General features: G+C 50.3%; 2 protein-coding genes and 1 long non-coding RNA gene across 6 annotated transcripts; 1 reads left to right on the forward strand and 2 right to left on the reverse strand.

The window, feature by feature from the left end:
• The first annotated feature begins 32608 nt into the window (after positions 1 to 32608).
• On the forward strand, positions 32609 to 52870 carry LOC141975480 (uncharacterized). The gene is made up of 3 exons (XR_012635939.1): positions 32609 to 32657; positions 37286 to 37508; positions 52521 to 52870. It is a non-coding gene; the product is annotated as an uncharacterized LOC141975480 (long non-coding RNA).
• On the reverse strand, positions 42677 to 61014 carry OPTC (opticin). 4 transcript variants are annotated; one of them, XM_074935861.1, is made up of 7 exons: positions 60868 to 61014; positions 51191 to 51419; positions 49069 to 49222; positions 46989 to 47147; positions 44799 to 45001; positions 43807 to 43902; positions 42677 to 43203 (listed from the first exon to the last, which is right to left on the reverse strand). In XM_074935861.1, exons 2-7 carry the CDS (start codon positions 51410 to 51412, stop codon positions 43033 to 43035), a joined length of 1005 nt encoding a protein of 334 aa, XP_074791962.1. In that variant the 5' UTR covers positions 51413 to 51419; positions 60868 to 61014; the 3' UTR covers positions 42677 to 43032. The 4 variants fall into 4 exon arrangements, with proteins under 4 accessions (XP_074791962.1, XP_074791959.1, XP_074791961.1 ...); XM_074935858.1 differs by lacking the exon at positions 60868 to 61014 and adding an exon at positions 54816 to 54943; XM_074935860.1 differs by lacking the exon at positions 60868 to 61014 and adding an exon at positions 54812 to 54921.
• A 669-nt stretch (positions 61015 to 61683) lies between these two features.
• On the reverse strand, positions 61684 to 83409 carry PRELP (proline and arginine rich end leucine rich repeat protein). The gene is made up of 3 exons (XM_074935857.1): positions 83274 to 83409; positions 70433 to 71387; positions 61684 to 66839 (listed from the first exon to the last, which is right to left on the reverse strand). Exons 2-3 carry the CDS (start codon positions 71370 to 71372, stop codon positions 66664 to 66666), a joined length of 1116 nt encoding a protein of 371 aa, XP_074791958.1. The 5' UTR covers positions 71373 to 71387; positions 83274 to 83409; the 3' UTR covers positions 61684 to 66663.
• Between the last annotated feature and the right edge of the window lie 59309 nt (positions 83410 to 142718).

Genomic DNA, 142718 nt, shown 5'->3' on the forward strand with positions numbered 1-142718 from the left:
GCAGGAAAATGTGCCCCGAATGGCCCTGCAAGGCTCACAAGCTAGAATGCAAATAGAAAGGACCCCCCCAATTATTATTATTTTTTAAATCTCATGATTTTGAAGCCAGTCTCACGATTGGGGGGCATTTCTGAATGATTGGAGAGAGTTGGCATTATTATATTTACCTTTTTTCTCAACCTCTAGCTACAGTTTCGACAAGCTTCCTGTAACTAGAGTCTCTAAGTACCCTGCTGGGGATACCTTTGTCTGAAACAATTGCTTTGCTTTCTCCATTTTAATCAGCGCCACTTATCTCCGTCTCTCTTGCATAGGTACCTCCTATCTACTAAAGCTAATGGGAGGCCATAATGCTTTTGGCCTGCTTGAATTCCTTTCCCGTTTGGTTCATCTTCCATTCCATTCATTCCCGTCAGACAAGGTAACAAAGGGAGCTCTCAGATCTACTCCAGTGGTTCAGACTTGAAATTATTATAATGTCAGACAGGTGGGGAGCTTCGGGTAAATGATTTGTCCCTGATGTTTTAAGATCTCAAACTGGCCTTCAATTTTGTGAGCACACATGAACACACACACACACAAGATCTTCTACACTTTCCACAGTATGCATCCGATGAAGTGAGCTGTAGCTCACGAAAGCTTATGCTCAAATAAATTGGTTAGTCTCTAAGGTGCCACAAGTCCTCCTTTTCTTTTTACACACACAACTGCAGCACAAGATCGCAGGCGCATATGATCAAGTACACATTTTATAGCCTTTAAGACATCTAATTGCCTGCAGATCAGGTGGTTAGATGCCTTCATGCTGTGACAGATATTGCAACTGCATGCAGTATCTCTGGGGACCAGAGATATGTTAAGCGTATGGATGGTTTATGTAACACTGTGGAGCAGTGATAGTAGGTTACTTCAAAGAGGAAGAGTTGCCACAGCTCCGCTAGGAACTAAAAACAGGAGGGGGGTGATTAAGATGAATCTCTGAAATTGTAAACTCCTCCAGAGAGGTCCCACGCATGAGAGGGCTTTTGCATACTCTGGTTCAAACTAGTTTTTCTAGAAACCAACAGGCAAAGAGCAGGCATCTGGTATAAAAAGACTGAGTTTAAACTAACTCAGGGCTTTCTTTCTGATCCAGCAAATGGACCGAGGGGGATCCACAGCCCTTGCGGAAGGATTGGAAAGGCTTTGACCTACTTTTAGCTTTTAGCATGCATATAGGAACTTGTTTTTAGATGTTTTCTCTGTCGCGCTTTTACCTTAAGAATACAGGTGCTTGCTTAGAAGGAGCTGTGTGGTAACTTGAAATTGCTGACCATACACTCTGCACAGTGCTCAGAGAGAAAACAAAGTACAGGTGCTGGGGTTTAGGCAGACTGGCTTGCTGGGGATATCACAGTGTAAGGGGAGGGAGTTCTGTAGCTTTAACTTCACCCCCACCCCTCAGTCAGGAGGGAGAGAGACGTGGGTCTCCACCCAAGAGAGGTGACATCTGGAAGCCGGAAACCTTACGTGCGTGCCCTTGAGCGACAATGGAGGAGGAATACAGGTGGAGTTACCCTGAAACTGACACGCTATGATATTCACCCACATATACTAGTGCCTGCAAAAGTGTGTAAGAATGTGGATGCAAAATTTTGAGCCACTTTTCCAAACCGAACCTTTGAAGGCCAGAAAAGAGGCGCTTTCTGATTCAGAATGGGCAAAATTTGTGCCTGTTTAGAGAACCATCATGAAAAGTAGGCACCGCTTATCCTTAAAATAGGGTAAAAATGGGACCTAAGTGGTGCATAGATTTCTCCCAAATTTCACCCCAAGCAAATGGATCATGTAGCACCTATTGGTCAGAGAGCTAGCTACATTAATAAAGATCAAAGATCTCTCTGTTCCTTCTAATACACATTGAAAAAAACCCTCGTAGGCAGATGGACAAGGGATAGTAAATCCAGACCTATTACAGGAAGGAAATTAGCCGCTTGCAAGTCAACTTGGTTGGGTTTGCTTTGAATTCTGTTTACTCTGGGCTTGATTTTATCACCCTGACTCCTCAAGTAAAGACTCATGTACGGATGCTAGGATCTGACCTTCAGCAGTCAGATTCAGAAGCCAGCTGAATTTGCAGAGAGAGCTGCACAGGCGTTCGAGCTGAAACCAGGATCCCCCACAAAAGCAGCTGTTCTTCGCCCGATTTTATTTGTTTCTTGCCCCAGGTGAAATCTGGAAACAGCAAAACAAAACAAAAAAAATTTTTTTGCACCTAAGTCACACTGTTCAGATCAATTTTTAAGAACAGGAATTGCTGGGGCTGTTCTGGGCAGATGAGAAAGACACCATGTGAGCGAGATTTATGCCAGAGTGACTAACGGGAACAATAACCAAGAAAGCAAGGGATGAATCATTTAGCAGGCGCAGGGCCAAGGGCACAATTGGTAGGAGGAACCTGTAGCATAGGTGGGTTTTTTTGTTTTTTAGCAACTACACACAGCGAAACCAAATCATTTTGCCAAGGAAGGAGACGTGGCCTTTGCAAGCATGTGTAGATCTTGACTGGACCTGGAGAGCAAAGTTGGCGGCTGATGCTCAGATATGCGTTCTACTTTGCACCTGAGCATTAGAGATTGATAGCTAAATATAGTAGACTTCCAGCTCTTCTAGATGAAGGCTTCCTCTTCTCCAAGGTATCAAAGGTAAGCTGCTTATCTTCCCTTTCAAGGGACCTTCCTGACCTGACTCCACCCTGCATGTCCTCTCTCATTCAGTATCAATGACAGCCTCCCATTGCCCAGTTGTTAAATGTTCAAACAGGCACCTTTGTGCTTTCTCCCACGCTGCCCCTCGCTGTTCAGAGGAGCTCCCCCTAAATGCCCACAAAGCTTCCTCCTTATCCTCCATCCAATCCTGTCTCAAAACTCTCCTCTGCTGGGAAACCTACAAGAAACCGTTGATCTGAGACCGCTGCCTGCATCCTGGCCAATATGGTCTCCTTTTTTTCCTTGTACTCCCACATTGGTCTGTCTGTGCCCATCTGTTGTCTCACATTTTATATGTAGATTAGAAGCTTTTAGGGGCAGGGACTGTCTTCTGTTCTGTGTTTGTACCGCACCTAGCACAATGGGTTCTGGGCCATGACTGGGGCTCATGTACCCTATGGTAATACAAACAATAATAAATAGTTTGCTGCTCTCTGTTAACATCCACCTGGACCTATGCACAGGTGGGTGAGGCATTGGACTGAAAGTATTTTATTTGTTTCCTGAATGGCGATGATTTTCTTTCTAATGTTCCTTTGCTTTCTCCCGTTAACTGTATATCTAGGTGCTACTGTCAGCTGTGGAGATCAAAAGCCTTGGATTTATCCACAGAACTGGTACTATCATGGTACAAGCTTCCCACCAGAAACGTATCTAATCCCTGACCCGAGAGCGCCACCTAGCTGGTCACCCATTCAGTCCTTGGCCTCTCTGTTGAGGCTGCCAACATCCATGCCAAGTGACCCATTAACCAATCCATGCCAACTGAGCTGCTGGGCTTTGTGGGGGTGATTGCACTCATTCGAGGGGACAGGGCCCTGGACTAAGAGTCAGGAGATCTGGATTCTAATCTTGGCTCTGCTCTGCCACCTTGGCCAAGTCACTTCCTTCTCTGTGCCTCTGTTTTGCTTCGCTTTTGTCTCTCTCGTCTATTTAGATTGTAAGATCTCCAGGGTAGGGCCTGTCACTCACTATGTGGACGTACCGCGCCTTGCACAAGGGGGCCCCAGGCTTGATTAGGGTTTCTAGGCGCTACAGTCATACAAACAGTATAAGAGTAGTAATAATTAGAATTGCTATATGCATGGCAGTGCTTTCTGGAGTGATGCTGGGCTGTCTGAGACACCCAGCCTTGTAGCCTACTGGGAGTCATCTGTTACTCAGAATGTAAAAGACAGATGAGCGTCTTTCTGATCTTCATGAACTCCCGCGCTTGGAACGAGAGTGGATTATTGTGAGCGTCTAAGGAATATGGTTCTTAATGCACCAAAGCGCCACTTTGCATGACTGGAATGTATCTATTCAGGTAGCAACCCTGGAATACTGATGGGGGCAAATAAAACATCCTGACTAAACAGGTTAGAGATTCCACTTGGAAACACACAGCCCAGCCAGGAGATTTTGGTCCTCCCACATCTTTAAAATGTGGCTTTTTAATGCCAACTGCTTCCTCCCCTGTCTATTCCATGGCTGCCACCAGAGCATTTCCAACTCCTCTCTTAAGCACCAGTCTTGCTTAGCAAAGGATATGGAGGGTATTATGGGATTGAAACAAAATCCTGGATACGAACCTCCCCCCAAACTTTGGATCAGAGCTATGCAGCTTGTCTGTAAAGCAAATTCCCAGGAGTTATTGTGCTTTCACATGCAGTCCTGTGCCCTATCTACAACATCATCCTTCCTTTTTAATGGTTCTAAGGGGAAGATACCCATTAGCCCGAGGTCCTCGGAAGCTGGAATGAATGGATTGGTGTCTACAGAAATGAGATGGACCACCAGTGTTTCTAACTCTTGCTATTTTAATATGCGCGGTCTCATGATATTTCATGTTTTCTTAAAGCCCCAGCTTCTGGAGTCCTGTGATTTCACAAGGATCTGGGTTTATTTATGTATTTTTTAAACGGAAGTTTCTAGCCCTTGTGGTTGCAGAGAAAAGCTTAGCAATGGGATTCCCCAAAGTCTCAAAAAGCAGACGGCCGATAAAAAGACTCTACATATTTTATTTTATAAAGTGTCATGATTTTTAAGCCAGTCTCACGATTTTGGGGGGCCTGGCTCACGATTTTTGAAGGCTTGAAGCTGGCAGTGCTGGAGCACTCCTTCTGCTTCATCCCAGGAGTCCTGACAGTGTGGGATCAGCCAGCCAATGTGGGAGTCCCCTCCTGTGAACTTAAAAGGAAAAAAAAAGTGTTACCTACACAAATATTCCTCCCTGCTTCCTTCTGCAAGTGGCGGTTCCATCCACTCTGCAGTGGCTACAGCTATGTCCTAATTCTGACAGATGCCTGCATCTGCTCTTGTTTAAAAACACACTAATTCAAACCTCCTAGTTTGTTCCAAAATGGAGAAGGGCGGGCCATTTTTCTTCAGAGGGTTCATTACTTCGCTGTCTCTCTCTGTTCCTTCGTGGTATGGAAAGTTTTGCTTCAGCTTGCCCTTGTGACTGGAAAAAGAGCCAGTTAATCACAGCAGAACAAGGGGTTTTTTTCAAGAGTTATAAGAAGGCATTTTCGCAGGGAGGGCTGGAGGGAGTGGCAGGGAACCGGCTCTTGTGAAACCCTTTTGAGCAAATTGTGAAGGCCAAGCTTTGGGTTGGATGTCTCAGAGGCTACATGAAAGGGGGCGTGTGAGAGAGACGAGAGCGCGGGAGGAGAATACAGATTGTAACCTGTCGAAGGCTGAGCTGCAAAGACAAAGGTGAAGGGAGCCAGTGGACGAACTTGCCTTCTTTAAGGTCATTTCCCTTTCTAAGGCGCTGTCTGAGAAACGGCCGTGGTGAGGAAAAATGTTTCCAATGCCTGGGAAAAGATCTACATCTGCACTGCAGTCAAACACCCGCACTGGCCTGGGTCAGCTGACTCCGGCTGAAGGGCTATAAAATGGAAGTGTAGACATTCGGGGTCAGGTTGGAGCCCTGGCTGTGAGCCCCCTCAAGCGGGGAGGGTTGCAGAGCCTGGGCATCATCCCAAGCCCCAACCTCTGTACTGCAATTTTACGGCCCCACAGCCTGAGCCCCGCAAGCTGTTGGTGTTTTACTTCCCCACACGGAAAGAGGCCTAAACAGTATATTTAGGATACTTAGATTCTCTGGATACACAGGTTCAAATTCCACCCCTGGGGCTCATTGCGCCAAGATGCATTGAGTACAATGCTCTTTATTCTGGGGAGACGGGTCTTTCAAATCAGCCCATGAGCAATTAAACAAGTAACTCTTGTCCTCCCCTCCCCATCCTCAAATCATATGACAGTCTGATACGGATCATCACACTTCTGCACACAGATAAGTAATGTTCAAAGGCCAGATTTCCAAAGCAGGGCACAACAAGCCAGCAAACAGCTAAAGACACCAAGCCCAGGGTTGGGAGCCGGAAAGTTCTGAGCTCTAATGCAGGCATGGCAAGTCAATTTCACCTCTATTATTGTTATTACAGGTGATTTGCCTCACGGTAGCAGGATCAGGGCCCCATTGTGCTAGGTGCTGTACACACACATGAGACAATCCCTACTCTGACAAGCTTACAGTTTATATAGACAAGACAGACAAGGGGTGGGTGAGAGGAATGGCTAGTCTCCTCATTTTCAGATGGAGGCCATGCCACAGAGCAATTAAGTGACTTGTCTAAAGTCACATAGGTAATCTGTGTCACAGCTGGGAACTGAAGCTATGTCTTCTGTGTTTTACTCTCGTGCCCTAACCACAAGACCATCCTTCCCTTGAAGATGCCAGGGCAATTTTGACAAGGGGATGGGCCCTGCTATTTTCAGTCCCCAAATTTTTTCACACACCTCCTCCCTCCTGCACCGACTGGTAGCGGGTTGGTGTGAGAGGTGGCTCTAGGGAGGTGGCTGCTGCATGGCACATTTTGGGAAGACAATAGCAAATTTTGCACAGAAGAAGAATTTCATTCTTTCAGCTTCTAGCTCCTTTTTCACAACCAGGGCGCCCCGGGTGGGAAAGAGAGTCAGCATGGTACGTCCTCCATCTCCGCTGGTCACGTAGTACCTGAGGGGCGGGGGAGTCCAGCTGCCTTTGCTAGTGACCTCAGCCAGGGATTTGTAGTCACTCTCCTCTTCACGGCCACAGTTTCTTTTCGCCTTGTACTTTCCCCTCTCCTCCCTCCCTTCCTCCCTCATCGGGTTGCGATCATGTTCACGTGTCAGCAGCTTCCTTCTGCACAAACAGATGCTACTGCCCCAGGTTCCAAATTGTGTGGAGTCTGCACTGCTGGTGATGGTGAGAGTTGCAGGCACAGGGGCCCTGGGGGATTGCTGGGAATGGTGACATCTCCGCGTCACAGATGATAAGACAGAATGGGCTCAGCGCTGCAGATCAGACCCCCCCGCCTTGTTGGAAAATACCCCAGTGTCTACCACGAGCCGCTTTATCCTTGTCACACATCCAGTGCTCCCTCTTACCTGGTGAAGAGAACAAATGAAGGGCACGATTAAGCCTGGAAATAAAGGAACCCAGTGTATTCAGTCTTGGCTATCAGGAATGCATAACAAATACAGTAGCTATCCAGGATGCTCATCTTGCTGCACACCATGGCTTCGCAGTGACATGGGGACAGAAGTCCGAGACACTCCTCTACCACAGGGACCAAAAGAGAATCTCCTTTCTCTGCGAGCAGTGTAGGGACTATGACATACAGTTGAGCAGTTCTGATTCCATCCAGTAAAGATCGATGGTGTAAACACACACACACACACACACACACTTAGGCAGGTGTGATTGACCTCTAGGGGCTTTTTCAGCTAGTACCAGTTCAGCGGCAGGCTGTCCCTGTGGCCTGGGAGGAGAGGAGCTCGTTGCCCAAATGAGGCCTATACACGTCTCTCCTCCTCTTCGCCTTATCTCTGCTGTTGACAGCCAAAGCTGTCCCCCTGTGTGTGGCCACAGCTGGATTAGGCTGGGGGGAAGAAGGAGACAGCACAGACAGTGCTGCCAAAGCCTTGTGCAAGCAACACACAGACACAGTGCTGGAGGCCCCTCTGTTCTTAGGCCCCATTCTCCCCACCTCCCAGAAGAGCAGTGGGCTGCATTTCCCATTCCCGTTGCCCTGGGGGGATGCTAACATTGCCCCTTACCCCAGCCTGCTCCCTATAAAGAGAAGAAATAAGACCAAGCACATTTATCATGGGCACTGCGCTCACCAACAGGCAAAACTTTAAGTGGTTCTAAGGCTGAGCTGGGCACAGTCCCAATGATCAGACAGCATGAATGCCACTCCCTCAGCCCACTTGGACAATACTCCTGGGAATGCCCAGGTTCCCTTCCTGCCTGCTTCCGCCCTCCCGAGCTGGTTAACATCCAAAGCAGGCAGAGTGAACAGATGGGGCATTTTCCCAGGGAGCAGGTTACCGTTGGACTGAGGATGGTGTTTAGAGGGGCCAGGGGGAACCAAGATGCTGGGGTTCCATTCCCAGCTCTGCCAATGACTTGCTGCCAATGACCTGGGCAAGTCACGTGCACACAAATCTTTGCAAAGTCGCCACTGATTCTGGCTGCCTCCGGTGTGCGTGTCCCAATTCGATATACCCTCAGGCCTGATTTTTCAGGGGTGCTGAGCCCCTGCAGCTCCCCCTGGATTTCAGCTGGAGCTGTGGTGTTCAGCACATCTGATAACCGGGCCTAAGGCATGGGGTATCCCAAATCAGGGGTAATTCTAGGAAATGTTGGCCTTAGGTCAGGGGTTCTCAAACTGGGGGTCGGGACCCCTGAAGGTTATTACATGGGGGGTCACGAGCTGTCAGCCTCCACCCTAACCCCACTTTGCGTCCAGCGTTTATAATGGTGTTAAATATATCAAAAAGTGTTTTTAATTTATATGGGGGGGGTCGCACTCAGAAGCTTGCTATGTGAAAGGGGTCACCAGTACAAAAGTTTGAGAACCACTGCATTAGCTTTTCTGCATCTTAAGGTTGCCTTCCATAAAATGGGGATTTTAATACTTCCATTTCCAGGGGTGCTGGGGAGCCTAATGAATGTCTGAAAAGTGTGTGATGGGGTGTTCGTCCCACACCAGCCGAGAAGGGGTTAATGAGGCAGCGGAGAGGCCCCAGCTGAGGGCAATTATCTGTCCTGAGTGACCCCTGAAGGATAATGGAGTCCTGCTGGGAAGGAAGAGGCAGGGCTAGGATAAAACCAGGAAGCTGGGGGCAGACTGGGGCTATAGTGAGAAAGCCTGTAGCTGCTCTCTGGACAGGAGAGGGGGAAAGAAGGTGGAAGCAGTGTAGGAAAATGCAGCAAGGTTTAAGAGGGTGAAGACCTTGGTTGCTGAGTAGAGGGTCCATGAGCTGGAGCTGAGGGTGGGCCCAGTCTCCCCTACCAGCCACTGGGGAAGTGGCACTGTTTGGGCAGTGAAGGGGAAACTGCCAGCTTGGAGGAAGAGACTTTGATACCCCAGAAAAGGAAAACATGCAGTGACCTGGCTGGAGGGCCGAGCCAGGATGACAGAGCGCCCTGAGTTGCAAAGAGTGAGAGGGAGGCGGCAGGGCATGCAGAGAGTGGCAGAAGATGGTGCTGGACCTGGGAAGAGTTGATCCCCAGAGTGGCCAGGAGGAGGCGCCCTTGCGGTGAGTAGAGCAACCCTTGACTGAGATCCTCTGCTGAGGGGCTGTAAAAATACACAATAGGCTATTAGCCCAAATCCTGCAATGGGATGACTGTTCCCAACAGAGCCTGCTGCATAGGCTCCTCATCTTCTGAATGGGTGAGCCCCATTCAGGAAATACTGTTCCACCCCTGGAATGGGAAACCACATTGCTCTAATGGTGGCATTAATATAGCCCACTGACTCCATAGGGTTGGTCCCCAGCTAAAGCTGATCCTAGCCTTAGTCATGTGCCTTCTCTGACCATAGCCAGACCCAAACCAGGTCAGGCAAAGGCAGGGACACCTATTGAATCCAATTCCTCCCACCCTGTCCACATGCCCACCTGGCTTGGCCACTGGGAATAACCCTACTTCAGTAGAAGCAGCATCCGGAGTGGCTTTATTCTTCACCAGCCCTCCAAGAAGCGTGCGTGTGCAGTGTAGCAGCCAGCTCTGAAATAGCCTTCCCACGTGGGTGTTGTATTGAGAAAACCAGTAGTCTGTCTGGCAGCAGCTGCTTCCAAGGCCCCATCTCTGATGGCATGAGGAAGGGATAATCTACTCTGTTGGGGATGTTATCAATCGGTGCTATTCCAGCCCTGATTTTTCATTAGCGGTGAGCACTAGCAGATGGTAGGGGTCATTTGGGTCACATGGGCAAGAATTCTCCCTGGCAATTATCAGTTGTCCCTCTCCTTTTCCCTGCCATGAGTGACTGATCTCCCTATCTCCTGTTGGCCTTTGGCAAGGCCTGTGAGCTGGAGCAGTTGGCCAGGTTCTTGCCACTGAAATGATGCACCAGAACCACAGTCTGTTTGAAGGGCGAATGGCTCCAGAGAGGCAGTTAGGGTATGTCTACATGGCCATTAAGGACCATGGCTGGCCTGGGTCAGCTGATTCTGGCTTGTAGGTCTCAGGCTGTGGGGCTCATGATTGCATGGCTGAATGCAATGGAGTGTTTTCTGGTGTAGTGGGAGGAGACTCCAGCTCCTAGGGTCAGTAATGTGCTGCAGAGTTGTGAACCAGCTGCATATTCCATGCAGTGGAGTAAGTGGGGTGTGTGTAAGGAGACCCTGACTCCCTGGCAGGGACTACCTACATCTGGGAAACCTGCCTCTCTGAGGGGTGCTAAGGCCCCACTTGTGTAGCTGGGCAAGGAGCCGTTCTGCCCCCTGCTGTGCAGAACAGAACTGCAGTCGGTGTGGAGGGTAACACCCCTGCTCACATCACCCACAGTGGGGGTGGGAAAGGGGGGAGGGCAGAGCTTCAGCTCCACCGACTCCTTGCCCACCTGTGCAGGTGAGAGTACATCATTAGCCTTTGCTACAAAATGGGCCAATGCCTCTTATTTTCCCTAGGGAAAAAGGGGGAAGCAGGGAGCAAAGGGGGTTTCATTTTGGTCTCAGCCTTGCTGCTGGACCAGCGCACCCTTGCACTGCCCCTTAATGAGGCTGGATTGCAAGGTGCCAGTGTAGCCCCCTGTCTACTTCATTAATAGCCTTGGTTTTTTAACTCATGCGCATGGCATTTTTGATCCTCCCACTGTGTAAAGCGCCTTTTGCGTTTCTCTGTTTGCAAGCACCTTCCATTACTGCCCTGTCTGTTTCCTTCCTCCTTTTTTCTAAAACCCTTTGCACTTCTTCATCAGCAGATCTTCTGACCCCTAAGGCATTAACCCTCCCTAGCCTCTCTCCCCCAGGGAGGGAGGTAAGTCATGTTATATCGATTTCACAGACTGGCAAACTGAGGCACACTATTTCCAAAGCAAGGAAGAGAGAATCTAGTACAAGGATTCGATGCAACAGGAGTCGGCAAAAGTTACACTAACCAGAAGCACACTTGTTTAAGCCAGTCTCTGTGCTCCTTGTTCAGTGAACCATCGAGCTGCTCTTAATGTGGTGAATCTGTACCCGCTGTTCTCTTCCTCCTTCTCCTCCAGATACCAAAGGGGAGGATGTGCCCATGCTGGGCAGCCTGAGTAGTGTTGGCGGAGCTCCCTGCAAACTGTTTACCAGTTGAGTTGGTAACAGCATGGGTAGGGGGAGGTGGCATAATTGGCTGAAATGCCCCGTTCCTCTAGCTGGGAACAAGAAGTTACTGAGTATCCACTCTCATAATGGGTACAAAGGAAGAGTTCCTTGGGGACCCACAGGGTTGAGGGGAGCAAATCTTTGCACTTTCCATTGTGGGGAGAAGAGATTTCCACTCTGTCATTGTTCTCCTTGTATATCTCTGGACCCTTCTTCAGGGCATTAAATCTTCCATCTTGGGCTGACCCAGTGGGAACAGGCAGCTGCTCACACAGCCCTGGGAGCATCTGGCCTTTTTGCACTGTACACTGGCATTTCCTGCTCAGAAAGATAGTGGCTATCAGAATTTTTTTATTGTTCTAGGCAAGAGTGAGTTTTGGCTCAAAGGTCTCTGTTGATTTTTAAGTACATTTTAACTAGTTAGATTCACCTTTGGCAAATATCTGTCCAGTTTGCCATGCACAGCAGGGGAATGAGTGGGCTCCCTTGGGTTAAGCCCCTTAAGACATGGGTAGAATGATTATAGCTTTTATTGCTATCGGTCCTAGGAGGCTATAGTGCTAGGCAGACCCTTAGTGTGGGTGAAATGGTGTCTCTGGAACCACGTTTTCAGATAAGGCTCTGGTTGTACAGTGAATATTGGAAAGGTGTAAAAATAGCAACTGGTCAAAAAGGTGATGTGCTGGGGAGGGGGGATGAATGTTGGACTAGGGTTCAGCAGGTCTGGAACTTGGATCCCAGCTCTGTCCATCGCTTGCTAGCTGACCTTGGCCAAGTCACTAGGCCCCTCTGTGACGCAGTTTCCCCATCTGTAAAATGAGGGTGGCGACATACTGGGTGGTTAGCTAGTGTCTGTACAGAGATGTGAACGCAGGAAGCGCTGTACATGTGCTCAAAGGATTTCTTAATGTCCCTGTGCAAGCTTCAACTCCTGAAACTTGATGGAGAAGGCTTGGTTTCCTTTGCAAAATACTCAATGGTGCTGAGCAAATACAAATCCCCTGCTTGTGCTCAGATTCCAGTTCAGCGACAAACCACCCAGTTTGCAGTGTAGACCTACCCGAAGACAGCTCTGTCACTTCCATGTGACCTTGGGTGAGTCTATTGACTTCCCTGTGAGTGTGCCCATCTGGAAAATGAGGGGAATGGCCCTTGGCATGCTCGTTAACATATGCACAGCGCCTCTAAAGCAGAAAGCTCTGTGTATGTGTGAAGGATTTTCACGACGGCCCCTGTGCAAGAACCTCACATTTCATAGGCGGTGCTGTGGATCTGCTGAGTGCAAGTGGCTCCTATGCCCTTCAATGGATGCATGGCATGTTGTGGGATTTGAGCCCTCTTTTCTGAATTATTCTTCGATCAAAATAGTGTCTTCTGTAATAAATAATAATATCAAGCTCTTATCTAGAGCTTTGCAGAGGAGGTCAGCATCCCTAGCAAAGAAGTTTTAAGATCTATTTTACCAAAATATTTCTGCTCCTAACCCAGGGTCTTCTGCCATAAATTCTCATGAGAACAAAGGCTTAAAGATCCTTCTGTGTAGGAGCTGATGGGGCAAGTCTTGTTTGCTTTGTGACACTGTCTGGATTCTTCTTCACTGAGCCCTTAGCTAATAGCTTTAAGAGGCTCCGGGGTGGGGCAGTGCAGTGCTAGAGAAGGTAGGTCATGCCTAGGGTAGGTCAAAGATAATTGGTGCAGTGCCCCAGTGGTAAACATAAAACCAAGGGAACTCTCCTTTTGTGCTGTTGTCCTCTCTTGCTTCATTCCTTATCTCTCATACACAGGTGACGCTCACTGGGATTTGTGTTGCATGAGTGCATCACGCAAATAGTTTCCCTTTGCACCTTCTAAGTATTCTATTGGCTTTTGGGGTTGTGAACCCCTCCATATTCGAAACAAATCTCACTGGGCACCTATTGGCTTTCGCCTGGTTTCATGTTGATAGTGGTTCCTGGTTCACTGGTAAACAGGGCGCAGGTCTGAACACAAAGGTAACTAACCTTTCAAAAAAGCCATGCTAATACCAGAGTTTGCATCAAGATCTCTAACTAGGTGGGTTTCAGTCTTTATTGCAATCTTCTTCGTTGTTCTAAAGTTTAGATCCCCGATCTGAAGTCCAGTGAAGACAAGATGTCTTTCCATTGATGCCAGTGGGCTTTGGATCAGTCTTTTGCGTGGCCTGGTATTTCTTGTCTAACCCAAGGTCCTTCTAGTTCTGAGACCAACCTTGACTGGGCACCTTATAACATGGGGGATGGAGAGGCTAACAGCTGAAAGCAGCTCTGAATCTTGATCCCATTTCCTACTTGTTCTGGTGTTTTCATCCCTTTACTTGGTGGTTTGTTGTTGCAGGGTTGCTCTCACAAACACTGGGCTGCTGGCTTTGATTTTATTTATTATTACTCTTCTTTTAATAGAAAAACCACCTCTGAACACCCCTGGAATAAGTAGTAGTTTTGGTCCAGAATAAATGGCTCAAGACCCATCTGTTTTTTGATATTACAGGGGCACAGAAGCATTTGATTAAAGAACTACATGGGATTTGCAAGTGGATTAAAATAAAGAGAAAAGTGGGTAAGGTTTTGGCCTCTTACCTACACTGCCACCATCTCTAAGTCTAGCCATGAGCATAACTAAAGGGCATCTGGCAACTTTGGTAGGTTCAAAACTGAATGTACCCCGCCCGCAGCTTCAAAATCCAAATACTACTTGTGTGAAAAGGAGTGGGAGGGCTGGGTTTGGAAGAGGGATAAGTCCCAGCTCAGATGTGTAAATGTTCTTATTTAGAAAGAGCAATCCATGCCAGTGGCCTAGCACTTAGGAACGCTGCAGTAGCTGTGCATACAAGATGGGGGGGAGGAATGTGGGTAAGGAAATAGACTTCAGTTTCTGGCTTCCAAGTGGCGACAATAAACTACAAGGAGGGTTGTTTTTTTAAATAAAGTTGTATCCCATGGTGGAGTTATTTCTCCATGGCAGCATCCATGCTGTCTCAGAGCATTTGTGTGGGTTTTTTTTGTGGTTGTGCCTTTCTACCTCCTTAGGGTCTATTTTAGAGCTGTTACTCATGGCTCACTAACTGTGAGAAAAATCAAATTCCATTTTGTTCCACCCATAGGAAGAAAAGGCAACAGAGAACTGTTCGGAGATCTAAAAATGAAAAGCACTATGTATGTATAAAGAGCTAGTTATTTTTATTAAATAAACCCAACATGCTAGTTTTTCACATTGAGGTAGCACCTGTACTCCAGAGCATATAAACACAAGAGACGGGCATTCAATCACCTACCACTGGCAAGTAGTTTTCTCTGGCATAGAACCTGGCAGCAGTTTGGGGTAGGAGGTGCAGAACACCTTAATATCAGTTGAAATTGGTGAAGGACTTCACTCAAACTGAAAACTTGACCAAGACCCAGTAGTCAAGCCCTCTCCTCATGTGGAAAGCGTTCAAGGATCTTTAAGAGCCCTGGGTGGTCAGGGCCTCAGTTTTGTCTTCCCCAGAGGATACCACCTACAGTAGTGCTTTGGTTCTGTGCTGAATCTGAGATCATGCTTCTGGTTGAATCACTGACACTTCCTGAAGAACTGAGGTTTTCTTTGGAGGCGCCCCCAGCTGATTAGGGTATGTCTATGCTACAATAAAATACCCATGGCTGGCCCATGTCTGTGGACTTGCCCAGACTCCAGCCCGAGCTCATCTGAATGTTTGCATTCAAATTTTATAGCCCCCAAGTCAGCTGAAATGGGCCAGCTGCGGGTGTTTCATTGCAGTGTAGACATAATCTTCAGTGTGCTGGCCCAGCCCTGCTTAGTGTGAGTTTTGACAAGACCTCAACCTGAGGCTGCAGAAATGATGCATTCTCTCCTTCAAGACCTGCTGTCTGCCAGTGGCAAGATCCAGCACTGGGGAAAGAAAAGTGGAGACAGGGAGGTCACTGACTTTTCATTCTGTTCCGGGGGCAGTAGGACAATTGGTATAGTGGGGGGGCTGAGAGGCATTGAACCAAACTGTAAACCCTGGATACGATGGAAACCACTTCAAGCCAGGGGGCGCTGTTGCACCCCAGCATCTATGTTCTGTTCTCCATAATCTCAGTCTGAAAAATCTACACACACATACATTAGCTCTATTATAATCAAGAGAACTCTGGCATGATTCACTCTACGCCTGTAATTTACACCTGCTGCCCCAGTGGCCCATGAAATCAATAAGCACCCTATGTAAATTACAGCCTGGAATTGTTTTCCCTCGCCCATCTATCTGACCAAGCTATATCACCCAGCTTGCTCGGCTCCAGTGCTGGGGAGCAGACGTTTTATCACTGGGACCATTAAAACTTAGGATGAACTTATTAATTTTTGTGCATGTCCAACATTTACAGTAAAGTCAGTTAAATAAAAAGAATAAATCTAGCATTTCCGTATTTTATTCTATTCTGTACACTGTCTAGTTCTTACAACCCCTGTTGTAACCTAAAGGAGTTAGGCTGTAGACCATTGCTCCTGGCTGCAGTAATGCCCCGAAAGAATATTGCGTGGGTGTCAATGCTTTCCACTGCTGAAGCTAAAAATGAAAGAGGCTGTCTCAGGGGTTGGGGTGCTAGCCTGGGTTTGATTCCCTGGTCCGTTACAAGCCTCGTCTCTCTGATACTGCAGTAATGGGGGCTGGATAACTACTTTAGATAGAAAAATGAATCCATGCACAGGGCCTCTAGCTGTCCATCTTAAGCATTTCACTGGAGGCTAGATATCCACTTTGGCTGAATCTGTGTGATCCAAGTTTCCATTAATCTGCCTAGCCAATATTGCGCAGCTCTGGCCCATAAGAGGGGAATTACCAGACCTTAACCTTGCTCTATCTTGTCCAATATAATACCCCTGACAATGGGCAGTACCAAATGCCTCCGAGGAAAGTACAAGAACTCCACAGATCCAGATAGAAGATCTACTGAACACAGGGCAGATCCTGCCAAAGCCCCCAGAGTTATTGGCTTGAGCTGGGTGGGAAACCGCTTCCCCTTCCTGTGAGAATTTCAGAGACTTTGAAGACTTTTCCCAACCTAAGTCAGGGTGAAAAGTCAACCTTTTGCAAGCTGGAAATCTGTGTGTGTGTGTGGGGGGGGGGTGGCGGGGAATTCAGATGAGGTCGATCAAAATGTTTTGTTAATTTCAAAACCACTTGTTTCAATGTCATTGGTTTTTTACTGTAAATTGACTTGAATTTCAAAACAAAAAGTCCATTGAAAGCAAAAAAAGGAAAATTTTCATTTTAAAGAATGTCAAAATGGGATGTTTTGACAATATCTAACCTTTTTTTCCCAACTTTTGATGAATTTCCCATCTCAGAAAAACTGACCCTTTCTGTGAACAATTTTTAGTTTCGAAAAACTGGCATTTTATGGTGAAAAATCTTTTAAAGGAAAAATTTCCAACTAGCTGTGCTAGTTATCTTGAGCGCTAAAGAATGAGGTTTTATATCCCTTCTAAACCTTTAATATTTACTACTGCCAGAGTGGTTAAGCACTGGAATAAATTGCCTAGGGAGGTGGAATCTCCATCACTGGGAATTTTTAAGAGCAGGTTGGACAAACACCTGTCAGGGATGGTCTAGACAATACTAAGTCCTGCCGTGAGTGCAGGGGACTGGACTAGATGACCTCTCGAGGTCCCTTCCACTTCTGATTATAAACTCCGGATATTCTTGTTATCCATCTAAACATCCAAGCCTGCTATGAATCTTGTTAAATTCTTGGCCTCAACAACCTCCTGTGGCGATGAGTTCCACAGTTTAAGTATCCATTGTATGAAAATATATTTCCTTTGATCAATGTTGGATTTGCCACCTTGAATGTCCCCTTGTTCTTGCATTATGGAACCTGGAGAATAATTAATAGAAGTGACACCCTCATAGCCCATTTAAATTGCTGTAGCCAGTGATTCCAATTGCAGTGCTTGATGTATGCCAAGGCTTGCTGGGGCTGAGCCCTGGCCCCATTAGGCTTGGGAGCTCATAGCCCCGGCACCTCAGGGCTTGCCACTTCAGTTATAAAAGGAAAAAAATTTGTCAAGTCCCGGCACCTTTTTCATTACAAATTAAGCACTGCATTCAATGCCGTGGATTTTTTTAGCCAATAAATCTGTTAAAACTTAATCACAGAACTCTTTTATTCCATGAGGAAAGAGTCAGAACAGCGTACCTGCGTGATCCTGAACCATCAGCCTTTTAAGTAACACACTAGACCAGTAGAAAGTTTTCAGAGTGAAATTTTCAACTGAAGGGGGAAAGAAGTGTCAATGGTAGGGGATCAAGCATTATGTGCCGATAGGAAATCCCATCAGCTAGGTGTGAACAGGTTTCCTGCTAACAGGCTGTTCAGTTCTGTGGTGGGGCCATTTGCAGCCCCCCAATCACCACAGCGTTTTCTTTTTATTTAAGGAAAAGTCCTATATTTTTGCACCTTAAATGCATTTGGTGTCATTTAATATAGCTATCCTCTGTTGCACACAGCCAGAACTCTCCAATCTGTGGCCATGAAATCTGATCAAAACAAAATGAATAGCTGGAAAGTCTGAATCACAAATCAATCTGGCCAGAATTAAATATCGATTTTTTTTTTCTGGGCAGCTACTTTACTGTAATTGGCATTTCTTCCTCCCCCTCTTGCTTTCCCCTCCCACCCCCAACCCTTAAAACTCTCTCTATCTAAAAGACTAATTGGCAGGGCATGTCACGTCAGGAGTTCCACTTTTACTCCACCCCCAACTCATCTCTGTCTTTAAAGTTCCTTTGCGTGTTAACCGTAGAGAAGGGAAAACGATTCTATTGACTCTGGTACGCCATACCCTTCACTCCCCTCCCGACCCTGAGTCAAGGATACTGTGATATTGAGCAACACATTTCTGGATCCTGATAAATAATATGTTCGGGCCAGATTTCCAAAGCAGGGTACAGCAAGCCCAGTGGTGGGAGGCAGGCGCTTCTGAGCTCTAATGCACTTCACCGCCTCTTGTTGTTGTCACAGATTATTTGCATTCTAGTAGTGCGATTGAGGGCTGCCCTGTGCTAGGCACTGCACCCACCTAGAGACTGTCCCTGCCCTGAAGAGCTTACAAGTTAAATAAACAAGACCAAGGGTGGGCCAGAGGAGACTTATTCTCCCCATTTCACAGACTGGGAACAGAGGCCCACAGTCTCACATGGATCCCAGAGCAGAGCTGGGAATTGAAGTCCGCTCTCCTGAGTTTGTCTTGTTTTAGCCAGCAGGCCAGCCTTCCTATCTCTGCCTCAGTTTCCCCATCTACAGAGGGGGAATAATGATTCTTACTGCCCCTGGCTCACCAGAGGGTTGAGAATTGACCTGTGAACAGCCAGGCCAGTGAACATGTAGAGTATTATGCAGTGCAGCTGCAAGAATGCCATTATTAACAAGAGGGCCCAGGCCCCCAATGTGTTTGCATTTGTGTGTGCAAACGGGCCCCCAGAGCGCATTGCTATGGGTATGAAAAGGGGCTCTTGGAAAGAGGAAGGTCAAAGCGCCCAATGGGGGCTCTGGAGACGCAGCTTCAACTCCCAGCTCTACCACAGGCTCCTGCAGGTGGCAAAGGTTTTAGACCAAACCCAGCCCTAATGCAGACAGAATTCCGCTGCATGCCAGTGAGGAGCCTGGAGTGGGTAAACCGTGATCCCAGTGCAGCTACCCCCAGAGCAAGTTACTACTAGACATGAGTGAAGCTGGCGGAGACTTGCTTGTTGTTTGGCGTTAGAGACCAGAATGAAATGGTGGAAAGAAAAGAGAGAAAGGGCTTCTGAGTCTGCTGGTGTGTGGTGTTTGTGCAGGGGGGTAGGTGTAGATGTGTAATGTTCAACAGTGTGCTTGAGGGGGTGCATCAGCTGGGTGCGCACACTCATATACGCATGAGAAAGCGTAGGAAATTGTGTAGGAGAGAAACTGGTTTCTTTCAACTCGGAGACCATGCATCTTCCATTCCTGCTGAGAGAGGAGGGGGCCGACACTGTGATGCTGAAGCTGCAGTTGATCGAAGCAGATTCATATAATTACGATATTAGCAGCCCCGCATGCTCTTCCCCCACTCGTTAACCAAATGGCAATTATTATACTTATTACAGCCTCAGCCGCCGATGCTTATTGATTCTGCCATTGCTGTGTTTTTAATAAGGGATCTGAAACATGTTGTTATTCGTTCCATGGGGGTCACCATTGTTCAAACAAGGACAGGAAGACAAAGGAACAATAAAAAACAAAAGTAAAATTTAGGCAGACAAAAATCCAAATACAAAGGGAACCCATTTGCAGCGCAGCCCGCTGACAAGGAGCGAGGGGCTCACCTCACTGGGAGGAGCCAAGCCCTGGACTTAGTTTTCTGAGTCTCCAAAAAGTTTGATCAGTTGGTTTCACATTGTTCGGTTTTATGGGGGAGCTCCCGTGCCTCCTGGTTTCAAATCAAGATAGCTCAGAGCTGCAAGTCCGAAGACTTGGGACTTTTCAGCTTGGAAAAGAGACGACTAAGGGGGGAGATGATAGAGGTCTATAAAATCATGATGGGTGTAGAGAAAGTAAATAAGGAAGTGCTGTTGACTCCTCATAACATCAGAACTAGGGGTCACCAAACAAAATTAATTGGCAGCAGGTTTAAAACAAACAAAAGGAAGTATTTCTTCATACAATGCACCATCAACTCTTTGCCAGGGGATGTTGTGAAGGCCAAGACTATAACAGGGTTCAAACAAGTAGATAAGTTCATGGAGGATAGGTTAGGGTGATCAGATAGCAAGTGTGAAAAATCAGGAGTGGGGATGGGGGGTAACAGGTGCCTGTATAGGAAAGCCCCAAATATGGGGACTGTCCCTATAAAATCAAGACATCTGGTCACCCTAGGATAGGTCCATCAATGACTATTAGCCAGGATGGGCAGGGATGGCGTCCCCAGCCTCTGCTTGCCAGAAGCTGGGAATGGGCAACAGAGGATGGATCAGTTGATGATTCCCTGTTCTGTTCATTCCCTCTGGGGCACCTGGCACTGGCCACTGTCGGAAGACAGGATACTGGGCTAGATGGACCTTTGGTCTGACCCAGTCTGGCCGTTCTTATGTTATGGGTTCTATTTCCAGTTCTGCCACTGATCAGCGGTGGGACTTTGGGCAAGGCCCCGTGCCTCAGTTTCCCATTCCCCTCTGTTTTCTCTATTTAGTTTGCAAGCTCTTCAGCACAGTGGTCATATGTACAGCACCTAGCACAAAGGGGCCTGATCTCAGTTAGAGCAACTAATACTGCAGTTATGCAAGCAATTAATAGCAGCCTTTGATGGGGACAAACTTCGAACAATAGTAAAGAGATGCAATGTTACATCAGATTGGAAGATTGTTTTCTGTCCTTTTGGGATGAGCTGCAGGTGCAGTCACTGCTGGAGAAGAACAGGAGCCAACGTTGAGGTGGAAGTTATTCCTGTCTCCAGCAAATCCACTTGTGTACTTTGTCCCTTCTCCCCGAGAGCACCAGGGAAAAGGGGTGTCTGTGATGTGGTCGCACGCAGGATCCTCATGGTGTTATCGAGGCTCAGAGCTCTGCGTGCCCCAATCAGCCTTTGCTGCTGCTACAGGGCAGTAACTGGTCAGCTTCATGGCAGCATCTCGCTAACGCAGGACGAGGGTCCCTCATGCTCCCAGGCATGGCTAGTGCCTTTTTCCTTGCACTGATGCGCACAGCGCTCTGCACCATGGCAGGATCAGACCCTGCGGGTTCCCACAGCCCCTTCAATGGGATCATCCCAGTGAGTCTCAGCCAGCGGTTAGGATTATACAAGACTTGGAACCATTCCCCCCCACACCAAAAAAAAAGCACAAGCTCTCTGCTTCCAACATGGCCCCGGTGGAGGAGAACAGCAAGGCAGGTGCTATCACCCCTGTCAGGGTATGGGGCCCAGATCCCAGGGATCCAGATCTATGATCAGTACCTAGAGCCTTCTGCAGTCGGATGGTCCAGGTGTAAATCGGGTGTAGCTCCAGTGAATCTATGGAGCTGATTTGCATTAGCTGGGATCGGCCCAGAGGGATCAAGTTGTGGCATCGTGTCCATATTTTGGCATGATGTGCAATGGTCTAGCAGAGTCGTGCCATGCCATGCGATGGTCCTGTAGGCCTGAAGCCTGAGGGGTTAACATGTGAGCCAAATCAGAGAGGAGTCTGAGCCATGTATCTGCAGTGACCCAGGCCTTGGCTATTGTGCGGAGAGGCAGAGGCAAGCCAATGCAATGGGTTTAACCCAGGGGTGGGCAAACTTTTTGGCCCGAGGGCCACATCGGGGTGCGCAACTATATGAAGGGCCAGGTAGGGAAGGCTGTGCCTCCCCAAACAGCCTGGCCCCTGCCCCCTATTCACCCCCTCCCTCTTCCTGCCCCACTCAGAGCCCCCCCCCCGGCTCCTTGTCCCCTGACCTCCCCCTCCCAGCTCATTTCCACAGGTGGCGAGGCCCAGAAGGGTACCAATACGCAGTCACTTCCAACCTGGGCTGGATTTGAACCAGCAATGTAGGAGTGAAAGGCTCCATAATGCAACCCCCCTTCGTTGCACATGGGCCTCTGCTGTGCATTTGAATTGAACCAAGTCCGGCTCAATTACCCCAGAGATCCGAATTCTCCTTTCCATTGTAGGCGCAGAGAGGGCTGGATCCCAACCCCACTGAAGTCAATGGAAAGGCTCCCCGGGGCGTCGGGGGGGCTTTGGAAACCGTCCCCAACTCCGCCGACTTCAGTGAAGCTGCCACAGAGAGCGGCAATAAAGTCTGGCTGGGAGCAAATTCAAAAGCATCAAGCACCTGGTAAGTAGCCTGAGAGTAATATTGGCACACATCTCTGCCTCCGAGACAGGCGTTTCCCACTCTCGTTGGCTTGTCTTTTCTTTCTTTCTCTCCCTGTTACCGGTGAGTCACGGAGAGGCTATTATGCAATTGTGGGGAAGTGCGGAGAGAATGCTGAGAGAATGACACATGCCCGTGCCAAATGCTGCGGAGTTCGATTACAGTTACCCCCATACATATTTATAGCCCGGGCCGCTGAATGAAAACCCTTCCAGCGGGGGCCTAATGAACACCCTGTTCAAAGAGAAGCACATGTCCAATTTTGTCTAGTTCATAGAAACCATATGATCTCTCTCAAGCAGCTCGGATGGAGCTCATGAAAGGGGGGGAAAAAATAGAGACTATCTTGGTTGCAAAAATAAACCGCTGGCCCGCGCTCCCACTGCTAATGTTCATTGTAAGTACAGCACGCGCAGGGCTTGGCTGGGATTGATTCTCTGAGCGATCATTAATTCATAAGCACAATAATTGATTTTTTTGCACAGGTTCTCATGAATGTTTTATCACCGGAGCCGCGGCACTGGCTGGCGGTCCCGGGCCTCGGCTTTCGGGGCTGTTTTACTCTCCGCCACGGGACCTTGGTGGATCGCTGCCCTGCCTCCCCCTCCATCTGCTGTTGCTCTCCAGGGGTCTGCCCATCATCCTGTCTGCTTCTCCCTCTACACTCCCCCACGGCCCCAGGGCAGTGGTTGCTTCATCTGCTTCCCTGGTCTTTGTGCTGCCTTTCTAACCTTGAGCCTTGCCCCAGCCTGGTGGATGTTCCACCACACCCCTCCACTAAACATGGCAGAGGTTGATTGTCAAATTGCTTACCCCCCACCCCAGGCTTTTCCCAGCCCTGTGAAGAACTCCAGTCTCCCCCGCTACTCAACCTCATCACCTCGGGGTTATCTTGGGCTCTTCCCTTTCCTTCTCTCCCCTCCCCATCCAGGCTCCCTCCAATCACTTCTCCTGCCTCCACTGCCAAACCTCTGCTTCACCCCCGTTTCCCTTTGGTGCCCGATTCATGTCACCCCCTCCTCTCCAGCCTCCCTGGCTCCGTGATCTGCCCAGCTAAAATGATCTCCCTTTCCCACCTCTGTGAGTGGCATTAGACCCATGGGGATGTCCTTTGGCCCGTGCTGGCGTAGAACAGCCGTGTCTGGTACTGTGTGTGCAGCAAGCTGGAGTGCGTGGTGTAGTGGGGGGCTGGGAGAGTGGAGGAGGACAGGGGTGTAGCACAAAGGGCATCCAAGCTTCAGGGGGTCTGTTGCCACTGTTCTCTCTCTGGGGTCCCTGCAGGGTGAGTTCAGGTATGTGTGTGAGCCAGATAGCCAGCCAGATCCTCAGCTGGTCGCAGTGGAGCAACTAAGGCTGACTTGCATCCAAAATCTAAACCGTGATGCAAAAGAGTTAAGAAGCGAGCAAGGGCCAGCTCCTGTTCTGAGTCTCCCCACATTCTCCTGCAGTCCTATTCCCTTCAGTGTGATTTCACGGGGCCCTGAGGTTTTCCCAGCTCGCCACCATTCACCCTCCTGCCATACTTGCCCTGTGCCTTGTAATCCATCACATTCCCTCCCTCCCACGTGGGCTCATCCCCTCTCTCCATCCCCCGTGCCGCAGTGTGTGAGATTTCCCTCGCTGTGGGTTGATAACAAGGCAGTTTGGCTTGTTCCCTGATTGTGAATGACAGAGTGAGTAAGCTGCCAGCCTGTGCCTGTTGCCTTGTACATCAGTGTGCTGACAGTGCAAGTGGTCCAGGATGCTGGTGGTAACCCCAATAATGGCTATTGGCAGAAGAGGCAGGGAACAAAGTCTTTAATTGCAGGTGCCATCTAGGATTCTCACTGCAGGCTTAGTTATATCTTGGGACATTTAGCAGCACTCCCAGGGCACAGGAACAGGAGTTAAGGGACCAGTGGCTGACTCTGCTGCTGACTCTGTGAAGACCTCACCCCTTTCTGTGACTCAGTTTCCCCATCAGCAAAAAGGGGATAATGACACTTACTCCCTCTAAGTCTCTTTAGATCCATTGATGAAAAATGTAACCAGAATTGCTTGGCTGTATACATGGTCACTACACAGGCCACAACACTTTTAGCAAGGGGATGTCATTTTCAACTCATTGATGCTGCTGTAAATCAGGAGTAACTCCTCTGAGGTCAATGAAATTGCATTGGTGTAAGTGTTGTAAGTGAGAGGAGAATCAGGCCTGTGAAGTTAATCCCACCCTCCTAGACACGTTCTATTTTGCATCACTGAATTTCTCCTGGCCGTTCCAATGGGGTCCTGTGTTCTTTCTTGCTTCTTAACCCCATATTGCTGTGTGCAGTTAATTAGCTGCTGCATTTCACTGGTGGGCCAGGGATCCCTGCAGAACCAACTGCTGATTCCATCACAGCCTGGGCTAACATTTCAGTAATGGGTCAGGGATTCCTGCAGAACCAGCTGCTGTACTCCACTCCAGAAGGGGCTGTATTTGACTGGTGGGACAGGGATCCCTACAGAACCAGCTGCTGCACTCCACACCAGAGACAGCTACAAGTGGAGTGTGATTGCTGTGTCCCGAGCCTTCTGGCCCTTCCCAGTGATGCATTAAGGATGCAGTGCCTGTCCCTTCTCTTGCAGGGGTCATTTCTCTCCTTGCCTGGCTGGACCATGTAGATGGTTATCACCCTCTCCAGCTGCCCCTGTCTAGTACTCTGTTCCCCAGGTGCCTCTGAGTGCAATGAGCATGTCTCTGGAATGAGCTTTCCACAACAATTCATCTCTTGAAAGGGCAGGGGGAGGGTGAAGGGGGGAATTGCCTGGCAGGTGAGGGAAGGACCCTCTGCACTGAATGATAAATACAGCCCTCTGGGCATGGCCATGACCCCAGCAAGGCGCTGCTGTAAAACACTGATCCCATCACTGGGGACTGCAGGCCACTTACTCTGCCTGGGCTTCTACGCTCTCAGGGTGAAGGTAGGTCACAGACAGCCCCAAGACAGGCAAAGCAGAGCGCGTATAAAACTGCTTCCCGTTCAGCGAGGGTCACAGAGTTTTGCAAGCGGAGAGAAAAAACCCTTGGCTGCTTTATTAGCACGAATAACTCTTCTCTATATACCAGGCAACGCTGTCCTTGCTCTGGAAAGGCAGACGGGGAGGGAGAGCACGAGAGGGGGAGGAAGCGAGAGCAAGCTGTTTGCTATGTGCGTTGGTTACTAATGTGCAGGGTAGCCTTGCTAGCTCTTTGGGGAGGCATTAGGAGACGTTTAGAAAAGCTGTCCACGGTCTACTGCAGTAAAACCCTCTATTATCTCAGCAGCTAGGGAGGGGGACCCAGAGAGCGATGGACTCCTGACCCTCCTCGCTGCAAACTAGGCCACGGAGCAGTGCAAGGAGGGAGGGAGGGAATGAAATGAGGTAGGAGAACTTCACTCCACTCTGCTTTCTGGCTCTGAGTCCTGCCTCGTCCATTACAACCCCTCTGTTCATTTTGTGGGCATCTGTGATGGCTGGGTGCTTCAGGTGTTGGCAAGAATCCTGCCCACCCAGCTCAGCCCTTAAAGGTACAGTCCCCAATATCCAAACTGCTCCTTTTGTAAGATCAGGGCCACATTGTGTTATGTGCTCTCCAGACAAAGAGCTTACAATCTAACTAGACAAGCCAGACAAAGCACTGGAGAAGGTCACCCAGCAGATCTGGAGCAGGGCTGAGAACGGAACTAGATCTCCTGACTCCCAGGTGAGTGCCCTACCCACTGGACCACGCTACCTCTAGATAGCACCATCATTCCTTGCAATGACCACTCTTCTTCCAGACTCATGACCTGCACTATGGAACATTACGCCTGCCTGCCTCCCTGCCAGTCTGCCTGGGCTTGGCAGTTCTTGTGAGCCATGAGGTGACTGGACCACAAAATTTGCATCCAGATCTTGATGCCACACTGTATGTTCCCAAGTGCTGGGAATGTTTGGATCCAGGGCTTAGATCTGGGTCTCTCTCTACTTGTGTGAACATGGACACCTGCCTAGGAGTCCTGATACTCTCTCCCCAGTTGTGACAATCTACTGCTACGGAAACTTAGCTGAGGAGCAGCAAGATCCCAGTGTTTGCATCCCAAGGCACCTAAATCAGCATGATCTTTTTACTGTGCTGGCAGCTGGTTGTTGTAACAATGGACCCTGAAGCTCTTTTGAGAAGCTCTGTGTAGCCTACTACTGAAATGCAGCCTTCTCGGGGACGAATTGCAGCAGCTGGTTAAATGGAGCACAACAACCCTGTACAACGGGTTTTTTTCTTTAAAAGAGGAGGAAGCGAAGAGCCCTGTAGCCAACTGACGGCATCCAGGGAATGTGAGGTAGGCAGAAGGTAATTACTCAAATTGGAATTTTGGGTAATTATGTTCTGCTTTCCTACAACTCTCCCCGAGGAGAAGCCTTTTCACAAAATCCCTATAAAACAGATTTATCAGCTGCAGAACACTGAGCCCTCCCTGTAATCTTCAAACTCAAACATATTTCCCTAATCATAAATTAATTGACACACTTGTTCTCAAAGCTTTTCTCCCTTCCCCTCCTCCCCCTGGATTTTTCACATCCTACAGAAACGGGAGAGCGAGTGTGTGTGTGTGTGTGGGGGGGGAAGAGATTATTTTAAAAGAATAAAGTCAGGACTGCCACACAGCATTCGTGGTGGAAGGTGCTGGGTACCATCCCTCGTGCCCCATATAGCCCCCTACAGACATGCCAGCTGTCATGATCCAAGCTCCTCTTGGGGATTCTGATGCTGAAGTCTATGGATGGCAGCTTTGCTTTAGACTTAACGAATCTTTTAACGAGTTAGGATTTAAAAAAAAAATGTTTAGTCAGAGCTGGCCAGTCATTGTCCTTGCAGGGGGCAGGCAGCATGGTCTAATGGTTGGAACGTGGAGAGGTAGGGGATGCTGGGGATTATTATTTATAATTAGTAGTGCTGAGAAGCCCCAGGGCCAGAGTAGGCCCCCATTGTGGTAGGTGCTACGTGAACAGAGTGGTGCCCGACCCAAAGAGCTTACAATCTTGAGACAGACTTGCATTCATTCCCAGCTCCCCCACCAATTATGAGTGGGGCTTGTGCAAATCACTGCCTCGGTTTCCCCAACTGCAGAATGGGGGAGGGGTAGTGATATGGACTGCCTCTGCAGGCCGTCAGATGAAAGGTAGGGAATGCCTGACTCTCTCTTGCAGTCTTGCACAGCTGAGCCTTGAATGGGACAGGGAGGGTGGGGGGAGCTGGAAGAGAAGTGCCAGCCGCACAGTGCACCCTGACCATATCATGTTGTGTATTTCTGAGTTTCTGCACAAGATGCCACCAGAGAGAAACCTGGAGAGCCCAGGAATCAATGCAGCAGTGGCAGCTGTTAGGAGTGTTTTCTGACATGCACCCCAGAGGGCTCACCTGCAGTGCAGGCTGGTCTTGAATTTATACTAGCTGCTAATAATCCATCAGTCCTCAGAGGAGTGGCAGGGAAGAGGCAGCCCACAATGAGTCACAAAGGAGGGACAGGGGTGAAACACCTATCCACAGGTGAGCCAGCTTCCACCATAGCCACCTTGTCCCAAAGCCCTGGCAGTCTGGGAATCCTTGCTTGTCAGCATGCTGGCCATTTTGAACTCCATGACAATGCTGCAGGCAGAACTCAGACCACAAACTGTAGGTCATTGCCCCTTGAACTAAGAGAGAATCCCTATTAGCCTTGCAGGGCCCAGGACACACAGTTGAACAGTTCTGATTCTGATCAGTAGAGGGCAGGGGTATACATACATGCAGGGCTCATTGGCTATCTTGTGTTTGTAGCGGAGGTGTGGGCCCGGCCAGCTCAATGAACCAAGCTTGGCTCTGGTACATCTTTCATTCATGTAGGACCCAAGGACGCCATAGCCAGCCTGCTCACTTCAGCCAGCTTTCCAAGAGGAAAGAAAAGCCCTTGGCTACCTTCTTGCTCCGCTCCCTCTGCACAGAGCCCCCAACTCTCACTGCCAGCCCCAGCCCTCACTGTGCCCATCCGATCCCTTTTATAGTCTTCTGGGCTTCCCAGCACTGCTACCCTATAAGTCTTGTCCTCAGCATAAGCCTCCACTACCCAGAGGAACAACGTTCGCCCCTTCCCTGCTAACGTCTGGGAAGGATCCGTGCTCCCTGTTAGCGCCCTGTGGCATTTTCTATGCCACGAGTGTTGTGCTTTAGGTTTCTAATAGGCCTAATGCGATGCTGCTGCTAATACTGTCCCTTTCTATAGCATCATCCATCCTGAAGCTATTTACTGTATTGAATCAAGGAGTCATTTCACTTCCGGGATCGAAAAGTAAAGCTGCTGGTTAGCAGTGCAGAGTAACACTATGACACCGTGCAGGACAAGAAGCAAAGGAGAATGGTGTATCCAGCTGAACGTACCTGGCGGATTTTTGGTAGGCGGCATGTAATCCTCTGAAGTGGAGTTTGGACAGGAGGCTGCTGGAGCACCGGGCAAAAATGGTCAAAGTTCTTCACAAAAAGGAAAAAAAATCAAGATTTTACATCACAATTTTATTTGATCGAAAATGAAATTCTTTTGTTTTCCCCCTTTTCTCTTTGTTTCTCCCTTGGAAGAGAAAGGGAGGAAAAGACCAGAAATGTTTCCATTTGTGGCTTTTTCATTGAAAACTCAGAAAATTGGCATGAAAGAAAAAAAATTTCATGAAAATATTCTTTGAAATAAAAAAAACATTTCATTTAAAAAAAAAGACACTTTCAAATGAAATATGTTGTCCAGATCTATACTAGGCATAACGATACTTAATAAGCATTTTTCATCCTCCATGTCCTTGCAAAGATTATGTTATGAACCCCAGGACGAAGCTCAGTATTTTGATTAAAAAGAAAAGGAGGACTTGTGGCACCTTAGAGACTAACAAATTTATCTGAGCATAAGCTTAAGCTTTCGTGAGCTACAGCTCACTTCATCGGATGCCACAAGTACTCCCTTTCTTTTTGCGAATACAGACTAATACGGCTGCTACTCTGAAACCAGTATTTTGATTGCGCTTTTACAGATCAGGGAGCAAGGAACCCAGAAGGGAAGCGACTAGGTTATTATTAATTGTTAATTATTTGCATTTCCTAGAAGCCCCAGTCACAGACCAGGGTCTCATGGTGGTACAAACACAGAACACAAAGATGGTCCCTGCTCAACAGCCATAGATTCCAAGGCCGAAAAGGACCTTTCTGATTGTCTAGTCTGACCTCCTGCATAATCCAGGCCCGGGAACTTCCCCACAATAATTCCTGTTCAAATTAGAGAAGATCTTTTAGAAAATCATCCTGTCTTGATTTAAAAATTGCCCTTGACAGAGAATCCACCACAACCCCTGGTAATTGTTCCAGTGATTAATTGCCACCCTCAGTGTTACAAATTTGCACCTTCATTCCGGTCTGAATTTGTCTAGCTCAAACTCCAGCCACTAGATCCTGTTAGACCTTTGTCCACGAGACTGAAGATCCCATTATCAAAGTTTTGTTCCCTAGAACAGGGTCAGAGTAGAGAATAGAACCCACAAGTCCTGGCTCCCAGTCTAGTATTTGGCCGCCCTGGGCAATGCCTTTCTCACTCCCCAGGTGCCTATGGAAAAAGCCATGGATTGTGAGTGGAAAGATGTATAAACAGGGCAAAACACTGCCCTGACGGAAACCAGTGGAAGTTAGCCAGTGTCTTCAAAGGGGATGGGATTTGACTTTTTATGGGGAGCGTACTCCTGCCGTTGGCAGCACTAACAACCACTATAGACAATCACACGCTAAAGCAAACTGGTGCCGCAAGCCAGGAGCCAGTTAAGCGCGATAAATAAAGCTGTTATCAGAGGCCTTCTCAGCACCCAGGGCAGGGACGTGGCCCATCCTCTGTGGCAGCATTTAGAGGCAATTTCTAAGCCGGAGGGCTTTGGCTAGGATGTAACTCAGTCCTGATTTTTCCATCCAGCCATTGATTTTCATTTGACCAATATTTCCAGCTGATTACATCTGTGCTCAGGATGGGGTGGGGGGGCTGCAGCCACACGCTGGGTCTCGAGGGATGCATGTGCGGGCACCGGTATCTACTGATCAAGGACTATTTCTGTCGCACTCCTTTTTCCCCCCCTGCATCTTGATGTTGGCTTTGCAAGCTGGCAGTTGGGCTTAGAGCCTGGACCCCCCAGCTTCTCCAGTACCTATCCCAGGACACTTGTTAATCCAAACAGCCTCCACTCTGCTCCGGGCCAGGGCATTCTGTGGGCCACGCTCCAGGATCGAACAAAAGGAATGCAGCTTGGCAATCCTGCAGCCTCTCCTTCCTCTCTGCCCACCCTTTCCAGCTCCTGCTATCACATCGGTTTCTGGCCCCTTGCAGGAGAGAAATACCCCCTCAAGGAAAATGATCATTCAGGCTTGCCAAAGGAGTGGCTGAGGACTGGGAAGTGCTGGCAGAGAAGAGACAGGGAAGGATGTTCACAGCTTCCCTCATGCTGGTCGGGGGGGGGTGTGTGTGTGTGTGTGAGAGGGAGAGATAGAGAGAGGGCTGGTGTCAATAGGTGCAACTCCCCTGACTTCATGGAGCTACATGAGTGACAGCTGGGGAAGAGCTGGCCCTGAGAGATATGCTAGTCGGAGCTAATTAGAGAAGGAGGGCCAGATTTGCAGGGGTGTATCCAAGAGAACACTGAAGTCACATCAGATTTCCATCCGTGTAACTGAGAGCAGAATCGGGCCCTCAGTTTGCACATCAGTTGAATCCCAAATGGCCAGTCCTCCCTTCCTTGGCATTGAATATTGGGAGTGACACTTGTCCTACGGTGGCAGAATCAGGCCCTCCAGTCTGCACAAGCTGAATCCCCTCCGCCACTCAGGAGAGAGAAGTGGGCCTGTTTCTGAGCCCCCTGCCCACCACAGAACCAGATCGAATCCCCCCAATCTCAAGGGAGTTATTCCAGACCTTCGACAGTGGGAGCGAGAACAGCCCCGAGCCTGGTCTCCAGGCTGGAGATGAGTCACACTGGACAATGCTGACCCAAGAGGGGAGGGGGGCCAAGAGACCGGGACAGGGCTGAGGATCACAGGCCAGAGTGAACATACTACTCAGCTTCCCCCACCTCTGCTGTTTTATTGCATCGGACTCTGAGCAGGTGTCCTGGTCCAGAGAGCATTGCACTCACCCTGGTCTCATAAGGGCAAGGACCAGCAGGCCCTGCATCACATTACAACCGCAGCCTGGGGGCGTGTCACAGGGTAGCTGGGCCCTGGACAGAGCCTAAGCCCAGCCCCCTGGACCAGAGCAGGTGAACCCAATCCAGCCACTAAAAGAGGGCAGGGCTACACCTGAGCCTATAAAGGGTTGCTCCTGGGCAGCTGTGTGTGGAAAGGCTGCACTCTGGTTAGGGGCAGCTAGGCTGGAGTGCTGGGGGTGGGTCCCTGGAGCAAGGGGTCTGTGGCTGCAGCTGCAGGAAGGGAGCAGAGCTGACTGGAGCTGGAATGCTAGAGACCCCTGGGAAGGGTGGCCTGGAAGCCAAGCACTGAGTTAAGGCTGTTTTCAGTTGGTTTGAAAACCTCTGTTGAAGAAATAAAGCTGCTTGAGTGAAACTGGGTGTGGCTGTGCGTGCTTTGGAGTGGGGGAGAAGCCTGGCCCGGTGACAGGGAGTAATGAGTGGGTGGCAGGGGGTTATGACCCCCCCCCCCGCCACCTGCTGTATGGCTGGGTCTCTACTGGGCAGGAGGGAGGGGCTGGGTGTGGAACTGGTGGAGAGCCACTGCACTCGGACCAGCCCTAATATACCTTTCCCCAGCAGCGACTCCAAGAGGAGGAGGTCATTTGTGCCTGATGAAGGCATGTAGTGATGGGTGCCTGGGGCAGGGATTCCTGATGCTGCCACTGACTCCCTGTGTGACCTTGGGTAAGTCACTTCCCCTCTCTGTGCCTCAGTTTCCCTGCAATGGGGTGCTAATCCCCTTTCCTCCACTACATAAAGTGTTGCAAGGCCCCTGGCTGGTAGGCAGCATGAGCCAAGGACAAACTCCACTTTCCTCCCTGGCTTGTGGACATGTTTCTTGCTGCTTTGGAGGCTCTGGGGTTTAATGATGCATTGGGGGCAGGGGATAGTTAGGTGGAGAGTGGGGTGGATGCTGAGGGGCCCATATGGAAATCCTTCTTCTAGAGAGTGGCAGGATGCTGAGCTGGCATGAGACTGGAAGCTCACTGAGACATCGGCTGTTTGAGCCAAGCAATCAATATGTGAAAATGCAGTCCAAGCGAGGAAGGTGACCTTGAGAGGCAGTGAGAGAGGGAGAGGAGAGTTGTGTGAAATGCAAAAGGAGATGGCTTATGGGGGAGGAGGGGAGTGAGAGACAGGGACAGACAGCCCCTGTTCTCTGCATATCTGCCTCTCTGCCTGCTGCATACACGTGAGTGCAAGGGGGTGGGGGACTGGGAGTGCTGAGGTGAGAGCAAAGTGGGGCTGGGCAGAGGTGGAAGGCTGGGGGGTGGTGGTGCATATGTGAGAAATCTGGCCCCATATGTTTCTGCAGGTGTACATTGGTGCAGACGTATGTGCCCCATGCATGTTTCCCTGTGCCTTCACATACATCCACAGGCTCGCATGCCGCTCTGTGCATTGCTGAAGTGAGGGATGGACTAATACCTGCAGGTCGTGTCTAGCCTATCCCCTGCCAGTGCACAGTTGCTCCCTGGAGTCTACTTTCTAGAGCTCTGTCCACTTTAATTTCAAAGGTCTGAAGCGATGGGACCTGTTTCCCATGGGGGAGACTATTCTGCAGCCTGATAGCCATAACTGTTAGCAAACGTTTCCTGAGATCCGAGCTACCGCTTCCCTTGCTCAGGTCCATCCCCATTATTTTCAATTATGTGCCCCTTAAACCTTCTCCCTCCTTGATGATGGCATCCATCCAGGGCTGGCAAGGTCCCACACTGAGCGGTTGTTTGGCCTAGCTAGATGCTTGCAGTTCTTTCAATCTTCCTTCACCAGTCAAGCCCTCTGGATACTTAACTGTTTTCTGCTTCTCACTTGCAATGATTAGTGTGTGTGTTCCTGACTCTGTAGGCACATGTGTCTGAGCATTTCCAGATGTGCGTGTCTTGTATGTATGTGTCCTTGCATGGTGTGAATGCATGTGTGTGTCTGTGTCCCCGTACAGGCTGTGCCACCGGTGTGACTCAAATCCAAGCCCGCACCGAGGCCCAAGATGTGAGGTCATTTTGAGAGCAGCATGCACCCTGGGGTCTAGTGGTAGGAGTGGGGCCCTTCAAGCCGTGTACTGAGTGGGAAATTGATGAGTTGTGATTCAAGCGCTGTCCAGCTTAGGGGAGCAGCAACCCTTGTGAAGCCGTTCATCAGAGGAGATGTCTAAGTCCAGGCGCTGAACGGGCCCGGGAGCGAGCAGCTCTGCAGTCTAGGTCCAGGGTTGGGTCCCCAGGTCCGGATGCAGAAGTAGAGCCGGGGCTGAGCACGGATCCAGTCTAGATGGGGAGGAGGCACCTTGGTGCTGAACATGAGCCAGAGTTTTCTCTCTCAGGTGTGGAGGCAGCGGGGTGGGTGACCTGCTGTAGCTAGCGCCCTGGCAGATCCCAGCGTGTGTTGTCCTGGCACCAAGGAGCCTGAGACTGGGCTGAGAATTCACACACCGTCCCCATTCCCAACATGGAGACTCCCTGACTCAGGCTGTGTTGTATCCCCCTGAAACTGCCATCAAAAAAATTCCTTGGGGGTCGCCGGCCAACGCGTCCCTGATTCAGCCTCAGGGGGAAACCTCTCCACGTTCTGCAGGGTCTGTACCCTGGGTTCCACCCCTTTGATTGTGCCTCCCCGGATCAGACTCGGGGCACCACACCTGGACCGAGCTCCTGTTTTCTGAGAGAGGACTCCCTACCCCAGCCCATCTCCATGGCTTTCTGGGTTCATGCCTCTATTATCCTGCCTGTCTTGTCCTTTGGCAGGATTAAGCCACCTGTATTCGGGCATCTGGGGAAAGCCTGGAGGAATCTGACCCATGGGCGGGAAATGAGAGAGCAGGCCTGGTGCTGGTGCTTCCATGGGGTGGGAATGGCTCCAACCTGAATGCACAGGAATAGCCAGCATGGACAGAGAGCTCAGCCCCCTCCCCACCAGCTCCCAGACAGCTTGGCAGCGTCCACAGCCTCAGAGTCCATTCATCTCTCAAGCATCCTCCCATCCTCTGCATTAGGCATATAATGCCCCCGCCCCCCACACACAATCCCAGCAAGAGTAAAATAACATGGGCAGACATCCAGCGGGGGGCGCTATCCTGTTCATTGCACTGAATTCAGCATGTATGATCACCTGCCCTGTGGGAGGTGGCGTAGGTGGACCCCTCAGAGACAAGGGACAGGCTCCTGTGACCAGAGTGGCCAAACTGGAGGAGCTAAGGAAGACAGAGACAGAGGAGGCCAGGGGGCCATGACCCCTTCACTTTTATAGCCCTCCCCCTTTTTCCTGGTTGTAAGGGCAAGCAATGGGGGAGAAGAAGAGCAAGAGAGGGGTGAAGCCTCAGGGGAAGGGGTGGCCTGGGGGTGGGGCCTTGGGGAGAATGGGTGGCATGGGGGCAGGGCCTTGGGGAGTAGGGATGGGGTGGGGCAGCCTGGGGGCAGGGACTTGGGGAGAAGGGATGGTGTGAGGGCAGGGGCTCGGGGAGAAAGGATGGCACAAGGACAGGGCTTCAGGGGGAAGGGGCAGCATGGGGAAATGGGGCCACGGTTTGCGTGCCAGTGGGCCATGGTTTGGGTGCCGGTGGCCCCCCCCACTTTTAGGGACCTTCTGCCACTTCTGGACAGAGAGGTGTATAAACAAGACTTTCCGGGACACAGTAGACCGGTCCCACTCCTGTCTGACTGTCTCTATGCTACTGGCAAGGATGAAGGTCTCAGAGAAGGAGAGTATCAAGCTGCAGCAGAGGGAAATGATCCAGGATATCCCCTGGCTCTGAGAAAACAGAGAGAGTTGGGTTTGCGGTGACTGGGAGAACTGCATGGTGAATTGTCTGCCTAGTCTGAAGATGGCAGACCTCTCAAGACATCTGGACAGACTATTCTGCAGGGCTGGGGAGCAGCTGGTGGTCATGGTGCCAGTGACATAGGGAAAGATAGGAGAGAGGTCCTGGAGGTCAAATTTAGGCGCTAAGTAAAAGATTAAAGTCCAGGAACTCCTTGATAGTATTCTCTGAAATGTATCAAGTTCAATGCACAGAGCTAGTCAGACAGGCACAGCCGCAGGATCTCAATATGTGGATGAGATGATGGTGTTTGGAGAAGAAATTTGGGTTTATTAGGAACTGGGGACCCTTCTGGGAAAGCAGGAGCCTATACAGGAAGGATGGTCTTCATCTAAACCAAAACAGCCCCAGATTGCTGGCATGTAAAATGTAAAAGGCGGTAGAGGAGTTTGTAAACTAAGTGCTGGGGAAAGCCGACAGGAGCCCATGGTTCAGACAGAGACAACCCTTAGGGGACGATTTATTAAAGGAGATGCTCTATACCAATGGCTCTCAACCTTTCCAGACTACCATGCCCCCTTCAGGAGTCTGCTTTGTCTTGTGTATCCCAAGTTTAACCTGACTTAAAAAAAAAACAGACATAAAAATAGAAGTGTGTCCCAGCACACTATTACAGAAAAATTGCCGACGTTCTCATTTTTCTCATATAATTATAAAACAAATCACCTGGAATACAAATATTGTACTTACGTTGCAGTGTATAGTACTTAGAGCAGTATAAACAAATCATTGCATGAAATTTTAGTTTGTACCACCTTCGCTCGTGCTTTTTATGTAGCCTGCTATAAAACTAGGCAAATATCTAGGCAAGCTGACGTATCCCCTGGAAGACCTCTGAGTACCCCCGGGGTACACGTACCCCTGGCTGAGAACCACTGCTCTATATCTTAGTAAAGAGGAGAGGATAGAAGTTGATAAAGTAGAGGTGGGAACTGAAGAGAAACGGTCAAATATAATCCATTCAATTACATCACAGGAAGGCAGACAACTAAATATTGACAAATTTTCTGAGCGCTTGTATACAAACGCAAGAAGTCTAAATACTAAGATGGGTGCACCTGAGTGCCTGGCATTACATGAGGATACTGATATAAAAGGCAGCAGAGAAACTTGGTGGAACAATGGTAATCTATGGGGTATGGTAATCCTGGGGTACAAAATGCATAGAAATGGCAGAGTAGGTTGCACTGTTGCACGAGTGACACTGTAGAAATATAGGACCGGAAGGGACCTTGATAGGACATCAAGTCCCGTCCCTTGCACTGAGGCAGAACTAAGTATTATCTAGCCCATCCCTGACAGGTGTTTGTCTAACCTGCTCTTAAAAACCTCCAAGGACAGAGATTCCACAGCCTCCCTAGGCAATCTATCTGTTCCAGTGCTTAACTACCCTGACTGTTAGGAAGTTTTTTCTGATGTCTAACCTAAGCCACTCTTGCTGCAATTTAAGCCCATTGCTTCTTGCCCTGTCCTCAGTGGTTAAGGAGAACAATTTATCACTCTCCTCTTTATATCAAACTCTTGCATACTTGAAGACTGTTATGTGTCTCCCCCTCCCCCCCGTCTTCTTTGCTTGAGACTAAACAAACCACATTTTTTCAATCTTTTCTCGTGAGTCACGTTTTCTAGACCTTTAATCATTTTTGCTGGTCTCCTCTGGACTTCCTCCAATTTGTCCACATCTTTCCCAAAGTGTGGTGCCCAGAACGGACCCAGCACTCCAGTTACAGCCCTGTCCATGCTGAGTAGAGTTGCAGGATTATTTCTCATGTCGTGCTTACAACACTCCTGCCAAGGATGTCTGCTTTTCTTTTCTTTTTTTTTGCAGCAGTATTACACTGACGACTGATATTTAGTTTTTGATCCACTATTACCTCCAGATCTTTTTCTACAGTACTCCTTCCTAGGCAGTCATTTCTCATTTTGTATTTGTGTACTTGGATTATTCCTTGCTAAGAGTAGTACTTTGCATTTGTCCTTATTGAATTTCATTCTCTTTATTTCAGACCATTTCTCCGGCTTGTCAAATCAGTTTGAAATCGAATCCTGTCCTCCAAAGTCCTTGAGACCTCTCCCAGCTTGGTATCCTCTGCAAACTTTATAAGTGTACTCTCGATGCCTTATCATTTGTGAAGATATTGAACAGACCTGGACCCAGGACAGATCCTGCCACGGGACTCCACTTGATATGCTTTTCCAGCTTGACTGTGAACCACTGATAACTACTCTGTAAGTACATTTGTCCAATCAGTTGTGCCCCCACCTTTATAGTAGATTTGTCTATTGCGCTAGTTTGCTGATGAGAAGGTCATGTGAGACAGTATCAAAAGCTTCGCTAAAGTGAAATGCGTGAAAGAAAGCAGTGTAAAACAGAGTAAATATTGTAAATGAATCAACAGTACCATAGAATCTGTATGGATAAAAATGTCAGTGTTTGACTGAAACTGTGAAATGTGCAGGTTAGAGCGGCTACAGAAACTGAAAACTCAGTAACAATGGGGGATTACAACCATCCCCAGATTAACCGGCTACATGTCACCTCAGGAGTAAACAGTGAGGTGGTAAAGTTTGAAGATGATACAAAATTACTTAGGATAGTTAAGTCCAAAGCTGACTGTGAAGAGTTACAAAGCGATCTCACAAAACTGGGTGACTGGGAAACAAAATGTCCTTTATCTACTAGATGTGGTGATGCCAGCTGAATTTGGAGCTTCTGCAAACTTTCCTGTTGAAGCGGTTCCACTTAATTATTCATTGGGGCATGTTTAGGGCTAGGATCACTCTGTAGCCCAATGGTTGGGTGCTTGCTTAGGAAGTGGGAGATCCCTGAAATTTCTGGTTCAAATCCTGCCTCTGCCCCTTAAGAAGGGGTTGGAATGAGGACATCCTATCTCCCAGGTGACCAGTGAGGTGGGAAATTCTTGTTTAAGTCCCCTCTCCTTTGCAGGAGGCCCTTGTCTTCCAGGCAAAAGGAGGGGGCTTGAACAGGGGTCTCTCACCTCTTAGGGGGGTGGAGGGGAGGTGGGGTGGTGGGGTAGGGGGGTTGGTGGGGCAGGGCGGGGGGTGGAGGGAGGAGGGGTGGTCCCTGGGATGTAGGAGCTCCTCGTTCCAGTCCCTTCGCGGAGAAGGGATTGGAACTGGGATCTCCTACAGCCTAGGCGGGTGTCCGACCAGCGGGGGCGAAAGAGTGATTCAGCTTTTGCTGGGGCCGGAGCTAGTGGCCACTAAATATTAAAATAAAAGCCGCTGCTCAGACAGCAAGGCCCTCTTCAAAGATTTCTTCCATCTCAGGCCCTGGGGACTTGAACCAAGGACTCCAGCATCCCAGCAGAGAGCCCTCACCACTAGGCTATAGAGGGCTTCTTGCTTTAGTGTCTTGGTTTGTTCCACTTACTATTGAGTTAAAGCAGACCAGCTTCAAGAGAAAAAGTGAGCACCCTCCCAACTGACCAGCACCCCTCTCAACAGCCAGAGGAGTGAATTGAACCAAGGACTCCAGCATCCCAGGAGATAGCCCTCACCACTAGGCTATAGAGGGCTTCTTACTTTAGTGTCTTGGTTTGTTCCACTTACTATTGAGTTAAAGCAGACCAGCTTCAAGAGAAAAAGTGAGCACCCTCCTAACTGACCAGCACCCCTCTCAACAGCCGGAGGAGTGAATTGAACCAAGGTCTCCAGCATCCCTGGAGAGAGCCCTCACCACTAGGCTATAGAGGGCTTCTTGCTTTAGTGTCTTGGTTTGTTCCACTTACTATTGAGTTAAAGCAGACCAGCTTCAAGAGAAAAAGTGAGCACCCTCCCATCTGACCAGCACCCCTCTCAACAGCCAGAGGAGTGAATTGAACCAAGGTCTCCAGCATCCCAGGAGAGAGCCCTCACCACTAGGCTATAGAGGGCTTCTTGCTCTAATCTTTTCGTTTGGCCCAATTACTATTGAATTAAAGTAGCACTGCTTCAACACAAAAAGTTTCCGTGAGCACCTTATGGAAACCCCTCTTTTCAGAGAGTAGACAGAGGAATTGAACCAAGCTCATTAGGATCCCCGGTGACCACTCTAACCACTGGACTAGAGAGGACTTCTCTGCTGCTTTTGGCCAAATCAATAGTTAATTAAAGGGGAAAGCTGGCCTGAGCTTCCTGCTCAAATCCACTCACCTTATTAGGCAGGAGAAATTGAACCAAGATCTTCAACAGCCCACAAGAGTGCCCTACTCCCTGTCCTCTAAAGGGCTTCTTACACTCACCTCTTGTTTTGGCCTAATTAATATTTAATTAAAGTAGAATAACTTCAACAAGAAAAACTGAGGATGCTCCCTGCTGAAATCCCCTCTCGTCAGCCCCTAGTGGGAGGAATTGAATCAGGAGTTCATGGCGGATAGGTCCCGCAGTGGCTATTAGCCAAGAGGATCAGGGCCATAACTCCATGCTCTGGACATCCCGGAACTTCTGACTGCTAGAAACTGGGAGTGGATGAAAAGGGATCACTAGATAATTGCCTTGTTCTGCTCATTCCCACTGAAGTATCTGGTGCTGGCCACTGTTGGTAAACACAATAATGGGCTAGATGGACCATTGGTCTGACCCAGTATGGCTGGTCTTCTGACGCTCCTCTCATCTGCTGGGGAGCCCTGCTACAGTGCCTAGGTCTGTGGCCTCAAAGGCTGTATGGTGGAGAGGTCTTTGCCTGGATGGCAGCTGCTGCCTACATGCACCAGAGGTTAGCTGAGACTAGTAAACTCTTTGCACTGTGGCTGTCACTACAGGATGGTGCTGTGCCTGGGGGAGTCCCCCTTGAGCTGTGGAGAACTAGAGGAGCCAGCACCCCGCTTAAGATAAGAAAATACAGACAGTTTTCAGACTCTTTAGTGCCGTGTCTTCCCCCACCGTCCTTTCATCAGACCCCTCCAGACCTTCCTGTGTGGCTTCCTTACAGTCGCCAAACCAGTGCCTTATTGCCCTCTGCTGTCCACAAACACAGCCAGCCCAAAATGCCAGCAGCTCATACTGGCACAGAACCGAATGTGATGCTCAGGCCAGCGGCAGGGAGCTTCACCCCCAAATGGATCACTGCCCTTGTCTGCTAACGGGCGCCCTTTGAAAGGGATGTGAGCACAATCCCAACGGGCCAGGATAACCAGCCCATTGCCAAGAAACCAGCCTCGTCCTTAGTAATGCCCTGCAGTCCATTGTCCAACACCCTCGGTGTAATGCATGGCCTTTGAGTGGCATGTCACGGCCTAGAGGTCGGGCCAATAGTGTAACTGCCCACTGCCCACTGCTGTCTGATTTTGGAAGGCGCAGGTTTCTGGGCCTGGCTCCCCTAATGCAGGTGAGCTTTATTTAGTGTTTGTATCAGTTATCTGCAGCAGGTGGGTTGGTGCCAGTCCTTCAAATCCCCCTCCAATCCCTCTAGGCCAGAGGTTCTCAAACTGGGGATTGGGACCCCTCAGGGGGTCACAAGGTTATTACACTGGGGGGGGGTCGCGAGCTGACAGCCTCCACACCAAACCCTGCTTTGCCTCCAGCATTTATAATGGTGTTAAATATATTTTAAAGTGTTTTTAATTGATAAGGGGGGGGGGGGAGGGTCGCACTCAGAGGCTGGCTATGTGAAAGGGGTCACCAGTACAAAAGTTTGAGAACCTCTGTACTAGGCCGTTCTGGGAAAGGCAGCCAAGCAGTGGTTTGCATAAATTTAGTGGCTGCAATTGGGAAACTGGGAACTACTTTTCCCCCATGCTCCTCTTTGCCTTCAGCTCTTTCCCCACCTTCCCATCCTCAGCCTCCCAGAACTCATGATCCATGAGAGCTGCAGGGTTTCCCAGCAACCAGGAATTTGTGCTCAGCGCTATTAACTGAAGGACAGGTATGTGGGCAGCAGCTCACCAGTCTCATTTAATGTAGCCCATGGGTTTAAATGATAAGGCAAAGCAGAAGGGAGACAAGGAGCAGAGATTAGGTCAGCAAGGCACAGGGATGGGTGGGTTTTGACACATATTCTGTTGCACCCTCTAGTGGGGTGAAAGTGAAAGCTGGCGAGAATACAGCTAAAGTTGGATGATTCCATCTTTGCTAAAAGAAAAGGAGTACTTGTGGCACCTTAGAGACTAACCAATTTATTTGAGCATAAGCTTTCGTGAGCTACAGCTCACTTCATCGGAGCTGTAGCTCACGAAAGCTTATGCTCAAATAAATTGGTTAGTCTCTAAGGTGCCACAAGTACTCCTTTTCTTTTTGCGAATACAGACTAACACAGCTGCTACTCTGAAATCCATCTTTGCTGGATCTGAGCCTAACTGGCCCCCTCTATTCAGCCCTTTGGCTATAAAAGCAAGTAACATACAAGATGCCTGAGGACAGTGCTTAGATATTATGGTGGTGGATGCTGAAAAAACCCATAGATAGATGTTTTCAGAGCACGGCATGACAGCATAATCTGCCAACCCTGGCACTTTAGAGAAGAGAACAGCAGCCATTCCTCCAAGTTCCTCTTTTATCTGCCCACCTAGAAACTTGGGGTGTCAAAATAGGACTCACATCTGAGTGGCCCTGCTTTGTGTTTTGCATAATAAGAATGCAGCTGAGGAGGCTAATTTTGTACAACCAAAGCTGTTCCCCGGGCTCCTGCTTGCCTGCCATTTGTAAGTGCAAAATGACATTTTTTGTACATGCATCAGATAACCGTGCATCTAAGGGGCAAGCTTTAAAAAAGCCACAGCTGAACTGGGCATCAAATGGGCATTTTTGCGCATGCCTAAAGCAATGTCACATCTTGTGCCCGTGTTTTGCGCACACAAAAGAGGAGGGTGCGGAGGGACAACGTGAACGATTGAATTTTTGAAAACTGGGAGCGTGCCATAAGACATTCACTTTCCAAATTCCCTCCCCTGGCCTGGAGGATGGAGGCTGAGTTCAGAGGTTTCAGTTCAGTGTTTTGGCTTCTCCATGTGCACGGCGTCTCTCTCACAGGACGTGCGTTTATTGCACACGTATAAAGATACAGATGCTGAATAAGCTCTATTTAAAGTATTCCCCAAGTGGACAGCTCTCTTCTGATTTCAGAAGTTAGGGAACGCAACACACGCTATATTTTAAATACACTGATTTGATTCAGGCCTCTTTTAAAGGCCTCAAAACTCCCTCCCTCCCACTGCCTGTTTGGATCAGTTTTGAGACCTAAGCTTTGGGTGGAGCTGTGGATCGGGGAGCCTATGACTGGAAATGCAGGTCAGGATCCAAGTGACCGAGGTCCAGCCAGGAGGGAATCCAGGGTTCGTTCCCTTGAAAGCTTTGCCCATCACTGCCCACACCACAATGCTCATGGACGAGCTGCTGTGCCTGATGGGGGTGGCCGGCAGGTCATTTTGTTTTAAACAATCCACAGAATGAGTTTTTAACCTTTTTCATTTTATTATGGCTACTCTCGGCCTGGGGCATCCTTCGCGCTGGCACACATGGACTAAGAACTCAATAAAATCCTCGCATCTAGCACCCCCTGGCCATTTTAAACACAGAACGCGGTATCCTTAGCCTAACTAGACTTCTAAACCCATGTTAGCTCGTCTATGCTCACATCGCAGCTTAAACCCTAGTCTAGATAAGGCCGCTGGGGCTGAGATGAGCAAGGGAGGGCAAATACCAGATGGCCCAACAGGACAGCCAGGCATGGAGCTCTTAACTTGTGGGTCCAGGGCAGCCTTCTCCCAAGAGCAGTTTCCATCATAGGTGCTCCTGTGGGGGCTGTCTGGCAGGCTCAGTAGAAGTGGCCCGTGGGTAGCCGAGGCAGACAGAAGTAGGCGTCGGGGAAGAGGCTCAGGTTGATGGGGTTGCGGTCCAGGCGGATGTCCTCCAGGGCCCAGCGGATGTGACTGTGGTCCTGGCTGTCACAGAACGTGTCTTTGTGCATGGTTTGGATGTTGTTGCTCTAGCCGGGGAGACAACATTAAACGGTGGGGGGAAGGGGCAAGGTGGGCTGGTGGGTTTGTGCATTAATTGTCCCTGGCTAGTATGAGACTTTGCTTCTGTTAGACTGGGGCTCAAACTAGATTTGGCCCGCAGGTGTAATGAGCCTCAACTCAGACACTCATGGATACATCCTTTAACCACTGGCTAGTTTGATACCATTGACAGGTGACTCCAACGCCAGAATGACAGTGGGACCTGCAGGATTGAGATCTACCAGCAGAGGCAGGAAGGGGCTGGAATAGCGGAGGGGGCACCAGTCAGGACTGAGGGGCACTGGCAGAGCTGGGTGTGCTCAGGGGGCCCAGCACTGGACGAGCTGTGGGGAGAATGAGGTGCACGGTGAAGTCTGTGCAGGGGACATTAGAACTGGGACATTGTGAGAGAGAGGATCTCGCCCCACACCCACCTGCACGACACCTGTGTCTAGCCAGAGCTCTCCGTCCCTCGACTGCAAGGGCAGCAAAATTCAAAAGGAAATGCAAAATCAAAGAGTGGCCGTATCTTTAAGGGACCATCAACCAGTCTGGCTGGGTGCCCTTGCTTGACTCGGTCACTGCCTCACCTGCAGGTGCAGAGACCGCAGGCCCTCAGGCAGGGGCACTGGGATATAGTCCAGCTTGTTATCAGACAGGTGGAGGAACTGCAGCTTCTTCAGCTCCTGCAGAAACACAGGTGAATGCATCAGCCCTCGCCCTGCCCAGCCCCCTCACCTGGCCTGGAACACACCAAGGCTCAGCAGGGTGGGGCGGAACTCACAGCTTTGCTGAACAGAACATGCTGCTCTCATGCTTGCATGGGATTGTCCCATCCCAGCAAACACTGGAAAAGCTGGGGGTGGCACTTTGGGCTTTGGCTGTTCCCAAGCCCCAGTCAGCTTCTCTATACAGAACATCTGGGTTATTTCTGTGGTACAAAGGGGTAGAAATCAGAGCCAGGTAGGCCTAGCAGGGGGTTCAATTGACCCAGGGCATGTCTACACTGCGGAGTAAGCCCAAGGTTATAGAACTCAAGTTAGCAGCCCCTGGGTTTGTTAATCTAGGGGCTTGAGTGTCTACACTTATTATGTGGGCCCAAATCCAACCCCAGGTTAGGAATTGTTGAACCCTGGGTCCCAACCTCGACTGAAGTGCCTACACTGCATTATACAGGTCCAAATCCAACGTGGGAAAACTTGACTGTCCAGAGGATAAAGAAAGCCAGCTTGTGGGATTGTGGGCTACTGCTGGTGGACTCCCAGAGCACGAGCCCAGTGGGGTTGCATCTACACTGCAAAGCAATAGGGCATGAACCCTGGGTCCCGGTTTGACTCAGGCTCGGACCTTCCACCCCTGTACAGTCCTGAAACCCGGAGTCTGAGCCCTGGGTTAGTGTGATTTGTGTGGAGATAGGAGGAGGGTTTGGCTTGAGTCTGAGTTCAAACCCTGAGCTTATCTTGCAGCGTAGATATACCCCAAGAGACCCCCAGTCCTCTTGGAGGGTGGAAAAGAAGCTGTGAAATTTAGGGACCCCTTTTGGAATCTTGGGGTGGCCACCAGGCACTGGGCACAGACTCACCCTGAAGGCTTCAGGTCTGACACCGGAGCTCTGGATCCTATTGAGCCGGGCATCGAGCCGCACGATGCTGCTGGGCAATGCGGGCAGCGCAGTCAGCCTGTTCTCGGCGAGGATGAGCTCTTGCAGGGTGCTCAGCAGCCGGAAGGATTCCTCGCCCACCCAGGAGATGAAGTTGCTAGTCAGGTCTATTCGCTTCAGCTTCTCTGATGGAGGGGAGGATAGAGATTCCGCCTTCACAAACCCTTGCCATCGCTCACAACAGTGCTGAGCAATAATTAGGGGCTAGGCCTGGCCAGAGCCGTAGGAGAAAAAGCCAGCACTCCAGCAAACAGAACTAGAATGAACCAGGTCCTCAGCTGGTGTAAATGAACATAGCTCCATTGAACTCAATGAGCCAATGCCAATCTATGCCAGCTAAACTCAATCTAGCTCCTAACACAACAGGCCAATATCCTGACTACGGTGGCTGGATGCAGCTCCAACAGAAATGTGAAATACATTTATGTCTTTGTTATTATTATTCCTCCCAAAGCCAGATTTTCAAGACCTCAGCATCCCCTCTCAGGGACAGGTTTTCAGAGGAGCTCAACATCCATTTAAGGGCCTAAATCAGAGCAAGGTTTTCAAATATGCACAGCACCCAGCAGGTCCCATTTTAACAGTGCCCAGCCCCCCAGACATAATGACAGGTTTCAGAGTAGCAGCCGTGTTAGTCTGTATCCGCAAAAAGAAAAGGAAGACTTGTGGCACCTTAGAGACTGAGCTTATGCTCAAATAAATTTGTTAGTCTCTAAGGTGCCACAAGTCCTCCTTTTCTTTTAGCCCCCCCAAACATGCACATACTGTGCTGAGAGCCTCTGCAAGCCCCAGCTCACAGTTTGCTAGCTAGTCCTGCAATCTTAAAGCTCCAACAGCTTTGGCAGGGTCCATTCCATTGACTAGCACTGGGTGCAATTCCCTCCTGCAGGAAAGAAGGGATTTTAAAGCTACAGGGCTCCTATTCCAGCCAGCCAAGGGGGAAGGACTGTTCAACATCACTGTCCTGCCTCTAGAGGGACCCGTTAGGAGATCTCCAGGGCTGGGCAAAACCCAGCAAGTTTGCTTCACAGGGCATGAAGGGATAACTGTTTTCTCTGGGTTTTAACCATGTACAAAACTGCCGCCCCCCCACATTTTGAGTTCAAACTAGCTTGGAACAGAATCACATGCTGTGCAAGCCATCCGGGGGGCTGGAACCATTTGTACAGTGGGGGGGCTGAGAGCCACTGAACCAAACTGTAAACCCTGCATATGATGGAAACCGCTTCAAGCCAGGGGGTGCAGCAGCACCCCTAGTTCCCGCTGTAAATGGGGGCACCTGGATTGGCACCATTGCACTCATGGCTTTTCCATCTCCAACATCTATGAGCCCTGCAACGTTATGATGTTACAACCAGAGAGTTCTTGGCCCCTCCAGTTCCTAGAGCCGACCAGGACTTGCTGTACCGGGACTTTAATAAAGAGCAGCATTGGTGTGGTGCAGTGTTAAGGGCTCACATTCCTCCTCCTGGGAATGGCCTGCATTTGGCTCCCTGATTCTGCGCCTGCAGATGGTTGGGGCCACGTGTGAGAGAGGCAGCCGTGTCCCGGCCTGGCTCTTCCCCCCATTGATGCCCTTACACGCCACTCAGCAGGAAGGCAGAAGCCCTAAATTAAACTGTATAGAGGGGTGTGGATGAACCGCTGACATGACTGGGGCTTGTGTGCCCAGGACTTGGGGCTAAAGCCAGCTCTGGTGTCTATAGGCCTGGCTCCCATTGGTGCCATGGGGAGTGGCATCTGCGTACACCTGCAATTGTACCTGATGCCCAAGGAGCAGGTCTGAGCCCCCTGCTGTGGCCACGCACTTGGTTGGGAGGAGTCTAAACCTGCCTAGGGAGGATTCGGTGTCAGATTGGATCTGGACTCAGCCTAAACATTGTACGAATCTGGAATAGGACCCAGTGTGAGAGCTGAACAGGACTCTGGGATACAAGGGGCATCCTCTTCCCTCAGGCAGCTCTGCAATGGATCCACTTAGCCCCTGCCCCCAACTCCCTGGGAGCCAGTGCAAAGTTTCCCCACCCCCCATGTCCCCCAGAAGAGCACAGTGAGGCACAGACACCACTCTGCGTGGGGGAGGGCAGCGGGCAGGGCCCCGGCTCCACATACTCAGCCTGGCGAAGTCGCTGGCTTCGATGCGGCTGATGCGGTTGAAGCGGGCGTAGAAGTACGTGGTCTCCAGGGGCAGCGGCGGGATCTGTTCCAGCTCGGCATCATCGCAGTACACGGAGGTGCTAAGGCACACGCAGATCAGGCAGGTAGGCAGACCTGGGGCAGGGAGAGACGGAGCAGTCAGCCAGCAGCAACGAGCAGGGCTTGGGGCTTGGGGGTATTAAATGTAACCTCCGATTGGTGCCAGGATGGGGGGCCAGATTCTCAGCTGGCCTAGCTCCACTAAAGACAACGGAACTTAGCTGGCTTACCGCAGTGGAGGATCTGGCCCGACACCCCATGCGGTGTGTTTGCAGCAGAACCTGGAGCCTTTTGAAACACCCCTGATTCTAGGGTTCATTGCAGACTCCGAGGCCAGACCACGTGCAACTAGTGGGACCAGATGTCCTGATATTAGGGGTCTGTCTTATATATGCAAATATACCCTCCCCCCACCCTTCGAAAAAAAACGTGTCCTGATTTTTCACACTTGCTATCTGGTCACATTACGTGCAGCATAAGACTAGCTTGGGCCCAGGAACCTTTCTGACGGAGATGGACCCAAAGCCAAGCCCTGGAGCCAACCCCTCCAGAATTTCAGGTGACCCAAAATCAACCAGCCGTGCAGAGCTGGAGCCTGGGGAACCCCCCTTCCCGATCCCAGACCAGAACTTTGGAAGAGTCAAAGAAGAGCCCAGCCCCTGGGAATCCAGGCCTGGACTTTGGGAGTTCAGCAGGTGCTGTGCTGTTACCCAGGTAGCACTGGAAGGGTCCCTAAGGCTCAGTCTGTTCTCATACGTTCTATTTTCAAGTGAACCTGGAATGGCCGTGCATTGCAGGGAGGGTCAGAGCACCCTGGGGGAGGGCAGCCCGGACAGGGACTGCCCAGCCCCTACCCGGGCTGTACCAGCTATGTAGATACACAGAGGGCTTTGGTCTCCAGGGCTGTCAGGCCAGCTCCTTGCACCAAGCGCTAAGTTCAGAGGAAAAACAAAACAAGCAAAAAATCAAACCACGAGAAAGGCCAGGAACAACCAGCCAAAAGAGCTGCTTCAAAACAAATCAGCTCAGGCCAAGTCTCGACCTGGGGGGTGCAGCTCCACCAAACATAGCAGCAGTACACCAGGGATCCGTTTGGCCCTTCTGCACTGTCAGAGATGAAACAAAAGGGAACCGTTTGCACAAAGCAAACATCTGATTCCCCTACGTCTGGAACTAGACCCTGCTCAGCCAGGCAAAGTGGCAGGGTGACAAGATTTCTGGCACCAATTAAAACTGTGTTGGGTGGTTTTTGTTTTGTTTTTCCTCTCTTTTCCCTCTTCTCCCCCCAGAGCGTGCGCGAGACTCCGAATCTATTAGTGGGGGAGTTCAAAACATAAAGGCAACAATTTCCCTGAGCCTACTACGTAATTTGTCCCAGTTCGGAGTGACAGAAAATGAATAAAGATATTTATCCCTCGCTGCAGGATTTTAATTGTCACTAATCTAATTGCTACTCTATCCGACTGTCGCAACATCTCTGCTCGTTGAAGCGCTGCGGCTTTGCTGGTGTTCTCGTTGCTGTGAAGCGATTCCTTTCTGACACCCTCTCGCCCGCCGTTTGATACGGGAGACGCCCCAACCATGTTCCTCACGCAGGGCAAATACTTGGCTCCTGGACAGGGGATGGTCTGCTCACCCTCGCGTCCTTCCGCCAGCGCCTCTCAGCTCCCAGGGTCACTCGCTGCTTCTCTCTCTCTCCTCCCATCAGTCCCGCCGCCCCACGCAGGGATGGGTCTGCCTCTGGGCTAGAGGCCTCAGAGATTCCCCACGCCATGCTGGGAAGGGAGTGCCTCCATCCCACTCATTTCCAAAGCCCTCTCTGGCCCACATTGAGAGGGGCTTTCTCTGTACCCCTCACCCCCATGCTGAGAGAAGGCTCTTTCCAGACTGCCGTCATTGCTCGTGGTATTTGGAGACCTATTCTCCTGTGAGCAAATCCCCCATGCTGCAGCATTACCCCGGAAGACCAAGTGACAAGGGCTGGTCTTTCACTCACCCTGTTTGGTTATGGACCCGAACAGACCTGGCCCGACAGGCTTGGTCGTGGGGGATGTTGGGGGTGGCCTCCTGGGTGCTTCGGTCGGCACGGCTCTCGTGCTCATGACGCCCTCTAGACGCTGGGTTGGAGGAGCCAATGTACCAACCTCAATCTGCAAAGACAGGGCAAGGGGCATCACGGCACCGAGCACAGGCTGCAGGGCTGCGCTCCCGTTAAAGCATTGATCAGTCACTGACTCCTCCCTTGCCCCGCCCAGCTCACACCTCCACTGGGGAGGGGCAGAAGGTGGCACAGGGCAGGTTGGAGGGCTACAGCAGTGATATACCTGAAATAGCCAACGTCTAGGGTAGGCAGGCACCCAATCCCATTGAAACGCACCCAACTCCCTTTGGCTCTGCTAAAGACCCCCAAGTGCAAGAGGTAACAGAGGTAACGGAGTGCTCCATGCAGCCTCAATACCAGTCACGTCTCGCATTCACACGGCGCCTTTCCTCTCCATGCCTGCAACTCTGCGAGCCAAATTCGGCGGGGATGGGTAAGGGGTGAGGGCAAGTGGCTGTGTGTCAGGGAGGCTAACACCATCTCGCGGCGGCTCTTTGCTGACTCCAAGCTGATGTAAGGTCCATGCTGCAGGGCCCTGGAGCACGTCCTCAGTTTAGCCTCAGCCCTTATTTTGGCCCCGCTGATCAGCTCAGTGACGCCAGTGGGAGTTTTGCAGAGGAGTCCAGCGAGAGCAGGGTCAGCCCCTGTTCGCTGGAACAACTGCACTGCTGCTGAAATGCAGCCACCCCCCTGTGAGGGAGCAGCATCCGGCCCTGGTCGTCTGACACACAGCATCCAGCAATGAAGCACGGGGCAGGGAGTGAACTGAAGGCGAATGCCACGTGCAAGGGAATGTGCAGAGACCAGGTCAGCTCCTCAGCTGGTGTCAATCCACGTAGCTCTGTTGATGGCACTGGGATCCTGCTGACTGATGCCAGCGGAGACTCTGGCTCAGGGACTTAGGGAAGCAGGGTAGAACTGCCCACCAGCTAGGTTAGCGCCCCTACCCTGGAGCAGCCTGCCACGGATAACAGGGATAACAGAGTTAAAAAAAGAACTAGATAAGTTCATGGAGGATAGGTCCATCAATGGCTATTAGCCAGGTTGGGCAGGGATGGTGTCCCTAGCCTCTGTTTGCCAGAAGCTGGGAACAGGCAACAGGGAATGGATCACTTGATGGTCTGTTCTGTTCATTCCCTCTGAGGCACCTGGCATTGGCCACTGTCAGAAGACAGGATACTGGGCTAGATGGACCTTTGGTCTGACCTAGCATGGCCGATCTTATGGATCTTTCGCAATACCACTGCTTCACTCTGCCGTAGTCTCTTTAAGCCAAGTACATTTGATAATAAATCTTCACAACCCCTCTGTAAACATGATTATTTCCAGCTTACACAGGGGCAAGCTGAGGCATGGAGAGGTTGATGTGATTTGCCCAAGGCCATGCAATAAGTCATTGGCAGAACTAGGAATTGGCAATAGGATTGCTGCTAACCAGGATCAGGATCTCACTACCAGACAATGTTATCTCCTAGTGTGGTCAAGACCTCAGTGCTAAGTGTTAGGGGAAAGCTGGTTCTCCCTCCTGACTCAGGACTTTAGAACAAGTCTCAGACAGTGTCATACCCATTTCCTTCTGGATCCTACACTGCTGCAAGCCTCCCTATAAACCAGCTGGCTAGGAGATCAGACTAGATAATCATGATGGTCCCTTCTGACATTATAATCTGTGAATCGATGAACGCTCTTCTTCATGGCTTGCAAACTGTACCAGGGAAGCACCTAGGAGAAGAGAGTGAAGTACCTAAACTGGGGAAAGTGGGGTCTAGTCACAGCTAGACTCCTGACTCCCAGATGAAAGCGTTTCCATCCACCAAGTGCTGTGGGTGGAAGAGTGGCCAGAATGCCCCAGCCTTGGAGAGACAGGGCAGGGAACAGGAGGGACACCCGGCTCAGCGAGGGTGGTAGCACAGAAGCTACCCTGGGATCCTAGAGAAAGGAGCTGCCTTAGGACTCCCCACAGGCCCATGAAGAAGAGTTGGCCCATGTTTCCGCTGCTCTGCTGTCTCCATCTTACCTTTGGTGCCAGGTCACTATAGTCATAAAGCTCTTCGTAGAGGCTCGGGTCAATGATCTCCCCATAGTTGTCTAAGTCGTAGTTGGGCAGGTCCAGGTTGTCATCGGTTGCAGTGTCAGCTCTGGGCTTCTCTTCCTTCTTCTTGCCTTCTTCTTTAGATGGGGCGGCCAAGGCCAGCACCAGGGCCAGGGTGGTGACCCCCAGCAAGGCTACGCACTGCATCCCGCACCTGTGCCGAGAAAAGGGAAGCAACGAAGCATTTTTGTCACCGTTGGTCAGCTCAGTTCTGCTGTTTACGGGCTGAGCTCGGGTCTGAGGGATGTGCCCTACCTGCACAGCACAGGGCTCTGATTCCCCCCAGGAGCACCTGCCTGAGCACCTACCGGCTTCACACGCACTGGCAGGACGGTGCGGGGAACCCAGCGTTAGAACAGCAAGGGGGTGCCGCGGTCCGGGAGTGAAGTGCGTTGGCAGAGCCGAGTAGCGGGAGCCCAGGGCTGGGACGGCGAGGAGTATGGCAGGCCAGGAGTGAGGGGCATTGGCAGGACTGCTGAGGGTGGGGCTAGGGCTAGCACAGCAGAGCTTGGAAGAGATCAGATTCGAGGGGCACGGTGCTGGGCGAAGGGGATTCAGCAATGCAGTGGCAGGAGATGGGGTGAATGGGGAATCCAGGAATACCACAGCCAGGTATACTGCCGGCCACGGTAGCGGAGCTCTGTCAGGGATGTGAGCGGAGGTTCCCCTTTGTAAACGACAACATTTACCACATTCATCTCAATATTTTGCAAACCCCGTTGTCCGGCATCCCCTGCTGTGCAGCAAAGACAGGGGCCGGACAGCAAGCCCTGCTCACTTGTGCTCAGATTTCCAAGTGCTCCGCTCCCAATGACTCTTTTCCATGAGGGCTCAGCGCTGGTTGAAACACCTCAAGGAGGGCTGGGTTTGCAAAAACACCCAGCAGCGCTCAGGGTGACACGGATGGGCCAGCTTTCAGAAGGGCTGAGCTCCCTCCCAACCTCTCCTGGGCCTGCACGTGGGTGCTGAGCTCTTTGGGAAACCTGGCCCAGGAAGCACTAGTTGATGTCTCTGCCCCAAATGTTTCCTCCAAGTGCTGGCAGCTGGCTTTACCCCCCACCCAACCCTTCACTTTAGCTCCTTCTACTGCACCTTCTGTTGCTCTCCCCGAGTCTCCCCGGCCTTGTCCCGGAGCACTTTAAACAGGCTTCCTCTGCAGCCGCAGAAGCAAGTGGACATGGCTTTCCTGTTGGAGAGAATCAATGGACTCTGCCTAAAGCCACGGAGGAAATCATTACTCTCCTTTTCTTTTCAGGCTGTTTCATGCTTGAGTGCCCTGCTGTGAGGAAAGAGGCCCAGAGCTGCTGTACAGAGCGTCACCTCCCGCTCACACGCCAGATCCAACCATACAAACAGCCTTCAAAGAACAGGCAGCTTGGAGAGAAGCTCCCCAAGTGGGGGGTTAAGACTTTTCGCTGGCCTGAACTCCTTGGCTGCAGGACGGAGAGAGGGTGTATCATGAGTTCAGGAGTAACTCTCTGCTCTTATGTGCTACTTGAGCCTGAGATCCCAAAGCTCGTGACAGAGTTGGGGGAGCGATATTCTTCCCATTGCACAGAGGGGGAAACGTAAGCACAGAGGGGGGAAAGTGACCCACCCAAAGTCACACAGTAGATCAGTGGCAGAGCTGGGGAGAGAACCCAGGAGTCTTGATTCTCAAACTCCTCTGCTCTAACCACTAGGTCCCAGTCCCTTCCAGAGCTAGGATACAAACTAGGACTTTGATGATCGCTCCCTAGTGAGGCTCTTCTCAGATGGACTAATGAGAACCTGCCCCGAGCCCAGTGGGCAGGACCAGAGCTTGTCTTGGCTGGAATTTGCTCCCTGCATAGCTTACAGGGTACAGTCATCGCCACCCGCTTGCGTGGTTCATATTACTGGATCCTGAGGCCTGAGTGTCAGAGCGCTCTCTTCCGCAGAGCAGTGTCCATTAGCAGAGACGCTGGCTCATTACTGGAGCGTACACGGTAGCTTATGTTTCTGGGAGTGCACGCCCTGGGGTATGTCACACAGCCTGCACATCTGTGTGGATCCACCCCTTGGGCTAGAGCTGTGTGAACTGCATGAGATTTACCCGGCCCTGCGTGCACGGGAGCACAAACGGTTTGTGAATTATAGTCTGCCCTTCTCCCCTCAATAGACACACTGGGGGCCACACTTCCAGTTCGGTGGACAGTTGCCACAGCTGCACACACAAACGCTCCTCTGCCTGCTCAGTTTGCACATGCAGTTGCAGTAACGAGGTGAGGGTTGGGCACCTGACCTGAAACCCATTTTAAGAGACTGCTCCGGGAAGCAACACATATCAATTGCCTACAGAAGGCCTTCAGAGACCAGAGGACCGGAACTGCACTATGCACCCTCGATGACACTCTAGAGGTGTGACGGAGCAGGGCGGAGTGACCTGGGAATGTCGCAGGGGAGTTTTACTGGGACTATCTGCACTGGGGATGGGATAGCAGGGGGTGGCTTCACTGGAGGGACAACGTAACCTGAGCCAGGATGGGGTTTGGGGGCGAGGTGACACCTTTTGCCCCGGACGCTGGACAAAGGCTGGAGGAGGAGCAGGGGGGAGGCTGGGTGAGTCGGCTGGAGGGGGTTTTGAGTTGGGAGCGGACTGGGAAAATGGAGGGGACCCCAAGGCTGGGGTCTAAGCTCCCTGCCCCCCCAGAAGGACCTGTCTGAGGGATCCTGGTTGTACCAACAAGCTCTGTTTGGGACTGTGTTCCTGTCGTCCAATAAACCTTCTGTTTTACTGGCTGGCTGAGAGTCACGGTGAAACGCAGGAAGAGGGAGGTGCAGGGCCCTGACTCCCCAACACTCCATGACAAGGGGCTACACTGTCTAACACAGGGATTTCCCGCACGGGGCTCATTCGACAAACTAAGGGCAGGACGCATGATGAAATCCAAACTTGATTAGCTCCCTCGGAAAGGGGATTCATTCCATTCAGAAGCGGCTCCCGCTTGGCTGGCAGCCCCTATTCTGAGCATGACTCAAAGCGCTTGGCCCATCTGTGCGTACACACAAATACACAAGCACCTGGGTGTACACACAAACACACGAGCACACACGCATGCCCAAACAAACACGTCCGCATGCCCATGCACTTGCAAACGCAGTATCCACACCAACACTCCCCCCCCCCACACACACACCATCCATACTCCCATGCATTCGCAAACACAGCCAAGTCACACACACACACACACTCACACACATGCAACAAACCTGGGACAACATGTACACCCATGCATGCGCACGCTTGCTTGGCACAGCTCTCTCCAGTCTATAAAAGACAGCACTGAATTGCAAACGTCCTGAAGTGAGGAGTCTGGCCCTTAATCTCAGCTAGTTTCCCACAGATCAAACCCAGCATTAAGAGAGTAATAAAAAAGCCTTTGAAAAGCACACTGCAGGCAGCCCCTATGCATGCTGCATAAAGCCCCACCCCCACAACGCCTCTGAACTGAGCATGAAAGCCCCTGAGCTCAGCTCCTTGCAGAGAAAGAGAGAGAAGGGGAGAGAGAGGCACAAGTCACAGACCTACCCCCTGGTCCCTCGGTCTGCCCTGGAAGAGCCCGAACCTCCCAGCTCCTGCAAAGCGGATGTGCTGGGACCAAAAGGGCTGTAGAGGTTTTAAGGAGGGCGAGGGGGAGGGCAGCCCTGGTTGGGGGGGGGGGGGTGGGAGTGTGCAGAGGATAAGCAGGAAGTGCAGCCAATCAGGGTGGTGATTATTCCAGCTGTCACCTGCCCCCCTCCCATGGTGCCCCTTGTCCAGTGCCCCCAAGGGCTAGCAGCCATGCTCACTTACAGCTTTCTTCCAAGAGGCTGGGCTTGCTTTTAGGGCCTGCATGCTGGGATGGGGGAAGTGGCTCGGAGAGCACTTTTCTTCCCCCTGCACAGACTTTACAGCCTGTCACCTTGGGGGGGGGGGAGGCAGAGGTGCCCTAGGGTGACATGCAGCTTGTGCAGGGGGACACACTGCACAATGCCCCACTTACACCCATCAGGCCTAATGCTGGTCCCACCAAAGCCAGCCGGAGTTTCCCCAGTGTCCGTGTTGCACAGAGTCCAGGGCACCCCCCCACCCCCTTTGCTGGGCTGAGTTTCACCCCAAGCTGGGAAACATGCGTAAGGGTTGAGTGCCCGTTAGGTCTCCCCTTGGCTTAGGGGGGACTTAATGCAGCGCTTGATGTTCACGGAGGATAACACGGACACAAGCAGAACCGCGTGGGGAGAGACACATACGGGGCGTGCTCAGCCTGTAAAAACCCTGGCCGCAGGGCAGAATTCACTGAGAATATCCGGGTGGGAGCTCTCTTTCCAAAGGGCTAGGTCTGCCCTGTGTTATGCAGCAGGGGAGGGGAGATAGGGGTCACACGCTGGGAAAGACTGAGATTTCCCCTAGGCTTGGATGCGTTTTGGAACAGTGACAGTCCACTATTTCATGTGAATTTAGCACTGGGGCAGGAAAGGGGTGGGTGGGGAATGTGCCTTCAGGAGATAGGATCTCACTGGTTTGGGGCCAGCCAGTGTATCTAGACAGATCCTTCTTTGGTGGGTGCCAGCCCGTGTTCTTAGCCGGGTCCCTGTTGGTTGGGTGCCACCCCCCATCCATAGCTGGGAGCTCACTGGCAGTGGTCTGATTGCGGTTATGGCCAGGATGGGCCCACATCCCAGCAGCCGGATGGCTGTTTAAATTCAACACCTCATAAAAAACCCCTGTCTTTGTAGCCAAAACTCCAGCTGGAAGCAGCCACCCCCACTCCCCCCACTCTCTCCCCATGCAAGAGATTAGTGCCGGCTCGCACCTTCCTCTGCAGAGCTGTTGGTTTGGAAACCTGGACAGGGGGGCACGTTGTTTGTTGATGCCAGGCATACAGTGCTGACATCACGGCCGCTCCCCTCTGGATGGGACAGCGGCTCCTCCACGTCTGTGTGCGACAACCCCCTCACATCCCCTTCCCCAGGGCAGAGGGGTGGCAGCATGTCTGCCAGGCACACAGTCCCTGTCAGCCTGAGAGCTCCCGAGCCAACTCCCCGTGGCCTAGAGCCAGCGCTGCGTGGTCTCCACACAGGAGGGGGCCTGAGCGGATGGCCTCTCGCTCCCCAGCTTGGAAGCATTGGAGAGGCAGCGAGCAGAGCCCACAGGCAGCGGGCAACCCTGCCAGCTTAGCAGGGAGTGACGCTGACTGGTTGTGAAAGGAGTCCTGTCTGATCCTTCCCTCCCAGCTGGAAGACGCACCTTAGCTGCATCTGATGAGCAGAGTCTGTCGCAGTGCAGGGGAGGAGGGAAAGCTCTGCTTGGGGGTGGGGTGCAAAGAGGAAAAGCCCCCTCTCTGACCCCTGGCAGTGTTTGTATTGCAACCCATCTGGCAGCACCGGTGGGTGAGTTCCTCACTCCCCATGTGTCATACGGCAGCCAGGGGATACTTTCATCCCCCTCCAGCATGCAAGTCTGGAAAGTAAGGCAGAAGCCTGGCTGGATCATCCACTCTGCACTCAGAGGAGGAGGAGGAGGAAGAGGAGGACCAGACTGGCTGAAAGGGACAGCATGGGAAACAAACATGATTACGGAGTGGCAGTGTGGCCTCGTGGAGAGAGCGTCAGACTGGGACTTGGAAGTCAATTCCCAGCTCAGCCACTGCTTTGCTGGATGACCCTAGGCAAGTCACTTCACTCCTCTGTGCCTCAGTTTCCCCATCTGTAAAATGGGCATAATGTACTGATCGGTGTAGGCAGCACCTCCACCAACAGATCTTTACCTTAGTGTTAAGCTGTTCTCTTGTACGTTGTTATGTTGTGTTGTACATGAAGCTGTTGTGTTGTATGTTGTTATCGGGGGGCTTTAGTAGGAACTTAAGTCCTGCCCATGGTTCTGGATTTGTTACTTGCAGCGTTCCGATAAATCTCTGCCCTTCTAGCGCAATACTGACCTTTGTAAAGCGCTTTGAGATCTAGGGGTGACAAACGCTAGATAAAACTAAGCGTTATTATTCCAGGGGGCGGGGGGTTCTGTACTGCTACTGTGCTGGGGAGCATGGGAGACCTGCATCCTAACCTCCCTTAACAGGGCCCTGAGGGGAGAGGGAGCTGAGAATTTCAAAGAGCAGCTGATTTTTAAAGGTAAATATTTGCCATGTGTGTGTCTGTGCCAGGCTGCACCCACGGCTAGAGGTGGATAGCAGCAGTTTATTCTCCTCTCTCATCCTTGCATTAGTTTAATGACAACAAGGGGTGGAGAAGCACTGTCTACAACCAGGCATTGCACAGCGAAGCTTCCCCCCGCCCCAGCAGATGAGCCTCGGCTACAGCCTTCCCGGCGTCTCCAGCCCTGCGGGTACCACAGCTCTGCCAATGCACCTTAATCCTGCCCTGCAGCCCTCCCTGCTAGTCCAGTCCTGTGCATTCCACAGCCACCGGCTGCCCAAGCCAATCGACCGCCCTAGGCCAAACACCAGTCCGCGGCTGCCTCTGCTCCTGCTCTCAGGGTGGGACCCTTTCTCCATCTGCCCCCACCCCACCCCCTCTTCGGCCTCCTCCACCCCATCCCCTGCTCCCCATCCATCCCTGCCCTGGCTTCCTCTCCCCCCTCCAAGGCTGGGGACCCCTATGCACCCTGCAATCCTTCCCCAGGAGCCACTTAGCTCAACCACAGTGGAACCTAGGCACCCTCCCCTATCTGGCCTCTCACACTCCGCACCCCCAGCCCGCAAGCCGCACCCCCAGCCTGCCGGTGGGAATGCTTCCCAGAATCCGGCTCCTCGGAGGCTCAGCTCGCAGCCGCTCCTTCCCCCGGGCCACTCTGCCAGCCTTATCCCCTGCCATCCATGGCAGGAATGGGGGGCGGGAGGCGCGGAAATCCCCAAATCTGCCATCCCCAGAAATCCGCAAACACCCTAGCAGCTGCCTAGCTTTGATATGCCTAGAACGGCTTCTGCCCACAGCTCCACCAATGCACCTTAAGCCCGACCTGCAGGCCTCCCTGCTCTCCCATTCCTGGATCCCTACACACAGCTCTGCCAATGCCCCTCAGCCCTGACCTACAGCGACACTGCTCCCTGGTCCAGCCCTCTCCATGGCGGATGGCCGGAGAGCCAGTTTCGTGCCTTGTGACTTGAACAGATGCTCTCTAGGGGTTACTTCCTAGCTTGATGCTTTCGCTTCACGTCAGCCTCCGAGGATCAGTGTCTGTCGGAGGGACTGAACATCACTGCCTCTTGGAGGACATGTATCCGGATTACACACGTCCTGGCACTGACTGGGCCACCTAGCCTGGAGCCTGGAACCAGAATCTGAGCCAGAGAGAGGCCATTAAGCGTGCAACCCCCGGAACATCCATGCGCACTTCACATCTGCAAGGCACAGTGCCCGGTGCTCATGCCTCTAAAAACCTCATGTGCCCCCCATCCCTCCCCCCACACACACTCATCGCACCTACGCACCCCTCTGCAGAGAGCCTCACTTACAAACACACAATCCCATCATACAGACACACGCGCACACCGCTTCTGCTCTCTTTCACGCACCCAGCCTCCTCCCACACATGCTCCCACCTCCAGAGATTCTAATGCCCTACATAGCAAGACAGGCGCCGTCTCACACAGCCGTACACACAACGTTGTGGGCTCAGAACCATAGTGGGGACTGCACCGAGGTACCCTGGGTCCTGCGTTTCGTTGACCACCCGCACAGGCCCATGCGGGGCAGTTGGGAGGGCTACGCTGATGAGATGATTATGGAAAGCAGGGGAGGGTGGAGGTGGAGTGATGGGGAGGTGCTAAGGACCCTGGAAAAACCCAAGCCGTGTTCTAGCTTGAAGGGCAGCCATGCCCTGCAGCCCCCTCCCCGCTAGGCACAGAAAAGCGCCGAGGGCCTGCAGTAATCCGTTTTAAGCCCTCATTAGAAGGCTCGCTAGTGCTGGAGGTGGCGTGGCAGCCCGGAGAGGCGCGTTCCAGCTGACTCAGCGTGTCTGCTCCTTTGAAGGGCCCAGCAGCATTTGGCTGCTTCTCAGGGGTCACCTGGGTGCTGTGCCGCCCGCTCGCTGGATGAAACGGACTCGGTTCACGGGGAAGTCAGGAGTGAAGCGCTGATCGCGGGGGCTGCCAGAGAGAGAGGCTTGCAGTTCGGAGATCACTGCTGTAGCCAGCAGAGGCTAAGTGGAGGGAGATACTAAGGGGAGGCATTAAAGGCAGACAGCTAGGTAGACTCCCCCTGCTTTCCCTGTCCCCTTCCAGCCCAGAAAATACCAGGCACAATTCATTCCCTGTAGGTTGGAAGATTTTAAACCACTGCCAGAGAAAGGGCTAGATGTGGGCTGAAAGCCACAGCCCAGGCCACGGGAGCGGGGAACTGGAGAAGGCCCAGGATGCAGCAAGAGCTCTCGGGAGGAATTCTAGCTGAATTCAAACCCACGACAGCTCTGCTATGCCCCGTTGCTTTTCCAAAGGAGTCGAGGTTTGCCCAGGCCATTTCTTCTCTTCCCCCCTCCCCTTGGCTGCTGCTTGACTGCCACCCACCACCCAAGAGATGGCTGCATTACACTGGTGGGACATAATGGAGATAAGACCCCAGCCAGTGCTGCAGAATGAATGGGGCTTTGCAGGGCACTGGGGCTCCATGCTTGTGCATCCACTGATAGGATGGGGGCCGCAGTTTGTAATTAGTCTCGTTATGCACCTTGCACCGGGCCTCATATTTTAGCCTCTCTCTCTTTTCCTCTCTGCAGGATCGATGACTCCCCACTGCGATGACACCCTCCCCTCCCCCTCCTTCCCATATATCAAATGCCCTGTCAGCCCTGGGAATGCCTTTGATGTTCCCATTCCCATGCGGCATGCCCAGGTCCCCTGGATCATCAGCAATCCAGTAGGGCTAATTAGGAGATTTCCCACATTCCCCTTGATGCCTGCTCACATGGCTGGAGAGCTACAAGCTACCACCCCACTTTCTGACTTTTGAGCCCCACTTTCTGACTTTTGAGCTGTTTGCGGGGGTGGGGGAGGGAAAGAAATGATCCCCTTCCTTTTTGTTGTTGTTGCTGTGTTGATATCCTGCAGGAGACAGGGCTGACCTGTCTAGAGGGGTGGCAAGGTAATTCTCCCTCTCTCGCTCACATATGCATACCAGAGAGTTTACGATTCACGCATTGATCACAATATAAAACACTCCGATTTTATCCTGCGGCGATCAGCATGAGGCTAGCTTGCTCCCTGCACCCACTCTGCACACATGGACACGTCTCCCTGCCAACACACACGTGAATGGAGCGCCACGTCTAGGCACATGCATTCATACACACACACACACACACACACACTCACCCACAGGCCCCCGCCCACCCCTTTATGATTCATGCCTCCCTGACAATCTCTGATGAGCTGAGTCTATAGCAATGGGCAGAAAGATACACTGCAGCCCACACCCATTCTGTTCCCGTGCACATGCCCCCCACACATATGCACACACAGCCAGTCACAACCACTTACCCCACACATATCCATATCCTTTGTGAGCTGACACATACACCTAGACACCCAGACAGACAAAATCTCTCCTCCCCACACCCATTCCACGTACAGCTAGACACAGAGACTCACCCCAGGCTGCATATTCCCTGCACAAACGCTCCATCCCCAGAGGGGTGTGATCATGAACTGAGGGCAGCTCCGAACTGGCAAGTGTTGGAAAGTGCATGTCTCCTCCACCGTCAGCACGTGGCCCACAGAGAGGGTCACAAACGCCTACCAGCTAGCAGAGTTAGTCCTTTAGTTCAAGCGGTAGAAGTCTTTGCTTCCGTGCTAAAGGTCCCTGCACTTCCCTGGGATTGTCTGTGGTAATTGCATGTGCAAATGGGCCAGACGACCAGTGTATTTCTAAAGATGGAGGCCCAGATTCCCTGCTGGGCACAGCAGAAAGGAGGGGCCCACCCGGGAGCTGGTTACAAGTCACTGATTCTCTGTCCAACCGTGGCCCAGCTGAGAACAGCCTGGGGGGCTGCTGTACTTTGCATCAGCTGGTGGTGCCCTAAGGACCCATCCACCAGCTAGGGATCGCTTAAGCAAATCATGGTCTGGCCACACCTCTGCCCTGCAGAGATGGTTGCTTAGGCTATGCCAGCTCCTACGCCTGCTGGAACCTTTCTTACCCCGGGGATATCCCCAGCTAGGGGGGTAAGGTTAGATTTCTCTTTCTTCCCTCTGGCAGCATGGCCCAAAGGGAGCAGAGGAAGGCAGGGCACAGGATCTGACCCTGAACTTCATAGTGGTGCCCAGACACCAATGCGATGGGCACCGTCCCAGAGAACCCTTGGAGTGAATAAATAATCAGTACCTCAGTTGCTAACAGGTCCCTAGGCCGCATTTTCTGACCGCACTTCCAGGTTTCTTTTTGAATCATTTTATTTTCACTGCCACGGGCTAGGAGAAGTGAAAATACCATTGAGCTAAAATCAGTTGAGAGCTACTGTATGTATATAGCTATACATGTACAGTGTACCGGTATATATTACACATATAGATATATAAATATATACATAGGGTTTCCAGGTTTAAGGTTGAAACCAGTCAAACCCAATAAATCCCACTGAGGAACATTTGGAGAAGAAGGTTTTATCAAAAATACCTGCCTGGAATTTGCAATTTTCACAGTCTTTGCGGAGGGAATGGGTAGATCTTAATAGTCTCTCTCCTGCTTACTGGTAGCTCATCGCTGTGGCTTGGCAGGTACATTTTGAAAAGCACAAAGGGGAGTTAAGGCATCTAACTCCCACTGATTTTCATGGATCACTCATATCGCTTTGCAATGGAAGCTGGACATCTAACTCCCATTTGTGCCTTTAAAAACCTCCTCCTCTCACAGAGGGTTCATGTTTTGTTGAATTCAAGGGAGACAATTGCTGGTGGGTTTATTTGTTTATAAACACCGATTTAAAACGGATTTTTTTCCCTTTAAAAAACGAGCCTCAATTGGTCCAGAACATAAACATGGAAAATCAGAAAGAACCGAAACCCAGACCCCTATGTATGCAGTGGCGAAGGAGGAAGAGCCGTATGTATAAGAACTGGGGGTGGAATAAAAAATAAGCTTTGAGTATTTTTTTCAAAATGAAAATGAAAAAGGTACAAACAGGCAGCGGTGTTTGGTTCTGTAAAGCGACCGAGAATGAAACATAACGCAAGGTCGGCTAGGAGAGAGACCAGGAGATCACATTCTACATGTCACAATCCAAAGCAACTCAACCAAGATCAATGGAGTGACTCTGGAGTTACCCCTGCGTCACTGAGATCTGAAGCTGGCCCCACGGACATAAGTAGGAGAGCGAGTTTCACGCCTGCATTGCTGTTAAAATAATTGACTCCGAGCGTGTACCTCCAACAGGAGCTCCTGGGAGGACGTGTCCAGGGGACAATGGGGCTGTCTGGTCACTAAGGATGTGGTCAAAGCCCATTGATGTAAATGGGAGTCCATTGGCTTTGAGGGCCGAAGTGGCGGGGTTTGGCTGGAAGAGGGGGTTGCACGTATACCGTCGGCTACTGAGTTCAATCTGTGCAGCTCCACGGTGCCGTATTGGCTCACAGAGCGAGCCAAAGAGAAACCAGACAGAAAGATCAGGGCAGGATAGGAAGAGAGGAGATGGTGGGAGGGTTTGAGACCTGGTTGGAGGTACAGGAAAGGGGTGTATGTGGCCGGGGGTGGGGGCAGGCTTCTTGGGAATTATATTAAGGTGTTCTGTTTCTATGTGCAACACAAAAAGAGAGACACACACACACTGGTGGCTCATGACACCCCAGCTCCTTCCAGCTGCTAAGGTGGAGGCAATGCAGCTGTAAGTCAAAAGCAGTCCCAATGTGAAGGGGGAAAGACCAATGAGCTGGAACCTCCGCTAGCCTCGCCCCACTGAAGTTCATGGAGCTTCGCCAATTCACACCCACCAAAGATCTGCTAAGACAAGGAGCCAAAATGGATTCACACGCCGGGTGGGGTGGGGGGGCGTCAAGCCTTAGGGACGTCTCTTCCCGACGCCAAGCCCAATTTTGCTCTCAGTTACCCCGCACAGAATCCTGCTGAGTTCAAAGCGAGCTGCACAGGGGTAAGGGAGAGCAGAACTGGGCCTGTTTTGCTGTGCCTGCTTGGAAAGGTGACCTCCGAACATGCTAATACCGGAGGCAGAGCAAATCACGGGGATCCAGAGGGATTCAAGTCACTGAGGTGAGCAGGCCACCGAGATGGCGAACGCACTTCATTGCTGAGATGTGTAAAGTGATTAGTCTGCGGAAGAGAGGAACCAGGATCCGAGCTGAGCGTGTGGCACCCAGCAGCACGCTGATGGGGTCCCGGGGGGAGGAATCGTTGAAAATCTAAGCGCTGTGCAGAGCAGAACAACAAAACCACGCAGGACACAGTAATGCCTCATTCTGCCCATTGGGCTGCATGCATGGGAATAGTTGGCACTAGGTTGTGGCAACACTGCTACTGTGCCCGATGCATGTTAGACACCTTCTGAGCTTCAGCACGCAGCACTGGGCGCTGCTCCACATACCGCTGGAGAGGATGCAGTGTGAGCTGCCAAAGCAATATTCAAGTCTCAAAGCATCTGTTACACAGAGGGGAAGAGAGCTAGATGGAGTCTCCAGGGATAAAGAGGGCACTATTCTCAGCTGGTGTCCAGAGGTGCAGCTCCATTGACGTCTGAGCCAATTTACACCAGCTGAAGGACCTGGCCTTGGGACTTAAGGCTTGAAGTTGGCGAACGGGATCGGCAAAGCTGAGAGAGACTTTTTCACGCTGCTTCCAAACCTCAGAGGAATCTGGGGGGCAAGCAGGGACTTTGAGCAGAGCTCTCACCCAGACAGAGCAGGAGGGAATAAGTGACTGGGGAAGGCGAGTGAAGGGTCTGAAGAAAGGCGATAGAGACCTTCAATGGGATGCTGGAGGACTCCGGAGGAGGGGCACGAAGGGAAGCAGGAGGTGGTGACAAGAGGAAGCTAAAGCAACCCGCGCCAGTGGGCTGGGAAGCTTCTTCTGTTCTTCACATCTCTCTTCTCTCCTCTCGCTCCTCCCACAGGTGGTTTTCTGGGGGGGGGGCGAGGGGGACAGGCAGAGGGTGTTTCATTCTGATGGGGCGTGCACAGGGAAGCTGCAGCTTTCTCACCATCGTTCTGATCCCCCAAGAGATCCAGGCCCATCTCAGGGTGTAATGAAGTCACTTGTACTTAAATCCACTCCAAAATGCATAGCTGGGGGAGGACTGTGGCTTACGACAATTCTCACTTCCGCCGGACTAAATCTGGATTGACGCCCCTGAATGTGAAGCAGGGATCCCCACCATGCAACGGGCATTGCTCTAACCTGCCACCTTTAAATAAGACAAATGGCTCAGGTCAGATCCACCCAAAGGGAATGAATGGGATTAACGTAACCAGCTACCTTTAAACAGGAACAATGTCGATCTTTGGGAAATCTAGGACTGCCTGCCAACGTCACCCTCTCTGGCCACCGGGTGTCACTGTGGCGCCCCATAAATGGAACAGAGGCTGCATTTGTCTGCTTGCAAGAAGGTGGTGCTTTCAAGACAGATCTCCCCTATTGTCCCTGTTCCCCAGAATGAGGATCTCTCTGCTCTACCCATGCAAAATCCAGGGCCCCAGCAATGTCCACCCTTCAGCACCAGCTCCTGGACTTGACCCCCTCGTGCAGGAGTGTTGCAGTGCCATGACAGCTCAAGCTGTCCCTAAACGTGTAGAGCCACAGTTAATCCATCTCCCCTCGCCTTGAGAGGTCTCTCTATCTAGCCCCATTGCAGACCCTAGCCCCACAAACTACCCTAAGCTCTGGGCTCGAGGAGTTACTCTTCACCTCGAAACCATCTTTTGGAATCAAAATAGCCGCGTGTATTAGGAAGGACCCGGCTGTAGGTCCCCAACCAGAGCAAAGACCACCCTCTTTGTGGTTTTTCATAGATTCGTCGATTCCAAGGCCAGAAGGGACCATTGTGATCATCTAGTCCGATCTCCTGGGTGACACAGGCCAGAGAACTTCCCCAAAGTAATTCCTAGAGCAGAACTTTTAGAAAACCATCCAATCTTGATTTAAAAGTTCTCAGTGATGGGTGATGCCCATAGTGCTCTGACACAAGGGCAGACTGGTGTGGGCGTGCATGAAAGGGGCACTCCACCACGATTCCTATAATCCACAGGGTTTTAATGTTGGACTTTAAGGGGACTCCTTATGGTGGCTATCTGATTTGGCGGTGGGGAACTGCTGGTGACCCTGGCTGCCATGAATAGCAATAGGATCCAACACGATGCAGCAAGAAGCTGCCATGTGGTTGAGGAAGTTACTTGTTTGCATGAATCTTCTTCCATGTGAATACGTTCACCCCACCCAAGGGCTCTGCATGCCTGCCACATGCTTATACGGTGTCTGCACCCAGAATCTTCTGCTCAGTGGGGGACCTCTGAGGTTTCATCAGCTTTCATTGGCATGAAGTTGGTGGGTGAGTCCAGCGCCAATGTGGCCCAAAGACACAATGGCTGAGCAAACCCATTGGGTTTCCCTAGGATCGTCCAAAGTGAAGAGTGAGCTGCTCCAGTTTTGGCCAAGGAGAGGACTTGGAAAGAAGTAGAACCTGACCTGGATTCCCAACACCCACCTCGAATGAATTTTGTGCCCTTGGAAGAGAAGGACCTGAACTGGATCTCGGTGCCCAAGACAACTTGCGTTATTTTGCCGGATATTGCCGCTTTGGGGATGAAATCACCTTGTCTCATAAAGCAGCTATAATTGCCCCGGATCATTGTCCAGTCCCAGGCCCCCTGCCCCTCCCATCTGCCAGACAGCCCCTCCATCACTGGGTGCTCCCAAAACAAAGCTCACATACCACTGACTGCTGAAGTTGGGAGGAGATGCTGATAGCCCTACAAAGACCAGGTCCACCAGGGGATGGTTCCTATGGCTGGAAGATGTACAGGTACCTGGGAGGGAAAGGCAGTTGCATGCTGGGTATAAGTGGGTGGCATCTGAGCAGGCACCTCTTCTCTGACTTTCACCTAAGGGGTAGGAGTGAAAGGGCCCCATTTACACGAAGGCCTTGGACGCGTATTGTGGCATAGTGCCATCGTGGGGGCACTACAGGTATCTGACAGGAAGTGCACTCCTATTAGATACATGCGGCATCCACAGGGGCGGTACTGGGCTGCACCTAAGGGTGGCCGGTGCTCCTTGCAGCTGAGGAAGGAGAAAAGAGAATGGGGGAGGAAGAGGAGACAGAGCATTGAGGGGTGAGTGGGGTGGGTTGAATGGGGGAACGCGATATTTTCCAAGTGTCTGACATAGACTGGAGTCAATTGTCTGCGCAAAGCCAAAGTCCCGGGAGAGTGGCACCGCTGGGAGAGTTAAAACACGACTGACTGTAGGAGCCGGAAGCACATCATGAGGTCCAAGGGGATGGGCGGTTTCAGTTGGTTGCCGTCCAGGCGCAGGTAACGAAGCCGGGGCACGTTTTCTAGATCTGAGGAGAGGTCTTGGAAGGTGACCAGGGAGGTGGGGCAAATCTGGGTCCCGTTGATTCCTGCAGGGGAAGAGAGAGCATGGCATGGGTTGGAAGAGCCCACCTGATGCCAGGTGAGCGATGCTGAGAGTTTATCTACTCTGCATCCCACTCATCCACCCACCAGTCTATGGGGTTCAGTGATCACTTCGTGCTTACGGGGCTTGCAAGAGATCTGATTTGTTGCCTCTGGTGCATACCACCCCGTCCTGTGGTTAAAGTATATTGAAACAGAAGAGGGAGTTCTCACTGCACCAAAGGAAGAGAAAAACTCCGCTGCCCCTCACTTTACACCTGTATCTCTTTGGGTATGTCTGTTCTCTTGGGACGAGCTAGCTATGCATCTGCCTTATTGACAGAGCACATCACTGCAGTACCTAGGTGCTGATGCTACAGTGGAAATATGTATAGGTTTAGGTGCAAACGGGGGGGGGACACTTTCTCCTTTTTTGTGGGGGCATTTTTGCACCCATCGACGGATTTTGGGTGCAACTCTAAGTCCTTGTTGTTCTAACTAGCTGACTCTGGGGGCAAAGCGGGTGGCAGAGATGCAATGACTCAGGTCTGCACCCGGGGTTCATTCTGTGGGTGAGAATTGTGCCCCTGGACTCGGAGGCAGCACCTCAGCCTGTCTGAAAAGATACCTCTATCGATGGAGAGCAAGAGAGCAGAGTTGCCTGTCCTTCTGTCAGTGGGGATCTGCAAGCACTGAGCTGCACGTCACCCTAACTCTGGCAATGTGGGCATCCCAAGTCCCCTTTTGTCTACCAAAACGTAGGGATTCCTGTTGTTGAATTCAGTGTCTCAGGTGGTGGATCACCTTGCCAAGCTCCATGTGTCAAACCAACCAACAGGCTCACCCAATCTGTTAACTCCTGCATGACACGGCTTCCCTCTTGTGGCACCTCCTCCCCCTACAGACATAGCAGGGCTCATCAGTCCAGCGGGCTTGGATTTACTAAAGAGAATGAGGGATTTCACCTCCCCTGGCTATCCAGATGCAAACTCCAGTCCTTCTGCCCGTCAGCCCCCACAGCTTTTACGATTCCACCAGAGGAATCTTATAGCGGCTGTTGGCGTCACCAAATCATCTGAGCGCACACAGCCCCAGCGGAGCTCCACAGCCACCCTTCAAAACATCAGCCAGGCATTGGAGACTCCACTCTGTCATTAACTCCAGCAAACAATGAGAAGTCCTTGCAACAAGTGAGAACTCCAGCAGGCCACCGAGAAGGTGTGACCACCACCCCTCCTGTCTTCTAATTGGCTATCGCAGCTGGGGACTCACTCACATCGGCCTAAGAATATTCCTGATTGGGTGATTTTCCAGGAAACAACAAGCTATAATTCCTCCCGTCCCTGTAGGTAGCTATAAAAATAGCCCAGTGTATTGCTAATCATTGCTGCCATTATGAAGCCATCACAAGAGACAGGAAAACCCTGCAGCTCAAGAGAGCATTAGCCGTGAATAGTTATTCTGGGGTTTATTTTCATGTCTGTTTTTCTTATGCTGTGTGTGCCGTGCTCTGCTGCGATTGCAGGGTGTCTGGGGTGCTCTCAGATTGCATCTGCACTTCCTAACATCTTCTATAGTGGCTCTCTCAGTGATGTGGGGCAGAGAGAAGGGTGCTATGGTAGGGTGGCCTTGGAGACAGAGGTGAATGAGTTCTGTCAGGAAGCGCCCGGAATAATCTGTGCTTAACAAGGGAAAGGTGAGAAATACTGTGGCACTTTATGAAAGGGAGAAAAGAAATAGAATCGGTATCGCCAACCCCAGGTTTTCAAAAATTATGATCCAGGCCTCCCAAAGTCAGAAGACTGGCTTAAAAACCATGACATCAAAAAAAATTGCTGTTTTTTTTCTGTTCGCCTTCTGTTTGCAAGGCTTTAGGGGAATCACATTTCAGGCTTTTCTCTGCCACCATGAGGGCTAGAAACTTGCTCTTAAAGAAAATAAAAGCAGAGATTCTCACTTAATACATGACTCCAGGAGCTGAAGACTTAAAAAAGCCACCAAATGTCACAAGGCTCAGGATAAAATGCCGACCATTGGCAGCACAGGGGACTGGAACATAGGTCCCTCTCTAACCTGCAGCATATACCTCCTTAACTAGTATACCATGGCTGTGCTGAATAACTACATCACAGATCAGTCAGCAACTTGACCCCGAGTTTCCCCGCTAGTTAAAACTTGGCCCAGATTGGCCCTTATTTGGCCTCCTGTCGGTTGCTGCTGGTTCTTTAGTCCCCCGTGGGCTAGTTCCAGTTACTTAAGCAAGGCCTGGATTGGGCCCTTCTGTCTCCTTGTCCTTTTCTCCTGGCACTGCTGACCTTCAGTGATGACAACTTAGTTCTACTAGGATTCTCCACCTTCAGACTTTTTGCTCCTCTCGTCATTTTTTGGATCAAACCCCAGTGTATTCCTAAACTGGATGCCTGTAATTTACTGCCACCTCCCTTGACCACTACAGTTGCTATGTTCCACCTCACAGGGGGCTGCTCTACAGTGGTGGACCATTTTGGCAAATAAGGGCCCAATCTAGAAATCCTCACTCAGGAAAATCTCCCCCTTAACTTCAATGAGAGTTTTGTCTAAGTAAGGACTTTGGGCTTACATCCTTCATTGCTATTGTAAATGGGTTCTCCTGGTCCTTTCACTGATGTGACAGTCTATGGGAATAGCTGCCAGCCATAAGGGTATTTAGATTTTAACTACAGTTTTGGGACTACTGATTTACAAGTGTATAATCCCCTATACTGCTCTGCTACCAAAACTCCATCAGCCCACTCTGCAGCCAGAAATAGTAGGAGTTGGGCTGGTTTCTGTGTGTCTCTCCTTTGCATGCAGAGACTTTCTGGAGGGAGCTCTGCATTCTTGCTCCCCTGCAGATGTTTTCAACCAGGGCAGCAGGTGGTGAGAGCTCCGATAGCACAAACATCTGGGTCTGCTGGGAACAGGCCTTTGTTATTCCCACTTTTGCTGTGTTTATGCATTTCATGGCCTGGCACCTGTCCCATGAAATCGCTGTGCTTCGCCTAAATCCGTGTGAAGCCGTCTCTGATGGAGTTGCAGAGCTGCTCACCAGCATAGCCCTGTTCTCCCTTCATCCCCCTCTGCTTCTCCTAGCCCTGCTAGCCTCAACACACAGAAAGTTAAGCTGTATTGTTTCCATCTATCTTAGGTACATGTGAGCCCCCCACATCACTGTAGTATCTGAGCACCTCACAGTTTTTAATGTGTTTATCCCTGCGAGGTAGGGAAGTATTATCTCCATTTTACAGATGGCAAGACTAAGTGAGTTTTCCCCTATGATCCTGGGCAAATCTGTGGCAGAGCAGGAAATTGAACCCAGGTCTCCTCAGTAGTGCTTTGGACCATCCTTTTCCGAAGCACAGGCCCTTCCACCACCTGGCCCCATGCACCCATATGAAAGGGCCACCAACCCATTCTAAACATCAAGTCCTGTTTTGAAGGGAGTAGAACCCTGTGGGTGGGTTTCACATGGAAAGAAACGATCTCCCGCTGCAAAGAATTGCATCCCCATCGGACGTCTGCTCCCTCTAGGCCCAGCCACGGCCACATAGGCCTGCCGACCTGCTACCCCCCAACTCACTTTCAATGGAATTGTCGTTTAGGTAGAGGTGCTCCAGTTTGGGATTGATGAAGGGCATGTTGGTGAGCTTATTGTGAGCCAGTTGCAGCACCAGCAGGTTGCTGAGGTTGAAGGAGTTCTTGGGCAGCCCTTTGTCAGAAATCTGATTGTAGTTGAGCCTGAGGAAGGCCAGATTGGGAAATTCTTTGAAGTAATCATCGGGGATGTCCTCAATGTTGTTCCTGTCTAGGAAGAGCTGGTGGACAGCACTGGGCAGCCCGGGAGGCAACTTCCGCAGGATGTTGTGGGCTAGGTTGAGCTGCATGAGGTTCTTGAGCCCCCGGAATGTGTTTTTGTTGAAGACTCCGTCACTCAGCTTGTTGTGGTGCAGGTCCAGGAGGACCAGGTGCTCCAGCTTGTTGAAAACCCCAGAGGGGATCTTGGAGATCTGATTCCTGCTCAGACGCAGCTGCTCCAGGTTGGCTGGCAGGAAGGACGGCACCTCTTTGAGCTGGTTCTTCTCCATGTACAGAAAGACGAGGCTCTCCATCTGCTCCATCACCCGCCGGTCCAACTTCTTGATGCGGTTGTTGTCCAGGTTGACCCACCTCAGCCCCGTGGCATTCTTGAAGGACTCCTCTGGGAGGCTGTCAATGAAGTTGTTCTGGAGATAGAGGTAGTGGATCCTGGGAGGGATGAGGGGCACCTTCCTCAAGTTGCGGCTGTCACAGTAGAGGGCTGAGGGGAAGTCTGGAGGACAAAAGCATTCTCTGGGGCAATCCGGGAAGACGGAGGGGGGGCCCGGTGGCAGGGGCGGAGGCAGCTCTGTTGGCTCGACTGGCTCGGGAGTCAGGCGAGCGGGCTTCAGCCCAGGCTTCCGCCCGGGCTTCCGCCTCTGCCCGTTCACTTCAGAGATCAACACAAGGATGAGGAGGAGAAGCAATCTGAATGCTGCCTTCATGGTCCAGCGATTCACCTGCAGGGGGCACAACGGGGTTTGTTAAAAAGAGGCTTGTCTAGATACTATGTATCCCCCATCACAGCTGTATCAGCCCCTCACGAACACTAATTAGTTTACCCTCACCATACCTCACCAGGCAGGGACGAGTAATTATCCCCCATTTTCAGATGGGGAACGGCGGCAATGGCTGATCGAGGGGCTTGCCCAAGGTCACACAGGAAGTCATAGGGTCACAGACTTTAAGGCCAGAAGCGGTCACCAGATAGTCTAATCTGACCTCCTGTATATCCCAGGCCACCAGCACCAGCTGCACACGAACCTAACAACCAAAATGAGAGCCAAGGAGCCCCCAGGAGACTAGACCATTATGTGCTGCAGGCCGAGAACCGGGAGCACCAAGGCTCACCAGTGCCCACCACCCTGCAATGGCAGGGAAATGAAAAGTTTGTGAGAGACCTGGCAATTGAACCTAGATCTCCTGAGTCCCAGACCAGTGCTTCAGCAACAAGACCATCCTCCCTTCCTCCTTACGCAAGGTCTGCTATCGTGCTGGTTAGCCAATTAGTGGGGCAGCTCTGATTTCATACTTCATTATATAAGGGCTCCTTCCTCCCGCTCAGACACATCTATTGGAGGGTGTGTGTGTGTGTGTGTGTGTATTAACACACAACGGTTGTGTGTGTGTGGTGGAGGGAGTGGGGTGAGGAGAAGGTGAAAAGAAAGGGTGAACTAATGCAGAGATGCACACAGACAATATATTATATATATAAAACATAAAATGAGATGGGCTTGAACAGATTTCCCCCGGGGCAGTACAGCTAATCTCTCTCTCTCCAGTCTGTTCCAGTGAGATGCTCCTGGATTACCCAGCCCCGTATTACAGACCCAAAAGGTTCGGTGAAGACAAGTGTGTGAATTTGGGGGGGTTACCCAAGCTGGTCTCAAGCAGTGAGCCCCCTGCGGCTCACACGTCACCGTCCATCACCCCGCATTGCCTAAATCGCTGCACGCTGTCACGAACTCTCACGAGGACAATGCCTCTGAAAGGCAACCCGCTGAGTGGCTTTTCATTGCTTTGCATAGCAGCAGGTTTTCAGGCTAGGGCGGCAGAGCAGTTCAGCTAACCCCCCCTGCAAGATGCCCCCCTAGATCTATGGACAAGCAGGCTGTTATTCCCTGGATCGGGCCCCTCATGCTTGTGCACAGAACCTGTGGAGCAACGAGCATCACGCTTTGTGCCGTTGGCTCTGTAGCCCATTAATCTGTTCCGCTCACTGGGGCCCATTTCACACAATGGCTTTTTGCTTGGATGTATTTCCCTGGGGTTTACTCCTTGAAGCAGTAATGTGACAGGAGACACGGAAGGGGGAAGGCACAGTTCACTTCATTCTCTGTGTTCACTTTTATGAACATTGGGGGGAGGGGAGGGAATGTGGCTTCAGAGCACTATTATCATCCATGCCACCGGGTCACAGATTCGGTTTCGTTTTGGAACAGAAGCTCCAGGAGAACGAGATGGAGTCCCACATCGCTCAGACAGGATGCGCAGAGATGGACCCGAACGACAGAGAAGTTTGCATTTGGCTCCAATATGATTTTAAACGGCAGGGCACCCAGAGATCAAGAAAAGGCACTGTTGGGTTCAGTGCTGAACTCTTCTGTGAGCCCCCCCAATCACTGTAGTACCATAGCGGAGATGCGTTATGGTAGCGTGGGCTGGACAAGCGGGTCTGAAGGTGACCCACAAGATATGTGGGGCCAGAGTCTCAGCTGTTAATTCAAAGTCACACCTGGGCTGGCTGCAGTGCAGATAAACCATTTCACACCAGCCATTTTATATTCCAGGAGCGATTTTCACCTCTGTCTCTTTACAGATTATTCTTTCCCCCACTCTCCCCCAGCAAATCACTTTGCTCCAGAGAGTATTTTGATTGAGCTGGGTCAGTGTTAACCATTGTTTCACTCTGCTTGGCTCTTATAAAGAGCCAGCAGAGAAGAGAAAGTCCACTGGGGCACCGTTCAGGCAAAGCATCGCCATCAGAGTCACTGGAATTTAAAACAGGCAAGTGTGGATGGCTCAGATTTTTTTTAAGGTATTCAGAGGTAGCTGTGCTCAGGACACCCCATCAATGGGCCTCAGTGCCTAGATCCCTTTTGCAAATAAGATTTAGATTCTTCAGTCAGTTAGGTGTTGCAACGCTGACACAGCAATGCCCAAATGCCTTTAAAAATCTGGGCCTAAGTGCTTTGCTGAATTGCGGCCGAAGGAGAGAAGTGAAGGCAGGGGTCGATCTGCTAACATGCTTAACAGGCAAAGGAACATACAACGATAGGAACTGCCACGCTGGATGTTCCTTCTAGTCTGGCTTCTTGTCTCCAATAGTGGCCATCGTCAGCTGTATCTTTGGAAAGTGTGTAACCCTCCTAATGCACAATTATGGAATAACCCACCCAAAGGGAACGTTTATCCCCAAACCTGGGCGGTTTAATGCTTGGCTTGTTCCCTGAAGCACGAGGCTAATCGCTCCTAGCAGGATCATCTGTGGCTTTGATCATTAGATCTACGTCTGACAAAGGATGTTCTATGCCACGAGGCCCATCATAAACCAACTTCTAGTGCACAGGGCTCACTAAGAACTGGCGTGTTGAAATGGGTTTGCAATCATTGAATGTATTAAATATCCAGAGAGGAGAAGCTAGGTAGAGGTCTCGAAGCAGCAAGCAGTACAGTGTAAGCTATTTGGCAAAGGATAATGTAGCGCACAGAAGAAGAGGAAGGGAAAAGTATACCCAGTGGCTAGGATGTGAATGACAGATAGCAAGGATGAGTGATATTTTCTTGGCTTCCCTGGGCCTCCTACCACAAAAAATCCATGCCAGCTTTGAACAATGATTTCACTTCAGTTTCTAAAGATATTTTAACTGCAGTGCCACCAAGTGACAGTACCGAATCTTGCACCATAGATTATATGAATCATAAAGACACATGGTCATGTGATCATTAACTTAGGAGGCTACGCTTCCGTCAATGACCCATGACGGAACATTATAAGTTTCAGAGTAGCAGCCTTGTTAGTCTGTATTCACAAAAAGAAAAGGAGGACTTGTGGCACCTTAGAGACTAACCAATTTATTTGAGCATAAGCTTTCATGAGCTACAGCTCACTATTATAAGTGTCACCAAAGAGACTGACTGCATCTTCAGAATGCACCCAGCAGAAATAGCACCTCGATGTGGCGTGTTTAGCTTTGTGGCTGAGCCAGAAGTCAATGAATCAGTCATAAATAGGCTAAATGATGATAGCGGCAGACCAGCAGCTGCTGGTGGGCTGGTAAGGACTGATAGTCTTGTGTTTACATACTGGACTAGAATGGAGGTGCTCTGAGAAACAGCAGTGTGATTTCATAGGATCATAGATATGTAGGGCTGGAAGGGACCTTGAGAAATCATCAAGCCCAGTTCCCTGCGCTGTGGCAGGACCAAGCAAATCTCTAGACCATCCATGACACGTGCTTGTCCAACGTATTTTTAAAAGCAAGCTTTTAGAAGTGGTTGGAGCACTAGACTGGGACTCAGGAGACCTGGGTTCTATTCCTGGCTCTGCCACTGGTTTATGGGTGACTCTTAGGCAAGTCACTTCATTGCTCTGTGCCTCAGTTTCCCCATTGGTAGAATAGGAATGATAATACTGACCTCTTCTGTGAAGCGTTTAGATAATCTACTGATGAAAGGGGCTATAGGAGAGCCAGGTATTACTATGAGTTCAGTTTCCACCTCTGACACAGACTCCTTGTGTGACCATGGGCAAGTCCCTTGATCTCTATGTATCCACATTTATACAATTGGGGTTATAAGCCATCATATTTTACAAGGAGGCTGGAAGCCTGAATTCACTAACGTTTGGGAACTGCTCCGATATTATATGATGGGGCCATGTAAGCACCTAGGTAGGTAAGGAACAGTGTCAATAATAACACTATACTTAACACTTCTATAAGATTTTTCATGTGTGTAGCTCTTTACAAACATTAAGCGTGCGATTTTTCAAAAGCGCTCAGCGCTGGCTCAGCTCGGCTCCACTGACTTCAAGGGGAGCTGAATTAGGCCAATGCCCTTTGAAAATCCCACCTGTACAATTCTCGCAGACCTGCTCCCCACCTCTAAGCAGGTGGGGACATATGAATATATCCCCATTTTACAGATGAAGCAACTGAAACATAGCAAGGTCAAGTGACTGGCCAAAGGTCACACAGCGGGTCACTGGCAGAGCCAAGAAGAGGCCCCTGGAGGTCCCTAATCCCCACGGTTGCACTAGGTCCATCGGACCACATAGTCTTTCTCCACCATGTCCCATCTTTTACAACTAGCGTTAGCCCAGTGTGGTATCGTTAAGGTGATGTACAGAAGGGTTGAAGAGGCCCAGCGATTATGGCTGACAAGAATCAACCTGTGAATAATGGTTTTGCACAGAGACATAATTGACAACGAAGACAAAGACAACGTAGGAATTGCCATACTGGATCAGACCAGGGGTCCATCTAGCTCAGTAGCAATGAGCAGCCAGTATCAGCCACTTCAGAGGGAGAATCCCAGGACAGGATAGAAAAAGGAGCAGGGACAAACTGATCAAATTCTCTCCCGGGCTGCCAATGGCAAAGGAAGGAGGTAGCAGGACATAGGGAAGATCATGTGCATGAAACCAAGCAGAATAGCCTTCCTGAGCCCCTGTCAGTGGCCAGGGCTGGAGGATGTGCAGCTGCGTGGAGTGGAGACCAGAGGGAGAATGGAAAGGAGATCCATTGTGCCACTCCTGCTTACCTGCCCCCTCACAGCCCAGCTGTCTGTAAGCCAGATGAGGCAGCAACTTGGCCAAGCTACTGCCAATTGTCTGGTGTGCGACCAGAGGGAGAAGAGGAGGGCTTCAGAGAGGGCTGAAGGCAGAACCCCTTGTGTAAAGAACAAACAAAGCAAGATGTGTGCTCCCCATCCTGCTCAGCACTTTATCTCGTGCATTCAGATGTGCGACGCTCCCCGCCTGCGCCAGGATCCAACCTCACTTGTTAACCCCAGCTGCAGTGCCCCTGCCACGCAGCCCTGGGCAGGACTTCAGGGGAGCCCTGCAAAGACAACGCTCAGAGCCTGGGCGCTGGGGGATGTGTGCACTGTGACAAAGCTCCTCCTCTGCCTCGGTGGGTCCTGCGCTTCCTGGCGGATTTGCTCGCCTCAGAGATTCACGGCAGCCCTCAGTTTGGCCACTCTTGCTAGTGGCTCAAACCTGCCATCCACTCAGCTAACCGCATCACTGGCCAGCATAGGGGGAACGGAGAACAATCCCCGCAATCTCTGTGTCCCACCTAGTGGGTCGGGACAGGGCAGATCCCTTTCCAATTTAGACCTTCCCTTCTGGTGTTTCTCACAGACCAGGTCAACTCCTCCTGTGTCTGATCAAGAGTTGGGGGGATGGAGGGGAACCCGGGCCCACCCTCTATACCGGGTTCCAGCCCAGGGCCCCCTGTGGATAGCAGCTGTCCACAGCGTTCCCCGTATCAGCTGTGTGACGGCTACAACTCCCTGGGCTACTTCCCCATTGCCTTCCCCCCAGCACCTTCTTTATCCTCACTGCAGGATCTTCCTCCTGAAGCCTGATCACGCTTGAACTCTTCACTCCTCCAGCAGCCCGCCTTCTCACTCCCTGCTCCTGGCACACCCCCTTACTAACTGATGGGAGGTCCTTTTTAAAACCAGGTGTCCTGATTAGCCTGCCTGCCATAATTGAATCTAGAAAGTTCTTAATTGGCTCCAGGTGTCTTGATTAGCTTGCCTGTCTTACTTGGTGCTGGCAGGTTCCTGATTGCTCTAGGGCAGGCCCTGCTCTGGTCACTCAGGGAACAGAAACTTGTTCATCCAGTGGCCAATATATTTGCCTTCGACCAGACTCCATCCCTGTCCGGTTCCCTTTTTTTGACCCTTTGACTGCACTCCCGTTCCTGTTCTTCATTAGTTGTCCCACGTAATCATTTGGCTTCCAGGTCCTGTGGATCCCCCCCTTAGGCTGGGGGGGGATCCTTTAGCAGTGGGCGAGCTTTGCCCGCCCACTTCCTGGATCCCAATAGGATCAGACTCCTGCACCCCCCTGGTCCGGGTCTGTCGCAGCACACAGACTTCATTTGCCTCTCACAACGAGCCCCGCGTGGTACGGTGCCTGCTCCACACCAACCGCACAGACAGGGGCTGAGACAGGCCCGTCCCATTCCCATTCGGTTTGCAGCAGGGAAATGTCAACAGCATCAGGCGAACAAGCTGGCAGTGAGGGCTCACGTGGCTGCGAAGCGGAAAGGTTTGTCAGCGCTTGTCGAGAAATGGAAAATCCCCCTGGGAAACAAGTCCTTCTGCCCCTTTTCTCTGGCAAGGAAATTGCTTCCCAAGCAGCCGTTAGCTTCTCCTCCTCCGCCTGACACCACCAGAGACAGCTCCTGCGACTGGCGAGATTGGCATTGCATCCTGGCCCAGGCTGACTTAGCCTGACTTAGAGAGTCTCTGACTTAGAGACGTCGCAGCAAGAGCTGCGGAGAACCTCCCCCGTGCAGGCAGCCTCCACCAAGGGCTCCTGGCATATTGGACCCATGGACAACTTGGCTCCCTTTGAAATACCTCTGCCCAGCTGACTGGATGCATTCCTGGGCTTCTAAACAGTTGACTCTCTCCATGAAGAGATTCTGGGCTTTCTCCACCCCCTCTTTTTCCTCATTGTTTCTCTTTGTCTCTCTTTATCCGGAGAACCCTTGCGGGCCTGCTGCTTTCAATCAAAGTTCTGGCAGCTCCGGGGTTTCAAGAAGCTGCTGGGTATTAGGTGCACCATTGTCTGGGGTCGGGCGAGAGGAAAACATTGAGTGCCGCAGGGAACTGACAAATTCATCACGGGGATATTGTCTACATCCGACTACCTCTGGTTTCCCCTGACCCCCCAGTACACATGCTCGTTTTTTCAACCTCATCTCTCTTGTCGGAAGCTGTTTCCCGGGACTCCAATCCAAAATTCCGATCTGGATTTTAAAAACCACAAAGGCTGTAGATGGGTGGAGTGGGATGGGGAGGAGGGTTGGATTTGGGATTTTGGTTTAGCCTGTTATGGAGGGAGGCGCCAGTTGCAAAGCTGGGATGTGTATTTCCTCCTTGTGTCTCTTCACAGCTGGGATTTTGGTTCAGGCCCCTCTCCAATTGTAATGCTTAACTGTTGACATCATTCCATGGCAAACGATTGTGATGTTATGCAAGAGTTAATGATCCCAGGGCAGAACCCAGCAGAGAGAGAGACAGGCATGAGGTGGGGGACAGGATTGTCACTCAAGTGAACATACCAGAGCTGGTTGAATAACACGGAAAGAAGTTTCCAAATATTTCTGTGAACAAACCCAGTGTGTTCGCTCTGCTCCTATCACAGGGTCATGCCAGTTGCTGGGCATGAGGGAGTGTTGGTTTATTTCTGAAATTTTTTAGGAATCCACATTTCAATACAGACAGTTATTGGCCCAGAAATTCAGCACTGAAAGTAGCATCTTCATTATTTGCTCTATGTCACAGCTGAATAAAAATGTCAGCAAGCAGAAACAATGCTATCAACCTATTGGAACCAACACTCCACTGTTTATTGAGGGTAACTACTGTGCATCTATCCACTGTATGTATTTCAGATGACCATCACCATGCTATCTGAGCTGCTACCTGGTGCCTCAGGTGACCAATCCCACACCATGAAGAGTTAAACTAAAGATGAAATTTGTCCCCATAAACTATTCCGAATATTAAATGCATTCATAGAAAACTGGGTCAATTTGCAAACAATTCGCAGGCACAAGAAGGAGCTACACACACAATAAATGTTATGTGGAATGAATAATCCAGCCAGGTCTTAAAAATACCTTCCAAAAGGAAGGCATGTGACAGAAATTTGAGATGTTTCAACAAATCTGAGGCCACTTCGAACTTTATAGTTCCCTCTAATATGTTTGGATGTTTAAATCAATTGTCTTTGGCCACGCTTGTGTCTTGGCTTTCCATCCACATTCATGTGATTGCAAGGAAGGAATTTCAAGTCACACGCACAAGTTTTCATGAAAACCAAATACTAGATTTGCACTCCCAACTGTTGGCACGCAAGTTCCTCCAGTCAGGGAGCAGTAACAATAGCAGGTGACCTTTCTGACCAATCACAAGTAGGCAAAACACCTCGCTTTCTGAAAATTTTCATCAATCCCTGTCAAAAAAAGTCAACAGTGCATTGGTTGAATAACAAGTATATTCATGACACTTGCTAACTGCCTGTGGGAAAGGAGTTAAATTCATTGAATAAAGTAGTTCAAGTTGCCACTGAGCTGCATTTCATGGCCTTTTAGACCTTCCATGCGAAGAGTGGGGAAAGACAGCCCCCAATCACCTGAGATGAAGCATTTGCTCCATGCAGAATAGGGTCTATGATACACAAATGAGCAGTTCTGATTCTGTCCAGTAGGGGGCAGTGATGTGCACAGCCAGCTTTTACAAAACGTGGCGCCAGGGATCATTTTCTGTTTGTTTCAGCGAGAAAGTTTCCCTTTACAGCAGCTCCCTCCATTCACTGCTGCTCTGTTGAGATCCCAACTTCCTCCCCCTCTGTGTGCGCCTGAGGCCTGATGACCTCCTCCTCCCCATCCTACAGCTATTTAGCATTTGTGATGAACAGACTAGGACAGAGCACGTGCTTGTCCCTTTAAAACAGAGAGGGTGACCTAAAATAAGAACAGCAAGCTCTCTCATTAGCCATCCCTTTTGTCTATCAGTTACGCCCACTAATCAGTCACCGGCTGGGTTGACCAAACAGGCCTCCCAGTCAGCTGGTTTGATAACCCTAAACAAAACAGGGGTTTCCTTTATTCAGCTGGGCTGGAGAGCTGAAATGGCAGAATCGAGTATATATTAAACATGCATCCGGCATGCCTTTAAAGCAGTGATGGGATGAAGGAAAGCGTGGCAAGCGCTCTGACTCAGAGGTCCCCAAAGTACCTTTAAAAACAGAGACCCGATGCTAAGGACCAATTCTCCTCAGAGGTTTTGGAGTGAGAGTTTAAACAGCAGAGTATTCGTGCTGGGCTGGAGCCATCATACCACTGGCTAATCCAACCCCGGGGACTCAGCTGCAGTAGCCTTTTTCTGCAGGGAAGGTTTTATGCTCATGCATATGGATGGGGTGTGCCCTGTGTGGAAAGTAGCTAGGATCAGCTGGCTGGATAATTCCTGGGTTATTGTAACAGAAAATCCTTGCTTGTGCTCTTCAGCAGCACCAGTGTCACTCTTCGATCTGTCCCTCTCTGCCCGTGTCTCCTTCTGCAAACAAACTGTAGCCCCCCGATTTGAGAAGTGGCCATGTAAGCAGCAAGCATAGACCGTGTATTTCTGTGCGTGCAAATGGGTGTTCAGATCCCCACTTAGATGCCACAGAAATTTCCCCCTCATCTTTCCCCATTTAGGTGCAGAGTTTACAGTGGGTGCCATATCCCCCACCCTGCTGTCGTCAGCAACCCCAGTATCTTCCTATCCTTCTGCCACCACTGCTAAGGAGCATATGTTGAGTGCTAAGGAAGCCCCCTTTGGCATCTGTGCTCCCAGTGTGTCAGGCTCACCCCACACCCTTTCCTTTCACTCTGTCCCTCGGTCGTCCCTGGCCTCACACCAGAACCCCTCTGTCCAGCAGGCTAAATGGCTGGATCGTCTGTGCTGCACACTGAGTGGAACTGGCAGAGCAGACACAAGGAGATCATGGGATCGGTGTTTCCAAAGCGAATACAGCGCAATTCCTGAGACGCCCTCTTTGTTACGCACTGTCGGTAATTCAGCTCCTCTGCTTTCTCTCGCTAAGGATTGAGAATTTGCCATCCAACGCCTGCCTTATCTGCTCCTCCAGATTCCCCTCTCTCCCCAAGGAGGAGAAAAGCCTCCTCATTGCACTTAGATCTCTCTCCTGACACAAGTGCTCCAGTAGGAAGGACAGTATGGACAACACGCCGCAAGAACCGTACTCCCGCGTAAGGGCCGGGGAAGCAGCTTCAGTGCAGTTGCGTGGCTAGGACAGGACAGTTGGGATATGGAGTGTCTGTGATTGACAGAGGAGATGAAAACAATGCCTCTGCAGCCATCTTGGGTGGTTTGCCTCGCACTGCAGAGCAGGGAGCAGAAGCCAAACATCTGATAAGGGTGGGCTGGGACCTCAGGTTCCTTGGGACACATTTACCTTACAATGGCTACAGCGACAACACCACTGCAGTATAGCCGTTTCCTACAGCAACGGAAAGGTTTCCTCCATCGATGTAGCAAATTCGCCGCTACAGTGGAGTTAGGTCGAGCTAACTACAGGGTGCAAAATTGTTCACAGCCCCGAGCGACGTGGCTAATCTCATTTTTAGATGTAGACCGGGCTGAAGAAAACTGCTTCTCTGTCTCAGGCTACCACTCCTACACTGAGTCACAGCAAGGCTGAATCTTCCCCCCTCCGCACCACACAAACACACACACACACACACACCCTTTCCCCAGGCCACAGTTCTCAGTCCACACAGGGAGGATTCTGTACAACACAAGTCTCTGCTCATTGCTATACACAGAATCTCTTTCCTAGGGATTCAGTTAGGGTTACTATCTTCACACTTCATTCTCTCTCCCACCTCGGCCAGAACAGGGACTAAGAACCTTGGTCCTCATGTCTCCATATTGTCCCGGTGCAGTGTCAAATCTACGCATCAAGGAATGGGTTAAACTTCTCCGAATGCCCTGGAGTAGAACTCTCTCAGTTCTATACCATTGGGACAATCTGGGCAGGGGAGCCTGGGTTCCTTTCCCTTGGAATGATCCAAATATGAATGCAGCTTGGGTTCTGCCCTCTGCATGTTGGCATCAGGGATCTAGCTTCTGCAATTCAAGTCGAAAACCCCAGCTGACTGAAGGAAACTGGAATGCAGTGCAGCCCCCCACACCCTTCTCAGAAAAGAACTTGATTCACTCCTTCCCAGAAAAACAAAACAGTGTGTGTTCTTTTTACATCTCTCCGTTTGGAAAGGGGGGTTAACACCCAAGCCACCTCCACCCCCAACTTGAGATTGCAGCGATTTCTGGAGTTCTCTGCCCCCCACCCCCTGCCCCCGGCCGGGAAACTCCTACCGAGCTTTTCTGAGATCTGATCTGAAACAGCAAATTTATGTTTAACACATAGGAAGAGGAATTAACAAATGCTAATGTCTGCTGAGAATAAAACTACTAAAGTTTTGGTTAACTGCCACCCAGTAAAAGTCAAGACTTTGTAGCAGAGGGAATCTTGCCTGCTCTCAGTCTCCACTCCTCCCTATATCCCTTCTACGCTTCTTTTCTGATGCAGGGCAATTCCTGTTCTGCGCTTGCATTAAGGTGGGCAGCTTTCATTTAAATAGGCACCTTGGTTTTTGCATTTCCAGCTGAGAAACTAGACATGCGTGAGTGTGTGTGTGTGTGTGTGAGAGAGAGAGCGAGAAAGAGTGGATGTGCGAAAGGTAGTGGTTGGGGGGATGGAGGGGGGGAAGGGGTTCCCGAATTATGCTTCCGTAGAAACAGTCTACAGCATCTGCAACGATCTTACACATGGGTTTGTCCTTTTGCTTTGCAGACCTAAAGATACCCTCTTGCCTCTTCTCCCTCCCTGCCAACAAGTTTTACTTTTGAAGAAAGAAAGAAAGATCCAACATCTGAACTAGAAAAGAAAAGAAAACTTGTGTGAAGTTTCACAGAAGTTGGAAAGTGAACGGTAATATTAGCCCACTGATAAAGGAGGTGGCTGACTCGGTTGTAAAAATCAGCCCAGATGACAACACTCTCCAGCAGAACACATGTCCAGAGCTTACCTGTGTGCACTGCCCCTCCTCCTGCCTCTCTGTTATTAATCCCCAGGAACGTTTCTCTCTGCCCCTCCTCCTCCTCTTCCTCACTGCAGTTCAGCTCTGACACGAGTGAGCCTCCCTCTAAGCTCTGTGTGTGTGTGTGTGTTTTCCCTGGTTCTGTTCCTCCAAGGTTCTCTCGCAGAGGGTGGGTGGGAGCGAGGGAAGGAGGGAGGGTGGGAAGGAGGGAAAAATGACAACAATAACGTCTTTATCTGGCAGCCAAGCGCCTCAGGATTTAATCCGCACACACGTCCTGCCTACCGACGGACTCGCGTTTAATAACATTTCCCTCTGCTGCGGAGGCAGTTGAGAACTGTGTTTTTAAACAAAGCTAATTAACTAATAGATGACTTTTTTTTTTTTTTTTTTAGAAAGACCTCATCTCTCACCATGGCCTGCAGTCAGGAAAGCACTTAAACTGAGCACATGTTTAACTTACCGCACATGAATTGCATTCAGTGGGAGCCAAGCACATGCTCAAGGTTATGAGGATGCTCTCCTGAATTGGGGACCTTCAGTTTTCTCTGCATCCTGCCAAAGGCAGCCAAGCACTCTTGGGGCCGGCTCACACACAGCAGGGAAAAGTCCTCCAGGCTTTACTGCCTCCCTGATTGTTATTATTTACCTTAAATCCTCTTGGTATTTAATAAAAAGAACCAAGGAGAAAGAAGGGACTTGTCGTGCTTTTTATATGAAAAGGAAACAGCAGCAGACAGAGTTTGCACAATGCAACTTAGCCTTCCGCCACCGTTACCCTGGAGGGGACCCTGTCCATAGATGGTGACAGCCACCCCAGGGGTCCCAGCCCATAGACCAGCAGCCCCCGACGTGGACCCGGTGCCAAGTGCAGGAGGAAGTTCTGAAGGGCATGTAATTGATAGACTGTAACAGTCCCATCGGGCAACCAAACACTAATATAGACCAGATAGCCCACCATAGGGACCCAGCCCACAGACCGATACAGCCCCCCTAGGGGATCCAGCCCATAGCCCAGTTCAATCCTACAGGAAAAAGCAGTGCTGAAAGAAGGAGGCCAGTGGGCTGTAGTGGGAGGGCACTGGACTGGGAGTCAGGAGACCTTGTCTTTATTCCCATCTCTCCCCAGTGACTTACCGCCAGCCCCTTTGCCTCTCTGCACCTCGCCTTCTCCATCTGCACAATGGGGATCACAATACTGCCACTCCTTCCTGGGGTGCTTGGAGAGCTAGAGATGGAAACAGCTAAGGTTTCCCCAGAAAGAGTTCCTAATCAACAGAGCATGGCAGCCCCAAGAGGGAGCTGGCTGACAGCCAGGGAGTGGAACCTAACCCTGCTGATATAACCCTGAGAAGCTGTGACTCAAAATAATAAATGCATGTAAGAATAAACGTTATTATGTGGGCCTCTAAATGATGCAGATGAATGGCCTGATGGGCCATAGGGCTCCTCCTGAGCCCTAGTGCCCCTGCATGGAAATACATACATAGGCAGTCTGTAACGTGCCTGTTCGTTACTCTCTTCAAGGTGGACCTACATACGAAATCAGGCTATGGGAGTCTCAATTCAAAGCGAAAAGGACACGGTCAAGTCCTTTGGTCCCCGAGCCTGGCCCGTCTTGCAATATTTCTCCAACAGGGAACACCCCTGTGGTTCTAAATCTTAAAATCCCTCGCTCCACTCCTAGCAAGATCCGTTTCTTTACTCGTTTCCTCCTTGGCTGTCACAACAATTCCCACTCCCCCTGAGGGGCATCGGTGGAAGGTTATCCCACCTGACAGCGGTTTAGGGGTCCCTACAGGCAATGACTTGACCAATGTCTTGGTCCAGCTGCTGGTGGACATGTGGCCACATTATTAATTATTATTACTATCTCTGCGCAGTAGTGCCCACTACATGCTAAGAGCTTCTCAAGCACTCAGGCAGGATGGTCCCTGCCCCAAGGAGCCTGCAATCTATGGATGATTTCTATCCCCTAAACCTCCTTTATAACTGGCACTAATTGCTCGCCTAGCAGTGGTCTCAGCAGAGAGTCCAAAGGACTAATGGGGCGTGGAAACCGACCCCCACTTCTCAGGAAGATTCCTTCTCTCGGTGCAGGGTTCACCCCAATGGCAGGACCATGCAGGGGAAGCTGGCACTGTTGCTGCTGTTCTGTGCATAATTAAAGGGCATTCAGCCCCCCAGGAGGTCAAGCCTGTGTCCTTCTCCTGCCCTGCACTTCTCTCAGCTGCAGTAGCACCAGACATTAGCAAAACCGAGAGCTCAACCCCCTCCTATCTCCAAAGTTCCAGCGTGGTGAAATTCACAGTGTTAGTTTAGTCTCCATAGGACTTAAAAAATAGTTTACAGGTTGGTTTCAGAGTAGCAGCCACGTTAGTCTGTACCCTTCAGGTAGTTGAAAGCTGCTATCAAATCCCCCCTCACCCTTCTCTTCTGCAGACTAAATAAGCCCAGTTCCCTCAGCCTCTCCTCATGTTGTTGGTTTTTTCTCACTATTTTGAAAGAGGGTCAGGGTGGACATTGCCAGATGGAAAAAAGACAAATACAATAGGGAAAGAAAATATTATTTTATGCCATGGAGCTTTATATTGAGCACTTCAAAAATGTAAAAGCTCCAAAAAGCAGCCAGGATGAATCCCTTCCTAAATTCCTCATTGAAGGTCATTTCTGTTTGGAAGCAAAATAGGACAATCTAATGCAATACTATTGCTTGGAAGTACTACAGGAGCCCCTATGGACCCCATCCAAGATCAGGGCCACATTGTGCTGGGCACTGAGCTAACATATACTAAGAGACAGTCTCTGCCCTGAAGCACTGAGTCTGAACAGACAAGAGGTAAAGGGTGGGTGGGAAAACTGAAGCATAGAGAGGGGAAGTGACTTGCCCAAGGCCAGCGACAAGGCCAGAGCCAGAGCGGGGAATAGAACCCAGGTCTCATGAGTTCAGTGTCCTAACATTCTCTCATTTAAAATACTACTAAACTCATCACTTGAAAACAGCTGACCTGAGTGCATTGACAATCTTACAGGCACAAATTTTGCTCTTGACCAGAGACTCTGTTTGTCAGTCTGGGTATTACGTGTGTGTCTCGTTGTGGAGGAACGAGGCGATCATCTTGCCAAGGTGAAAGGCATGAAGGAAATCAGCTGTTGTGAATCGGCACATACGAGTCGGTGGAAGGGAGGGTGGTTCTTTGGGGATCCTCAACTCAGAGGCTTGCTGCAAAGTTTCCCAGGGGTTGCCGTTGCTTTTCCATCATTGTGTTTTTCATGCGACTCGGCTCCTCCTCCAAAGTTGGATGGGAAAAAAGATAAAGGGGCAGGGATGGGAGGGGGCGTGGAATGAAAAGATGAAAAGTCAGCAGGGCATGGGGGAGGGGGAGAATCAGCATCTGTCCTTCGTTCAATAAAGTTTGCAGAGCAAATCGTCTTCTTTACAGTTTAAACAGCTCCTCAATAACCTGAGTTGGAGAACATGGGCTGGCTGGCGGTGCTGGGGAGAGAGTCCAGCTCCCTGTTATAACAGCAGCTCTGTCTCTGTCAGAGCGGTGTCTTTCTCTCTCTCTTTCTATTGCACTCACACGCTGTGCACAACTCCAGCTCTGCCACCTCCCTCCTGCAACCCGAATGAGCTATGTATGTAGCACATCCTCCGTGCAGATGGCAGGCATCCCTGGGGGTCTGTCAGTGCACTGCATCTGGATGTAATTTGGGGGCTGCCGACTCTGCTCTTCATCCCAGCGCTAATTCGGAGCAGCAACCCATCCCCTCTTTGAGCCCCTTTCTAATGGGTTCCAGGACAGACCACTTCCTCATTAAGAGCCACATGGGAGACACTTGCATTAGTTAGCCCTAGCCAGTCCACCAGTCACTGCCAGTCTTATCCTTAGTGCCGCCCATGCCACTCCGCCCCATTCTGGTCGACAGTTATTGGATCCTTTAGCTTAGCCCAGCCAGCCCCCTTCAATTCATTCTAGCCCAGCTGATCCAACCCCCGTTAGCCTAGCCCAGCTTATAGCCTAGTCTAGACCAGTCCACTTTACTCTAGCTCCCAACGAAGGCTCAGTTTTGGTGCCATCATTCCACCTTCCCCTTTCCTTGAAGTTCCACTTGGTGGATTATGTCACCTCTAAGCACCATGAACCAGATATTCTCAAATCTGAACTGTCCTGTGCCAGTCCACTGGTCATGCCTTGGCAATCACGCTTTGGCCTAGAGAGGAGTCCTGCCTGCCACACGCATGGCTATTTCAGTATAAATCAAGCAGCTCCAGAGTCACATAGACCTGTCGTTCAACTCGAATCTCTAATCTACAATGCACAGGGGATGCTGCTTATAGTGAACGCAAAAAGAGCCAAGTGCCTTGCAGAGTGATGCAGGCTGAAAGCGTACCATTGTTATGATGATCCTGCCTCATTCAGCGACGCAACAGGGCGATCCATGAGCGTGTCTACACTGCAGCTGGGAGCGAGGCCTCCCGGTCCAGATAGAGAGATCTGTACTAGCTGGGCACAGGTTCACAGCCTAAAAACAGCTGTGGTGTGAATGGTGTGACTCCAGCAGAGCCCTGGGCGAGGCGCGCGAGCTCAGACCCAGGCGTCTGTGGGCTTGAGAACCTGAGCTGCAACATCCAAACTGCTATTTTGTGGGCGCTAGCTTGAGCCCCCCTCGTGCAAGACTGTCTGGGCTGGGAGGGTCGGCGCGACCCTGCAGCGTAGCTATGGCCTGCCAGACTCCTGGGACGTGCAGGAAGCGTTGCTGGTAGGTCAGGCGTTACCAGTTCCCCTCTGGGTCCGCAAACCCAGCATTGGGGGGCGCAGTGCTGCCTTTTAATTGAGACATAAAAAGTGAGGCCCTGACTGCTCATGGCTTTTCAAGTGCCCCCTTTTCCTGCCTCAGTAGGGGAGTTAGCTGAACGCCAAACTGGAGAATTCCATTCTGGCTCCCCAAATTCCCCCTACACGTCCCAGCTGGGAGCACAATTCTTTTTCTCCTCCTAGCCCCAACCTGTTGCATGTTGTGCCTGCTAAGCAGCTGCCTCATTTGGCCACAGAGGTGGCTGCATTTCTGTGGTGGGTGAAGTGATTACCCATTTATCGCATGTTCTGCGAGGATCCTGTGCACAAAAATCGAAGCGCGACGCTTGGCAACGCGCAGCTCTCTGTTTGGGAGTGAAGATGATCAGTGGAAAAAATTATTGCTTCATAATAGAAGGATTCCACTGTAATAATTCATAGCACGGACATGCAGCGTGATTTATTTCCTTCCATCCGTTAACCCCCTGGATACTTCACACAGCATTCGAGAAGCAGAGTGGGGAAGGGAGGGGCTTGTTAGACATGATCATTTGCATGCTGCTTCCCAGCGTGCTTTACCCAGCTCACATGGAGTTACCCACCGATGGAGGCTCCCTGATGTTGGCCAGGAATATCCCATGTCCAAATATCAAGGAATGTAGGAGCATCCCAAAATATCCTCGGAGCCACCACAACACGCCACAAGCTCCTCCGCTGTCCACGTTTTTTGAACTGGAGGGCGTCAGAAAGCAAAGAAACCTCGAGACTGAGGTTTTTAAAAAATGCAGAGAGGGTTTGGACACCTCAATTTTAATAGGAATCACATGCTCAGATCCCTTAGGGAGCTTTTGCTACTGTCAGTCCAGGCTCTTGCTGCTTAACTCTTTGTCCCTAGGACTGGAAAAATCTTTAAAGTGGTCTGGCAGGTTGGGTGAAGGAATTCCTGGGTACAGCTCTATGGCTAGGGATATACAGGAGGTCACACTAGATTATTGTAATAGTCCCTTCTGGCTGTAAAATCAATGGTTCTATGACATTATAATACCCAGCCAATCTCCTCTAAGTTAAACCTATGACACCTTTATTGGAGACTTCCTAGAGAGCTTAGATGACTTACCCTCTACACCCTATTACTCTACCTCCCTATTAGCAGAATCTTATCTCTTCTTCCAGCCAGACTCTTTCCTGACATTATTAAAAACACGGGGTGCTTTGTAATGGTTGCGCTTCAGTTCTGGGTGGGGTACGGGCTCCAAAATGTCCAAATGCACCGGACAATCCTCGCAGAATCACCTTGGAGTTCGGAGGCCTCCTGCATAGACGAAGGTTTCTAACCATCAGAGGAGTGAAGTTCTGGAATAGCCTTCCAAGGGAAGCAGTGGGGGCAAAAGACCTATCTGGCTTCAAGATTAAACTCGATAAGTTTATGGAAGATGATGGGATAACACGATTTTGGCAATAAATTGATCTTTAACTATTCATGGTAGATAGGCTCAATGGCCTGTGATGGGATGTTAGATGGGGTGGGATCTGAGTTACTACAGAGAATTCTTTCCTGGGTATCTGGCTGGTGAATCTTGCCCACATGCTCAGGGTTCAGCTGATTGCCATATTTGGGGTCAGGAAGGAATTTTCCTCCAGGGCAGATTGGAAGAGGCCCTGGGGGTTTTTCGCCTTCCTCTGTAGCATGGGGCACAGGTCACTTGCTGGAGGATTCTCTGCACCTTGACATCTTTAAACCATGATTTGAGGACTTCAGTAGCTCAGACATAGGTGAGAGGTTTGTTGCAGGAGTGGGTGGATGAGATTCTGTGGCCTGCATTGTGCAGGAGGTCAGATTAGATGATCATAATGGTCCCTTCTGACCTTAATATCTATGAATCTATGAATTGCCAGCTTAGTTCTGAGCACTCAGGAGACACGACGTTTTGTATACTTAGTGAATTGGCCCGGACAAGGGACGCTTTTGTGTTGCTTTTGCTTTGTTTATCCTGGCAATGGATTCCATCATCTTAAAAGGCCCAGCCAAGGGAGAGAATGACAGAGGAGGAGGACGAGAGAGCTCAGTTTGCTATAGCCATTCCCATCCCAAAATGCTCGTCCCACCTTCCCAGACTTGGCTAGTCCACTCCATCCATCATCACGCACCTCACTCTGGACAATCAGGCCGTGGCGAGCTCTTTGTGCATGCTTGATCCAGGATGCTCCATTTCACCAGCGATTTAAAGGACAGGGACAGGAGGAAGGACTGGAAAGAGAATTCCACTCAAACTCCTTGCCCCAGCCAGGTGCTTAAAGCAATCAAAGAAAAAAAAGAAAAACACGTTTGAAATGTTCCCTCGGATGGTTTGGTCATTAAATCCATGGACAAACATTCCCCACAGAACAGGCTATGAGAATAAGGGGAATAAATGCACCTTCTCTAGCATCAAGGAAATTAAGCAATGGAAAACTCTGTGCAAGTTACTCAAGGCTTATAAAGTTCACCCTCAGTATACTGCTCTCGCTCACTCTCCCCCTCCCATTGGGTTATTACCTACTGGAGCTTTCATATTTGGCAGTCCTAGAACAGGAGAGGAAAACCAGATGGGGTGGAGGAATTTAACAAACAAGTAAGGCTGCCTGTTTCCCGGAGGAGCTGTAAATTGCCTTCCACTCAGGGCCCGATATTGTTGGATAGGTAATAAAAAGATGGAGAGCCAGCAGTACCTGGGGCCAGATCCACAGCCAGTGTAAATCAGCACAAGCTGCTTGGGCCTCTACGGAGCTACACCAGTTTACACCAGCTGGGGATCTGGCCCTGAAAACAGGCCGCAATCACTTCGTAATGAGAGGTTTTACAGGAGGTAAGCCAAGAAAAATCCACATGGGAAGATGCAGGCTCACTATGATGAGTACTGTGGCAGCATCTTGAGATCCTAACCCTATTGTGCTAAGTGTTTGCCATAAACACAAGGAGAGACACTCCCTGCCCAGAAAATCTTGCAGTCTAGACAGGCAAAGGAAGGATTGGAAGCCCATTTTACAGATGGGGAACTGAGGCACAGAGAGTTCAAGTAAGTTGCCCTCTTCACACAAGGAGTCTGTAGCAAAGTCAAGATTTGAACTCAGATCTCCTGAGTCCCAGCCTAGTGCCTTAATCTCAGGACTAACCTTAGTTTTTTTGTTAAAAAAGGAACAAGTTGGAGTGAATTGTTAGTGCTGGATTGACAGCTGTGCAGTCCAGGGGGACTAACTATCACACATCAGTCTGAGTGGTGGACTGACAGCACTTGTATTCCAGCCCTGAAGTCTTGTATGTATCCCTAGAATACAATAGTGCTTCCCCACACGGCAACCTCATCTCTGAGTGGGAGGGATCCCTTCTCAGGTGGAGGGAATGTTCAAACTCCATAGCCAAATCTGCACCAATTATTAGGGCAGTTTCGCAACATGAAAACCACCCCCTAGAAACTCCTCTGAGACCCATCAAACTCATTCCATTGAGACACCAAACGGCCACAAGGAGCTTTGATCACTGCCAAAAGGAGCCAGATGGAAAGTGATGATACAGGGGTTGAAAATCTCAGTGATCAGACACCCATCCAGTCCCCAAGGCATCTGAATTCCCAGCATGTGGTGACCTAACTTCCCTCTCTCTCTTACATGTATTTTATTTTATTAAACACTGTGAAAGAAAGACAAAGACAGAAAGAAAGAAAGGGGCTATTTATGAGCTGAAGTTCATGGCACTGCAGAGACTTTCTGGGAGGTTTGAGTGATGAGGGAGAATCCCATAGCTCTGTGCTGGGGCTGCTGCTGACCCGGCTTGGCATTCCCTCCCCATCCCCTCTCTGTGCAACCCCCTCCTCCCCATTCCTCCTTCCTCTCCCTGCTCCTTTCTTCTGACTATTCTTCTGATCGCTTTAAGTACAGGGAGGGGACATGAAATTCATTAGACTTCACATTTCTCTGGGATTAAATCATCCAAATTGTTTCTCTGGAGCAGAAATCTTTATAAAAGTCCAAACCTCTTTTCTGCGGGTCTGCGCAGCCGCTCATTAGATCTTGGCAGGCTGGGCACCCTCCCGGGGCCAAGGACTCTGCTGAATATATCAGCTCGTGGTTATTTGTTCAGCACGCTGAGTAATATCACAGAGCCCAGTGAAATGCCAAGCATTAGTGTTACACCAGTGGCCTGAATATTTAGGAGATTATCCAAGCAGAGAGGGACTCTATCAACACAGCCTTCCTGCTGCCAGGACCACCCCTCTCTGGAGGTGATCAGCACCAGCCCCAGCCTCTTTGGCATTGCCATGTCACTCCTTTGCTCTGAGGGACTGGCCTGTCCCAGAGCGAGCAGGGGTTGAATCAGGGGCTCCTCGTTGCACTCAGCCCTGGAGGGAGGAAGGGGTTCAGGATCCTGTGCTGTCAGATATTTTAGGCATGTCCGTTACAGCTGGGTTAGTATGGGAATCTCCTTCAGGGCCCGTGACTGGGGGAAAGGAGGAATGAGTGCTCCACTCAGAGATCCAGACGCTCTGACTCCTTTCCATCTGTTCCTGCTCCTCCCTCTCTCTTACTGCTTCCTGTGGTCCATTCCCACCCATCCCTGTCATGTCTCCCCCCATCACCTCCCCTCCTTCCTGCCCATCCCCCTTCTGCCTAGCCTGCCCCCACCATCACCTACAGAAGAGACACTCTGCTTTCAACAAAAATGATGAGGGGTATGGAACGGTTGCCATGTGAGGAGAGATTAATAAAACTGGGACTTTTCAGTTTGGAAAAGAGACGACTAAGGGGGGATATGATTGAGGTCTATAAAATCATGACTGCTGGGGAGAAAGTAAATAAGTAAGTGTTATTCGCTCCTCATAACACGAGAACTAGGGGTCACCAAATGAAATTAATAGGCAGCAGGTTTAAAACAAACAAAAGGACATATTTCTTCACACAACGCACAGTCAACCTGTGGAACTCTTTGCCGGAGGATATTGTGAAGGCCAAGGCTATAACAGGGTTAAAAACAGAACTAGATAAGTTCATGGAGGATAGGTCCATCAGTGGCTATTAGCCAGGATGGGCAGGGATGGTGTCCCTAGCCTCTGTTTGCCAGAAGCTGGGAATGGGAGACAGGGGATGGATCACTTGATGATTCCCTGTTCTGTTCATTCCCTCTGGCACTGGCCACTGTCGGAAGACAGGATACTGGGCTGGATGGACCTTTTTCTGACCCACTCTGGCTGTTCTTAGGTACCCTGCCTGACCTCCCATCCCATTTGGGTACGCCAGCTAGTCCTATCCTCAGCACACCCACTCCAGGGCGCTGACTTTGCAGCTAAGACGTGGGGGTAGTAGGGCGAATGCTATGGAAGGCACACGGATACCATGGCGATCAGAGAGAGAAAGAGATGAACCGTGTATGGGGATGGAGAGATAGATAGATAGATAGATATCCCTTCCCTAGAGACTTTGCAAACACTAATGAATTAACCCTCACCCCATCTCTGGGAAGTGGGCGCTATTGTCCTCTCTCAGTTCAATGCCAATATTACAGCACAAACCCAACAGGTGGTGAGAAACACGCTGGCTAGCCAGGTGCACAGGAGGAGTGAAGGGACTGGACTCGATCACTTCTCGAGGCCCCTTCCAGCCCCGCATTCTCAGAGTGACAGTGCCTGCTGCTGCTGCCTGGCATTGCTCCTCACTGTGGGTACAGGGCCCCACCTCGCCACTCCCTGGCGGGGTGACCTCAGGAGCGCCGTAATGGCCTGGTTAATAGGCATGCGCCAGTGGTGGTCTGACTGAACAAACGTGCATGACACAAGGCCCTTTATTTACCCCTTGAAAAGCTTCCAGTCCGTTAAGGCTCTCGCTAGCACTTGGTTTCTCCCAGGCTCTCCTGCCTGCAAACCATCTCCGTGGGGAGCGCCATGTGGCTTCCACCCGTCCCCCCAAAACAATCCCCTATTATGCCAAGCACTGCACCGCTCCACTGGAGTGTGTTATCCTCAATGCAAAACTAAAATCTCCGTCTTAGTGCAATATTAGGGTTGAGTTTTTTAAACAAGCTAATGCAAAGTGATTCCAAGTTCTGGCTCCCACAGGGACTTTCACATGGCTCATGTTTGGCATTACTTTATAGGGAGCAATTATTTATGCCCTGGTATAATAATAATTCTTTGTTCTTATACTTCACTTTTAATCCATAGATCGCCAAGCTCTTTGCAGAAGGAGGGTTAGCATCATTATCCCCATTTGACTGATAGGGAAACCGAGGCACATGGATAAGACTCATGACTCCCGGGGCAATTCAGCGGCAGAATTAGAGCCCCGGTCTCCTGAATCCTTCTGTACTTGGCCCCAGGCTCAAATTCTGCCTGTGAGAACAACTGCAAGACTGAAACGTCTCGGGCACTCAAGTGCGAGTGATAGCTTTGCTCTGCTCCACATCCCCAGCCTTCCAAAAGCAAAGGCACTCTCTCCCTGACTCTAGTTCTTTGACCTGCCCCTTAACCATTTGGTATCTTTCCAGGGTTTAGCAGCCCATTCTGTAAGTCAAGCTGAGGGTAAAGCTCATCGGAAGTTATTATGGAAGGAATTTTCATGTCCTGCCATCAATTAGGTTCCTGCACAAAAAGCCAAAGGTTTTCTTCTCTAACGCACAGATGGGAGCAATGATGCTGCTGGACAGATGCCAGCCCCATCCCACCACCACATGGATGGAAACCAGCTGAAAGGGACAGTGGTGCCAGCTTCAGTCGGTGACATAACATGGGCCCCTGCTAAAGGGGAAGGGTCTAGGAGAGAGCCAGTGAGTCCAGCTTCCTGCAGAACATGCTTTATGCATAGGGATGGGCAAAGCCAAGGTGGGTTTGGTTCTGCAGAACCCACATCGCTCACACTTTCGTTTTCGCAAAAGCCGAAGCCGGGAAACAAGGCCCATTTCATTCTATCCACCTGCCCCAAAGTCGAGGGAGGTGTAGATAAATGATAAACAGTTTTGGCCCCTCTCTGCCCGTAGAGCAGGGATACCCTTTCATACAACACATATTAAAGCCTGCTCCCTTTCCTTGGGTGGAATGGGGATGCGATGGGACAGAACCTGGCTAAGAACCAAGAGTCCCGGCCCCTAGCTCCTCACTCTAACCACGAGCCAAACTCCTACCCTTTCCACCCAAGGGTGCTGCAAATCCAGGAGCTCATGAATATGGCTACGGGCTCCGAACACTAACACCAGTAGGCGAGTGCTGGTGAATCCCCTCTGCAGCGTGTGGTGAGACAGGCCCCATGTGCTGCTCGCACACCAGGCCGGCACCAAGCTCTCCTCACACTGCAGGCGGCTCTCGGAGCGAATGAGCTTGGCGGGGTTCCGAGACACACACGCCCGTGAGCTCGTTTCCCCCACTCGCCCAGACACCGGCCTTGCCTCCTGCGACGGGTCTGCGAGCGCTTGTAGGATGATGCAGCGCCGCACCGCAATCACCCCAGCAGCCCCCCCGCCGGTGCCAGCTCTGCCCCCAGACTTTGCAAACCGCCCACCCCGCACTGGGGACCAATCCAGGAGCCGCTGCTGAGTTCTGAGCGCGGGCCCAGGGAGCAGAGCCAGCCCGCAGGGGGCACGCGTGTTGGTTTTTGCCCTGGACGGAAGCTCTCTCACGCTGAGGTATATTTTCCACCAGCGCAATGACGGCTGCTTGGCCGGCGCGCTCCCTGGACAGCACGCTGTCCGTTTGACTCAGGCGAGATGTCGCCCTGGGACGGGTAAACACGGAACGAAACGTAGCAAAAAAATAAACGGAAATAGTAATAATAATAATGCAACCTTCAGCTCCAAGCCTGCTGAGGCATCTGGCATCAATCACGCGCAGGGCGGAGCCTGCTAGGCCTGTTAAAGCTACCTCGGGAATCCCAGCAATCTCTGAGCTAGTCAGCAGCCAGGCTTGCCCCCCAGGTTCTGGGAGGGGGTGTTTCGCTTTTGCCTTCCCCATGGGGTGCTGCATCCTACTGGCTTGGCTCCCCCGCAGGGCCTGGCCAGTACAGTCAGATCTCCCGCTCCCGTTTCAATCTCCTTTCACCCACTGCCCTGGATTGTTCCCACTCGAGTGCCTCCTCTCATGACACGGGCACTAACTAGGGTGACCAGATGTCCCAATTTTATAGAGACAGTCCCGATATTTGGGGCTTTTTCTTGTATAGGCTCCTATTATCCACCACCCTCTGTCCTGATTTTTCACACGTGCTATCTGGTTACCCTAGCACTAATTATGGCAGTGAGTCTCCTTGCAAATCATGGTATGGGGACGCTATGGAGAGGGGTGGTGCACCACAGAGGCTGAAGCATGGAGTTTTGCCGGGAAGGAGAGTCTCTTACCCTGCCTTGCCAGCAGCCAAGACCAGCTCCCTCTCAGGCAGGGAAAGCTCAGACGCTAGCACCTCGGAGACGCCCCAGGACTTTGCAAAGCCAAGAGAGCGGAAGAGGATGTGAAACATCACTGTGCTGACATGCAGGGACAGGCCCTCCATCCAACTGTAGCCAGGCTGAGGTGACCTCTCTCTGCTAACCCTCCCCCAGGGTCTGGATCTTGTGCCCCACTAATAACCCCACAGGAAGCTGAGCAGAATCCCACTGCAGCCAGGGCTTGGGTCTGTATATCTCGAGGGGCTGCTGCCCCATCCCGCTGTCAGCCATGTGTGTTTGTGTGACCAGGGATGTGAGGGCTAGGGACAATGCCTGTCTTTAATTAGCTTTCCATTTCCCAGAGCCAACATCAACACCGGCAGGGGCCCAGGTCACGTGATCCCATCTTATCCTGGAACAACAGCCAACAGCGAAGCTCCCAGATATCCCTTATCAAGAGGGACTGTTTCCTTACCACTGTTTCCTTTGCCCTCTCGGGAAGAGGCCTGTCTGCACGCCTCCAACATGGAGCGCATCTCTTGTCCCACCCGAGCAGGGGACTGTCTCTGCACCTTTCCGCCCATCGTCCCCTCTCTGCCTCATACTGGGAGGGCTCAGGGCTATCTCTGTCCCTGCCCACCCCATCCCCTCTCTTTGCTGATCGATCACCAGCACACTCGCAGCTGGGCTCCTCTGACACACACATTCTTCAGACGCTCTTTGCTAGGCAGCCAAGAGAGTTTGTCTTCGATGAGAGGGGGTGAGAGAGGAGGGATCCCCTACCCTTCTCCAGCCCCCTTGGCTTTCATTCATAAACCGAGAGGGTTAGGCTGTGTCCCTGGCATGAATGCTAACTATAATCCTCCATAACAGGCTCGGTACCTTGCCAGACACGTGCATATCAGATTGCGTTGGCTACCCAGGACAGCTGGTACCACTCGCTGGAAATTCTTCCAACGGCCACGACAGCAGTTTCTGCAACAGATGGGAAGGGATGGCAAATTCTTGGTGTCCCTTCAGCGGTCTGAAGGGCTGCCAGTGTTGGTTATGCAAGAACAAGGGGGCATTCAATGAACATTCAAACGGCAGCAACTTGGAAAGCTATCCAAGGAAATATTTTTTAACCCAACGCACAATTAGCCAGTGGGACTCAGCGCCTTAAGATGCCAATGAGGCCAAGAACCTAGCAGGATTGTTTGTTTAAAAGGCTTGGAGATTTGCATGGATAATGAGGTCATTCCAAATTACAATAGGAAGGATTAACAAATACCCCCCTTTCCCCAAAGGAGTATGGAAAGTCTAGAAAGGCTCATGTTTTAGGGATTTGTGATGCAGAAACCTGACCACTAGGAAGTGGACTGAGACCCACCCAACTCGTTTCGTGCAGGCTAAGGAGTGGCTGCTGGATATGGCTGAGACTCCCATTGTAATGGAAACAAAAGACTCTTGTATCCCAGAACTGGGGGGACTCTAAGGATTCTCAGACACCACCCAGCAAAATCCTGTCCCCTTTGAGGTGGCTGGGATTTTGCCATTCATAGATTCCCAGGACAGAAGAGGCTACGGTGATCATCCTGCCTAACACAGGCCGTAGAACGTCCCCGGAATAGCGCAGATCGCTTAGAAAAAACATCCCGTCTCGATTTTAAAATGGCCAGATGAGGACAATCCACCACGACCTTTTAGTAAATTGTTCCCGTGGTTAGTTACCCTCGCTGTTAAACATGTTACTTCAGTGGAAGCAGGATTTCACCCATACTGATCACCTCGTCCGATTACCTCCCTGCCACAGGCCAACGATCCACGGGCAGCAGGAGGAACCCTTAGATAACGGGGTAAGCTCCTGCAGCATCTATTCAGGGAAAGCTATTAGACCACCCAACCTATCAGAGGTGTCGCAAACCAACTGATTCCACCCCCATGCATGCCACTTAGTCTGGGCTTCCCTTCCAGCCTGGCCATGGTTTTGGCCTAGGCCTCTCTCCTCCATCCTCTTGCCTAGTATCTTTCCTCTCTGAAAGAAGGAGCCAGGCAGCTGTTTTCCTTGCGTGGCGTCAGCTGCTTTTGGAATCCAACAGCCCTTCCTTTTGTTTTCCCCTCTCCTCGACATTAACATCCCATGTGGCCTCGCTGCCAAAGACAGGAGGAGCTGACAGCACATGCATTTGGCATGTCACTCAAGTCTATGCCAGCATCTTTTCCATGGCTCCGAAGGAATGTTACATCCCACGGAGACTGGGGCATGGTAACAGGAGAAGGAAACGTTTGACTCCAGGTTACCAGTTCAAATCCAGCCCGGTTCAGTGGGGGCCAGAATCTCTTACTCTTAGGAAGGCTGTTTGGTGGCCTTTGAGAAATTAATCAGGTTGCTCAGGCCAGGTACTAATAGACCATGCCACAAAACTACCTTCATTCCTGGCCACCACGCTGGCAATCTCAGCAAGGACTCAACTGCCCTGGTGGCTTAACTGCCCTAATGGTGATCCCTCTGGGTCCAGGAGCGAGGCAGCAGGCGAGAAACCTGCATGATTAGCTAGATAGGCGGTGGGCTTAGGTCTCCAGCATAAGTTTAGTTCCTTCACCAGCACTAAATCCTCACGACAAAGTTCTTGTCTGTCCAGTTGCCCATTGAAAAGGATGAATGGATATGCCAGGCACTGGTCCAAAGCTCTTGGCCTATAGACATCAAAGGGACTTGTGAGTTTTCAAACGGTAGGCCCCTTGGTGTAACTCACGTGGTGCAAATTTCTTACCTGGAAAATTGTTTGTTTGTTTGTTTCACACTAGATCTTTAGAGCATAAGTTTCCTTAGCGAAGCTACATGACAGTAGCAAGTGCTGCTTAGCAAGTGGAATTTTCTCTTGACCCTCTTATTCCATTTCCTTGTTTGGGTGGAGACAGATGGAAAGTAGTTTCCATGCAAATTCGAGGAGCTGGCACTCAGATCAATACCTAGGGGGTAGAGAAGCACAAGAAGAAAATGCACAGAAAGCAACTGTATGAGTTTGGACTCTGGAGTGCAATGGAGAACAACCCCAGCTGCCATGATTTTTTATTACACCCTTTTGTAGCATTGGCCTATATTGCTTGGCAAGTATTTTGGGAAGAACAGGGGCCTGAGTCAAAGCCCCAGAAAAGTTTGGGTTGAGCACCAAACTTTACAGCTATGGCCAGTCTCTAAATTCAGCTTGTTTTCCTACAGGCTCTGACCCGACACAAACTTTGACTTTTCTCCTCTATAACTATTCTTTGTGTCAAAGCTTCTGCATGGGTTCTTTGGGCACCAACCTTTCCTTCGCCTCAGTGCCCCCTGAGCCCTGCACTGGACACAAGTTTAAGACTCTGCAAGCCCAGTGCCTGCTTCCCAGTGTTCTGTGCCTCCTGGGTAAAATAAATCATGGTCCTTCCTTTCGGGCCCTGGCTTGTCCACCCGACTCATGCCTCATTTCCCCTATCAGCTGTATTGGGTCTGTAACCTCTGTGTACTCTATTTGCCCATCACTCCAGCTTCTCCAGTGCCAATCCCCTCTCCCATTCTATTCCAGATCTTTCCCTGCAGCCATCACCGTGGCATCTGGGCACCCTTTTTCCTCTGCGCATGGTACCATTCCCACTGCATTTCCCCTCTGCGGCCAACCACTCCTGCTCCATTTTGTCCTTTGAGGGCCTCCAAGGCTTATTCTCTCTTTGGAACATCTGGCTGTTTATTTTCCAGGGAGAAGTTGTTGGGTTTTGCCCTCAAATGTCTCCTTTGCCAAGGAGCTGTTATGCTATTTTGTTCTCATTCTTTGGCATGAATGTTGCTGCTCCCCAGGACTGATAGGAAGCTCTTCAAGGACCCTTGGTGTGCATGGGGGAAAATCCAGCCTAGTCAAACAACCAACCTATTGTCCTGCGGCAGGGGTCCCTGGGCACTGACAGGAAAGCATTAACGGTTCTCTTCCTCCCAACAGCTGCACACTGGCCAGCTGTGGAGAAGGGAAATGGTGCAGGCAGCATTAGATTTCCAAAACATTCCAGGATCATGTATCAGGCCTCTGAGGATTATATCTCCCCCCACTACCTCTTAAAAATCTGACCTTCCATTCTTGCATAAGATAGGAAACAGAGCTCATGACAACTGAGGACAGAGACATCAAGGGTTAATGAAGTAGGTAGGCAGGCAGAGACTGGACCAGATAATATAACACCCCTCCTCTTTGACTCTTGCCCCAGCTCCAACCTTTGCTGTGAATTTGAACAGAAACTTTCAGTAAGATTTGAAAAAGTTTGGTCCAGAGTTTCGATGTGTGACGCTGGGAGACCCACCGCCAGCTCATGCCAAGGTCCCCAGGCCTCAACGGGACACTGGCAGATACACAGCTGGAATCAGTCTGGCTCTCTTGTGTGTTAATATTGGTGAAATACATATTAGAATGATGAGAAAGTGTTTAGTATTTAGACTCTATTGAATGCTTGTGAGAGGCTGTATTCATTAATCTCACTTATATCTGTGCCCCATATTGAAATGTTGTACTGTTGTACTGGGAGCCTCTGGGACTGTATGAATTGCCATACAGGAGTGGGGCATTAATTAGCGTGAAGAGCTGCTCTTCTACAGAAATTGTTACACTCCTCCTGAAAGAGGAGACCCATCGATATACCACATGGGCTATGGTTGGATCTTACAACTGGACACTCTGACATCGGGATTGAAAAACAACACGACTAAAGATTCTTATTGCTGTTCCGCTCTCCTCCACGTGAGGATGAGTCATGCTGGTGGACTCCTATCTGCTGAGATTGCAGCTCAGAGAACATGGCAGGAGCGGGATAAAATCCCCAAACCAAAGGGCCTAAGGATCTTTAGGCTGCTTAGACTCGGGTGAGGACAAGGTGTTTCTAGGCATAAGCAAGAGATCCCCAACTGCTTAGCCTGGGTTAGTTAGCCCTAAAGGACACACAGAACTCAGAGAGTATAGAAACCTAAGACAAACTCATCCATGTGTCTATGTTTGCTTGCTTTAACCTTATAAATTGCTCACTAATTTCCTTTGCCTATTTAATAAATCTTCATATAGTTTACTATAACATTGACTACAAGCATTGTCTTTGGTGTGAGACTCAAAGCACAACTGACCTGGGGTAGGTGACTGATCCTTTGGGACTTGGAGTAACCTCATTATTGCTGTGATTCTTGGCATATGGGGCCATCTGTCACAGAGACTTGCTTACCTGGGTGACAAGGCAGACCAGAGTACCCCAGGTGACTGTCTGTGACTCCATACTAAGGCCGTTAAAGGGCCTGAGGAGTTTGCACTTGGTGCAGTTGGTTGGTAAAAATCTAACTGGTTTTTAAACAGCCTATCCCGAGGTTGTTACTCACGCTCTTCGGTCATTGTAAATAGTAACACACAATGATTTCACCGGGTTGCCGCTATCTTAACAGAATTCAAGCCATGGCTGGAAGTGGAAGTGAGAACTACTGAGAGAAAGGCTGCTCAGCCTCTCCTGGCAGTACCAGGAACCTCATAAGGAAACGTGTTTTGGTGAAAATCTCAGATAATAATCAGACTTCGGGATGAGCTTTTTCCTCCAGTCAGAACTTCCAAGTAGAGCTGGTCAAGATGTATTGGAGATTTCTGATTTTTTTTTTTGAAATTTCAAGTATTTTTCAACCAACTGGAGGCTGAGTCTAAATTTTGAAATTTCTATTTAAAATTACAAATTCTCAAATTTTGATTTTTTTTTTTAAAGGGGGAAGGGACATATGCAATTTTTCCTTCCCCTTTCCCCCCCCAACCAGTTTCACTTCCGACCTTTTTAGGTTCACCCAGCACTAATGTACACTCGGCGTACGTTTTCACTGCAGAGTTAACTCAGGTAGTTGGCACCCAGGTCCGAGCAGCCAGGTTAGCCTAGCCCAGGTGTGAGCAGCCACACTGCAAAGCCCTACCCAAGTTACAGTATCCTCACTGGTTCTGTGCTCCCTGGCGTGTGGCAGGAGGACTTCTGGGGGCACATCCATGGTTCTTTGCGCTGTAGTGATCTGAGCTGCTCAAATTCTTTCCCAGTAAATTGTGGGAGAACTTGTCTGTCCTTCTGGGCACATAGGGGGATTGTGGGAAGGCATCAGAGGACTACCAGCATTCAAGGGGCTCGCTGCAGAGGGGACGGGTTACCAGTCTGAAGTGAAAGCCTCACTTGGGTTTTAGCCTATAGCCCCAGCAAGCCTGAGCTGAAAGCATGACTTAACCCAGATCAGAAAGTTTTGTGCATGGACAGTAGGAGGGTTAGGGGCAGCACCTGGGTAAGCACTGAGTTAATTCTGCCTTGAAGACAGACCCTAAAGCTCTTCTTGTTCCTGAAGGACAACCAGAGTGATTAATTCTAACGCCATCACAGCTAAAACTGTCCATCTCCTCAAGCCCTCTCCCACCCTCCTTATCCTCTTGTCCCTCCTCCACTTGCTTCCAGTCTAGTTCATTTCCAGTCACTCTGCTGGCACTACCGCCGGGTGTGTTTATCCAAAAGCCTTTACGCATTCCCCTGCAGCAGCTCTCTCTCTCTTCTGCTGTCATCTCTTCCTTTTCACGCCATGGGTTTTTGTTTTTTTTCAGGGTGACCTTGGTGATAATAATTAGCCATGAAGCTTCACAGCTTGGCCCTGCCATTGGGCATGCTCTTCTCTCTCTTGAGACAGGCAGCATAGATCAAATGCACTCCTTATCAGCTAGTAGGTTTTTTTTTCCCCCCCCAAGCTAGGGGTTAATGACAGGGAAAGCAATTCAGATCTACTCCAGAGAACCAGAAAACCTCACCAACAAGCTGCTTCTAATTATTCACTGGTACAAGATGTAAAAGAACAAAACAATCACTAGCTCATAAAAGTGTTAACCCCTTAGGAAATGGCAGCTCCCAAGACCTCAGGGGAGATCAAGTGGGGAAAGGGGTCAGTTTCCCAAGGGTGCCAACATGAGGGTGCTGCAGAACTAGCTAGTGGCTGCTTGAACCCACAATCTTCTGGGGGCAACTCGCAGGCTGGCTTTATTTCTCGCCCCAGTGAAGGAGGGAACATCTCTGCTGGGCCTTGGCTTTAGGCTAGAGGGGAGGCAGCTTGGTCCTCAGTTCTGGCCCCGGGGGGCACTTCACTAGGGAAAAGGGAGGATTTCTGGCCAGCGGAAGGTAGGTACTTGTGAGGTCCAAGTCCTGCCAAGCTCCTTCAGGCAGTTCGCCCAACATGACCGGTCTCCTGCTGTTTGTGGCCCTTACCGCCGTGCCATCCTGTCCCCACAGTCATAGCACAAGGTCCAGCTGCGTCCTGGAAGTGGGTACGTGTCAAAGGGAGGTGCAGTGGCTGTGTGAAGAGGATGGGGAGTGGGCCAAGAGGAAGAGCCAGGGAGGGTTCTTGTGCTGCTTGTGGAGGGAGTGAAGGTAAGACGGAGACAGGGCTCCGGGGGAGAACAGAGGAACTGAGCACAGAAGCCAAGTATTGTGCTTGCTGGAGAATGCGCATAGTGACTAGAGCTGGCTGGGAGTTTTTCGACAAAACGTCCTTTCGTTGGAAAATGCTGATCTACTGAAACCAGAACTTTTTGCAGACACACGCTGGTTGCAGCCAAACTCGCAATCAAACTCCGAAACTGGGCCTGCCCTCTGGTTCCAGCACTTCTGTTTCTCCCCAGGGGCTCTCCACAGCAAGTCTGGCAGAAGTGCAGATGCTCTGTTCAGAGACTTTTTACCCCTTCAGGCACCTGAGTGAGTTTTGTGGTGACATCGTGCAGCCTTTTCAGAACAAGGCAGCATTTATTAGTCCCCTGGCATACAGCTTCTAAGTTAGCATGGGAAAGCCAAGCTGAAATCAGAGTCCATACTGGCAGAAGCAACTGCCCCAGGGTGCTTTCCTGGATCCCTCTTGGCTCTCCATCCCTCTCTCTCTGTGACCCTGCATGTCTCAGTAACCATCTTAAAAACCAGTCTGCTCACCCCATATTCCTTTGATCCCCATTTGCAGCCTCCCTTGTAGTCATGAGTTCAGCCCACCTCAGCCTCCCAGTCACTGAAAGTTAACGTTCAGTCACTGAGGCTCCTGTCATCTCCTCTGGGCCTGCCATGCGTTTGTGCCGATTCCAGCCAATTCTCATTGGAGCAGCTGGTCTCAACTCAGACAACACACATGACACGTGGCCCTGCCTCGTTCCCCTCTCCATTGACAGCCAGTGCACACCAATACGGAGTCAGTGGGTAAACTGAGTCATCTGTGTTTGTCCTACATGCATTACAAAAATTCCCTCATTCGCCCCAGCTGGGTCTCTCTTGCTCTGCTAATAGTGCTCTAGACTTGGGGTTCCCACGCTTTTTCATCATGGGGGACCCTATTGTAGAGACAGGCCATCTGTCTTCTTACTCACAAGCACAGAGCACCACTATGACGTCCCTGTGGCAACCACAGTCATTGCTTACTGGAAGCACCAGGTCAGGACAGTGCTGAATGTCCTTTTTTAAGCTTCTTTGGATGCGCATTAGCTGCTGGAAGTAAGGAGAGGAGCCAGTACCATGTGACCAGGTGACTCGCCACAGACCGGGATTCTGGGCTCCAGGGGGTTAAGCCATTAAAATAGCCAGGCTGATGTGTCAGAGTCTTGAGCCAGCCAGAAAAAGTGGAGTAATTTGTGCATCAAGAGAGGTCACGTTGACTTCTCTTGCCTCTATGTCTTCTCCTTGCTCTCTTCTCTCTCTCCCCTGCTTTCCCTTACCTCCCTTTTTCCTCACCTTCTCTCTTTATTGTTATTTGTACCGAGGTAGCAGTTGGGAGCCCCAGTCATGGACCGAGGCCCCACTGTACTAGGCGCTGTACAAACACAAAAAGACGGTCCCTGCCCCAAAGAGCTTCCCATATAAATAATCTGTTGTCTTGGCATTGCATCTGTCTGCTCCTCCCTCTACCTCCAACTTTCTCCCTCTCTCTTCATGAGTGGAAGGGTGGCCTTGTGGTTGATGCCTAGGACTGAGAAGCAGAGGTGGTCAGCTCTGCCACTGACTCCCTGTCCAACATTCGTCAATTCACTTAAACCAAGATTTTTTTAAACCTGGGGGCCTAAACTTAGGAGCCCAAAGAAGTGGTTTGATTTTCAAAAGTGCTCAGCATTCAGCAGCCTCCTCAGAGCTCCACAGGAACTACTGCGTGCACTTATTTAGGTGCCTAAATTTAGACATCCCTATTTTAAAACAAAAAAATAAGTCTTCCCCTTCCTGTGCCGCTGTTTCTCTGTCTATAAAATGGGGATAATTCACCTATCGGCCTACGTATTTGCATACCCCTTCCCACTATAGCTTCTGAGCTTCAAAGCAGGGCTGGGAGCCTTAATTTGTGAAAAGTGCTTTGAGACCCTTGAAGAGAAGGTGTGACACACACTCCACACACTGTTTTTATTCCCCTCTAAGGCGCGACAGCAGCCTCCCTGTCCTGTGCAAAAACGCTGGGCTCAGAGTCAGTGACAGCAAGGAGCTTTCAGCTATTTTAACTCCCCCTGTTTGTTAATTTGTTTGTCCCGCTGCTGCCGTATCCTTTCCAGACAGAATGGAAGAGGGGGGAGCTGACATCAGGCTGGCCAGCACAACACTGCTTCAGCAGTCATGCCAGACAGCAAAACAACACAACTCTGGCTCTTGGTGGGGCAAGCAGAATGCAATGGAGATTAATTAGCATGTCACATATTGAGGCTATTCCAAGCCTTCACCGAGTCAGGAGGAAAGCTACGTGACCCTCTCCAAAGCGCTACCCAAGCCAAGCTTTCTGCTCAGCTTGGTCCTCTGGCTGAGCCCAATATCTTGCTGGCAATTCCTTTGTGTTTGGAGAAACTCCACATTGCAGACAATTTGCAGTGCAAACAGCTACACAGCCTCTCCCCCCCCGCCCGCTGTATAAGGATGTGCCAAACGCTAGACAAATGTTGACCTTTTATTACCACTGGGCCTATTAATGTCTCCTAATAAATCAGGGCTCTTTGCTGTGGGTGGATCTCACCTCCCTTTGCCCCATTTAGTCATTGTTGAGCTTTCCACTGTTTCAATATGAAGAGAGGAAGCTTTGGCTCAGAACTGACACCCTGATTTATTGGGGGATTTTCCTCTATGAACTGGGCTGGGGGCATGTGAAAGTGAGAGAACAAACAATTCCCAGCACTACAGTCAGTTCAAATTCCCTTCAGTCCTGAGCTCGCCCCACTGATGCTACTCAATCCCAACCTCTACCAGCCCTTCCTGTGCCAGCAGTCAGCCCCCTCACAGCTATGCTAATGCACCTCAATCCCGACCTGCAGCACCTGCCCCGGCATTCCAATTCTGGGCTCTACCAACGTACCACAGTCCTCAGCTGCCACCAGTCTTGGTCTTCTTCTGCGTAGAGGTTTTTCAAATCTAGCTGTGCTGTGCAGTGCTTTTGTGAAGGTTCACTCTGCACTGGGCCGAGCGCATCACATTTGCTGCATCAGGGATGCCATTAGAAGGTCTCCAACTATCATCAATTTGTTAACTTTTCTTGTGTCACTCTGACCTTCAGTGGGTACAATTTAACACCCTTGCTCCCTGTTCCACCAATTCTCTTCTGGGTGACATTCTTGGGTTCTCCGATAGGTTCCGTGGGGGAATTTGGCTGCCACACCACCAAATTGTGCCATCACCTGCATTGCGGGTGCTGCATAATCTTTGAAATTATACCCTGCATGTGCAATTGCCTCTCTGTAGAAACACATACTTTTGCGAGCCCCAAGACTAGGCCCTGAATGCAAACTCAGGAGGACTGGCTTCAATCCCCAGCGCTGCCACAAACTCCTTGTGTTACCTTGGGCAAGTCACTTAGTCTCTCCATGCCTCGGTTTCCCATCTGTACAATGGAGAGAATATTTTACTTTCCACACCATGTGTCTGTCTGGTCTATTTAGATTGTAAGCTCTCCAGCGCACAGACTGTCCTTTGCTATGTGTGGGCACAGGACCCCCTATCTTAGCTGGGGCCAGCAACGATTATGTCAATATAAATAATAAAAGCCTTTAATTGAATGTCCCAAATAAGAAAATTAACGTAGACATTGATTTCAAGTTAATCAAATGATCCTACTCTTCAGGGCAGGTACTCTCTTTTTGTTCCATATTTGTACGGTGCTTTACACATGGCAGGGGCATTAGGAGCTGCCACAGTACAAACAGTTACGAGTAACAATAATGACAATTTAACCACTGTGCAATAAGCGAACATCTATTGCAGGTTTATTATCCCTCAAGTTAACGTTTTGAATAACCCTCACTCATTACAAAAGTACCATTTTATGGCCGGGGGCAGGCCTGTGTTTAATAAAGATAATTTCATCGGGTTATTTAATGAGCAACAGAAGTAGAAACATTTGGGATTTCACTGCCCTCTCACACATATTGTTTGCAGAAGGAATTTATTACAAAGCTATTAAGTCGCAATCAATCTGCTTTTAACATTAGTTCGCCTTTACGTCACCTAAAATCAATGTCCTTTTTCTTCCCTCCTCAATTTGAATGATATTTTTAGGGGCTGTTTGGGAGAAAGCGTAACCAGAATTCGTCCTGGCTGGAGTCCGAATAACTCTTCCTATAGATTGGACCCCACCCTACCTACCCTCACTAGGGCTCTGCTGATCCCCAGTGCAGTCTCTTTCATACACAGAGTAGGAGTGTGCAGAATTAAGCAGGCTATGTTTTTATACATAGCATCTTCCAGGCAAATGGTGCTGCAGAGCAAAAGAACAGAGGCCCTGCATTAAAATAACCTGGGACATCACAGGGAGCAGGGGTGGGAGGGAAGATATTGTTGCCGACGAGGTTGAGGCGATGCAAAAGAGAAGGCTCTTGTAGCAGGGGGGCCAGATGGCAGGAAGGGGGAGAAGTGCTAGGTAAGCAGAAAGCACAGGAGAGAGCGAGCAGATGGGCCTGATTCTGCTCACTTAAAATGATGCAACTACCTTGAGCCTGATTGTACACTAAGCCTGCTTTATGCTGCTCTGGCAGTGCAACGGGGCCTTAAAATCAGTGTAAATGGCCCCCTGATAATCCTATTCCAAGGGAGCTTCCTTGGCCAATGTAGAACTGGTGCAAGAGCGCTACACCAGCCCTGCTCCCAGCCCCCACCCCGGTAAGTGGCACGTAGCTGGAGGGCATTGCACAGCCGGTGGTCTATTCTCTGCTGCTTAGGGTACAGTAGGAAAGAGGATAAGTTAGAGCAGCCCTCTACTGAGGACCTTTGCCCCCTCCTCTACCATCCCTATCCACATGCAGGAAGGGAATTACTGAGAATCCAGTTCACTGTCTCCAGTGCAGCTGCTCCTGATTCAGCCCCATTTAGATGAGAGGAGAATCAGGCCCATGTCTGGGGTACCATGGAGCAACACCCAAAGTGGGTATTTACAGTCAAGGAGAGCGGTTCTGAACAAGATCCTAAGCCAACGGGGAGCCATCTGGGGCCGAGGGGAACATGCTGCAGGCAGCAGCCCTCTGCATAAGCTGGAGGAACTGGGAGAAAGGGGCTGCAGGAGTCAGGGTGAGGGGACAGCAGAGCGCACTGGCCACTGACCTTGCTGCCCCAGCACCCCTGCCTTTGTAGCAATTTTTACAGCAGCTCACCTCCTGGGTGGGTTCCAAGATCACTCCTGAATCTTATACCTGCCCACCTAGTACCCTGCCAACCTGGCCTCTAGAGAGATCTGCTCATTCCCCCGTCTCAGGCCTTTCTGCCTAGCCACACCTTGGCCCTGCCACTCTGCAGTCACACACACACAGCCAACTAGCAGAAAGCCATCCTCCTCTCCTCCAGGCTCCCCTGAAGCCCCCCCCCCCAAGAGATATTAACTATGAAGTTATATGGAAGGAGAAGGGGGAGGGCAAGGATCTCCACTGGGGAACTTGAACCAACCACCAGATGTAATGCACTTCATCCCATAACCATGGGGCAGGGAGTTGCCAGTCCTTCCCCTAGCCCCAGTCTTATGCAGAATGAGCCTGCAGCCTGTTCCCAATATCTCCATTGTGGGAGCTCCAGCCCCACAGAGCACAGCCCTCCTGTAGCATGGTGCCAGTCCTTCTGCTAGCTCAGATCTGCCACCCCACCCAAACAAGCTGCCGTAAGACTCTGATGGGAGCTCCAAACTCTCAGACAAACCCCATGCAGCACAAACCCCCAACAGAGCACCCTACAAATCTCTCCCCTATCCCCACCCTCAGCAAACCCACCACCTCACAGTATAAAAATCACTGCAGGCCGCTCCAGGCTCCCCCAACACCTCCACTCGCTGACTGGAGCTCTGCCTCCCACCCCTACAGCCTCACCCTTGTGCGCTAGAGAACTACAAAGCACCCACTTGGGTTTCCATAGCAAAAGTTCAGTTTAGACTAAACACCAAAAACAATTGCCAAGGTACTAGACATTGCTGCAGGGACCTTACCAGCTTCAAAGCCAGCTACTGCTCTGGACAGCCCTGTGGTCACACCCAGATATCAGTTACCTAGCAGGTGCTCAGCACCTCAGATTGCATCAGCCTTGATTGGTCTCAGGCCAGACATTTTAGGGGACCTGATTAACTGATGTTTTATACCCTGGAGTTAATTTTAACCCTTTGGTTGCCACATGCCTCTCATGCAGTGGGCTCTCAACTGCTCTGACATTCCCTGCCTCTGAACCCTATCCCTTCCCAGCATATCCCCAAGTCAACCAGAATTCACTGAAAGGGGGAGATTTTGCAAGATACCTCAGACTCTGCCTCTCTCCTCAATGGCTCCATTAAACCTATAGTATAAAGGGCCATTTTTAAGAGCCCGATACCTAGCTTGACAAAACACAAGAGGTTAGTTTAAAACAATCCTTGGTCCTCTTCAAACTTTGGGACAAGGCGCTGCAAATTCCGAGGAAGCATGTTCAGTTTAAGCCAGCCGTTGTGTAAACTGGCCGTTCTTTCTACTAAAACCGGTTTAAGTAGCTCAGGCCTCCTGCATGGAGTTAGAGGTCTCCCTGTTTGAATTAACACTTCAGTATCATGCAGGGGTCTCACACTTCATGGTACCGCGACCCCCTTCTGACAACAAAAATTACTACGTGACCCCGGGAAGGGGGACTGAAGCCCGAACCCCGCTGCCTGGACAGGGGGAGAAGCTGAAACTTGAGGGCTTCTCCCCTGGGCGGTAGGGCTCAGGCTTTGGCTTCAGCCCAGGGCCCCAGGAAGTCTAACACCAGCCCTGGCGACCCCATTAAATTGGGGTCTTGACCCGTTTTGGGGTCCAACCCACAGTTTGAGAACCACTCAGCTACAGCATTTCTAAGGAAATCTGGGTAGTGCCAGTGTACAGGTGCAAAACTCCTCCTGCCTTTGTGGTACAAGCTCCAGAGACCCTGTTGCCTTTGTTCACATCTCTTTGAATTTACTAAGGCAGAGACTAGTAGCAAATAGAGAAAATAGTTCAGACACAGGTTTGTATTCCTCTGATCTTGGCTTCCTCCTGGGCTTGCTTCACTTCCTTGGAGAGGGATGAAAAGATCCCTGTAGCTTTACCTGTCTTCCTGGCACCCACAGACCCACTGATGAAGGACACAGATCTCTTTACGCCTTTGATCACTCCAAGGAACCTGCTGGAGGAACTCAAGACGGCAGCTTTCACTTTTGCCATCTTAGAACGGCTGGCTGCAGCAGTGCTGAAACTATCTGGCTTGCTCAGGAGCTCCTGGAGGGTGGCAGGCGACACACTGTTTAAGTACTGGAGGGGCTTTCTCCCACTGCAGTCCCGGAGATCCACCTTGGCCTGGTAATTCCTGACCAGCATGGCAGCAGCATCTTCACGCCCATGCATGGCGGCGACATGGAGCGGGGTGTAACCTCCGTAGGACTTTGTGTTCACACCGGGGCAGCCGCTGGCTTTCTTGGCCATTTCCATGAGTTGGCGGGCCATCTCGCAGTCCCCACTCCTGGCTGCCCAGTGCAGAGCAGTGAACCCAGGCAAGAAGTCCCTTTTCCCAGCGAGATTCTTACCTTTGAGCAGAAGCCCATGAAGCTGGCAGGTCCAATGGCCAGTGGTGACTTTCACCAGCCAGTCATGCTCCCCAGCTTCCAGGGGGATCTCAGCAGAGCACTTGGTTTCTTTGTCCTCCTTCAAAGCGTTTGATCCCCTTTTCAGGCTGCAGCACTCAGCGCAAGCCTCATGAAACTGCCTTCTCTCCATAGAAAGGGATTTAGGGCACATGACTGCAGAAGGACAAGACTCCCTACTTTGCTAATGGGTTTCCAGCCACCTTGTCTCCACTTCCAGGCTATGGTTCTGAGGGTGCTAATATAAGTCACAATCCACCAGTCTGAGGTCAGGAGGAGCTAAACAACGGGCAGTTTAAAGGTATAACCACTGAATGTTTGGGGAGGCTTACGTTGTATGTAGTAATACCTGTGCATTATTACTCCAAGGGCTGACAGGCTTAGGTACACAAGAAGGACAAAGGAAGGGGTATTTTTGTAAAGAACCGAGGTGCAGACAAAGTAACTTGACCGAGGTCACCCAGGCGGAGCCGAGACTTGACCCCAGGTCTAGAGCTGGTCAGGAGCTTTTGGATGAAACGTCCTCCCGACCCTGGTTAGGAAAATGCCGATTTGTCGAAACTGAAACTTTTCTCTGGAAAGGGTCTGATCTGAAATGATCAAAACAAAACGTTTGGATCAACTCAAACCAACGTGGTGGTTTGTTTTTTTTTTAATTTTAGTTGTCAGTTCACTCAAATTTTTGCGATTTTGACTTTTCATCCTGATTTGGGGCAGGACATTTTTCTTAAATCTCAAAAATGTCCCCATGGGAAACCCATTTCCTACACAGCTCTCTTGAGACCCAGAACACCTTTCCTCCCCACCAGCCACCGGCATCAGTAGCTGCTGAGTTTCCCTGCAGCTGGCAAACTAGCTGGGCTGTAGCTTCTGCTTTGCCAATATTTTCACCTCCACGAGCCCTGATATTTATTAATAAATATCTATTACACGACTGGAGAATAAACGTCCCTCTGTGCTCGGGGCTTTGCTGCTCATTTATTTTGATTTAAACAGAAAGGGACGGAAGTGGGGAGATTAGCTGCCAAGGCCGTAAAACTGACTGTCGAGAATATTCTCAGAACGCAGGCCAGGAGCTCCAATCCCCGCTGGCTGGATCCACCACCGGGTTTGTTGCGGAGTGCTTTATTGAGGGATTGGGCAGCTGCCAGCAGCTCAGTGCAAGGAGCAGGCAGCTCTGGAGGGCAAGGTTGATACTAGCTGATCTGAGGGCCATGAATCTAGATAGAACCTTAAGATCAAATCTCCTTCCACTGCAGTAACGGCTTTCTCAAGGACCACCCTCTTCTAGGAAGAAAAGACAGTTCACCCCATTGCTGTCCTATAATGATTGAAAGAGGTGTGCCTTTTCCCCAGGGGATGCAACTGCTTCCTCTTGTTAGGGACAGGTATCAAGGGTCAGGATGGTTTCTATAGGTCCTACACTTTTCCAGGAGCCTGCAGAGCTAATAGAAGGCTCTCCTGCAGGTGACATTATCAACCACTCTTTTTCAGAGCTGTCCAGTGGTGCTTGGGAGTCAAGAACCCACCAGCTCATTCCACTTGTTGGGCTGGTCAAATTCAAAGCTGAGCCTCGACAGCTCAGATGTTGATGTGGGCAGTCAGTGTGTTGCAGGCATCACGCACAGGTGCACTCCGAGGGGGAAGAGCTTCCAAAGGCCAACTCTGCTGGCTGGGATAAACACACGCTCCTGTTCTCCTGGCAACAGCCCTTGGGATTTGCTGGAACAAACTGCCTGCTTCTTGCAATCATGTCATGTAGTTATTCATTAGTATTATTTTTGTTTTCATGGCTGAGGTTAATATGAACATGAAGGCCCCGGTGACCCTGCCTTCCTTCCCCACTGAGTCAAACCTCAGCTGTCTAAAACACTGCATGCAGGGGGAGCATGGGGGCGGGGGGGGGGGGGTGGAAGCACTGTCACCATGAAAATACCTGTGCCATGGTTACGTGCAGCAGGCAGACACTTTGGAGGCTTCTCAAAGAAATGAGAGGCACTGGGTTCCCAGAGTCTTTGGTATGTTCTAGAATCAAAGCGTTCCAGACTCTTCACCTTGTTCCAGAGCCATTGGCTTGTCCAGAACCAATGGGCTCCAGAACCTTTGTCATGGTCTAGAATTGTGCTCAGCATCTTTGTCATATGCTGGAACCATTGGGTTCCAGTACATGTCTCGTGTTCTAGAACCAGTGGGTTCCAGCACCTTTGTAATGTTCTAGGAGCAGTGGGTTTCCTAGCCTTTATCATGTTCTAGAAACAATGGGTTTCAGAACCTTTGTTGGGGTCCAGAACCAAACTGAAACCAAACAATTTGTTTCTGAATTTCTTGTCTGGCTTTTTAAAAAAAATTTTTTTACCTCTGCTCCCTTTGGCTCCAGGTAGGATCAAATGTATCGAAGCACCATGAGAGAGACTCTAAGATTACCAGCCTGGCATAAGCAAAGAGGGGAAAATGTGGAGGAGACTGCCTGAGTTAATGACCCTCACCCCTTTCCTTCTCCCCTCGAATTCTTCAGTCTTGTAGGCCCGAGGCGGCAGCAAGCTCAGGTCCACCAGATCTTTGAAAGTGCCAGCCATCCCCTCTGAGATCTGAATGTGTCCTCACCTCAACTGCCTCTAGTTGGTTGGCCACAGCACCTGGGACTTGTTCCAGATTGTCACTGGTCATCAGCAACTTCCGCAGCTGGGAGAAGACCAAGAGACCATCTAGAGAGCTCATCATTCTTATCCCGGACAATGTACCCCAGCCTCTGAAAGCCACCACTGCTGGGGTCTGCAAGCAGCTGCCTCAAAGACACAGGACATGGGTCTCTGGTGGAAGAGCAGATGGGCTTTTCTTTGTTACCCTGTGACCACAGGGGAGGGCTACTGGACAGGGAAGCTGTACCCCAGGGCCAGCCCTCCCTGCTGACCTGGCTCTTCTAGCTAGCGGAGCTCCTCCCTGGGAGTGAGTGTGTGACAAGCTCCCTTGCCATGCACAACAGGGATCACGATGAAGTCATTCCCACGCTTGTGCTCCTCAGCCTGGAGGCAGGCCAGTGAAGCTCAGGAACGTGCGGCACAGGGCAGGCAGACACCCCAAAGGCATCACTCACAGCTAGAAAACAAACTGGCAAGCGCCACTTATTTTTTGCCCAGCAGAAAATGCAGGAGTGTTCTTCCCTCAGTATCTAGGTGAACTTCAGTGCTTGTGACCGTGCAGGGCAAATAGTCTGGGTTGGGCTAGTGGCAGGTACACGGTGAGGTGACACTCTGCAAATTCCCCCCATATAGCTCTGCCCATGCACCCGAGTGCACCCCTGCAGTGCTGCCTGCTATTCCAGTACTGGGATCCTACACAGCTGAGCCCACTGCATCTCCTTCCTGGCCTGCAGCATCTCCTGCCACGCCAGTCCTGGGCTGCCCAGAGTTTTTCCAATGCACCATGATCCCAGCCAGCAGAATCCCCTGCAAGTCCTCTTCTGGGCTCTCCCTCAAGCACAACTCTGCCAAAGGGCCTTAATTCTGACCTGCGTATACAGATAACAGGCCAGGGAAGCATCATGAACCCTGGACTGGAGCAGGAGGCCAGGCTAGGGGATCAGGCACACAGGGTGGGAGGGCAGAAGACAACACACCCTGGATCCATGGGTAGGAGAGTGCTGCATTGAAAGAAAGGGGTGTGTTGCTCACAGATTGTCCACAGCTAGTAACCAGCAGTTTAGACTTTAACCAAATACTGAACATGGTGCACAAAACAAGGCCCTGAATGGAGGGCCACGGGAATACGTTGAGTGCACTAGGCTACAAACAATGCTGAACTGATGTCTGGAGCAGAAAGAACATTTTCTAGAACCTCAATTACATGGCTCAGCATCTCTGAGGTCCCTAAGTCCCAGTAATAAAAGCAGGCTAACCGCAGGCTATGGGGGGAGAAGAGGCTGGGGAGAATGTGGGGCTAAAGAGGAGGTCAGGAGAAAGACGCTGCAATCTGCAGGCTGTTTATTTTTCAGTGCAGACTAGGGCTCTTCTGGAGCTGAAGGAATTCATCTCCCTGAAAGAGCCTTGTTTTTCATGGAGGAAATGAGACAGGGAGCTTTTAATAGGAAATAAAAACACATAAAATACAGAGAAACTGAGACACAGGCCTGGAAAAAAAATTCCAGCCAGCCAGCTCTGTCTCGCCAGCAGCCCGGACACTGCCAGCAATCCCAGCAGCAACTTTGCCATCACTCGCAGTCTAGCTCTATCTGCCCCCTTTCCTCTCATTCCCCTTTCTCCTTCCTTTTCTGACCACTAAAAGCGTTAATTCCAGCTCCATAATGGCCACTCCCTGCACGGCATGTGTGTGTTTGTAGCCTTCGTTTCCTCTCTTAAGCCTAGGGCAGATGTAGAATTTCTGCCCTGTCCCACCCAGAGCTGGCCTCAGGCAATGATAGGTGAGATCATCTCTAGAGATGCGGCCAGCTTCTGCCTAGGCTTATACCTTGCCTGACTGCATAGAGCTGCATGGAATATAAATCTGTGCAGAGTTCGACTGAGGGGGCCTGACTGTCCGTTGTTATAAGTGGGCATAGCTCCACCAAAGTCAAAGAAGCTACATCTATTTACACGAGCTGTGGACCTGATCCAGGATCTGCCCTGCAGCTGGGATCCAGTAGGATGAAAAATTCTAGATACATGGGAGGGGCTTTCTCACCAATGGCGTGTGAACACCTCGCAGTTGATCCAGTAGAAGTTGTACCCATGCAACTGGCAAGAAGAATGTAAGTACAGTGTAAGGTAGATTTATTCTGTTCTAGATAGATAGATAGATAGATAGATAGATAGATAGATAGATAGATGGATGTGGTGTATGGGGATAGATAGATAGATAGATAGATAGATAGATAGATAGATAGATAGATAGATAGATAGATAGATAGATAGATGTGGTGTATGGGGATAGATAGATAGATAGATAGATGTGGTGTATGGGGATAGATAGATAGATACATAGATACATAGATAGATAGATGTGGTGTATGGGGATAGATAGATAGATAGAGAGATAGATAGATAGATAGATAGATAGATAGATAGATAGATCTATAAAACTCTCAAGAGTTTCGTGAATCCCTGAAGATCAATCCTTCCTTATTATAATATTTCTGATGACATTAGAGAGGTTTCTACGACAATGACTAGTTTTCTATCCATCGAACCTATCTGTCTGTCTAGGTACTTATATGTCTCCTCCCCCGTCACTACGGTACATAAGATTGCACTTGATGCCACCTATGACGTTTCACTGATTTGTTTTCTGAGCCTCTTCAGAAAATCGGAAGCGATGTAGTCTTCTGATGAGCGAAAAAACAAGAGCAGTAGCAAACAGTGCCGGGGAGTCTGAAATCAGCTGCAGATGAGTTCAGAATGTAAGGGGGGGAAATGGCTTTGACTGAAAGGGTGGAAGATGGACAGGCAGCAGCAAAGCCCCCCGCTAGCTGAAATGAGGCATGTCAGGAAGCGAGGTTCTGTCTGGTGCTTGGAAGGAATTGCTAGCTGAACATGGATATGCCAGAGTCCACCCCATTCTCAACTATGCTCCATATAAGCATGGCACAAGCCCCATCCTTTTCGAAGCCCTGGTGGTCACAGCCAGGGATGACTGAGCTCTCCTCCACCAGCCAAAGGTGCTGTTTATTCTTCTGCTCGGCTGATGAGGACAGTTGAGTAATTCTGCTCTCATAGTGTTGAAGATGAAAGGCCCACAAGCTGTCCTCTGCCTCGTCCCTTGGCATGAAGGTTCGAGTTAGCAAACAGCTGACCTGCTTTTTCTGCCGGTCTCTCGAGAGCCTACACAATGACTCTGCAGCACAGCATCCCAAGGTGCAGTATGCAGTTGCAGCATGCACTGTTACTTGCGATCCCATGCTTGGGGCGACTCTAAACCTTTGACTACCAGAAGCTGAAAGTGGAAGACAGGGGTGGGTCACTCTGTAGTTGCTCTGTTCTGTACACTCCCCCTGAAGCTCCAGTACGGGCCACTGTCAGAGACAGGATATTGGGCAAAATGGACCATGGTCTGACCCAGTAAGGCAGCTCTCACATGCATCAGCGCACATCAGTCCAGATCCTGCCCTGGACTTGGCGAATGGGCAGCGCTTGCTATGATATCAGATCACGTTTCAAAGGCATCACAGACACCGTTAGATGCATGCACAACCATGCACTCGTGCGGTGCACACCAACGCTGGTGGATGCCAACTGCACATGTGCGATCCACACCATTAGACTGAAGTCTGCTAAACCAGATGGAAAGGCCTGGTATGTCTTCAGAATACGTGGCACACGCCTTTATATTAGATTATATCAATGAGTGGGACATACCATTATGCCAGAGTGCACCACTGTGGTACTCGTTGCTAAAGTCAAGCCGTACTACACGCAGTATGCATGGTTCAACAGAAACCTCCTCATATTTGGTACTCGGTTTCAACAATAGATGGTACAGGCCATCACAGTGTAATGCTTTGATGTGTGGTGCATAGCATCACACCAGGACACACTGGTGCACGTTATGGGTCACCATGCAGGGGGGCATCAGTGCATGGCAGGCGCCATTGCCCGTTGACATGCACTACCTTTAATTAAACCAGAACATCCCATTGCAAGGCACGGGCTGCTATTCCAGAGCAGATCAAGAAGAACAACTGCTTTGATCAAAGACAAAGAAAGCCAGACAAAAACCAGGGTAGAACCTAGTTCCCAGCTGCACATGTTATCGCATCTGAGACATTTATTATGTGATCAGACAATAATTAGTGATCGCCTTCGGGAGAACATCCTGGCCCACCTGAGGGATGTTTCTAAATAGCTACCTGCTCTGATGGAGTCGGGACTTGGTCACATCATGTAAAAGGAAGGTTCACAAACAGGGCATTAGCTAAATAGGTATTGGACAGCAAGCACAATGATAGGAGAGGGATCATTATGGAAGAGAACAGGCCCCAGGGAACGGCTGTGGAAATGTGTTTTGAACAATTCATTGTTTTATGGACCCACAATAAATGTGTTATTAAATCGGAATGAAATGCACATCTGGAGATTGCACTGGGGAGCGCTTGCTCTCATTCATCTAGGACTGGTTAGCATCCTTAGTACACCATTGCGCACTGCTGTGTCCTTTAGCACACCAAGGCCAGAACTTTCCCAGTGCTCAGCACAACTGGAGCCAGATTTAGCGTAAGAGTACAACTCCCACTTAGGCCCCTAAAGAAATGGCTGGAGTTTGCAAAGAGCTGCCGGGTGCAGAACACATCTGAAAATATGGCCCTAATTTTGGGTGCTGAGCATTTGAAAATCGGCCCCCCGGATGAGTGTGAAGGAAATGAACTAGCCATTTCACTGAATATATTTAGCCTATGTAACAGTCTACCTGGAAAATGACTAACACTCCCCAAATGCCCTGCAACAGCATATAATCAATCCCATGCAAAACTTGGAAGGTGGATTTGGTTGTGTCCTAAGTTGCTTCGATCTTCTTAAATCAAAGCATTAAGCCGGGGTAGTAAGGTATGTTGCTGAACTTTATTGAGCCGGTCCGTGCTGCATGAATATTCACACAGCACAAATTATCAGAGTTCTCTCTCATGATAAATAAAACCAAACTCCTTCTTAAACAGGCATCTATTAAAGAAAACAGCTGTAACTACAGACACAAATAAACAGACTTTCACACAGCTCAAGTTCCAGCTCTCTCTCTTGTTTACCAGGTACCACATCCTGTCTGGAAATCTGTGTGGCATACAAAGACATCTAGTGACTGAATGACATAACTGCACAGATCATTACATGAACTGGGCTCTGTGCACAGCCTGAGGCTGGTCTCTTCTTTGATTTTTCCAAAATCCTGGTCAGGATTGTGGAGCGGACGTTAGTTTCCCCAGGGGTTCTCTCTGTTTTTGGGTTTCCATAGGCTTCGTCAGAAATCTGGAGTGAATTTTTTCCAGGCTATTACACACTCATCCGCTCTAATAAACCAACATTCATGCCAATTGAGTATATACAGTATGGATCTACAAGGAGAAGCCAGACATGTGGCTCAGGGTGGATCCCAGCTCACTGGTGTTCTCAGAGAAATGGAGGGAGGTTTTCCATGACACCATTCTGCATTTTGGGAGCGTACACTCTGAAATGCATCTTAAATTTGGTAGCGGCAGATGCTAGATGAGATAACAAACTCTAGAGCCAGCCCCCAGCCCCACTTCCCACAATGGCCGCACCGCATGTAAGAAGTAGAGGAATGGGGCTGGTGGGCAGGTAAGATGGAGAGGTTGTAAGCTCAGTAGTGGGACTCCCCATTCAAGGAAGATGTTGTAGGAGCATCTTTAACCTGACTGTCCCGGACCTAAGTTCTGAGTGGTGGCTCCTATTTTAATCAGGCTGGCTCATCATCTCTAGTCAAACCTAGACTCAGATGTTCTCCTGAACCTAGATAGGAAGGAGGGGAGCACAAGAGGGTCTCATTGCCAGGCCCTAGCACGCATCCAAAGCGCTGTAAACCACCCTGCTCTAAGCTCCTCTTTCTCTGTACAGCCTGCTGTCCGCTCCTTTCCTTCCTTCTTGAAGGGTTAGCACTTTGCCCCATCGAGGTAGGACCTAAGGGAGAAGAGGGAGGCAGCTTTCTGCTTTCAATGCCATTTCTCGAGGTCTGAGAGCTTTCCGAGTCCTCTCCAGTGGCATGGCAAGGCGGACATACTTTTGTGACCATGTATTATTCGCAACTGGGAATGCTCCTGCGGTATATTCGCTTAATAAAGCACGCCACCTGCTGCAGCCGAGCATCTAGGATTTCCTGCCTCACCCCTGTGCTGATGGTGTCTGGGGCATTTCTCAGCAGAATGCCAGAGCCTGCAGTTAAAGCTGTAACAAAAAGCACGTGCGCCAAAATCCCAGAGATACTGGCCCTGGTTTCTGATCAGCAGGTGAACTTCACCCCGTACGGATCCCAGCTGCTGCAAGTGAGACTGGCAAGCCGGCAGCCTCTGAAGACTTAAGGGAGCTTCAAAAGGGAGCCCACAGAGCAGGTAACCAAGCAGTTCTAAGCTCTTTGAATCAGTTCCTCAAAGGCAACCTCCTGGGGACCCCTGAAACGGCAGGCGCACCAAGACAGTCTTGTTCGGCAGTGTCTAATTGAGGGGGTGGGAAGAGAGGGGATGCCCAGGCATGCCCAGTAGCTGGAGAAGGAACAGAAGGAAGAGACTAGTGTGTGTGCAGGTGTGATTTTTTTTCTATGGCATAATGACCCCAGGGAGGGTTTGCAATGGAGGGTCTGATACAGAGCTCACCCCCGCAGAGGGTGAAATGCTGTCTGAAGTGCACTTGGAGTGGGGGAGGTGGATTCCTGGAAATCTAGCAGGGGTGATGAGGTCTCTCCGTTGGCTGTGTTTAAGATCTATGCCACCCACCCGCACCCCCTACAGCCCGCCGCAGGCACTGGGCTAACAGCTGTGCAGTTCTGTTCTCCCAGGAGTTCTGTGCCCAGAGGGGTGTCTATGCTGGACCCCTAATTCTCCAGTGGCTCTCTCAGTGGTAGAAGCTGCAGGTGGACAGGCCTGTGTTGGGGACAGACACGGGAACCAGTCTTGCCCCTTGTACTTGCAGTTACAAGGGTGCAGGGGAAAGGCAGAGTTTGGGATGCTGTGTGTGTGGTGCATTCCCCCCACCCCCCTTTGACACTTGGAGCCTTGTCTGCAGAGGGTCTCTGTGCAGCAGCACTCAAGGGGAGGTCCTGGAAAGGCACTGGCAGGTCCTCCTATTTCCCCCCATGTGTGTGTGTGGGGGGTCCCATTAGGACCATGGGGACAAATGCAGGGTGAAGCAGAGTGAACCCCGCAGCAGGTCCTTACCCAGCAGGGCAATTCCTCTCCATTGCCCTCCCTCCCGCCCATCTCCCCAGCACCCGCTCTTCACACTGGGGTCTACAGGGAGGATTGTCCCAGTAAAGTGACAGCAAAGTAGCCGAGCTGAGGCCATGGCTGTGATACGTGGGCCTTTTGTGGCATTGCTGTACAGCAACCAAAGGGGTTTTTGCTTCTCCTTCTCCCTGAGTGACGGTAGCTACGTCCACAGAAGCATTCTTCCATTGACCTCGCTGCATTTACACCAGGGGGTGAGGGGTGTAGGGCAGTGTAGCTCCAGTGCTCAAGGGGGTGGATTTTTCACCCGCCTGAGCCCCGCAGGTATGTCGACCTTCGTTTTAAGGGCAGGCCACTGGGTGGATTCCAGAGCAGAAGGCGCCCTTCTATCTGGAACGATGGTACCAAGCCGAGCCGTCCCAAACTGCAGGTCTGCTCCAGGAGAGTGCAATAATAAACCCCCAGACACAAATACTGGGTTTTCGTTTTCTGGCGGCGGGGGGGAGAGAAGGAAGGTTGAGAGCGAGGACAGAAGAAAAAGCTACCACTCTTTTGCCTCCATTTTCCCCAACAAAAGCCCCTTCAGTCCCTGTGCTCCTGGCTCCTCGGAGGAAGCCAACGGTAACATTTTTGTATGTGGAGCTATAAGGAAATGTGTTTATTTTTCAGTGCAGTCACAGAAACCGTGCATGCATGGATGGGGAGTCAGGGAGACCTCAGGGCCAGACCCTCAGCTGGTGTAAATCAGCAGAGCTTCGTGGATTTCAGTGCAGCACTGGCCCCTGACACCAGTTGAGTAACAGGTCCCCGGAGTTTATCTGGCCCCATCAAGTTCCCCTGACCCTCAGATCATTTCCAAACAACAGCATGCTGATACAGTATTGTCATTGGCAAAGCATTTAACCCTTTCAGTGCCTGGCCCTTTTCACACAACAGATTTCTCTGAAGTTTAATAATAGATACTGCAGTGAGGAATAGGGAATCAGGGCTCGGTTCTGTTCCTTGCTCTGGCGCTGACTTGCTGGAAGCCTCAGACAGGTCACGTACACCTCTCCGGATTCCTAGAGGAAAGTGCTAGCTCTCATTATCCATTAGTTCTAGGGTTTTGTTGGGAGCAAGGCTCTAGAGCAGCTTGTCTGGGCAGTAATATCCCTAGATGTGCATGGGGGAGCAGGAGGTGCAGGAACTGAGCTCTGCATGCCGTGTAGCGGGGAAGGGGCAGGTCAGCCTACAGCTCAGATGCAGAAGCCTGAGCTACACCACTCCACAGCTTCACGGCGCCCCTTCCACGCAGCCTGCACCGCAGCCGAGAGTTACAGCCACTCGGGGTCAAGCTTTCACATCTGTTCTCAATTGTCCTCAGTCACTGGAAAGAGAAGCAGCTGGAGACCAGGCCGCTTCCTTTATTTTGCTCTCTGGCTGGAGAAAGGCAATCCGGTTCCAAGGCCCGTGCCACCCCCAGGCCACCATTTCAAGAGCACTGCCTGGTGGGCAGGACAGACAGGCCAGGGCTTAGCTGTGGCATTCTCATGGTGCGGAGCGGCATAGACACAGAGAAAGCCGGATGGACGATGCTTCTCTATGTAGGTTCTAGGGCAACGACTTAAGAGGGAACCAGCCAGGTAAATCCAGGGATCTGGAGGCACAGGAGTTAGAATCTGGCGCTGCTGGAAGAGAGCAGGTCCTGGCTCGTTCATGCACTGTCAACGGGGTGACTTTGCAGCTGCTATTCACGCTGGTTGGAGACGGGAGAACGTAATCACAAACAGGTGTTGTTTTGCTGCTCGTTAATTCACCTAGCACTGCGGCAGCCTCCCCGGCCACAGCAGTAACAGTAGCACGTCAGGCAGATCGCATCGGACTAGATGCTCTTCACCAGTTTAAAGTGCTCGTTTGTCTTGTTTCCATTTAAAACTCTCCCCTCGGGGTTGACTCTCTTTGATTGGTATCAGAGATCATGAAACAAAATCCCCGCCAGAGAGGAAGGATGGGTTCATTGCTTATGGCAATGGCCCGGGCCTGGCATTCAAGCGAGATGAGTTCAATTCCTCACTCAGCCACGGATCTCTTTTGTGACCTTGGGGAAGTCACTTCCCCTCTCTGTGCATTGGTTCCCCATCTGTAGAAGAATCCATCTGAGACCGGGAAGCCTCCTTATGCTAAGGAGTGAGAGATGGTCCTTGCCCCAAAGATTTTCCAGCCTAAGCAGACAAGACAGGCAAAATATGGGAGGAAAGAGGTATTATCCCCATTTTACAGATGGGACGTTCATATATAGATTAAAGGACTGGCTCAAGGTCACAGAACCAGAAACTGAACTTGATTCTCCTAAATCCCAATCCAAAGCTTTACCCACAAGATCTCCCTCTCCAATCAGGAGAAATAATACCATAGGACTCACCTGACCAATCACAACTAACCAACACAGAGAAAATGGTGAATACTCCTGAGGAAAAAAATTGTCATAAAAAGTGCATTGAATGATTTCAAACCATGAAATACAGTAGTCAGTGGACATCCTGGTCTGCTCAGAAATATTCCCTGGCCAGCAAAAGAGATTAGTTCAATATGTGAAATTTTTCATGGTGAATTATTCTCCTAATTCTGCAATTTTATCATGGCCACCTTCCGAACAGGAGCCTTATCATTCTGAGTCACTGAATCACAATTAGCATCCCCGATACTCACAGCAAAATCAAAAGACTCCCTTCCATTGACTTCAAAAGGGCTTTGGATGAGGAGGTCCAATGTGAATTCTTGGGAAAGTGTTTGCTGTGTCACGTTCTCTTGCTTTAGGGGTGGATGGGATGGGAGGAAGGGGACAAAAAGGCTTGGGGAGGGCGGGTTGGCCAACAATGTTTGGAATCACAGCTGGGAACCCACAAGTCAACAGGAAATAGTGTTTTCCTAAACACAGCTGATGATAGCCAGCACACCAAATAAAGAATCTTTGTGAGTGTTTGACACAGAGAGTGAGAACAGCTTCTTTGAGGCAGAGTTCAAATGCTCAGGGAAATCCAGCATTTTCTAAATATAGAGGGAATGGAATATTACAAATGCCCAGCTTCATTCCCCTAGTGGTGTGTGCATTTCTGTGCCATGTTTTACTTTGGAAAATGTCGCTGATCTGGACTGAAGGTTGGGAAAGAGATGTTAAATAATAGTGCGATGTCTTGCACTTCTCCTCAAGCATGTTAACCAGCTAATCATAATACAGCCCCCTGGCATGTGAAGAAGCTTTATGATGCCCATTTTATAGGTAGGGAAACTGAGGCACATAGCAGCAACTTGCCCAGGGTCGCAAAGGTATTTTAGATCAATGCAAGACAAGAACTCCATTATTTGCCCAGCTGAGATCAGGGCCCCATTCTCCAAGGAGCTCTACAGACACATAATAAAAGACAATCCTTGCCTGGAAGATCTTTGGTCTCAATAGACCAGGCACACAAAGGGAAGCTTATTGTCCCTATCTTACTTCAACTGGGTCCCTCCTGGGAAAATCAATAAACAAATTAGGAAGGTCATTTTTCTTCTTTTTTTTTTCTCCTGCAGCATTATGATGCCTCTGAAATGCCAAGTAAATATGATTATTTTCTTTGGGCTAATTAGTTGTTCTTCATTCATGCAATCTAGGCTGGGGTCAGCAGGGTCTGGCTGGGGATGTAGGGTGGTGGTTAGAACACGTTGCAGGTGAGGATTTATTTAGTTTTTCCCATGGGAGTTGCAGACCTGTAGCTTAAAGCAGAACTGGGATCTGGTTATTTATTATGAATACATTTCACATTAATGATAATTTATTGATGAAGAGTTCCGAGTCCTTAGAAGTGAAGCATCGGTTTATTATTCTTGTCAGCCAGTGTTTTCAAAGGAGTCTCACGGCCCCAGCTCCAAGCCAATGCAATGTGGATGCCTGACTCCCTTACGAGCTTTGAAAATCCCAGCCATGATTAGGATGATACCACCTAGGCAGCTCATTGAAAATCAAGGCCTGGTTGTTGTTATTATTCATATTACTGTAGCACCTAGGAGCCCCAGTCACCGACCAGGACCCCACTGTGTCAGGTGCTGTACAAACACAGAACAAAAAGACAGTCCCAGCCCCCATGGTAGATGCTGTGAAAGACCCAAAAGCTTATAGTCTAAGGCAGTGCTACTCAAAGTGGTGGTCCGCGTACCGGTGCCAGTCCGCAAGCCATCAGCTGCCGGTCTGCGAGCACATTGGAAAAAAAAATTGCCAGTCCCCCACATCTGATAGCTTGAGAAGCACTGGTCTAAGGCCTTGTATACACTGGTGGCAGCATGTAGGGTACACGGAGCGACAGATGTCAGTGAAAGGCAGGCTGTGTCCTCCCTGTGGTGTGCAGCTACACGTGGCAGTGAAATGCTCTGGCAGTGGGAGATGACACTGTGTATCTATGGGAGGTGTTGCTTGGGCCTGTAGAGAGCTGTGGAGGGTACGTACCCTAGGGTCCTGGCATATCTCTACTCACTCGCAACAGGCCTTACCATCTACACTGCTATACAATCATGCTGGCAGGGGGTGCAGTGTCCATGCTCTGCATGTTGCTGTTAAGAGCAGACCTGTCCTAAACAGACGAAGGGTCGGGGAAAGGGTAGATTATCAATCCCATTTTAAAGAAGTGGAACTGAGTCTCAGAGACATTAAGTGACTTGTCCAAGGTCACTCAGGGAGACTGTGGCAGAGCGGAGAGCTGAACCTACATCTCCTGAATCCGAACCCAGTGCCTTAACCTCAAGATCATCCTTCCCTTATTGGTACTGTGACGCTGGCAGACTAAGTTCCAGCTCATGCCAAGGTCCCCGTGTCTCAGTTGAACACTGACAAATACACAGCTGGAGTCAGTCTGGCTCACCTGTGTGTTAGCATTGTTAAAATAGGTACTAGAGTTATAAGCATGTGTTTAGTGTTTGGACTTTACTGAATACTTGTAAGTTGCTGCCAGCATAAATCTCACTTATAACATCTCTATCCCATATTGCAAGGTAATAGTTGAGTGGTTGTATTGTGACTATAAATCACCAGGCAGGAGAGAGACATTAATTAGTGTGAAGGGCTGATCTCCCACAGAAGATGTTACGCCCTGCCCGAAAGGAAGGATCCAGCCACACCAGACGGACTACTGAGGGACACTGCAAATGCAATTTCCCCATGTACCATCAACAAGAGGACAAAAGACTTTCCTTGTCCTGCTCTCCTCTACTGTGAAGATGGGCCATGCAAGTGGACTCCTCCCATCAGCTGAGTTTGCAGCTCTGAGCTCATGGCAGCAGGGGCAAAAAAAACAACAACCCCAAACAAAAGGAACTTGGGATTTTTATGCTGCTTGGATTCTGGGGGTGCAAGTGTTTCTTGGCATAAACAAGAGATCCCCAGCTGCTTAGCCTGGGTTAGCCCTCAGGGACATATAGTGCTTGCTGGATATAGAAGCTTTTATTACCTTTTGAAATTTACAGCTGTAACTCATTTGTGTACGTTCATCTGCTTTAACCTTGTAAATAACTCTTATTTCTTTTTCCTAGTTCATAAATCTTTAGATAGTTTACTATAGTATTGGTTACAAGCAATGTCTTTGGTGCGAGATCGAAGGTGCAATTGACCTGGGGTAAGTGACTGGTCCTCTGGGAATAACCTGAATATTGCTGTGATTCTTGGTGTAAACAATCATCTATCACAGTGGTTTCCAACCTGTGGTCCACGGAGGCCTGGGGGTCTGCAGACTATGTCTAAGGGGTCCACAAAAGGTTGTTGTTACCTTAGAACATCAGTTTTCAACCTGTGGTCCGTGGGTTTCCAAATGGAGTCTGCAAATGAAAAAAGGTTGAAAACCACTGATCTATCCCAAAGGCATGCTCACCTGGGTGGAAAGATAGAGGGGAGTACCCACGGGGACGGTCTGTGACTCCAGGTTAACGCTGTTATAACGCCTGAGGAGTTCAGACTTGGGTGGTGAAATCTAAGTATAGATCTCACAGCCAATTTGGGGCTTATGCCCTGGTTCTGCCAGTCTCCCCTAAGCTTCCTACTCGTGCTCTTGTGTCATTGCCTGCAGGCCACGTTGCAATTATCCTGAAATTAACTAGTATGGATTCCTCCAGTACACACTATGTGCCTGCTGTCAAGGCAGCTCCGTGGAGGCCAGCCACATCCGCACTCCAGCTGACCGGCTCCTATCGCTGAACAAAGTTTCTTCCACAGCCGAGGCCCCTTGGGCAGCACCAAGGACTCTGAGAACAGAGTTTATTCCCCCCACTCCTGCCCCACGTTCCATTTTGCCCATGTGTCTGTAACACTATGGCAACGTCACGTGACCCATCCCCAGGCTGATGAGATCAATTTCCCTGAATAATCCTGGAGACCGCTCAGCTGAGAAAACACTTGGAGGGATGAAGACCCAGCCTCCTTCAGTGGACTGAGAACTGCACGTTGATAGTGTGGACTATCCTTTACAGCCCATTAATTCCATTTGGGCTTTGGAGACACTCTCTCTCTGTGATTAGCACAAGACACAAGACAGCCAACACTGCGCACAAGGGAAATTTAAGTGCCTGAGCCTGGAAGAATATAGCCAAGCTCTATATGAAAGGGTTTCCTGGCTGCTATTTCTGTGCAATGTGACTTTTATTACCAGCCGTAGAGAACCTAGGGAGCCAAAGAGACCCAGAGCTTACACATCAGCCCGGCAGCATCTCTCTCATTCTTTCAGGGAAAGAAGAAAAATCACATGCTTAATATTCCACCAGCCCCACCCCTTCCCTCACATAAACCAGCAGTGCCTGGACCAAAATAGAGCTGCCTTTCATTAGCAGGGCAAAAAGTATTAACAGCAATAAAAGCAATCCTTTTTCCAGCAGCCCCCAGAAAGGTGCAAGCGCGCCAAGGGCACTGGAAGTGCAGGTGTTCCCCGTGTTGAGTGCTGCACCGCAAGAGAATTGGTGGAGGGGGTGCCCAGCTGTTTGTACGGCGGCTGTGCACCTGCCGGAAGAGGTGCCACCTGCCATAGCAGAGACCTGCCTCTTTCCCAGTCCAGAATGTTGGGCGTACATGACCCCGGTATATGGGCATGATTGCCCATGTGCCTCACGCTGCAGTTCCCACTGGGGCCTGGAGGGGGCGGGATTGTCCATTGTTCTCACTGTGAGTTGCCGTGTGCTGGCCCATACTCTCTTTCAGGGGCAAGAGGTGCCACTGTCCTGGCCAGTGCAGAGGGGAATCCCTCCAACCCCTGGGCTGGTGGAGAGAGACACCCAGAGGAGATTGGGGGGTGGGAGGGGAGGAGAGGGGAGTTGTTCTTTGAGGGGCAATGAGATGCCTGGGGTTTGTGAATTCTTTTCCTATCGTGCCCCCTGTGGGATATTCTCCCATGTGCACGGGTGTACGGCTGCGGGATGATGCCTCTCTCCAGGAAGGGGAGGTGAGAACAGATCCAGTCTCTGGCTGGAAAGGAGAGCTAAAGGGTCTGATTCTTCCTGCCATGAAGGGAGAGGGGACAAAAGCAGTTTAAGGCTCCTTTGCAATCCCCATACTCTGTGACCATGCAGGGCCCCTGGTGTAATTTAGGGCAGCCTTACAGCTGCTCTAATTTGCCCCCCTACTCTCTTTCTCCCTGAAAGAGAAGCTGTGAACAGAGACAGTGAACTCCAGCCACACTCCCAATCCAACCCCCACACCAGGGGCTGGGAGTGGGGCAATGAGAGCCATTACCCCAGCTCTCCCACAGCCAGGAAGGCCCCCTGCACTTACGTGTTCTCAGGGGACAATCCCCCCCACGTTAAGGCCCCTTTACGTTGGCAGAGTCACTGAGGCTCAGACTCCAGATGCCTCGGCCTCTGGTTCAGAGGTCTCTGGAATCAGCTTTGAACATCAGCAACATTGTTTCAGCCCTGTAACCTTTTGCAATCCACTGAATTCCCTGCAGAGTGGCTATTAGAAGTCTTTCCGCAGGGGCTGTCTCGGTAAGCACAGGGGCGTGTCCCAGGCCAGACCTTTTCCTCCCCATGCTGTTGCAGGCTGCACCCTGCGGCGACTGCCCTCTGCTCCAGAAGAAGCTGTGTCTCACCCGTGGGAAGGGCTCTGAGAGCCCTACAGGATGCAAAGTGTGAGGGGCGTATCATTCGCGCCGGATCTCGAGGCCCAGCTCCATGGCCGTAGGGAGGGCAGGTTACCCAACAGAGAGAGCTCAGGGGTACCCACAACTCCCACCTGGGGCTTTGCCAGGAACCAAGAATGCAAGTCAGATTCCTGCTGCCTGCAGAGCCTTATTTTGCATAATACCCACAATTCCTTCTCCTGATGCCTCTTTCCCAGCTTCAGAATAATCCTCCCTCCTCTCTGGCCACAGTTAATGGTTCTGCCAGCAGCCCAGGGATTGACTTGGCTTGTTAACCCTTCTGGAGCTGTCCTTGTCCCCCACTAAGGCTGGCTGGTCCTCGAGAGGTGCAGTACGTTCCAGCGCCCACGCGTGGAACTGAAATCACAGTTTGCCAGCTGGGCTGCCCCTCCCCTCTCATCAACAGCTAACAATGTGGTGCAGGGACATACAACGCAGGGGATTCGCTGCTGGCTGATGCTCCATTGCGTCACGCCTAGATATGTCCCTTTACCAAATCCCCCCTGATCTGTGGCAAGGGGGAGTCAGAATCCCAGATAGCAGGGCTGAGCCCTGGTCTCTGTAACTGACCAAACTGGAACCCTGGATCTGAACTCCTGAGCTTTGGGGGGCTCCAACATCCAAGCAGAGTTTTCCAACCCTGGGCCTCTCTGTTATGGCAGCCTTCCCCGGGATTTCAGTGTATAAGGAAATTGCCGGGCTGACAGCTCTTCTTCTCTTTTTACCCACCGATTGGGTCCGACATCAGCAGCTGCCGAGCAAACTTCCCACACCTGCAGGGATCTATGGTTGAACATGGAGGTGTCCCCCACTCCATGGCCGTTCAGCCCTTCAACAACTGCCTATTAAGGTGGAGGTTTCCATTATTGTGTCACCAGCCTGGACTGAGACTCACCAACCTCATTTCACACAGGCCATGTTAATCGCCTTCAGATGGTGACAACAGTTCAGCTGGGGATCTCCACCCAGCACCCTAAGCTCTGCCCAAGCAAGCAATTTGTCCTGATTCCAGCTGCACCGCTTCAAGCCCATGGGCACAGACAAGGAAACAAACTGTGATTCGCACCAGAGCAGCGTAATCAATCAGGGATGTCGCCTCAGCCTAGTCAGTCTATTCTAGGGGCTTGCACCTGTGCAGTTACATCAATGGCTGCCCATTGGGGCAGATGCCCCATGGACATCCCTTACAGCAGCCCCCACATCAGGCCATATCACTCTTCAACCAGGCAAGACTGCAGCCCCTGAGCCGCAGTCCCTCCCCAGCACCCACGGTTAACATTAGTTGTGTTGGTGGGTAGGGCTGCGTCAGGTACACACTTCCCCGAGCCCGCCCACTTGCCATCTGTGCAACAAAAGCCGCTTTTTAATCATTAGCGCTGCAGGACCAACAGGAGAACTAGGCGGGCAGCGATCGCACCCTCACGGAAGAACGGTTGCAACGGAGCTGCCCCTCGTGCGAAAGAAATTGATCTCCTCTCGTCACCACGGGCAGTGGGAAGGCAGAGCACACGAGGAGGAGGAGGAGCAGGAGGTCTCAAGGCTGCTGACCCTGTGCATAAATCCATGCACCCCCCGGGCTGCTGTGGAATTCATCGTGCTGGCCCAGGGGTCATGTGCAAACAATGGCTCGTGCCTGCAGGTATCCTAGCAGGGCAGCCTTTCACAGGGAGTTTGATGGGGCAAGGGGCCCCTTCACTCTGCCTCTTCTCCCTCCCCCCACATTCACCTCAGTCTTCACAACCCTTCAGTGTCCGTCTCCTCTCTCTTCATTCCCCTTTCCTCCACTTTCCTTCTCAGCCCAGGTGGAATGCCGATCAATGTAGTCAAGACTGCAGGTCCCACCGAGGTGTGGAGATTTGGGATGGTGTCATAATCTTTAAGGCCCCTTGCAATCAATACTGGGATCCTCCCATTGGGGGCAAAGCTTGCATGAGTCCCAAGAGTTTGCTCTGTATCCCAAGGAGTGGCATATGGCAATGTTAGTGCAATTGCATTAGTAACATTTTCTTTGGATCAATGGATAGATAGAGGGACAGACAGGATTGTCCTGCAGGAAATGACTGAACTCTTTCATAATAGGCATCATTTCCTTCAGGGAATGAATTCATAGTACAGAAGAAGCTTCCCTTTTCAAAGCTCTCTAGTGTGTGCATGAATTAGTGCAAGGGACCCAGAGCCAGGCCCCCTGAGTCCTAGCCCCAGCGCTGTCACTGATTCATTGTGGCCAGGCTTTTCAAAAGAACCAGTGATTTTGGATGCCCAACATGAGCCACATTCAGAGGCCCTGATTATCAGCACATGGGTGCTCAGCACTTCTTGAACGTCAGGTCCTGTCTCACTCTGGGCCCCCAAAATGGATGCCCCTTAAATAACAAATGCCTTTTGAAAACACTGGCTGGCACAGCAATGAGATTATCAGCACACCCCTGCTGTCAAATGTATCTACTGTCTCCCTCTTAGTGGAGTAGCTCGACTCACCAACTCAAGGGTTCATAAAGCACTGTGAAATGTTTAGATGTAAGGCGCTAAGCTCTGTTCTCTAGTCTTTGTCTCCATGTCTCCAGTTAGAGGAATACTGCCGTTGTCTCTGACTGAATACAGCTTTGGGCTCCGAGCCCAGCCACATCCCCAAAATACAGCTCCATCCCTGGGAATGTTTGGCAAGGAGCTGCTGATGGAATCCTTTCAGTCATGTAAACTTGGCTGTACAGAGTCTATTTACTTATTTAATTATTTTCCCTAAAGGCGGAGAAATAACTCATCCCAGCAGGAGTACAGAGCTCCCAGGGACATCAAAAACAAAACACATATAATTGCATGAGGGGGGAAGTAATCTATGAATCACACAGGTACAGAAAGCTTGATTGAGGTCTGAAGGATCAGGGAGAGCGGGGGGTTTGGGTAATGGGCACAGGTTTGCAATGACTGGGGCTAGATTTTGGGGGAAGGCCATTTCATGGGGGCATCACACAGGTGTGGAGGGAGCTGCGTACAAGGGAATCAGGGTGGGGCACTATTTGGAGTAACAGGGCCAAGGTTTGCAATGACTCATACTTGTTTTTAGTGGGAGAGTAGATCAGAGCATGGCAAAATTTCACATACTAGGCAGGCCACTTTCATCTTGAAGCCCTGTTGGCAAATGTTGGTGTCAGCGAAAGGCAGATTACAACAGTAACAAATAGGATACTCCTGGTCTGTGCAGAACAGAAGTCACTGGTGCCTCACTCATGGAAGATGGAGTAAACTCAGCTGACAGCAGCTCCAGTTCATACCCCTCGATCAGATCCCCACTCTGTCCTCAGAGAACATCTGCCAACCAGAAGACAAAAGACAGTCTAAAGAATATGACCGGAAAACTTTGTTCTAATTGCATGTATCCAACCCTCCCTATAACGTATTCAGCTCCCCGCGTGCTAATCTGTGGCAGCATTTAAGAGTACAAAATATAGGGGATTGGGTATTAGGGAGCCCATGACCTGACCAACTGGATATTTGAATAGTAAAGCTGGAATGAACTGGCTAGTGTGTCTGTGCACCATTGTCCCCTATTAAGGAATCAGAATTTTCCAAGTGTGTCTCATAAGCTCTACGTCTCTACACAGAAATTGCAATGAAATTCTGTGTCTCGTCTGCAGGAAATGAAGTGTTAAGTGGCCACAGCTGCATTATAGTATTTTGCAGTCTTCTGGCACCTTCCATCCAAGGACCTCAAAGGAGCTTACTTAATGAAAAGAAATTAATGTCTGTATCACTGTACTTATTTATTACAGATGGAGAAACTGAGGCACAACTGGCAGCAAAGCTGGGAATACAACCGAGTGGGCCTGCTCCCAAATTCTGTATTCTAACCACTCGACCATTCTTCTGCCCAGTCAAGCATCAGCTTGAGAAGAGATTCCCTAACGTTATTGGGGCAACTCTGTGGACACTGCAAAACCTGTTCGGCCCAGGGAGAGAGCTCTGCATACAAACAGATTTTGTGTCTGTGATATATTGAGGAGTCTCTGACATGAGCAGGTTTTTGCTGTCTTCACACTGGGGATTTGAAAGAGGGTTTGCATCCAACTGGGATTTCCATACATCAATATTCATGAATGTTATCCGCAAGCAGCTTTGATCATTATTAATTATTATTTGTATTCTGGCAGCACCTTCAATGTGGTAGGCACTGCCTCCTCCTCCCCCCAACACCAGGAATTCAGTCTATATCTAAGTACCCACATGGGCCCGCATCATGGCCCCAACCCTACCCATTTCCTCCAGCACACACAGGAGAGCGGAGGCGGATACAAAGAAAATATGTACAATTTTTCTGTGCATGTTATTGTAGCAACCTGCCTGGAACTTGGAGGGAGGAACACAGGTTTCAAGAGGGAAGAGTTTGGAGGAAGCACTGGAACTTAGTCAACGGGCACCTGGCCAGAGTCAAACACTAGCTATGGTTGCAGCATTTCCATAAATAGTTCTCTTAATAAACAGCCAGTTTAGTTTTATGAGCCTGGAGTTCTTTCATGTTATTACCCTGCAGGCAATGTGTGAAACAGTGATTTCTGTTATTATCTGTATTACAGTGCAAATAACACTGAGATGAGGGTCTCATTGTGCTAGGGCTGCACAGACATATAGTAAAAGGCGGTCCCTGCCAGGAAGATCTTACAGTCTCAAGAGACAAAGGGTGGGAAGGGAAAACAGAGGCACAGAGAGGGAAAGCTATTTGCCCAAGGTCACCCAGCAGGCCAGTGGCAGAACTAGGAACGGAACCCCAGTCTCTTGACCCTTCCATCTAGAGCCCTGACCATTCAACAGCACTGCCTCAGTGGATACACACATTCTATTTATTGTTTCAATTATAATTAAATAATTATATAATTTAATTTAATATATTTGAACAAACCCACATCAAATCTACCCAGCAGCTCCCTGATGGCCTGTGTTAAACGGATGTCACTGGCTGACATGTACCACGCCAAGGGTTGGTTTGCACACAGTAGAGAGCAAGGCAAGGCAAAGATTTCTATTTCTGCAAGCAGAAAATTCACAGAAAGCCCCCGGGTCCCCTGAATGTGCCAGTCTCTGACCTCTTTGGACCTTGGGCCTCTGGCTGGCAGTAGCCTTCAGATATAGAACTGGGTCTGAGGAAAGTGCTGTATGCATGGGGCTGGCTGCCCCATGCGTTGCTGTGTTGTAACACAGTGGCACCTAGCCAGTGTTCCTCGGCAGAACGGGCCTTCCTGTACAAAGCAGGGCCATTACGCGGTTCTATAATGGGATAACAAGGTTTGGTCCTGGCTCTGATCTGATCCCCTGGCAGGTAGGGGGATGTAGATGGGCTATTAGCGGCCAGCCACGAAGCGTAGCTTATTTTTCTTTGGCCTCACCCGTTCATTAGGGGCTTCGCTGGAGTGGGTGGGCGAGATTCTGTGGCCTGCGTTGTGCAGGGGGTCAGACTAGATGATCATAATGGTCCCTTCTGACCTTAATGTCTATGAATCTATGATCTCTGTGATTAACCAGCCAATCCCCTGTAGGCATTATGGAACCAACCTGTGTTATTATTTGCAATGCAATATAGCTCCAAGGTCCCAGTCACGCTCCTGTTGTGCTGTGCACCCAGAATGAAAGAGAGAGTCCCTGCCCCTTACAATCAATGGGCTTGTCTACATGCAAACCTGCACCAGCATATCTAAAGCAGTGATTTTAAATGGATGTCATTAAACTGGTGCCAGCCGCAGTGGGGATGTCCTTTAATCAATATAAACCTGGTTTATATTGAGTTGGCTTTTGTCCAACAGGAATATGGTTTAGCTTAAAGGACATCCGCTCCGCCTTCTGTGCTGGTTGAACTCAATCCATTTAAAAAGCACGCCTTTAGTTAAACCCGTGGAACTTGTGCGGATGGAGAAGGCCTAAGTAGTTCAGAAGGGGGTTTGAAGGAGGAGAGGGCAGTGCCTCAGCGGCTCGTTTCAGAGAGGCATTGGCTGTGTTTACTGAACACGAGCTCCGTGCCCCAGGAGAAATGAGGTGGCTGACGCCAACGCAAGGAGACACTCAAAAGCAGGGCATTTCATTTATTTATTTGTTCTAACAGAAAGGCAGGCGGCGGGGCCAGGCGGCACGGAGTTGTAATGGCTTTCCCAGAGAGCTGACGTTTCCCTTCAGTTTCATATTTCAGACATTTTTAAGGGGAAAAAACCAGCCCGTGTGCACCGTCTGGGAGACACATTTTGTGCGTGACCTTCTGCACCATGTCTCCCCGAAGGCAGGTGGGGTTTATTTCAAACTAGGGGAAACTGGGAAAGCTATTATGGATTTGAAGAAGTGTGGAAATGTTCCACAGGGTCCTCTGCTGCCTATCAACACGGCTTAAAGAGAGCAGGCCACCTGCAAAGATAGCAGACCGAGCATAGGGGAAGGAGGCTTGCGTACCTGCTGGAAAGGAGGAGATCTATCTGCAGTGGAGTCCTGGGTATTAAGTGTTTTGCTCTCCAGCCCAGGCATATAGAAACACTGGACTGCTGATTGTTCTAATAGGAGATGTGCTTTCTGCTCCTAAAACAATGGGATGCTTATGCCCCCCCGCCCTAGATTGTTGCTGTGCACTATTAAACAGCTGGTTCTTTCCACCCCAGAAGTGGCTGCATTTCAGCAAGAGGTGAAGCAATTCCTGTGTATGGTATTTCACAAAGTGCCTGACAGGGAAAGCGTGGTCTGAAAAGAGGGTCTGTGCTCAGAAGAACACACAGAAGCTGAGCAGGGCAGGCAGCTGTGAACACATGACAGATTGATTTGTGTTTATCTCCTCAAGAGTCCGCGACACTGTTTTTGGAGAGGTTTGGGGGTCAAATTTTGCCTCCAGATCGACACCCTTGAAGTCAAACCAGTGGGAGTCGAGGGGACTCAGCAGCTGGCTGGCTGTATGAAAAATGACGCATAGCATTCCACAGAGGGCTTTGCCTTTCAGGGATCTCAGCCGGCTGTCAGTGGGATGTAAAGGAACCTGTTTCTGTTGTGCTGTTTGTTTAGGACACTGAGGCTTCTGAGACGTGCAAAGCGTTCAGTCGTTCCTTGAAAACGCGAATTCAAAGCTGTGAGTAAGGAAATGCAACATTTTCCCCCTTCGCTCCTTTGACAGCAGCAGCCTGGATGCCACAGCCTGGAATGGTGGGGGAGGGAGAGAGCTTGCCTTCAGCCAGGTGGCTGCTGTAACCGTACAGCAAAGTCATGCATAACAGACATTAAGCAGAAGGAGCCACTTGGACCTGGCCTCTGTCTTGAGATCTGCTGGAAAGCCAAGTCTCCTGTCACCTTGTGTGAAATTTGCCATCTGTTACATGGCATCAGGACTAGATGCTGAAGGTCGGGGCGGTGGGGAATACCTGCAGCACCCCTCAGATTATGAATGGGAAAATTGCTACTCCAATTTTAAGAAGAGTCCAAATTGTGATCTCAGATACAGCACTGTAAGGCCCATTGTGGGATTGCTCAGGATTTACACCAAACAAGACATGTCCCGGCCTGTGATATGTCCCTCCCAGCACTGCAAAACAGGAGACGATATAAGCCAGTTCCAGCTGTCTGGATCTGTCATCTATCCCACACTCTCTAGGCCTTGGCACTCCTTGAATCCCCGTGAAACAGGTTCCATAACCAGTCCCGTGTCAGAGAGAAATAGCTCCAAGGGAAACAGCCTCTGGGAGTATCAAGGTGAAAGGGTAGTCTTGGTAAATTCCATGGGGATGTCATAATTCTGCATTGTCATAGTCTGGGTAAGGGCCTTGGAAGCTTGGTCTCCATCCGCAACCTACTTCACATATCCCCAATACACTGTGGCCTGGGGGTTTGACCAGACTGAATCCCTTTTTGGGATCCTTGCCCACTTTCTGCTCAGGCTTGTTTACTGGCCCATGGCTGGGACACTGCTGTGGTTTCGCAGACCACTTCAAAGCAGCTGTGGAAGACAATCCTTCAACACCCCCCCGTTTAACCTGGGCTTTCCCGATCTCTTTACGAGGGCTGCTGATTTGCGGGTGCCTGTGTTGTGGGGAAGTCGGCCTTAGGAGGCTAACATCCCAGAGCTATTTCACACACTACCTTAGGCAAACCCCTGCCTAGAAAAGTGCATCCGAGCTGCAAAAGCAGGAAGTGGGCTGTGATCTTTGGACTATTTCCTGCGATCGTTATGAAACCTCTGCAAAGGGCCAGCCTGCCAAGAGGGGCATGGTAAAAGAAAAATAATCTTGGATCTGAGCGGCCCACAGGCTGCCACTATACCCTGAGCCCTGAACACGAGACATCTTGCCCGCTGTCCTCTATCTCCAGGATAGGAATGAATTGCAGCAGGAGTCTGACAAATCCTGGTACCTGCAAGTGCACTGATCCCAGTTCAGTTCCCATCTGACTCTGATGACCCAGAACTGCCATGCCTAGCCCTTTGGAGAACCTGGATTCCCATGCAGAATAATACATCCCCTGGCTTACTGTATGCTTGAAGTGAGTAGCTCAGCTTCTTCACAGCTGGAAGTTGATCTACCTATCACAGGGGTTTCTACAGCAGCCATCATTTGTAACCATTGAAAAGACAATTTGTCCATTGTAGACTTCCTAATGTATCAGTAGCATAGTGGCTCAAGAGCAACAGGGGCTCCTCCAAGATTTGGGGCATTGCTAAGTAGGGAAGGAATTTCCTCCCAAATCCAAAGGATCACTTTTAAACTGGGAAGCAGGATAGTCAAGTGTCATGCGGAGAGTTTACCATGTAAGTTTATAAACCATTAAACTTCATTCACGTGTTACTGGGCCCCAAAGCCAAATATACATCCCTAAGAACAGGGCTTCATATACAACTCTATGGCAAGCTTACCCACAGGAAGCAAGGCCCAGGAGATGGGAAGATAAGGAAAAGGCAAAAATCCCGACCATTAGGTCACACAGAGGCTTAGGCCTGCCAGCTACATGAAGGCGTCTAAATGCCATCCTGGTAGCATACAAAGCCTCAAAGGGTATTGAACCAGCCTGCTGGGCATACCCCCAGCCTGTGCAGAACTGGTGTAAGACCTCTACATAAGCCCTGCTCTCAGCCCCCTCCATAGAATACGTGGACAGAATGCATTGGTCTAGGGCTAGCCTCTGATTCCCAGGACACAGCTCAGGCCTGGTCTACCTAGAAAATGACGTCAATTTAACTACATCGCTCAGATGTGGGGAAAAACCAACATAAACCCCCGTATAGACAGCATTAGGTTAATGGAAGAATTCTTCCATTGACCCAGCTATGGCCTCTCGGGGAGATGGATAACCTAGGCCGAAGGGAGAGGAGAAGTGTCTACACTGAAGTGCTACAGAGGTGCAGCTGCAATGGTACCTCTATAGCCTTTCAAGTGTAGAGAAGCCCGGTGGCTGCTCTAACCTACCCTAGAGGCTGGGCAGGTCCCAACCAGTCCTAGAATATGGGATGCACAAATCCTGACCGTCTGCCGCCCACCCACACACCCTTCCCCAAGCACAGGAACAGAGTAACTGAGACTCAGGCCTGTGAAGTACTATAAAGAGAACAGAGTGCACTCAGCTGTACAGGGTTATCCAGAGTGACAGCATAAACCACAAGAGAGAAACATGAGTCCCCAAAAATGAAAATGCAGCTGCACCAGGTGGGTGCATTCGCACTTCTTTATTCTACTTTCAGTACCGTGGAAAAACCCAGCCACCTCCCAGAAATCAGCAGGACTGCCAATTCACTTACTGTGCTCCTGAATGGATTTGCACTTGGCTAATCTTGTGCAAATGCCTCTCTTGGCGCCTCTCTTCTCAGAGTTGTTTCTCTACATGCTAATAACTGACCTTCCGTTCAGCTCGTTCAGTATTAGCATTGCATGGCGTTTGTTCCCGGCTATGCAGCATGGCCTTGCTAATGCACCCTGACGCCTGGGAGAGCCTTTGGAAGCTGCTGCTGCACCTGTAACGTTTCCTCAATTAAGGACCCACCCTTTTCAAGTTGATTTGGCACCGTGAGTCCTCCCCTCGTGGGTATTGTTACTCTTTCTCTTAGTACATAATGGGTATTCGGGGCCACTTTTATTATGAAGATAACAGTCCAAACCAGCTGGGAGCAATGAGGAGGCAAAATTTAGGTTTCAGGGCGATGGGTGCTAAGGAAAAATGGAAGGAAGACAGGAAGGATGAAGACTAGGTAGATAGACAGACAGACAGATAGATGGATAAGCTGGTCTGATAGAGTGTGTGGCAGTTCTCCAGGGTTACATCCAGTTCTTTTCAGACAGAGGAGGATCATCTGAATACAGTGTCCCAGAAGAGTGGGGATGCTGAGGATCTTGGAAACCCTCTCACCTGGCTTGGCAAATGGCTTGTATTTTTATTTGGTCCCAGGGACCATTGACTGGATGACGGCATCTTATGACCCCCACGAGGTTAGAATCTCATGGCACACCCCATTGTCCCCAGTGACTCAGATTATATCCTCTTCACAGCCATCCTGTCTTCTGCTTGCAGAGTATCTCCCTGGCCCGGGACCCAGCCTCGCCTCTCCTGTGCCCAGTGGTGCTGGTGAGGAAATGGATTTCTAGGGCAAACAATGGAGGTTCTGCTTTGAAATCCCTCAAGCCAATGGCTCTGAAATGGGTCAAGCCAGGTGGGTTTGGAGAGACCTTCCTTCCCTGATGAGGCCTTGGGACTCTCATTACTGAGTCCAGGCTTTTGGGGGAGGGAGGAGAAGATGCCTCCAGCCTATCATCAACCCCCCAGTTCCTGGGTTAGAAGGGGGTGCTAATTACCCTCAGGATCTGGGCTGTAATTACCGTGGGACAAGTCAAAGGCTGCTCTAGCAAACTGTCATTCCCCAGTGCCGGCAGCCAAGCAGAGTCAGCAGCTGGAAGCAGAGTGGCACCGGTGCACCCTGCTAGCAGGGGGTTCTCCCGTTGCACCACTCTGATTCTAGAAAACTCCAGGCCGAGAACTCACAGTCACTTATTTATTTCATTTGAGGGTAAACATTAAAGAATCTCCCATGGAAACAGTGTGACCCCAGAGAGTCTGGGGATCCAAGGTGGCAAAGACTTTCCACTGAAACACAAGCGTCGTTTATAAAGCACCAACCAAATAACTCTCCTCGGAGTCAGAGTTTCCGGGAGTGGCGCTGGGGCTGCTCCCCGTAGCCGCATTGTCTCCGAGTGACCGTCTCTCTCTTCAGACTCTCAAATCTCGATTCAAGAATGTTGTTTGGGTTGAAAAAACTATGACTTGGAAAAGTGAGATCATGGGTGAAGAAGCAGGTCCAAGGAGAATTAACCCTCCCATCCCCATCATGACCTCTGGATTTTCGGAAAGCAGTATTATAATGAGGCTTGGCAAAACTCAATTTTTTAATATAATTTATCCAATAATATCAATCTTTATTGTTTAGCATTTTTTCAATTTTGATTGATTTCAGTGATCTCCGTTGCATGAAATGATGGGGCAGGGGTGGGGAGAGGGGCTGTCAGATAATTATTCAATGAGAGTAAACAGAGAGATTGAAAAAGTTAAAGCTTTATAAACTGTTGACACCAAATCATCAACATCACGTGTCAAAATATACAATGCAAATAGCCTTAAATCAGCAAGTCACCCCTGTTTGTACTGTTCACTGGCTAGTCCATCCGTAACAAGCCTAATGCAAAATTCTAAATCACTGAAGTTTGGCTGTAATATGTTCGAAAGCAACATTTTTCTTACTTTGTCCGTCTGTCTATTTCTATGATTATCCGTGGATATATTTCTTCGTGAGGGTGTGTGCGTGGGTGTGTACAGTGGAATCGACGTTTACCGACACAAATCTAATCCTTCCAAGCCTAATTAGAACCACTGGTTATGGCCAATTAGTAGATGTCACGTAGGTGCCATACAAGCTTCCCATGCACTGTTTGATGGAGACACCTCCATTGTGATCTGCCACATCCCCTGATAACCCTCTGCCCCCTTCACCCCTGGCCTTCCTTCCCCACCTCCATCCACTCTGCTAGTGCACCTCAATGCCGTCTAATCCCCTCTTAGTCTCTACTGTAGCTCTGCCAAAACACCTGAATCCAGACCTGCAGCACCCCTGGCTACTTCACTCTTTGGCTCCAGCTCTGCTGCCCATCAACCCTATCCTGCCGCACGCCTTGCCGTGCTATTAGTACTGTTCCCATAGTAATAATGCCTAGAGCCCCCAGTCAAGACTGGCTCCCCCTTGCGCTAGGTGCTGTATAAACAGAGTTAGACGTGGTCCGGGCTGGGAAGAGTTTGCTGTCTAAATGGACTAGACAGATGAACAATAACTGACACCAAGCAAAATGTCAAGGGTGCACGACTTGTAGTTAGAATTTTTTTTCTCAGTGAAGAGCCCCCCCACCCCCCCTCCCGCCCCAGGGACCCCAGCCAGCCTGCTCCTCCACGGTTAGGCTTTGATTTAAGCAATCCATACAAGGGAGCAGGGTTCAAGAGGTGCTTGGTTTCCCAGAGGACACTCTTACGAGTAATCAGACTGAATTCTGTGTCCGCCGTTTACATTTCCAGGGTAAGAGGCCATTCCCAACCCCAAACTCCCATTCATGGGCACAGACTCTCTTATAACAAGCTAAATGAATTAAATGGTTTCCCGGCTTATGATAGTACTGGGCACAAAGCCTGTGCTTCACACCCTTGCAGTTCCCCTGGGAATGTAATATGGAACCTCTGATGGCCACTAGTGGCCCATCCCCTTGGCATTAGGTCTCAGCTTACTGCAGCAGCACAGGGCATGCAGGGGGTGGGGCACTTGTTTCGTACTAACTCAGAAGGAAGGGTGAGGCCTGCTGGATCACTAGCTCTATTTCCTACACTATCCTGGCTTTTCACTGCAGCTCAGCCATCCAAGTCGTGACCAGGGCCAGTGCTGCTTAGGTTATAATATTTGACATTAGTACAGCAGCAGGTGGTATCTATACTGTGGCTCTGATTGATGTTCCACATTCCCTTTGAATCTGCCTTTCCTGGCCTCTTCTTTGAGAGCACAGCCCAACCCAGGTATCTGGACTCAACCCCCTTGCTGGACAGCAAAGCCCTCCAGGAGCCCTGCAGTGGCTTGTAGACCTGCTGCCCACCCCTCGGCTGTTAGCTGCCTTTTCCAGGATGCAATGAAAATGAGCAAGGGAGAGAGA

This window comes from Natator depressus, chromosome 21 (assembly GCF_965152275.1).
Source record: "Natator depressus isolate rNatDep1 chromosome 21, rNatDep2.hap1, whole genome shotgun sequence".
NCBI lineage: Eukaryota > Metazoa > Chordata > Testudines > Cheloniidae > Natator > Natator depressus.

Coding starts and splice junctions, on each gene's coding strand:
- OPTC (XM_074935861.1), bottom strand. CDS start 51,412: ATGCAGTGCGTAGCCTTGCTGGGGGTCACCACCCTGGCCCTGGTGCTG. Junction 47,148..49,068: donor CGGGTCCATAACCAAACAGG/GTGAGTGAAAGA, acceptor TCCCTGCCCCAG/GTCTGCCTACCTGCCTGATC. Junction 45,002..46,988: donor CAGCGACTTCGCCAGGCTGA/GTATGTGGAGCC, acceptor CCCCTCCATCAG/AGAAGCTGAAGCGAATAGAC.
- PRELP (XM_074935857.1), bottom strand. CDS start 71,372: ATGAAGGCAGCATTCAGATTGCTTCTCCTCCTCATCCTTGTGTTGATC. Junction 66,840..70,432: donor AAACGACAATTCCATTGAAA/GTGAGTTGGGGG, acceptor CTTCCCCTGCAG/GAATCAACGGGACCCAGATT.